The 121896-nt window shown below is 40.2% G+C and overlaps 3 protein-coding genes, 2 non-coding genes and 2 pseudogenes across 6 annotated transcripts; 2 read left to right on the top strand and 5 right to left on the bottom strand.

Annotated features, from left to right (window-relative positions):
- Positions 1-1623: 1623 nt before the first annotated feature.
- Positions 1624-1727, bottom strand: LOC150002550 (U6 spliceosomal RNA). Its single transcript, XR_016512837.1, has one exon. It is a non-coding gene; the product is annotated as a U6 spliceosomal RNA (small nuclear RNA).
- Positions 1728-2160: 433 nt separating this feature from the next.
- Positions 2161-15013, bottom strand: ELAC1 (elaC ribonuclease Z 1). 2 transcript variants are annotated; one of them, XM_090285491.1, is made up of 4 exons: positions 14907-15013; positions 9962-10126; positions 4568-5035; positions 2161-2830 (listed from the first exon to the last, which is right to left on the bottom strand). In XM_090285491.1, the coding sequence occupies exons 2-4, from the start codon at positions 10116-10118 to the stop codon at positions 2364-2366; spliced, it is 1092 nt and encodes a 363-aa protein (XP_090141617.1). In that variant the 5' UTR covers positions 10119-10126; positions 14907-15013; the 3' UTR covers positions 2161-2363. The 2 variants fall into 2 exon arrangements, with proteins under 2 accessions (XP_090141617.1, XP_090141615.1); XM_090285489.1 differs by lacking the exon at positions 14907-15013 and adding an exon at positions 10630-10670.
- A 7528-nt stretch (positions 15014-22541) lies between these two features.
- On the bottom strand, positions 22542-62528 carry ME2 (malic enzyme 2). The gene is made up of 16 exons (XM_090285492.1): positions 62312-62528; positions 56119-56238; positions 53243-53376; positions 50904-51053; positions 47860-47935; positions 46580-46741; positions 46164-46267; positions 43590-43699; positions 43393-43490; positions 42991-43104; positions 40509-40623; positions 37837-37979; positions 32337-32439; positions 27392-27462; positions 26643-26741; positions 22542-22786 (listed from the first exon to the last, which is right to left on the bottom strand). Exons 2-16 carry the CDS (start codon positions 56224-56226, stop codon positions 22619-22621), a joined length of 1755 nt encoding a protein of 584 aa, XP_090141618.1. The 5' UTR covers positions 56227-56238; positions 62312-62528; the 3' UTR covers positions 22542-22618.
- An 11263-nt stretch (positions 62529-73791) lies between these two features.
- On the bottom strand, positions 73792-73935 carry LOC150002553 (small nucleolar RNA SNORA1; annotated as a pseudogene).
- A 2879-nt stretch (positions 73936-76814) lies between these two features.
- On the top strand, positions 76815-76949 carry LOC150002554 (small nucleolar RNA SNORA1). The gene has a single exon (XR_016512873.1). It is a non-coding gene; the product is annotated as a small nucleolar RNA SNORA1 (small nucleolar RNA).
- A 24512-nt stretch (positions 76950-101461) lies between these two features.
- MRO (maestro) lies at positions 101462-120197 on the top strand. Its single transcript, XM_090285090.1, has 8 exons — positions 101462-101576; positions 112221-112323; positions 113238-113384; positions 113820-114002; positions 117306-117461; positions 118382-118489; positions 118854-118935; positions 120027-120197. The coding sequence occupies exons 2-7, from the start codon at positions 112225-112227 to the stop codon at positions 118905-118907; spliced, it is 747 nt and encodes a 248-aa protein (XP_090141216.1). The 5' UTR covers positions 101462-101576; positions 112221-112224; the 3' UTR covers positions 118908-118935; positions 120027-120197.
- LOC150002556 (peptidyl-prolyl cis-trans isomerase-like 1 pseudogene) lies at positions 105625-106049 on the bottom strand (annotated as a pseudogene).
- Positions 120198-121896: the final 1699 nt, after the last annotated feature.

The following is a 121896-nucleotide window of genomic DNA, read 5'->3' on the forward strand; positions in this document are numbered from 1 at the left end:
AAAATGCACTAGGCCCAGGTCCTAAGCTTTAAGTCCTAAGGTCTGCACAATCATGATATCAAGACCTCGATTCATTCAATAAACATTTCTGAGTGCTTACTATGGGTGGGTATTTCTAAGAATGTAGAGGTGACTAAGATATAGCCTTTAACCTCAAGAGCATGCAGTAGAGTCCTAGTATTAGCCATTCATTCCCTGTTGTACAGATTCAGTCACACAGTAAGTGTCTAATAAATGCTTGTTTGAATCGAGTTCAGAAACCAAGCTACACCTTAAGTCTGGTAAAACTTTGGTTACTTTGGCAGGCTGACCGCCTAGAGTAAGGGCAGGATCAGACCTTCTGAAGACCGGTTCAGAACGACTGAGGTCTTGAATAACGACCCATCCTGATTATCACTACTCAGGGGACTCCAGAACCATCCAGGAGTCAGAACTTTTTATTAGAGAAGCCCCAGGACCCAAAGGAATGTAACAGTATACACCACGGCAATACTTCTAAGTATGTACTGTCAAACGCTCCAGGTTCTTGAGATGGTAACAGATAGTATATGGTGACATGGGGCTGAGAAGGGGGTCAGGAGAGGTGGCAGGCCTCTGTACTGTAAGACTTCTCAACACCTTTAGTCAATGTGTGCTGCTCCTTTCGCACAGTCTTATTTACTCTTCACAACGACCCTATGAGGTAGGTATTATTTTTCCCACTTTAGTTCTTTATTTTCTATTTGTCCCATTTTAGAGATGAGCAAGCGGAAGCTCAGAGAGTAAGTGATCTGCTCCAGACCACACAGGTACCATAAGGTACACAATGGGACCCTGAAATAAGGTCTGTCTGGCACCAAAGACTGGTTTGTGACCATTCAGGCAGTACTCCTTTTAATATATTTATCAATGGGCACTAGGACACTCTCACAGGAACACACAGCACAAAAGGTTTCCCAAACTGATTTGATTAGGGAACCCTTTAGAATGAATTAGTACTTGAGACTATCTTTCCATGGAACACATTTTGAGAAATATTGTGTGGCAGATGAGTCAGAGATACCCAATGGCAGAAGGGAGGCAGAGGCAGATCAGAAGGAAAAGCTACTCTAGAAAGAACATTCCTTAAAGCTGTGCTCAAAGAACTATTAATAGGAACATGTAAATTAAACTCAGTTGAATAGATATCATTTATTTACCTCCCAACTCATAAACTCCAGCTTATGGCTCATTTCTATCAAATAATATTTGATATCAATCATAAGATAATCTTTTCACTCTTCCTTTAAAACTTGCCAATCCATGTGAGATTCCAGTTCCAACATATTCACTTACGTAGTTCTTCAGGATTTGTTGTAGAATTTGATTTACCTAGTAGTTCAACTCATTATGTCATAAATTTTGATAAAGTATATCCACATTGGGAGGATATGTTTTAATTTGTTATGTATCTCAACAGGCCTGCCATTTGTATTTTGGGGTGAGAAAATTCTTCATTGTAGTACAAGGCTGACCCAGACTTTACGGTATCTAGCATCCCTGGCTCCTAGGGACTAACTAAATACCAGTAGTACTCTCCCCCAACTTCCAGTCATTTTGGCAGGCAACATACCCACAATTTCTTTTTTTTTTTCTCCATTTTTAAAAAATATGGACCACTTCATGAATTTGCATGTCACTCTTGTGCAGGGGCCACACTAATCTCTGTACTAATCCAATTTTAGTAAACATGCTGCCCAAGTGAGCAATCCCCACAATTTCAAATCTCCATCTATGGGAGTAGAACACCCTCAGCTGAGAACCACAGGTTTAGAGCAAACCAGAAGGTTCAATGACACATTAATTAAAGGATAAACACCTAGCCTGACCCTGAAGTCAGTATTCCAGCAAAGAACTCAGATTTAATATGCTGGCTTCAGTCGTGCATGTCCAATGTCTCATTACACTTCTCTCTACTCTGTTAATAACAGATTCAACACAAACTGCCAAAATACCATTTTCAGCCAAGAGGGCCAAGCCCTGCGTACTTTGCCAATAAGAGCAATAAAGCTGGACAGAAGCTAAGCCCAGGATTGCATGGGGTACATCTGAGGCAGCAGCCACAGAACACGAAGTACAAGTATACCTGAGTAGTCTATCATTGTGTCAAATATGGATTTTAAAAAGGATGCCAGCTTTTTTCTTTTTAAAATGATTTATTATCAAAAGGCTTGCTCCCCCTTCACTGCTGAGTCAGTTCAGCAATGAAGGTCCATCATCCTTTTTAGGATTATTGGGACCCAAATAATTTTAGACTAAAACAACAACAACAATAAACTTGACTGCTGGTTCAGCAACATAGCCAAAGACACGTCAGTGTCAGTATGCATTTGGGGACGCTCGCTTCATTTCTTGATGGGAATGCCAATCACCATAAAATCTTCTGCTAGAGTCACCTCTTGGAAATCTAACACGGACTCAGCCTGCTTTTTCAGTTCTATAATCCCATCTGTTTCTCCTTCTCGGGCCAAGGCCACTGGCTTGTACCTCTGACTGAAGTGCGTCAGCACGAGCCTCTTGGCTCGGCACCGCTTTGCGAACGCCGCCGCCATCCGCGGCGTGCTGTGGCCGTGCTCCTTCGCCTTGTCCATCTGGGCGTCCTCCAGCGTGGCCTCGTGGATCAGCAGGTCAGCCTCAGAGCACAGCTTCACTCCTCCGTCGCCCACAACCCCAGAACAGTCCCCCAGAATGCAGATTTTCCTTCCAACAATAGGCTTTTTCAAGACATCTTGGGGAGAAATTGTAACTCCGTTTTCCAGAACAACAGAAATGCCATTTTTCAGCTTCCCATAGGCAGGACCTGGCGGAACACCTGATGGTGGAGGCAGATAACATCACATCATGGGAATGGAATTTATGACTTGTTAAGAGAGTCGGTTTTAACAGCACAGCACATAGCAAATGGAAAAGGCATCTAATTCTTCTCATAATTTTCATAAATATTTTACTATTTGTGGAAAACTGGAATATTTATAAATTGTTAAAAGTTCTGTGTTGGCAATGCTGCAGCACTTAACACACCTCCCAAGCACATGTGTCAGATAAGTTTCAAGCTCTTAAGTCCCACAACAGCCTTATTACAGTCTGGAGAGCAGCCTTGCTGCTCTGCTGTGCACGTAATAAGTTTCTGGAAGTGCTTTACTTAATAAGCTCATCTTTAGGCAAAATTTAAGAGTCCACTTAAATAATGACAAGGGACCTACAAACTGAATAACGTAAAAAAATTGTTAGAGAGGATTGTTTGATCACAAGGTCAAGGAGAGTTTCAGGCAATCATACATAATCAATCTTCATGCATTGGTGCGGTAACACATTTACCAAACTGGGCTTAAATCGCATATTAATCTAGAATAGTACCTGATTATCACTCTGGACAATACCTACAAACAAAGAGAAAGTGCTTACTAATTCCAACATAGATCATGTTTAAAGTTTTCCAATATAAGAATATTTCCACAGGTTTTTATTTTTATTATTAAAAGATGTTATTTACTATTCTTTTTAAACTTTACATTTCTTTTCTTTTTCTTTTTAAGATTCCATTTATTTATTTTCCATTTATTTAGAGAGATGGGAAGGGAGGGAAAAAGAGAGGGAGAGAAACATCAATGTGTGGTTGCCTCTTGCAGGCCCCCAACCAGGGGGACCTGGCCTGCAACCCAGGCATGTGCTCTGACCAGGAACTGAACCAGTTACCCTTTGGTTTGCAGGTTGGCACTCAATCCACTGAGCCACACCAGCCAGGACTCCAAAAGATTTTTTGATAACAAAACTATGTTTGGCCTGTGCTACTTTTCCTCCATTTTTTGCATTTTGCTTTAGTTGGAAAAGGAGGAAGACATTGAGTAAATCAAGAAACAAACATAAAAAAGATACCATCATGCTTTTTATAGGCTCTGCACTGACCATGCCAGGGAAGGTGGTGATGCTAGAGGCACAACAGACCTGGACACTGCTTCCAGAGACATGCTGAAGACCCCTCATGCATGAAGGCCTAGCATGGAGGAGGTATGAAGCCTCAGGTGGGCCCCAGGCCCACCTCTGTGTGTTTGCTTCCTCCTGTGGTGAACCCAGGTATGTAAATGGTTGAGGTGAAGTATTCTGGACACCAAATTAACTTAAGGTAGAGAAGGAAAGCCCTGAAAGTAATTGGTTGCAGTTCCCAGATTACAATACGGCAAAAATTCTCAGGCTAAAGATATCACTAAAAACATATTTCAGGATGAAGACATGAAAAAATAAAAGCCTAGACGTAAAACAACAACAACCACCCGGCCAAGCAAGACGTGTAAGCTGAAGGTAAGACAGACTAAGAACGTGCATCCGGGGAGCTGAAGAGAGCAGGCTTCAAATGTATGCTTGGGTTTTGCTCTGAACAGCACTTTTGGTCCCAGGAATTTCCCTTCATAAGCAAACTTTGGGCAAAGGAAAGAAGTGGAGAAAACGTCAGTTTTCGGCCTGGGAGACAGGATAGGAAGGTTACTTATGACACTTCTAACAGCTTCAGGTAACAACAGCTTGATTGGTGAGAAGAGAAAAAATCACTTACCGAGGTCTTTCAGTTTCTGTGCATTGAGTTTACCTGGGCGCTTCTTCTCCACGACTGAAAACCCAAAGGAGGGGATTCGATGGAAGAGGCGAAACGCTTTTACAACAAACTGTTCATCATTGACCAGAAGGTATGAGTTTTCTTCTGAGTCTAACAGGATAGTTCTTCCTTGTCCCTCTTTGGGAGAACCGTCTGTGCTACCCACGGGTGCAAATTCTTTCAGTTCTTCTGCAGGACACTGATCCGCTGTAGGCACCAGCTCGTGGACCACGTAAGGGAAGACCAACTCCGTGTGAGAGAGTTCCATGGTTCGCCAGATGAAGTCCCGAAGCCCTGCAGGGCCGTAGATTTCAATGGGCTGTCTGGTGACTGTGGAGCCGCTCTGAAGGCTGATTGTGCAGAGAAGGCCAGGAAGGCCAAAGAAATGGTCTCCATGGAGATGCGTGATGAAGATCTTGGTAATTCTCCCTTTCAATTGAGGGAGAAAAATAAAATTGGGGATTTTTCAGAAATAAAGATCCATACAAAGTTCCTGGAAATATACATAACAACTTACATAAAAAGCAGTAAAATTAATTTAGAGCTTTACTTACCACCATAAACTTATTTTTTAATGTTTTTCTACATGATTCCAGAAGTAAGAAAGGCAGGCTTTATTTTACTGCTTTATTTAATAAGACAACTTTTTCATAAAACATTTTCAAGTTACATAGCGTTACAGTTTTCAGAGTATTTTCCTATATACCCTCTTAGCAAAAAGAAAACAGAAAAAAAGAAAGAAAAAGTTGCAATAAGGAAGTGAATCAAAATAATTCACTTAAGTAACTAGATAGGCCTCAAGTGTCAAAAGCATCTGATAGTTACACTGCCCCCTACTGCTCCCTCCGAGAATAGCAAATATGTATTTCCAGCAAAACAAGTTTCCTTGGCTCCAAAAGGACTGGACCAGTGCCTGAGGCCAAAACTGCCATTTAAGGAATCTCTACGCTGGACAGAGATTAACTAACCAAGTCAGAGCCTGCATGTCTGAATGAGGTTGACCAGGGAGGAGAAAAAGGAAGATGATGAGAGGGAGAGGCAAGAGAAGAGGGAGAAAGGGAGGTCAGAGCACGTGGGTGAAGAACCGAGAGCAAAGGAGGTGGGCAGCAGACACTAGAAGGCAGCTCGGAGGGCAGATCCCCTGCGGTGTTATGTGAAGGACACGGGCCCATCCCTTCCCTACACTCTGAGCACAGCAGCTTTTCAGTGCATACTGGGTTAGGTCGAAACTTGATCTACTTGATGGTAAACTGAATTTACTGCTGGTATGTGGCAGGATGCCGCATCAGCATTTTTTTGAGATGGACCACAAGGCATTTTAAAGGTAAGAATCACAAAATAAATAAATAAATAAATAAATAAATAAATGAATGAATGAATGAAACAATCACAATGACCCATGTTTAGTATAACAGTTTCTGATCCAAGCTCACGGCACACCTATTTCAAACATCTGCTACCATTAAAGAACAAAACAGTTTACTGATACCATAAAAGACCAGGAGTAGTTTACTGTAATGCGATTTGTCCTGCGATATCAAGGCAAAAATGTTCTCCAAGTGAGTCTTCCAAGCCCAGGACCCGTGACAGAGAACAATAATTGGGCAGAGGCTCATTTTGGACCTGAAGAATCCCCAGGAGGCATTCTAGAAGTTTCCTCCATATGCTCCTTCTTATTTTCTCTTTTCAGTCCTTGTTTTGCTGTTTTTTTACTTCTAGAACCCTTGCATTTTCTCTTCCTGCTGTCCACGCTGCCAAAGCACTTACAAGTGTGACCTGAGGCCTCTGCAGACAAAAGAACTACACCAGCTGTTGAGCCCTGATCTCACGCTGACCTCAAAAGTGCCAGGTCAGGCGCTCTGGGCCCTCCCCTGCCTACTGCACAGCAGAGCCAAACTGAACACCAAAACATCTGTGGAGCAAGTAAGTGAGACAAATCGAGTAAGTAAGAAATTGCTTCCCACAGTAATCACAGTTTCAGGGAAAGCAAACATTTCATTTTTCAAGAAACTTGATTTCAGAGGGAGAAGAAATGGCAAGCACAATTATCAACAGTAAGAGGAAGCTATCAAATGAGGAAAGAAAAATGCATGAGTTCCTTTCACTTGAGAACAGGAAAGAACAGGGGAAATATGTCATCTTTGAAGGAGTGGAATACTAAGCATCCTCTAAGTGATGATGGCAGTTATATTTACTGTCCTAGAAAAATGTCTGCAGGACAGTCTTTGTATATGTTGTGTCGTTGAAAAAAAAGCAGATCACACAAAGTGTAGTGTTTCCATTTATGTAAAATTACACACACACACACGCACAAATACAACTACTGCTCCCATTATCTATGTGTACAGAAATCGTACCTGTGAGACATGGACTTAGGCTTTTCTTATTTATACTTTTCTGCTTTGTTTGAATTTTTACAATGAGCATGTATACTCTTTATAATTATTTTTAAGGGAAAAAAAGGAAAGCTAAGCTCAGTCTTCAAAATTATGACAGAAATAGACATGACAAACCTGTACTTATCAGATGCTTATATATTAGGATCATGGAAGTTTGAAAGAAGTATGGATAAATACAAAGTACTTTCTTATGAAACTCATAAAATATTATTATCGTAGGAGGTAGTACAAGCTGAAAAGGGTTTTAATTAATCAAATAATGATAGGCCCATATTGGATTATTGAGAGACACCAATAACTTCCTGGTGTTCACATCCTTCTATAATTCCCTCCCTCCCCCTGATTGTGGGTGAGACTTGTGATTGGCTTCTAACCAGTAAAACGTGGCATAGAGATGCAATGTGATTATGTGATGTTTTAAGGCTCCATCTTGCCAGAAGACTTCTTCTTGGGTTTCTTTCTCCCTTGCTGGTACTACTCCAAGCCAAGAAGCAGAAAACCACATGACCAGGAGGCCCCTAGGAGCTGAGGGCAGCCTCAGTCCCATAATTGTGAGGATTCTGCTAACAACCTGCATGAGCTCTGAGTCAGATTCTTCCCCACTTAAGCCTCTGATGAGACCTCAGCCCCAGCCAATGACGAGATTACAGTTTAGTGAGACCCTGAACCTGAAAAACCAGATAAACCGGGCCTGAACTCCCTAACCCACAGAAATGATACGATAATAAATGCAAATAGGACACTAAATTCATGTCTGTTTTGCAGGATTAGATAACTGATAACAGTATTAAATAAAAAGACTTATCCCCATACCCAAACCTCTAGTACCCAAACTTAACAGCTTCTTGTTTCTATTTTAATCACCCCGACAGCTCAAACCCTACTCTCCAAACAGTTAAATATCACAGCCTCATCTGGTCTGTGCCTACCCTGAGAGTTCTCACAAATGAACACCTGTGTGACCCAACGGACATAAAGCATAGGACCTGCCCTCACCTCAGAGTTTCAGCACAAGAGGTATATACTTAGGGCTGAACTGTGTGCACCTCAAGGCCACATGTCCCAAGTTCATTAGTTCATTCCTCCAATTGCTCTTTTCATGGCTCCCAGGTCTGGGACATAACCATCTGTAACTTGTAATAATTCTTCACTTCTTCTTCTTTCCACCCTAGACATTCAATCAGTCACCACCCCCTGTTGGCTCTGCAAGTATCTCTCAGATTGAGACTCTCTTCTTCATCCCTGTGCCCACTTTCTGCTTCAATGTCCTCATCCTCTCTCTTCTTTCCGATGAATGCGGCTGCCTTGTAACTTGTCTCCCTGATGCTTTTCTCTTTCTGCCAATCCAGTTACCATAGGAAAACTCTGACCTAAAACACAAATCTGACCATGTCACCCCTGCTTAAAAACTTTTAATGGTTCCTTATTGTCAACAGAATAATAAGGTCCAAATACCTTAGCATACCACAGAAGACATCGGTCTGCTGTCACTTACTTTCTGCATCCTTATCCTCTTCTATCCAAGCCGAGTACTCAATGCTCTGGATGGCTTAGTATTCCCCAGACATGTCCAGGAACTCCCTTACTGGTTGCTCACTTTGTTGTCTGTTCCTTGAATGTCCAGCCCTACTTCTCTCTCCCCAGAGAAACTTTTATTCATCTCTTAGATCCTAGCTCAACTGTTGCGATCTCTGGAATGCTTTCTCTGAACACATAGATATAGTTAGTGTCCCCCTCTCTCATACTCCAAAAGGACTTAGAAAACACCTCCATTATTCTACTTATCATATTACATATGACTGTTTGCATGCTGGTTTCCACCAACAGACCAAGAGATCCTTGGATGCTAGAACTCTTTCTTTTAGTCATCAAATACCATGCGCTGTGTTGAGTCATAGGAATAATAACTTCAATTACCACCATTTATCAAGACCTAATAAGAGAGAGGCACAATACTAAGTGCTGAACATGTTATTCATGCATTTATTAAACAGATATTTACTAGGTATCTAGTAGGTACACAGTGATCACTGAGCTTAGTACAGGGAGATAGTGCACATAAAAACAACTATTTAAATAACATAATTTTAGATACTGATGATACTAAAAAGGTAACAAAAATAGGACAAAGCTGGAGAATGCCTGGGGTCAGGGGGGAACTAGTTAACCCCAGAGGCTCAGGAAAAGCCTCTGAGGAAAAGGCATGTAAGCTGAGTTAACTGAGAAGGAGACAGCTACACAGAGAAGGGATTATTATATATAACTCTCATAACATGCCTTGTAAGTGGAGTTTTTATCCCCATTTTCAAGATGAGGAAAGTCAAGTCTGAGTTTGCTGGGCTGCTGAGTTCACAAGCCGAGACACAGCCGGACTGGAACCCAGGTCTGCCCGCCTCCGGCCTAAGCCTTCCATCACTGTGCCCCTCACCTCCCTGCCACTGTGCCCTTGCTCACTTCACTCCCTCTGGATGAAAAGCCCTTCTTTTCCCCAGCCCAAGGAATCCCTTCTCTTCCTTCAACAACCCACAGGTCAACTTCTGAGATGCCCACCCTGATAACCCAGTGGAAAGAGGGACTCTCTCCTTGGAACACCTTCTGCTGCCCTTTGCATTCTCCCACGAAACTTACATCTCCTGGTGGGAATACATGTGTATACTGGCCCTTTGCTTGGGCAGTGTCCATCTAATATGCCTGGTGTATCTCACTCCATCCTCTACTCTGAGCCTCTGTAAATCTTTGCTCTCAAAAAGTACAGGATGACTGAAAAGTAAATAAACGAATGAGTCAAGTTCAGTGGGTGTACCCGATGCCTGAGGGCCTCCGAGTCTTGCCAGGATTCTAGCATTGACGTGAGGTGAAACTGCCAGAGCTGTCACAGAACAAAGGCCCAAGGAAAGCCAAGAAAATGACACAGAACAAGAGGTGGTCTTAATGAGACAGCTGAATGCACACTAACCTGCTTTAAGCTGGCTTTTCATAAGCTGCGTCTGGGTTCCCTCCCCACAGTCAAAGAGCCAGCACTCGCCCTCACACCGAAGGACCAGAGCAGAGGCACCCCGGGTTGGCGACGGGTATGCTGCGCCTGTCCCCAGAAAGGTCACATCCATAGACATCTTCTACCCTGAAATGGAAAAAATCACCTAGGGATTATTTCACATCACTGTTCAAAATCACCAAAAACAGGTTGCTGAGAGACTTACTGTTTAGTGAAACTATTCTGCATGATGCAGGAGAGACAGACACATCCTTTCATATTGGTCAGAACCCAGAGTGTACAACACAAAGAGTGACTGAATCCTAATGTAAGCTTTAATTAATAAGGATTCAATATTGGCTAATCAACTGTAACAGGCACCACACTACTGCAAGATGTTAACAATAGAGGAAGAGCGGTGACGGAGTACACAGGAACTGGACTTTCCAAGCATTACTTCTTTTGAAGTCCTTCTAATAAACACCAAACAGCAATAACCACTCTATTTGAGGTTCTGAGATCATAAATACTGTACGGCAGTGCTCCACAGCACTACAGTAATGCCAAGTGAACGTCTCACTCCCCTGAAGGGAAGGGCCCATCGATGGTTAGGATTTGGGTTTCTGCTATTATAAGTGATCAGCAAAAACCTGTTGAATGTGTAGATTTCTGGCAACTCTTGGAATCTCTTTCTGTTTCTGGGCACATCTGCTATCTCTGATATACTTCTGTAATGGGAGATATGTATCAAATAGAATAAATGAGAATAAACTCAAACATAACACGTGAATAGATTATCCACACTGAGGGCTGGGAGGAGAACAAAAGTAAATCATTTTAAGGAAAAATACTAAGATAAGAAAATCTGACAGAGCTGGATAAATATGCAAAATTGTCAATAACTTTTCTCAATCCTAGCAATAACCAGATAAAAACAGAAACAGGAAAGATCTCATTCACAAGAGAAAAAAATTACCTTATAAAATCACTAGAAATAAAGTCAACAAGAAAGGAACAGACTTTAAAAAACCCAGATACACATTAGGTTCCTTAATAATATCACAGAAATGTTCATCTTTTCATAATCAATATAGATGCACTTAGTGCAAATTCTATCAGATTTCCAGTGAGAGTTATCTTGGAACAAAAAGCAACCAAAAAATGGAAGGAAAAATAAGTGTCTCAGAATGGGCAAGAAAATTATATAAAGCAGTAAGCAGTGACTTACCTTTCTAGATATTACATTTATTACACTAATTGGGTATAATTAAGAGAATAATATTGACATAAAAATAGAGGCGAGAGAGAAGGGACAGTCTAGAAATAAGTCTAGGTATTTACGGGAATCAATATATAACAAAAGTGTAAAAAGGGTGACATTTAATAAATAGCACTGACATAATTGGCTATTTTTTTTTCAGAAAAAAGTAAAGCGATATTTTCACTTTGCATTGGATATAAAAATATATTCCACATGGTTTAGAAATGTGAATGTAAAAGGTCCAATAAAATGTTTTAAAATATTAGGAGAATATGTATATAATTTGGGGTTTGGGAAAGCCTTTATTAGCAAGACAGTAATCCCATAAATTAAAAAAAAAAAAGACATTTTCACTGCATAAAAATTTTCATATATCAAGACTCTCAAAGTCAAAGGACCAAAGAAACACCTGGAGAAAGCTGTTTGCACTGTATGATAGAGTTAATGCCTCTAAAAACAAATTCATGCAAATGAATTCAAAATACCAAAAAAAAAAAAAAAAAAACCCTGAAAAATGGGTATATACAAGAAATGCATAGAAGAAATCAAAATGTCCAATAAGCATGAAACATGCTCAGTCTCCAGAAGTCAGAGGAAATGCAAATTAAAGAAATGAACACCATTTTCTACACAGCAACTGGCAAATTTTAATGACAGCCAGTGCTAACCAGAACAAGAGAAAATGGGTGCTCAAATGTTATTAATGGTGGAGGTGTGAATTGCTGTTATATTTTGGGAGAGTAATCTGGAAATATATATTACCATTAATAATGATGCTGTTAATAACAACACACTAGCCCAGCATCCCCATTTGGGGGAGTCTACTCTACAGAAATAAAGGATCTATGTACAATGATGTTTATTGTGGTACCTTTAAGGTGGCTAAAATTTGGAAGCAATCTGAAAAAAAATCAATAGGAAATCAATTGAATATTTTATTATACATTCATGCCACGAGCTAATTATTCTGCAGCTAAGTCAGGTCTGTAACTCTTGCCCTGGAGGGATGACAGTGAGAAAAGTTACTGACGGCTGGCTGCTGCGTCATGAGCTCATTTGTATAACAATGTCCAAAACCCCTCTCTGCCTTTATATGAGACAGAGAAAACCTAGTGTGGAGGATACACACAGTGTTGTTAATATTGGTTATCTCACAGGTGATTAAAATGGTGGGAAGGGGGGTTATTTTTTCTTTGAAGTCTTTGAAATACTTTTTGGTTGCAATAAAAAGCATTTATTTTATTTTATTTTATATTTAATTAATATTGATGACTTTTACAAGTGTGTCATAAAGCTGAACACGCTTTTCTAGCTATTAATACAATTCACCTAATCTTCCTTTCCACTGGGGATACAGTCAGCTCCCAGTGCCCTCATCCCACTACACACACCTTAAACACACACAATATACCTCTCCACCTCACACACAGCCTTTCATTTACTGCTAGTGTCCTTCCATGTGTTACTTTGCATTTTCCCTTCCAAGATCAAACTGGCCTTTGATAATTAAGTAGTTTAATCGGCAGAGGTTTCTTATTGGATTGCAGTTCACAAGAGAGGTGAAAATAAAGAAAAAGAAAATTAAAAATAGTAGAAGCTAATAAATACAGAAGGAATTATAGAATATAATCACTTTGCAATTCTTAATAAATGGATCTAGCTAGGCCAGTGGTACGTAATCCTGGAGCATGTTAGAATCCGCTTTTAAAACCTATGAATGATTGGGAAATTCTGCAGGACATGTGGTTTAGTATTTTTTTAAAAAGAAAGAAAAGAAACCTCTTCCCCTGTGATTCTAATATACAGTCAGATTTGAGAACCACCGAGTGAAAGGATAATGGAGAACAGAATTATAATGGACAGATCAGGCTGACTCGAGCTCACTAGTCAACCAGTCAATCTGTTTTAAAAAACCTTTTTATTATGAAAAGTGTCAAACACATAAAAAAAGTATGGATTAGTATACTGTACTGCTACACACCCACCACTGAACTTCACTAATTATCAACTAACTCACAGCCCATCTTATTTCACCTCTGCCCCCGACCCATCCTCCCAGAATACTCGATAAGTGGTATTGGGTACTTCCATCAGGAAGCACATGCTGTTTGGCTGTCTCTCTTTTTCTGATGTTAACAGCTCTAATGATCCTTGCCAGAATCCATTATTTCATTAGATGTTGCCAAAGGTTCTATTCTTTCAGTCCTTCTGCAGTTATTAGCTGGCATCCTCTGTAATCCCCTGGCCAATTATGTAGTTACCCTGTGGTGCAATTTGTACAGAAGAGGCCCATTGACCAACCTTAACACCACAAGACAGACAAGACCCCTTATCTCACTCTTGATGTGATACAATATGAACGACACAGAAACCCTATCAGGTTTTCATGCCAAAAAGTAGAACCTGAATCTTTTAAGGCTGTAATCTAAATATCAGTTTATTAAAGGACACCGCAAGGGGGGGAAAAGCCAAATCCAGTATGTAGGAAACTTTACAAATAGATGACTTGATTTATTCAACAAGTGGGGGGGGAGGGCGGGAATAAAGTGGAAGGGGATAGAGATGTTTGGATCCTGATTTGGAGAAACTGATATTAGGAAGGAAAAAAAAAAAGAGAGAGAATTGGGAAAATGGAGAAATGTAAATGCTGACTGGATAGAAATTAACATGAAATGCTCAGACTGCTAATGGCTTTATGTTTAAAAAAGGAGTAGTGTTTTACAAACATAAACAACTATTTAACAGGTGAAATGGTATTTAAATTTGTTTTAAATAATTCGGGGGGGGCGGTGAAGGTAACAGTTAAAACAAGATTGATCACGAGTAAGGAACTCAGTCCACTACCTTATTTTCCTGTATGTTTGAAAGCTTCCATAATAAAAGTGGCAAACCAAATAACAACAAACCACATAATCAAAACCCCTCCACTAGCTCGGGAAGTAATCAGAAATTAACTTATTTAATCAATGGTGCACGTTTTGTGACATGTACCATTCTAGGCACTAGTTATTAAAAGTAATCAAACCAGATTTGATCTTTATCTTCTTGGACAGAAAAACAGTCGCTCGCTTTCTCAAGACTACGATCCACCTTGGCCCAAGTGCTCCTCTGTCGGGAGGACAGCACGCGACAGTACACTGTCACTCCAGGTCAGCGGCTCTCGGTCCTGGCTGCAATCACAGCCAAATAACTCTAAGAACTGCCCGGTTGAAAACAGTTTCCAGGCAGGGGTGCCCAGCCTGCGATCCCCGTGGCGCAGGTAGGGCAGACACTGACACCCTCCATTTTAGGGAAGAACGAACCGTGGCCTGGAGAGATTGGGTAAGCGGCCAAGGCGGAGAGTCCGGGCCAGGGACCAGGTCTCCGGCCACTAGCGAGCCCAGGCCCTCTTCCAAGTCTGTGTCAGAGGCCCGAAAGGATGGGTGGGCAGCGGCAGGAGCGCGGGGCAGAGGAGGGTCCCGCCTGCGGGGGTGCGCGAGGCGCCTCTTCGCTCCCGGGCGCTCCCCGGGCCTGGGTGCTGTGCGCGGGGCCCGGGCCGCGAGTTGCAGGGCAGCGCGCGCGCGCCCGCGCGCCTATCCGCGCGGCCCAGCCTACACGGCGGCCGCTGGGGAGGTCCGGCGGCGCAGACCCTGGCCCGACCCCTCTGGCGGGCCCTGCCTCACTCACCCACTCCCCGGGGCCCACGGCGACAGCCGAGGGAGGTACAGGCCCACGGCGAGGCCCAGCTGTCCGCGGGGCGGCGACGGGAGCGGACGGAAGTGCGCCTCCGGTCGTGTCCGCGCGAGGCCGCTCTAGGACGCGCCGGAGGTCCGGGCTTGGTGGCGCCCACCGGTCCTCTCTGCGCGGGGCGTCTGTGTTTGATGCTGAGAGTTATTTTTAAAATATGACATAGCCCCTGGTTTTAGGAGCATCCACTGAACTTGGGGTGAGCTGTGTCAGGAAACAATCAGCTAACACTGAGGGAACAAATGGGAAGGCAAAAGGAAGGGTAAGAATATGCGAAAAGAGGAATCACTGACCATGAGATTAGCTAAAAAAGGTACCACCTGAGCTGGGTTTTGGAGGATGGTTGAGACTTAATGGAAAGAATAAGGTGGATTTGGTCACATTGGAACTGGTTTTGCATAGTATTAAACACCAGATATCACAAAGAACTCGAGCTTTGTCCTGATACTTGCTTAGCTAAGAAGTGCTCAAAAGGACGTAGATCATTCCACAGCCAGGTCTTGATCACAACTCAGCTTGGGGTACCCCCGCCCCCCGGGCAATAACCTCCATAGATCTGCCCATTCCACAGGTTCATGGCTACCTGTCCATCAAATATTACAGGTTAAAATATCTTTAGAGAATAGTGGATAGAATGTTTTGTTCATTTTTATAATTTTTCTTTATGGTATATTTTATACATACACAAAAGTTGAGAAAATGTTTAGTGAACTTTTACATATAATTTCACTCGCCTTCAATAGTTAGTAACATCTGGCCCATCTTCTTTTATCAATAACCCATGCCCCTCTAAAAGCAACAACAAAACCCTGGATTATTTTAAAGCAGATTCCAGATACAGTATCATTTTATTTATAAATAATTCTGTAACAACTTAAGGATTTTTCCTTTTTAAAAATTTCATCACTACATAATGATGGTAGGCAGTTCAGCACATAAATATAAAAGAACTTAAAAATACAACCGTAATATCATTATCATAAGAGACAATATAATCAAATTCAGTCACTGTTCAAACTTTTCTGATCAACTCATAACTTTAAAAATGTTTTTAATTTTTGATTTTAGAGAGAGAGGAAGGGACAGAGAGAGAGAGAGAGAGAAACATCAATCTGTTGTTCCACTTATTTACATATCCGCTGGTTGCTTCTTGTATGTACCCTGACTGGGGTTTCAGCAGAGTACTCTAACCAACTGAGCTAGCCATTCAGGGATAATCAACTCGTAACTTTTGAAGCCTATCTGTTCAAGTCAGAAAATTAAAATTTAAAATTTAAAACGTTCTTTAAAAAATTTAATTACACTTTTATCCTCACCTGAAAGTTATCAGTTTCTTAATATCTAATTTGCTATAACATCCTTATTTATTAGTATAATCTAATAACTGCTCAATGTTCAAATTTCCTTAATTATTCCCCAAATAGCTCATATGTAGACGGTTTGTTTAAATCAGAATCCAGAGGAGATTAACAACACATTGCATTTGGTAAAAGTCTCTTTTTAAGTTTAATGGTTTCTTCTTCCTCTTTTTTCTTGCCATTTATTTGTGGAAGAAATTGGGTCATTTTTCCTGTAAAATTTCCCATATTCTGAACTTGGCTGATTGCACCACCATGGTATTATTTAATGTGTTCCTCTATACTCTGCATTTCCTATCATGTAGAACTTAGATCTAGCGACCTGTTCTGATTCAGGGTCTATTTTTTTGCAGCTTGGCTTCATAAGTGATGCTGAGTACTTTTTGACTGAGTGTTCTAACCGTTCCTTATTTAGTATTCTAATATTAGGGTCTTGGAATGTGTATGTGCTGGGGATGGGGGAAGAGGTAAGAAACAATTCCTTTACTGCTATGATTAAACTAAATAAGGAGAGGAATGGAGTAGAAAGCTGAACAAAAGGAAGTAAAAAGATGAGAGAGTGAATTTAAGTTTAACAATATAGTCCCAAGGGATCAAGTATTCTTGGTGTGTGTGTGCGCGTGTGTGCGTGTGTGTGTTTCTTGTCCCATTTTCCCCCATTGCTCCCCCCCACCCAACCCACCCCTTCTCCCACAATCATATCCCTCCCCGTTGTCCATGTCCATGAGTCATTTATACACATTCCTTGACTAAACCCTTCCCTTACTTATCCCCCTTCTCCCCCTCCCCCTCCCCCTATTGACTGTTTTACGGTTTAATAATACCAAATGTTAAAAGTACCCTGTATACAGCAGCCTTTAAAAACAAGATCGTGGGGTGGTGAACACATAATATACAGAAGATGTATTATAGAACTGTACACCTGAAACCTACATGATTTTATTTACTGATGTCACCCCAATAAATTCAATACAAAATTAAAAAAACTAAATCAGTTACGTTTTAAACAGTTAAAAAGTTAAAAACAAGGTCATAATGCATTTTTTATGTATAGGAAAATTTTACTAAGAAAATACACACATCTCATTACAACTTATTACAAAAGACAAAAAAACAATTCACATCATTATACAGTTTAGACGATTTCTGGAACCACCTATAATAAGTCTATCTTATATAATATATTCTATACAAGGCATTTCCCTTAAACTAGTATTCCCATGCGCAATTACCACAAGACTATTTCATTTCTTGATCTTAAACACAAAAGTGAGAAAGGCTAAGCAGTAACTTTTGCAACATGTGGTTTCCTTGAAGTCAATAATTAATGCTTGGGATGTTATCAAAAGGAACAAAATATCAATTGCAAAAATATGGTTTTAATTTCAGTTAATTTTTAAGTACAATAAAGTATTAGGCAGAAATTTTACTTTGTCCAGTATTTAGCTAAAATAGGTCTCAGAAATTCTTTATTTCACCCATTCATACTACTACTTTCTGTTATCGCCTTTTAATGGGAGAAGTTATATATATACATATAATACATTAAATATCATTTAAAATATATCTTACAATTCAAATTCACATTGACATTGGCAGACTCTTAGAACCTATTTGCCCAGGAATGATAGCAGTTCATGATTCTATGAAGATGACCAAATCAAAAGATGTTAGTGAACTGGCTACTGAGAACCTGTTATAATTTATATTATTTAAAAACAAATCTTTTATGTTTATATCCAATACTTAAAAGTGCTGAAGGCTAATGAGTCAAATAGGTTTATATTTGAATTATAAATGGGAACAAAGCAAAAAAACAAATGAACTGGTAAAACGCATTAAAAAGGACCTAAGACTAAATAAAAATAGGTGAAGATTTTCATCTGAAATAATGAGTCTTGAAGATGAGGTACTTAAGATCCAGATGAAATCACCGATCACAGAGGCCCTTCTTCCCTGGAGAGGCTGAGGCTAAGAGCCTGGGCTCTGCCACTTCACAGCTGAGACCGTGGGCCAAGCGTTTAACCTCTGTGCCTGCAGTCCTTCTCTCTGACATGGCAGGGGTAGGAGGTGACAGAAGGTGTGCCTGGCACAGAGTAGGTGCTAGCCATCAAACTTATCATGACTTCCTAACTGTACATACCTAACGGGTTGGTGATATTTCAGTTATATAGGAATCAATGATTTGCTAGAACATACACTTAAAATTAGGAAACCAACTTTTCTAGAAAACACTTAGTCTTAAAACTTTAAAAAGTATGCTAAATGTAGGGATAACTTCCCAAACAGCAAAGTGGCAAATAACTTATTTGGAAAAGAACAAGATTAAATAGCCACATGAAATAATTTATTGGCCAAAACCTGTTACAGATATTGTACAAAGCATCCAAAAGTCATCTACCTTAATTTGTATATTTTATGCAACTGAACTATGAAAACTTTTCCATTATCATACCCTGACTTAGTTTTCTCCTTGAGAAACACAATTTTCCTTGTCCAAGAAAGGAAAATAATTATTGTTTTAAAATCTAATCACTAGTTTCTCTCAGTAACTCCTGGTAAGGATTAAAAGAATTAGGCAATAAAAGTTATGTCTTAATTAGGCCAGGTTGAATTAATTAAAATGTGGAACAAAGCATTGAACTTTTTCTTTGCTTACATAAACATCTTATTCTGACTTCAGCTGAGGGGGAACTTTTCTGCAGCGGAATTATCTTGAATATTTTAAATACTAAGAATGTTACTTTATTTAGCTTGTTTGTAGAGGGTTTTTCGTTTTAACATTTAGATGCACATCAGAGTGCAAATCACCAACTGGTTGAGAGCTAAAGCAGATAATGAATCTATTTCATTTTCTATGAAGTCACATTGTGCCTGCACCTGAACATGAGTGCCCTTGTCTGTGAAGGAAATACAGTATTAGTTCTATTTCATTCTTTAGCACTGTCCCTTTAAACAGAATCCACGTGGAGAGCTTTGAGATTTATATTAATGTTTCCAAGTATTAGGCATGCTCAACAGAGCTCTTTCCACTTTGGTGAATTCAACAGGACACTGGAACTGTTCAACTGCATGAAGAGAGTATCTTTGAGGGATGCTGAGTGGGTTTAGGAAATAAGCTGGAGAAGCATGTGGATGAAGTATTTTTTCCAAGGCAAGGCTTTTCCTACTCCCCTGCCATCTTAGGCTTTCTATCTGAGAGCAGTAAATAATGCTCCACACCCCTTAATAATTACTGTGCTTTGGTTTTAATTCGTTAGTTACTCTTTTGCAAAGGAGAATGAAGAATTTTATTTCTGCAGAAGCTGATAATTTAGAGAAAAAAAAGGCAAAGGATAGGGTTAAGTCATATCATGAGACAACAAAGACTGGAGAAGCAAATATCCATTTAATAGCTAATCTTTTATAAATGAAAACTGGTTGCTAGCTTTTACTTAGTAAGTACATTTAAAATCAATAATTTAGAATTGAACAGTATTCTAGTTATGCATTTTCAGAAAAATCTGCTTTAAAGTTCGGTATTAATTTTTGTTCTTATAAATATCCGTTAATAACTATACATATCAAAAATAGATGGAACCAATTTTTTGTAAGAAATAATTTATCTTTTTTCATATACAGTACATACTCCATGAGTACTGAACTTAAATCGCACACACTCAGTACTCTGAAGCAAAGCCATTCAGTGCGTTATCTGTACCGTCAGCATGGGCATCACCTGGGAGCTTGTCAAAAATGCACAATCTTGGGCTCCACCCAGAACCACCGCATCAGTGGGAGGAATGGGCTGGGTCTCTAGGTGATTCAGGTACCTGCTTTACAGCAGTGATTGGGAAAGCAGGGAGAGTGTGTGCTGAGAATAAACCTCGCAGGGCTCTGCCCCAGGCGGTCCAGGGGCCCTGGAAGAAGTGGGCAGAGGCCTCCGCATTTTAAAGAAGCTTCATGGTGATTTTGAGGCAACTTTCTAGTTAAAAATCCACTCTTTAGAAAGATTTTAACCAAAACCTTTAACACTTTTCCCATTATAGTCAATAAACCTAACCCTCATTATTCATCTGATTTGTTTCACACTACAGGTGTTAGTACCAGATTAGAAAAACATGTACTCACTTTCCCCTATTAAATAATTTCTGACAGACTATTCCACAGAATTTCTTCTCTATTAAAAAGAATTAAAATGACTCTCCATTCCTGCTTTTCAAAATAAATACCTTCTTGCTAGGTAAACATTTCCATAGAAATCCAAGTGCTTCAGTTTCTTTTCCAGTTTGGTGCGATTATTCCACTCACCTTCCACCGGGCTGCTAATTCCTGCCTGTATTCTTAGCTCTAATATTTTTAAAAATTCCCTTTAATTTACATCCAATAACTGTTACTTGTTAAAATACTAGTTGGTAACTAAGACAGAATGAGAATATAACAAGTAGCTTTAAATATATATACATATGAGCTTTCTCATTTAAATAAGCTATATGGTATTTGACCTTGTTTTTTTTTCTTGAAATTTGTAATTTCCATAAGGACTGTACTAGACATGTTAATAAGCAAACATCTTAGTAAAATTACTGAGTAAAATTCAGCATATGTTCCTACCTTCAATAAGCATTAAGGAAAAATCAGGTTTGTAATTATTATACTTACGATGTCAAACTAAAATCAAGCTTTCAGAGAGAGTATTTTTGAGTGATTGTGTTTTGATAAAGGCAATATGAAAAACATTAACCTTTCATATTTAAAGAAACCAATTGTATCCTAGTTATTTTATGAAATATTTATATAACAGACTTCTGACTTTCCTCATCTGTCAAATGAGTTAACCACTTGCATTTTCCCATACTCTAAATGGCAGTGCCATTTTGAACATTCTTAAAATGCTGAATTATACTCAAAAGTATTGTGACTTAATTTCTACCTATACGTAGAAGATGAAAATGAAAACAAAGCTCCCCTTTTTCCCTACAGAATATTATATCTAACATATCAAGGACTGTGGAGAGAAATGTCAAATAATGTACATGCTATGTAGCTGTGAATAATTTATGATTAGCATTTAAAAATTTTATTCCCTCAAAGCAACTGTTAGGCATAAAGAGGTATTACTAGTTCTCAAAATGATTTGGATTTTCCTTTAGAACTCTCCAATATGTATGCCACATAAAAAACTGGTCTCACTAGCCAATTACTACCCATTTTACTGGGATGAAAAATGGCATGAAAATGGACTATTAAAAATGATCTGAACACTAACCTTATTCATCCCCATTTAGCTCTCAATTAATTTTTGTGTTTTCAAAAATAAATCTTTCCTTAATGGAGAAAGAATTGTCACTAATGATATTCAAAGGAATGTCTCATAGAAACATTCCAAAATTACCTCAAGTAACAGAGCATCACTATTGGAATCAGGGTACAACCTCCGCTTAAATATGACTCAGATGTGAAACATATGACTAATTTCTTAAAAGTCATATGTCAGTCATAATTTATCATTAGATATCCTATACACCTCCTTAGAACCATCTAGAAATTAAAAAGATGAAAATATGGGTTTTTCATAATAAGCAATGTTAAATTTCTAGCTGGGAAACAAAAAGCATAATTGAAGCAATTAAATTTGTTATTACTTTTATTAAATAAAAAAGTTACACTGATTTTTATACACCACTGAAAAGAATGACGATTTTTTTGTCTAAAGGCAGCAGCAGTCCCATTTCTCTCTCACAAGTTATAGTTAAGCCTTAATTTAGTCGAACAAATAAATAATAGGGTAGATTTTTCATATTTCTCTGGATCTTTACACTGGAAAGGAATTTCAGAGCATGAAGAACAAATAAAAAAACATTTTAAGTAGATGATTTGTCTTTGGAAGTGGGTTAAATTTGGCTTTTTCTCAAAATTCTCTGCTCATCTCCAAAGAAGTATGGATTTTAGTGGCCCTAAAGGACTGGGTGAGAGGCTACTACCTATAATAGTAAGTAGCAAACACTTTGGCAAGTGTGAACAGGAGCACAGGTGAAGACATTTACAAATACATCTTTAATGTCTCTTTGATGGAGTATGAGCTACAAATCAGGATGAAAGCATTATGGTTATTTGATGGCAGGGTGCTGGGCATTGACAATAACTCAGCACATCCACCCCATGTAGAAGTACAGATTCACGGGGAAAAATTAAGTCAGGCAGAGCAGTGGGGAAGAATAAAACACAGAAAAACCCATAAATTTAAGAACATTATATTTTTGTCTGTTAAAAGGGATTCCCTGAAGCATGGAAAGTATTTATCAGTAGGCGCCTCTATTCCGATAGGGCGGGAGGGCTTGCTGCAGATTCCGGCCATTCATACACGTCTGGCAGCATGGAGTCGTATTCACTTCGCCATATTCTTTCTCTGACATACTTGGCCTTGTCCTCAGGTTCTGGGTATCGGAAAGCCATTTTATTCGCATATAGGTATTCTGTAACCTGAAAAGTAAATAAGATTACTGTGAGGCTCTGAGTATTAACCTATTTGAGAGAAAAAGTACTATTAAAACACAGAGAAATGAATTTAAAAGAGTGGCATTTTTCCTTTTTCAAAGTAGAACACATTACTTTGACTCATTTCAAAACATTCTGAAACTAATGAAAGTTTTTAAAAGATGAAATAAAAATCATCTGCTACCTTACCATTTGACGTGTTTAAAGACACCTCATCACCCTAGATTACTGGCATTTCCTTAACAAGTCAATCCAACAAACAGTTTTAAGCTATACTCTGTGTCTGTCAAGTACATCTTGCCAAAGGTACTGCAGTTATGTGAGCTGCTTTAAACCCAAAGCATTCTGAATTCCGATCCCAGACCCTAAAGAGTGAAGCTAGACTCTTTCCCACTTAAACGAGCTTGAATGAATTTCTGATCTTTGCAACCAAGCCACACACCGTGATTGCTGGTGAGCATAAACCCACTGAACCTCCATTTTGGTGTAAAATGAGATACAAGGAAAAGCTTCCTCACTGGGTAGCACAGTGCCTGTCTGTCATACAGTAAGTTCAAGTTATGATTTTATTTTAACTTTAAAAAATATAGTAACACATTGTAAAAATATTCAAACCATTATGTCTTTCTCCTCCTCCTCCAACTCCCATTCCAAATGGTAACCACTATTAAAGTTTAATTCACCTTTCTAAAAGAAAAACTTAACCAAAAAATGGTGGTTATTAAAAATAATCCTTGGCCCTAGGAGCTCAATCTCACTATTTTGTGATGGAAAATATTTCAGTTATTTTCTAGACTATTGTTGGAAACATTTTTATATCCACAAAAAAAGACTGGGGTCAAGGCATGAGCTCAGAGTTCTCCCTGGCCAGGCAGGCAGGCAGGCAGGAGGTTGGCTGGTGGCTACATGAAAATGCTCAGTAGCTATGGGTCAGGGTGGGGGACAGATACAAAGCACTGCTTCCTCTCCTGATTCCTTGCTCCTACAAAGGAAAGCCTTAAACCAATGGAGAAGGAGCAAACTCTCTACCACACCCCCAAAGGGAGAAGAGAGATGATCTTGAGGCTATGTTCCTATACCAACCCCAAACATCGATCTACTTCCTCATGCATTACTTTTCATCTAGACACACCAGTAAATCTAATGGACTGGTATCTTCCAAAATCTGTAATATCACTCTGTAAGTCCTCAAGTTGAATTCCACTCATGCTAGTTCTGGGCTCTAAAATCTTCCACCGTTTTGTGATAGTAAGGTATTCAGTCAGACTCTTCAGTCTGGCATTTGAGTGTGTATACAAGTTTAAGATAATGTTCAAATGTTATCTTACACCATTTTCCTACCTATACTTAGGAGGCCAACTCAGCTGGTTTGGTTACTGTTCCCTAGTACAACATCCTTTACCAAATCCCAGTCTTTGCTTAGTTTATGAGTATCAAAATAATGCAACAATAACATTAAGAGTCAAAGAAGTAAAATCTTATGATCCATATAACAGTTGAAAATGTAGCTGATGAATTTATCTAATCCTGACATTTAAGAAAATCTCAGTAAACTGGGAATAGAAGCTCACTTTTAAAAAAAGATTAAAAACTATGTATTCAATCAAAGCAAGCATCACATATAATATTAAAATACAGGAATGCCCTTAGCAATCCAGTTGCTTAAGACTGGTCAAATACCAGCTAATTCAGTAAGATAGGGGAAAAAAAGAGCTAAATATATTTTTTTAAACAAGAAATTATTTGCAGATAGTTCAAAACGCGACAATTCCGAAAGAATTAACTGAGAAACTATTAAAAGAATTAAGACTGTTCAACAAAGACACTAGTTATCAGGTAAATTCATAAAAATTACTACCTTCCCTATTTATCGGAAATGACCAGTGAGGAAATATATATGGATAGAAAACTTTTACTGTATACAATAACAAAAAATTTTAAATATCTAGGAAAATAAGTAATGAGACATGCCACTTTTAGATAAAAACAAAAACAAAACCAGAATTATATTGAAAGACTTAACCCTAAAAATACCTTAAGAAGAGAGAGGTATTGAATGGGGAAGAGTCAATACAGAAAGACTCAATTTCACCTATTTGATTTATAAATATGACATTGTTTTATACACAATTGCAGGATTTTCATTAAATTCAAAAAACTGAAAAACCATAATGATGGGAAATATATAATATCAAATAATACACTTTATACATATTTTGATAACAATTGAAACAGTGCCTAGTGATAAACAAATGTGGTCAGAAACAGACTTCCAGTAATAGATTCAAAGATATTACACTAACACACATAAAAGGAGTATTCTCAGTCAACTGGTAATAAGGCAGCTCAGGAACTTAGTGAGGACTTCAATATTATAAAAAAGATCTATTCAGAAACGAAGAATATACTAATTGAAATAAGGAATAATTTACAGGGAAACAACAGTAGAGCGATGAAGTCGAGAATCAAATCAATGACTTGGAACATAAGGAAGCAAAAAACCACCAATCAGAACAACAAGAAGAAAAAAGAATCCAAAAAACAAAGACAGTGTAAGCAGCCTCTGGGACATCTTCAAGCATTCCAACATTTGCATCATAAGGGCGCCAGAAGAAGAAGATAAAGAGCAAGAAATTGGAAATCTATTTGAAAAAACAGTGAAAGAAAACCTCCCAAATTCGGTGAAGGAAACAGACATGTAAGTCCAGGAAGTACAGAGTCTCAAACAAGATAAATGCAAAGAGGCATCAGAATTAAAATGCCAAAAGTGAAAGATAAAGAGAGAATCTTAAAGCAGCAAGAGAAAAAAAGTTAGTTACCTACAAGGGAACTCCCATAAGACTGTCAGCTGATATCTCAAAACAAACTTTGCAGGCTAGAAGGGATTAGCAAGAAATTCAGTCATGAAAAGCAGCGACCTACAGCCAAGATTGCTGTACCCAGCAAAACTATCATTTAGAATCAAAGGGCAGATAAAGAGCTTCCCAGACAAGAAAAAACTAAGAGTTCATCATGACCAAATCATTATTATATGAAATATTAAAGGAACTCATTTAAGAAAAGACTATCAAAACTATGAACAATAAAAAGGCAAAAAATACAAATCTATAACAATTGAATCTAAAGAACAAACTAAGCAAACAAGAAGAACAAAGACAGAATCATGGGTACAGAGGATATCTTGATGGTTGCCAGATGGGAGGGGTGTGGAGGAAAATGGGCAAGGAGGCGAGGGGATTAAGAAGTACAAGTAGTTACAGAATAGCCACGGGGATGTAAAGTACAGTACAGGAAATGGAGGAGCCAAAGAACTTACATGCATGACCCATGGACATGAACAATGGTGGGGGACTGTATGAGGGGGATGCTGGGTGCAGGGAGGCAAAGGAGCAAAACTCAAGACAACTATAATAGCATAATCAATCAAATATTATTTTAAAAAAAACAACAACATTTAAATGTCCAAAGAGAATTGGTTAAACTAATTATGATATAATAAAGAGAATTACAAGCAGCATTAATGATCACACATGAGAACTATTATTGATTTACATGGGAAAAGGCTTACAATACATTAAGTGGGAAAAAGTGCATAAGCAGCCAATTATTAAAATAGGCACAGGTGACTGGGCATGTGTGCTCATATGTATTTATGTGTCTGCAAAGACAAAAAACCTAAATGGCAACAAATCCAAAATAATAATAACAATATTCTGGCAGAATATGAGTAACCTAAAATTTCTTCTTTGCAACCTGTGTTTCAAATATTTCTCTAATAAACTTATGTTACATAAGAAAAGGCTGCTAAAATTTATGTGAAGAGGTATAAATTATTACTTACTTTAATAGCAATGTTGATAGAAACTTCTTGAATATTAGCAAGAGGTGGGTAAAGTCTCCCTTGAGCTAGCTCTTTATCTGTCAATTGATCTGTCAGTGCCTAAAGAGAAAAACAGAACTTTACTTTTGTTTGTTTATATAACAGAATAATAAAGACTTAATGAAATAGAAAAAAGGGTTGGGGGAGCAGAGAATAATATAATTCTACTTCTAGCAGGAATACACTTAAAACTATTACAGAAATTAAAACTGTTCACCACTACACAAAAAAGAAATAACTATATTGAAAGACTTACATATTTTACTTAACATACAGAGCTTGGCATAATTACAACAGTTACTATGAAAATGGACATTAATATTTGTATTAATGTGAGTTATTCAACACTCATATTGCCAAGTTTGGAGCTCCAATTTTACTCTAAATAAATCAGTAATTGTTATTAAGGACTCACAAGGAGTTATATTTTATTTATGCTGTCACATATGTTACCTTCACATACATATAATATAGCTACAGTAGATGTGTTATAAATATGAAAGTATTCATAGCTTACCATCAAACATTTGAAAAATCATAATAAAAAACAATTTTATGCAAAAGTAGATGGGCAAATCAAAAAATCAATTGGTGAGTAACTTCCTTTCCATTCATAAGGCAGATTTAATCCATTCTCTCTCTTTCTTTCTGCTTTTAATCTTTATTATTCATCTCTTATAAAATAACCATACTATATTTGAAACATTTACCTTTGCAGCTTCTAGGAAAACTTGGTCACTAATATGCCGGGTGTTACAGAGAATAACAGCTAGAGCCACGCCTAGAATACATTTTAAAGTTTATTTAGTAAATTAACATTTCAAATTGTGAAAGAAGTCAAATCAATTCCCAGATTTAAAACCAGTCAATAGTAACTCATCCTCACCCCAAACACTACCCCCTAAAAAAAACCAAGCAGCCAAGAAAAAACATAAGTGTTGTAAAGAGTTATCAACTGCCAAATTCCTTATTAGTCAAATACAATATAAAAAACGGCTTTGTTAAAATCAGCAGAGTATTCTTTTCATGCCCTCATGCCTCTATGCCACAGAAATGTTGTAGGGTAGAACAGATGGATTTGAACATTATCAAGTTCTAGAAAGAGACTATCAGTGATGGAAGGGTTTCTATTACAGATGATAGGTCTCAGAAGACAGGCAGGGTAGAACTCTACACAACCACAACTCTGTGTGTGTGTGGGGGGAATTCATGTACAAAAGCACTCGGATTATTCACAGGCTAAACATTTTGACAACCGTTACAGCGTGCTTATGTATGATGCCAGCCTATGTATGCTATAAATCTACCTGTAATGAAATCTTAATTAGAGCCTGAATAGCTATTCAGGGAGAGCCCAACAAGGAGATAGACATAAGTACAAAGGAAATTTGTGTAAAATCCCTATTTTACTCAACACAGTCTTTCCCTAAAACAAACAACTAAGAATCACCAGAAACTTATGGAAAATAAACAACACAATGAAAGAAATATTTAAAAGAATCAACTCTCAGGAGACATTTGAAAGAATATTGCAACTTTTTAAAAAGCTAAAAGCTGTTATTTAAAAAAGAGTGATTCTAGGATAAGAAAAAGGTGTTTGGAATTTTAAAAATTGCTGAACTGACTGAATTGATGTCGTATGATATTAAGCATTGTTGACCAAGTCACGAGTGAACTCGCGTTTTCACGCCCAAACGTTGTTGACTGGTCACGAGTTAGCTCGTGTTGGCACTCGCATTAGCTGTTTCAATTTCTAAAATTCAGGGCAATATAGGATATTGTAAAATCTTTCTTCATCTTGTTCAATTGTGTTCACTTTATTATTAAAAAAAATTACTTTTCTTGATATTTAGGTTTTTGTCACAATTTTAGTATTACAAAAATTTCAACCATGATGGATCGTGACGGTGGAGAATTTTTCAATGAATTATATGCAGATGCTTTATCTGATTGTCCAAATGATTTTGAAATATATTGTGGGGATTTGGAAACTGATGGTTTATCGGAAGACAGTTATCCATCTGATATCAGACCACGAAAATGGCAAAAAGGAAATGTAACAGAATCTGAAAGTGAAAGTGATTTTGAAGAAGAGTGGATTGAAAATGATATTACACCAACTTTGGAGGATTATTCACATATTTCTGGTGTAACTGTCTAATTTAGTGATCCTCAGAGCATCAGTGAAGTGATGGATTTACTTTTTGATAATGATTTTTTTGATTTAGTTTCTCAAACCAATTTATACCACTGCCAAACGGAACAATTTTATAAAAACTCTGCTTTTACTATGGATGAAAGTTACCACTAGCGATATAAAGAAGTTTCTTAGCTTATTGATACTAAAAAAAATCACACTGGAGAGATTACTGGTCAATGGACCCTTTGGTTGAAACAGTAATATTTCCTAAACTATGAGCAGAAAAAGGTTCTAGCAAATTCTTACATTTTTCCATCTTAGTGATAATCCACAAAATACATCCAGTGAAGACAGACTATATAAAATTAGACCTCTTTTGGATTACTTTATTCCAAAATTTCAGTCTTTGTATATACCTAAACAGGAGTTATCCCTAGATGAAGCAATGGTACCATATAGAGGACGTATCAGCTTCAGAACATACAATCCAGCAAAGATAACAAAATACGGGGTTTTAGTGAGAATGCTTTGTGGAAGTGAGACTGGCTACATTTGCAACTTTGAGACTTATTCGGTGAAGGTAAAAAGCTACAAGAAACTATATTTTCTGTCTTAGAGCTGTATCTTGATTCTTGGCACCATGTATATCAAGATAATTATTATAATAGTGTTTCTACAGCTGAAATATTATTAGAAAAGAAAACACTAATCTGTGGTACCATAAGGGAGAACCATGGTTTGCCAAAGGTACTAAAAGAAAAGTCAAAGAATTTTTAGAGAGGAGAAATGACATTTTTATGGAAAGGACCCACTGTTCTTATATCATGGAAAGATAAAAGACTAGTGATTATGATATCAGCTATTCACGATGCCTCTATGACATCCACTGGAAAGCGAAAGAGGAATTCTATGGAAGATATAGTTAAACCTGTGTGCATGTTAGACTACAATAAATACATGAAAGGAGTCGACTGAGCAGATCAGTATATGGCGAACAGCGGTATCTTTCGAAAAAGAATAAAGTGGTATTAAAAAGTAGCACTCTTTCTGATCAATTGTGCTTTATTAAATGCATCCAAAATTTACTGTAATTACAATTTTCAAAATAAAATAAGACCCAGAAAGTTTCTACTCGGAGTAGCTAGGGAACGGACAGCTGCTGATGCAAATGAATGCACGGAGCCTGGCACTTCTTCTGGTGCCTCTAACAGAGCTCCTCACCTCGATCCACCTTTCAGGCTTCCAGGACAGCTAAGAGACCATGTTTCACAGAAAACAGTCACTGGTGTGAAAAAGAACCCAACTAGAACATGCAGAGTATGCTCTTCAGAAGGAAAGTGCAGCGAAACCATGTATATTTGCAAAACCTGTTGTGTACTATTACACATAGGTAATTGCTATACAGTTTATCATTAAAAAAATTACTAAAAGTTATATAGAAGATATGTACAAAGTTTCACTCAATTCAATATGTATAAATAAAGTATATTGAAGTTTATTAGATTGTTTCACTTTCATACTCAATTATGAAATAATAGCCAGTGACATGAGATAACTTCTGCATAAAACTGCCAGTCAACAATGTGTTAATTTCCTTTGATATATAATGGTTATGTTTCATAAATAATTACTTTTATAGAGAAACATACTGAAGTAGATTTGAATAAAATTATATGATGCCTCTGATTTGCTTTAAAATAACCCAGTGAAGGTCAAGTATGTGAGAATATGACTGGCTACATGGTAACTGCTAAAAAATGGGACATTAGAATGCGGGACTTCATCCTTCCCTCTGATTTTGTATGTGATTAAAATTTCCATAATAAAAAGAAAAATAAAACAACTGAAATAAAAACATATCTAGAAGTGCTGAAAAACAGAACAGATATAGATGAACAAGCGAACACTACAGAAATCTCCCTATGGCATAATAAAACAGAGGTAAAACCACCATGAAATAAAATTTACAAGTCAAAGACAATAGAGGAATCTGACAATTGTCTAACACGTGTTCCACAGTATGTAAACAGGAATGAGAATCTCACTGATATCAGATTTCTCATTAGCAACACTGGCCATTAAAAGCAAGAGAAGAAATGTTTTAAAAGGTCTGTGGAAAATGACTTTGAAGCTACGTACCTCTACCAAACCAAACTATCAAACAAAAGATCAAAATAAAGACATTTACAGAGATGTAAAAACTCAGGAAAAATTTTTCCATGCCTTTATAAAAAAGTTATACAAAGATGTATTCCAGAAAAGAAAGAAAAAAAAAAGGGACTAATACAGAGAGAAATAGCATCAAGACAGAGAGGAATAGTGCGCATGTACGAAAGAGAGAACGAGGCCACATGGGACAACGATATAATTTGTTGTGGAGTAGTATTAAGAAAAAAATGAAGCCAGCTGGCCAGTAATTAAAGAATAATTCACATTTGACACTTGAAAGACTTAAAACTGAGTGTTAAAAGTCTGTGGAATATTGTAGAATTGTATATTCTGCAATATTTATCAAATTACACCCTGGCATAATCATTTAATTTCAGAACCAATCCACAGATGAAGCATGGAAGACAACATAACACATAATGTCTAAAAAGCTCTCTCTACCATGAGCAATATTAGCCAACCGAAAGTAAGAGATGAAATAAGAAACACAGATTGTTTTCATTTTTCACTGTGGCAAGCTAATAAAAATTGTCTTAAGTTGTGATCCTTCCCCATGTGGGAAGGCCACCCTCCCCTCCACACCCCCACTCTTATTAGGGTTTTCTGGACCCAAGGGTAGGTAGGACGACGACCATGTCCAGCTTGAAGCAGCTAGAGGAGCTTGAGACCTTCGCCCATTGTCCTTTACAAGATTACAAAGGGTCCTAATATTTGAGAGGGGGGGGGATAGTTAATTTTTACGAACCAGGGGTATGGACTTGGGGGGGATTGCTGGGGGAGGGGGGTGCTGGGGGGAGGGGAACAAGGGGGAGAAAATTGGAACTGTTGTAACAATATAATCAATAAAAAACATTAAAAAAAAATTGTCTTAAGTTGTTAACAAAAGCTCTTTAAGTATGTTACATAAAGATAAAGGTAACTACTAGGAAAACTAGAAGTTGTAATAACACCGAGTGGCAGAGACTGGAAGCAAAGTATCAGAACATCTGTGTGCACTATTACTTGTATTTCACCATTGACAGTGGTTCTAGTTGACAGCTGTGATAAAGAGGTACCAAGGGAAATAAAGAGGGTTAAATCGTTTTATACCATTCTGTTCCTTTTGCATTTTTATAAGCCATGTACATTATTTCTATAATAAAAACAATGCTTAACAGACAACATGAATAAATATTCAAAGGAAATAGAGCAAGATGGATTTGCTGAATTCCTTGAATTTCCCTGTATAGTCATACCAAAATCCTGTAAACACTATTGTCCATTTTAATGTTAAACTCTAAAAATTTCATGAAGTATTTTTATGCCATTAATTACTACTCTGTAACATAAATAATAGTGACATTTACCTGGAAAAATATATACATTGTTTCCTTGACCTGGCGTAAACAGTTGCCCGTCACTCAGTCTCACTGGCCCAAACGGACTGCCACTTGCAAACAAACACCTGCCCTGTTAAGAAATGATATAACCTCTATTTTGTTACTTTACGTGGACTAAAAAATTGAGGTAAGCCTAAACAAGACTAAATCTTATAGTAAAGTAGAGCAACATATTATTTGCAAACAGGAATAATTTATTATATAGCACAATCACATCATTAAAATCATTATTAAAGTTTATTTTATGCAAGTTGAAAAATGTCCATTAATGATTTTTTTTAAACCTCCACTTCCATTTCCTTTAAAACAATTTTAAAATGTAGATGGCCAATGTGTATATATCTGTGAATGAAGGGGAAAACATCAAAAATTAAATTGCTACCATTTACTGTACATCTGCTGACTTTGGCTCGCTGCCAGGCGCTCTCTAAGTGTTAACTAATTTAGCCTGCATAAAAACCTTATGAGGTTATCTTTATCTTGATTTCATTGATAACATCAGAAAAACTAAGGCTTAGCTATTTCCGAGTATTTTGTAAAAAGTCACACATCACAACTGTAGCAGTTAAACTGGAGTCCAGATATTTAGAACTTCAAAGCCATGGTCTTTTTCTGTTATGCCATAATGTCCCCCCAGTGAGGCATTTTAGGAAAGAGGCATTGCTATAACTACAGTATCAATCCCAGAAAAATAAAGGCATGTTGCTGTGTTAAAAAAAAGTCTCCAAACTTGGTATAATCATCGATTTTATAGTACTGTGTTCTATAATGGCAGATAATAAAGTTACTGGCACATTCTGTAGTTCTAAGAGAAGTACATGCCTGTGAAAATGAAAAGCATCTGAACATTATTTTATAAAACAAAATATTTTATATATAATTTTTCCCCCAACAAATTCCATCGCCCTCAACTTCCCCTGGCAAAAAGTAACATAAAGAACAGGAAGAAAACAACAGTTCTCTAACAGAATAACCTATCTTACAAATAATATACAACATATCTATGTCATGTTTCAACAGCTTCTTGGATTAAGTTACAAGGCGATTTACGAAAAAACTGAACTATGTCCACATGGTAAGATGGACAAACTGCCATGGGCACTTCAACATTCGACAGAATTATGTCTAATAATTTAACATATAAATTATACCAAGAGTGTAATATCTTAGTATCAGTATTTGAAGTATAGCAGACCCTTGGCATGAGTGCATTTAACACTCAAGAATTTGACCTGTGGGATGATCTGAAGGTCCACAATATATAGTAATTACTACTTTTACAGGCATACTTTCAATTTCAAAATGATGGAAGATTTAAGTGTTGAAGCAAGTTAGCTACATGCTTAGTGGTGGGCTCAGGTGACTAGCTTGGACCTACAACTGTATCATTTGCTACAGACAGCTATTATCATTCTCTCTCTCTCTCTCTTTTTTTTTTTATCTTCACTCGAGGACATTTTCTTTTATTGCTTTTGGAGAGAGAGGAAGAGAGAGAGAGAGAAAGAGAGAGGGGCATCAATGGGAGAGAAAAACATCGAACAGTTGCCTTCTTGTATGCGCCCTGACCAGGGATCGTACCCACAACCTAGGTATATGCCCTGACCAGGAATCAAACCTGTGACCTTTCAGTCCATCAGATGAAGTGCCAAACTGAGCTAACTGGACAGGTCTAATCATTCTCAATTTATTCTAGGCATAGCTCTACTTGTGACACAGATTTTGTTTCTTTGAACATTAATATTAGTTCCTGGTTAATGTCATACATGTTACCACAATAATAATAATAAAGATTATGGTGGTACCATTAATTTTAATAGTTTCATAAAGTGGATTATACAATACAGTACTTCATGGGAAAAGTGTTATGTTCTCATGATACCAGCATATTTGGAGACTTAGAAAGATCTTGGGAATGTTCTCTAGAAAGGAATATTCTGTAACAGCTGATCTTCCCCAAGCCGTCTTTTTTCTTTTTTTCATAATCCACCTATTGCTTAAATGTGGCCAGATCTTAACGATAACAGTATCCTTATTCTGAAGGCAAACTGGCCTAGTTGTTCTGTGAGCAAGTGTTGCTTTCTCACGAAGCAGTGAGTGTTAGTGTCACCAAGACATCTCTCCACTGAAAACAAGAGGACTAAAAATTTAAGGGGGGATTACAAATGCCTAAATATATGTCATTGCTTCATGTAACACTGAGAAGTTACATAAAATTAAACTATGTTGAAATGCCTTTTTAAAAATTTAGTCTTTATTGTATTTTTTTCCATTACCATTTACTCCCCTTATCCCCCTCCCCAATGAAATGCTTTTTAAAATAATTTTTAAGAGATAACCCAATTTCGAAATTATAAAAATTGTGAAAAATGTTTTATTTCAAAACTGGTGAAATACAGCACATGAAACTAGTATCCTTGGGGAGTTTTTATTCATTCCAATAATGTATGTCTATTAAAATTACATTTATTCTTTCAAAAAATAAAATTCTTAAATGTTTGCACAGTCTTCTAGTGATTTACTGCTACTGCTCAAAACATTTAAATTTCTGTAATTTGGAAACGTCAAAGTCATGACATATTGAGTGTATTTATCCAACAGTCATTGTATAAGGCCAAGATTTAATGGGGTGAGGGGGACAGTAACTATTAGTTGTAAGTAGTAAAGACTAGTGAATAGGAGAGCAATCAAGTTAAAGGTAATACCATGCTTTAGCAAAAGGTAAGACAGTATATTAAAAATACTGACTTTTATTTTATTATCTATATGCTGACTTTGAGAATGATTTCAAAAGAAAAGATTTCAATCATTATAATAACTGTTGGAAACTAATATTTAAGACTTCATTTTGACTAACACAGGGTGGCGATAGAGAAGCAAAGAAATTTGGAGAGAATATGTGTCAAAATAAAATGTTTCACAATGAGAAAAAGAGACTGCTACCAATATCAAGTGCATGAACATTAAGTTCTGAGAGAGTTCTGCTTTGGCAACGGTCTTCTAGGTCGTTTCACACCAATGCTCCCTTTGGCAACAATGAGAAAAACTGAAAAAATATATATATTAAAAATACTTTTCAAAGTAGGAGTGCTTGCTACCAAGATAATGAGAGTTTGGAAGTGGAAAACATTTAAGATCCAAAAGAAGTGCAAAGCAAGGTATGGACGCACAGCACTTGGAGCTTTCCCCCACAAGGCGATTGCTGATTCTGAATACAAAATGTGTGGCTGAGCGCCGAAGCAACAAAGCTATCAGGAGTCTCACGATGTAGGAGAGAGAGAACGTAAGGCTCAGGGATGGTTAGGGACGAGGGGTGCAGATAAACACCCCAGGGCTCCTGATTCATACCCAAAGGGGTGCACATCAGGAGAAAGGGTGAACTGGGAAAATAGACTGGGCCTCACGGGGGCTGCGTCCTGATTAGATTAGGCTGAGCCATCCCAGACTAACAGCCGCCCAAGGAAAAGGTAAAGCCCCTATGGAGGAAGAGAACTTCATTCAGAGACTCAAATTATTGCAACAATTCTTCTACTACTCAATAAAGAAACAAAAAATAAAAATAAAGCTCGGCTTACAAAAAGATAAGAACTAGGTAACTAAAAGAAAAAAGAAAGATAATATAAATGAACCAACAGAGAGTTAGATATTTATTACTATCAGGCTTTAACTTTAATTATGATTCATATATTTAATAAATTAAATGACAAGATAGAAAATTTTAGCATGAAACAGCAAGTGAAACAAAAGAATCCTTTAAATATTAAAAGATTATTGTTAAAATTGTGAGATGTATAGTGATACTATGGTTATGTTTTTTTAAAAATCCTTAACTTTTGAGATATATTATAATATTTATAATGAAATGATCTGATCTCTGTGATCTGCTTCAAAATAATTTGGGGTGGGTAAAATGTAGAAGAAACAAAATTGTTGAAGAGTTTATTATTTTTGAAGGTAGGTGTTGATATGTGAGAATTAATTATACTCTTCTCTCCACTTTAAAATGCCTTTGAAATTTTCTATAATAAAAAATCTTCTTTAATAGAGTGGAGACAAAAACATTTATCACAGGTTTATTAATTATTCTCATAGCTAACAATGATTACTGCTGGATACCGTTGTAAGCAAGCCTTTAAAAATCACTTCGTGGAGCCACTTAAAGATCACGGACAAGAACAAAACAGAAAGTGATTACATGGCAGAGGTTACAAACATACTCTATGGACTAGTAGGAAAAAGACCAATTGTCCTAATGGTATATAAGTAGACACTTGTAACTGGGATATAACCCAATGAGTGGCAGTGCCAAAAAGTTTAAAAGAACTAAAACTTAAACAACTTAGATGAAAATAAAAGTTTGTTCCAGGCAGCCATCAGATGACTCAAAAAAAAAAGATAAAGATAAAAGAAAAAAGGCCATCATAAAGACAAACACTAGTGAAGAAACATTTAAAAAGTGCACTAAGAATTATTTCATGAAATGTGCAGGCAAGAAAACAGTACTTGTAAATTGATTATTTCCATAATATGCAATTTTAAGCCTGTCATTAAATACATTTCTACAAAAACAATCAAACACAAATTCTACAAATGAAAAATACAATAAAAGTAAGAACCTAACAGATTAGCACAGCTAAAAAGAGAATATGCAAACTGGAAGGTACGTACAAAGGAAATCACCAGACTGAAATACAGTGAGCAGGCAGGATGATGTCTACACAGAAAACAGCGTAAGAGACATATGACATAAAGTAAACAGTCGTACATTCGTGTTACTGGAGCACCACAAGAGGTGGCCAAATCAGAGACATTGCCAAAATACCACTTCCCCTCAAAAGACATTAAGCCACAGATTCAGAAGCTCTACATCCTCAGATGCAATAAATACAAAGAAAACCGCATCTAGGTCCATTGCAATAAAACTGTTTAAACCCAAGACAAAATGATGTATCAAAAAGAAAACAGAGGTCAGAAAACAACAGAATGATATCTTCAAAGTGCTGAAATAAAGTATTTACCAGCTTTCACTTCTATGCACGGTGAAAATATCCTTTAAAATAACGGCATAATAAAGACATTATCAAGAAAATTCATCAAATATTAAGGAGAGTTGTGCTAGGAAGTTCTTCCTATTAATGATCCTAGACAGAGGCAAATAAGTGCAGATAAAGCAAATGGCAATAGGAAATATTAAAATGTAGGTAAATCTAAATAAGTAATTTTTGTTTAAAATAGACAATTAAAATGTACATCAACACAAAAGGCATGAAAGGTGTTAAAAAAGGAAATTATGAGGTAATCACTTTCTAGAATTGTTATAAGCAAAAATTAATAACAGAATTTGATGATCCATGGATGCATGTTGTAATCTCCAGAGTAACCATGAAAATTGTACAGGAATGTATAACTAACAGGCTAATAGAGGGAAATAACAGACATAACCATTCATTCAATTATTACTGATTAATACCTGAGTAAGCGTATATGCTTCTTCAGCTGTGCACTCAGCCTTTGCTGTAGGATTACTTAATGCAAATATTATAGGCCTTTCATTGATATCAGCCATGGCTTTGATTACGTCAGGAGTGAACAGTGGGCCAGCTCCTGCAACTCCTGTGATAAATAAGGGGAAAAACAGCCAAGTTCATTTCAAGTAAAATAGAGCTATTCTTATCAACAGCATTTCTATAATAGGTTTAACGTAACAAAAGCACAGGTTAACTCCCATTACAGAAATAGATTTTACATTGCTGACATAATGCTATAGGATCTCAATCTCAAATCTGAAAAGATTAAGAATCCCAAAACACCAATTCAAAAGAACTTACGCAACCCTACGCTCATAGCAGTGCTATCTATTATACAATAACCAAGTGCTGGAAACAGCCTAAGTGCCCATCAGTAGATGAGGGATCAAAAAACTAGTACACTCACACAATGTAATAATACTACGCAGCGGAAACAAGGAACCTGCCTTTGGTGACAGCATGGTTGGAACTGAAGACTATTATGCTGAGTGAAATAAACCAGTTGGTGAAAGACAAATACCATATGCTCTCACTCATAAGAGGAATCTAACGAACAAAATAAACTAACGAGCAAAATAGAAGTAGAGACATGGAAACACAAAACAGACTGACGGTGGCCAGAGGGGACAGGGGAGGAGGGAATGGTGGGAGGAAGGGGAAAGGGTCTGTCCAAGAACATGTGTGAGTGACCCACGGCCATGGACAACTGTGTGGGGACTGACTGTGGGAGCAGGAGGTGGTCTGGGCGGAGGAGCACAAAGGGGTCAAAACTGGGACAACTGTCATAAAATAACAGTAAAAATAATAAAAATATGAAAAGAAAAACAATATATGCTAAGTTTTCACTTAAAATATTTACTGTCCCCCCCAGACATAGTAAATTGTGAGAGAAAAAGTATAAGACTATCTCCATTCCTATGTGTAATTAAGATAAAACTTGCTACCACATGAACCTTGAGGGTATTACACTCAGTAAAGTGAACCCATCACAAAAAGACAAATACCGTATAATTCCACTCATATAAGGTACCTAAAATAGTCAAATTCATAGGTAAGAAAGTAGAATGGTGGTTGGCAGGGGCTGGAGTAATGTGGCCGTTGTTTAATGAGGTACAGGGTTTCAGTTTTTCAAGATGAGAAGAGTTCTGGAGATCAGCTGCACAACAATGTGAATGCACTTAACACCACTGAACTGTACACTTAGAAATGGTTATGATGGCTGATTTTAAGTTATGTGTATTTTACCACAATTAAAAAAATTTTTAAAGAAGATAAAAACTTGCAATTCAAATGCTAAATTGTTTAAGTCTGTTGTACTTGTTAAAAAATATAGGAATTCAGAAGGACTGAAAGATCCTTTTGACTAAAGCAATCCACTTTGTTGATACAGTTCTACATAATGTCTTTACTAAGCATCTACAATGCCTCATTCTATTAGGCCATTAGGACATAAGATAAGCATAATGCAGGCAGCAGCGTATAGTTGAAAGAAAAACAACCAAGTAAGCAGAAAATCAGAAAACCTGTAAGGCGCTCACTATGCAGTGTTGAAGAAAGCACAGCATGAAGGGAGGATACTTAATTCAGGGAGGAATCTGGGGCTGACTAAGTGATGCCTCCACAAAGCTTTTATCCAGTTCATCCAATAAGAAGACTTACATTTAATAGTCAGGGTAATTAATAATTAATTTTAATTCTGTTCTATTTGTAATATAGGGAAATACTGATCTGGCTGGAGATCAGTTTTAGTGCTTACTGTTACTCCGAATCATCTGAAATAGTCACAAATCATGAGCAACTTGCTTAACAACACCTCCATGTCTGTTTTTCTTGTGTAAAAAAGGAATTTATACTCAGTGTTTCTCCATGTGCTGGTTCATAGACATATTCTTAGGAATTCATGAGTTCTAAAACAATTAAATTTTTTTCTTTTTGGTTCCTTGACCCGCCATGGATGGAGTCAACAGACAAGATTCTTAGACTAGATAATCTTTAAGATTTCATCTTGCTCTAAGAATTATGAGTTCTAATCAATAAAGAAACTAATAAAGACATACCTTTCCTGATCATAGAAACTTGCTGTTTGTGACTGTTTTGCTATTTAGCATTCCCTAGGGCTCCCACATGAAACAAATAAAACTAAAAGAAAAACAGTAGATTCAAGTCTTGCAGATACAGGGAAAAGACTGTTACATTTTCTGCTGAGAACTTAATGCCACGCTGGCAAAGCCTCATGTCAGCTATGCAACACCTGACTCAAGATGTACAAAAAGCTTTCAGCTTTGCTGCCAACGAAAATCTTTGACTCTGCATGGAATTTTATGGGTATGGTGTGTCAAATAAGCTTGTCTTTTTCGGTTTGGAGCCCAATAGTCATACCAATTCTAAAAGCAAAGCATGATCAATCCCACAGCTTCTAGCACTTAAAAATACAAGCAACATACATTAACTGAACTTTCTTTACACACTGTAATCAAAAAGCTACTACAGAAAACATCATATATGCTGAAAGCTAGGTAAAATCTATCATTTCATTTTTAATAACCCTGCATGTAAGTTATGACCGACAACATACAGTTAAGTAAGAGAATGATCTGTCAGCAACTTTACTTACCAATTATAGCAGAAGGTTTAAGTATATTTACTGCATCTTCAAAAGTATCAGGTATGCTCTCTGGGGCCGAGTGAGCAAACGGTTCCTGATGACTCTCTATTTTAGCTTTCCGCCCCTAAATTTTTACATAAAACACAGTGTTTTTGGGAAATGCTTAATGAGAATTAACTGAAAAGACATCATTATGAGTCACATACTGCTTCTACAATAAGAATGTATTTTCATTTACTTTTCTCTCCAACCCATATTTTTTAAGTCTATCTTCATAGTGTCCATAAATCCAAATATAAAGCATAAATCGAATCCCCTTACAACCAGATGCTTTGTTATCTCTCTAAAAACTCTGTGAAGCCCTCCTAAATTCAATATAACACAAAGTCCTACAATTCCTTTTCTGGGCATTTTGGAATTCATAATTTTTCATATTTTAGAAATTATTATGCTAATATATCAACTATTACAAATATTTCCCAATGGGTACTCCACAACTGAACGAAATTATGAACAAGTACACCAGCTGCAAAAGGTTAAGAATAAAAATACACTCTCTGGTTTTGTTAGCAGGTAAGTCCAGGTCAGTCAGATTGGTTACTAAATGAATTTCAGAAAAAAACTTTTGGATTTCAGAGCCTTTAGAATTTCGGAATTGCATGTGTGCTACCAAGAGTTCAGAAATGAGAGGAACACGGAATTCTGGTTCAAGATGGCTGAACGAAGAAACCTGCTTTCCTCCCCAAATCCCCAGTCAAAAACGATAAAAAACAAATCCTTAGTACAGAAGCGATACCAATGACAAACTAGAACAATGAAACATTTCTCAACATATTAAAATGTAAAAACTAAGCAGGCTGAGAAATCCATACCCTTATTTTGGCAAGAGAGAAGATGCCCCCTGCACAGGTGAATTTTTCCATCAGAGCTCCAGAATAACCCCAGATAAAAAGCAGCAGGGGCTGGGACAAGCTGCACACCACCACTGGTCGGCCGGGAAGTTAACAAGGGGCTGAAATACATCCTCACCAGATCGAGGTTCTCAGAATAACAGCTCCGTTATGTGTGTCTCCAGGAGGACCACACTCTCCAATATGGTGGTTCAACAGGAAAGTCTCAGAAAGGAGGGCAGAGACCAGAAGCCTAAAATCTACAGGCCAAGCTACTTACAGACGAAAAGGAAAACACATTTTGAACCTGTGAACAGGGGATTCTCACTAGCGCTAATACGGTGTTCACTCTAGACCTGACTGATTACAAATACATATGATAAAGCATCACAAAACATTGGTGAAAACCAACAACACAAAAAGAAATACCAAACTACTTGTATACCAGTAAAAATACACATCCTCCCAATGGCCTTCTAAAAGTATGTCTCCTAGTCCTTGCATCTTATATACCAACAAATTACAAATTCAGCGGCTACAGCTCACTTGAGAGGGAACTCAGTTGAAATGTTAAGAGCATGGGCTTCACGGGCTACTTGGGTATAAATCCTACCTCCATCACTTATTAGCTGATAACCTTGGAAAAGTCACCTGACCTTTTTCAACCTCAGTTTCCTCATTTATAAAATTCTATAAGGTTTTTGAGAAGTTTAATGAAATAATAAATGCAAAGCTCTAGCATAATCTCTAGTTAGTATATTTTAAAAACAACAATTATTTTAAATTACAATTGAAGCACTCAAGGTTTTTCATGCACACACTTTAATTTTTCATTTTCTCTTTTGTACTAATATTGGTACTAATTAGAAAGAAAAGATTTCAGAACTGGAATAAAGTATACTGAGATAAGCTTGCTCCAAAAATGTAAATGACAAGTAATTGCTCTATTATCATATGAGGCAGAAATACAACAGCACTGTATACGGTGATAGGTTCAATTATGAAACAGTTCACTTACATTTCAGGCATTTCTTAAGCTAATAAAATGACAATCAGTGCTAGGAAAGCAGGCGTGTCCAAAGGATACTAAATCAATCTGAGATAGAAGCTCTTTATTCTCCAGGAAGGTTTTAAGATTACGTGCCCTTTTCTGGGGAAAGGGTACATTGATTTCTATTAGATCACTAAGGGGAATATGATAGCCAAAGAGTTAATAAATTTTTGCGCAAATATCAGATGTCCTGGTAACAATTTAATTACAATCTTCTGAGTTCCCATTAAAAACCTAATATTAGAAGGGTCAAGTACAATATTATTTGCATGATTACTTGATCTCTTATGGGTCAGAGATCGAAGCAAGAAAGAAGAGGTTTGGTGCCAACATAGAGATTATGATTTGACTATGAAGCAAGAGTCTTTATAAGAGACGGAAGATTGAGACTGGAAGATTTCTGTTAGGAATGTACTGGAAGGTCCCCAACTAGTACAAATTGGATAGTCCACTGAGATACCTTTTTAAAAGTTGACAATGTTTTTAAAATCAAACTGAAAATATTGTTATAACAACATTCTTTTGCTTCTCCAAGTTTTAAATACCTTACCTTAAATAGTAAACCAAATTTGTCAACCATCCAGATTTTCTTTTGTGCCTCTTCTTCTGAGACACCATTTTCTACCATAGCCATAACTATAAGATTTGCAATTCCAAGAGCAGCCTGTCCAAAAGAACAAAAATTTAAAAACTAAAGACTAGAGTACATTGCAATGCTTGACTTATTTCACATATGTCTGAGGAATATTTGGTTTATTCTTCCCTTACAAATCACACAGAAGTTGATTCTTTGTGATATTCTCCAAACATTTTTAAATTACTTTATAGCAGAAATGTTGAATTATGAGATATCCCTACCTATCTCAACAAAATTATAAGCTCGTTATGCCACATTTTCCAATTCTAAAGAAGAGTGCTGGTTTTAAATTCAAAAAAGCTTATAAAAACTTACCTCTCCTGCACCAAGAAATAAGATTTTGTGTTCTGAGATTGATTTACCAATAACTTTTTGTGTTGCAAGAAGGCCCGCTAGAGCTACTGCAGCTGTCCCTAGAAGAAAAATAAACATTTTTAAAAATAAGAAATGGTCACATAAAAAAGGTTTAAAAAGTAGAAGTCAAAAATCCTCAAGTTCTCTTTTTGCTTTACCTTGAATATCATCATTGAAGGTACAGTATTTTTCTCGATATTTTCTCAAGAACCTGAATGCATTATGATTTCCAAAGTCTTCAAACTGAATAAGTGTGTTCCGCCCATATCTAAAAAACAGCAAAACCCATAATGGCTGTGTTGAAAAACTGCTGCTGAAAAGCTTTCCTGTCTAATACTCCTTATGATAGTATTAAAAATATACATATTGCTAGTTCATGTAAGGCCATTTGACAATTTTCAGAGTCTCTGAAAGACTAAACTCAAAATGCAGAACTCTATTTCTCATTCCAAAAACTTTAGGGGGTGCTTAAAATAAATTTAGTACCATGGTGGGTCTTTGGAATATCAACCTGCATAAACTATTTCCATGTGCCTAGGAAAGTACTCAGCACATACAAGCACTAAATAATTTCCTAAAGAAATTTCTGTCTCTGAGTCTCAAAAAAGTACATATTGGCTATGTATATTCTCATTACATTAGCAGTTAAACAGCAACACAAGAGGAATATAAATAAAAGATTACAAAACAATTGCCATATGAGTTCATAGGCATTCAGAAATAGACGTCAATCATCTTGATGGGATGGGATAATAAGGAAGGTTTCAAAAGGAGGCAGGACTTTATTTAGGCCCTTAAAGAAGAACAAAGACAAGAGGTAGGAAGAAAAGCAAGGTGTATTTAGGTGACCCTAAACTTTCAATAACCTGGATATATATTTTAGGGTTTATATAAAAAGATAAAGAGAAATGGGTTAAGGTAAGTTGGGGTCAGATAAGGGAGAATCTTGAATGTCAATTTAGGTAATGGGGACTTTATTCTGTGCCTGATGTAGAATACTGAAGGCTTCAAAGAAGTAACAAATTCATGTGGGACTCCCTTCAGGAGCAATCAACCTGCCACTGATGCATAGCACATATTAGTGTGGGGAGAGATGAGACAGACAGAAGCAGCAGCTAGGAGGCTCCTATGGCATAAGGACAAAAGGATCTGAAGTAGAAGCTATAGGAAGTAAAAGAGACAATTATGAGACCTTAGAACAAACAAACAGAACTTGATGATGAGGACCAACTGGGAAGTAAGGAAAAAGTTTGTTAAAACACCAAGACAACCTGGATCATTAAGGAGATACCATTTGAGTGTCTAAGGTAGTAAAGTGGGACCCTGGCTGGTGTCGCTCAGAGAGATTGAGCACTGGCCTGAGAACCGAAAGGTCACCAGTTCAATTCCCAGTCAGGACACTGCCTGGGTTGTGGGCCAGGTTTCCAGTTGGGGGAGTGAGAGGGGCAACTGATCAATGTATCTCTTGCACATCAATGTTTCTTTCCCTCTCTTCCCCTGTCTTTAAAAATAAATAAATAAATAAAATCTTTAAAAAGGGGGGGTGGTGGAAATTTCCAGGATGATGAAAAGTTTCGTTTTAGATATGTCAACTTTGAAAAGAAATTAATTTTTAATATCTCCTATGTATCATTAATTGAAAAGGTAGGGCAGGGCTAGGTCATAAAGTAAAGAATTTGGACTTTGCCCTATGGCAACAGAAAACCAATTAGAGATCTCAAGCAAAAGAAGACATAATGAAGTTCATACAGATTTAAAAAAAGTTAATCTGGTGGTAACATGGAGATGAACTAGAGAGGAAAGACACTGGAGAAAGGTTTAGAAAAGTCCAGAAGAGAGATGAGAATCTGCAGAAAGGCTGTGGTAATGGAAACGAGGAGATCTACCTCTGAGGCACTTAAGGGCTTCTACCCATTGGATCTGAGAACTGGAGAAGGAAGAAGAGTCAAAAGTTACACCAAGACCAAAGGTCTGGCGATAGGTGAATGTCACTGCCATTAATGGCGGCTGAATACACAGAAGATAAGCAGTTTGGAAAGGAAGGGAATTGTTCTGGACAAGAATATGAAAGAGCTAGGATGTCTGGATGGAGAATTCCAGACGTTAGAAAGGCAGGCATCAGAGTGAGTGAGAGCACACAGATGGGTTTCATGCGGGCAGGAGTCACGTGCACGAAGGTCATAGCTTACGTGACTCAAAGAGAAGGGAACCATGTACTCGCTCACATTTAATAAAGTGAGCAAGAACCAGTGAGGATGACAAGAGAAAGGAAAAGGTGGGTGAAAGGACCAAGTTAGGAAACCCTTAGCAGTTCACAGAGAAGAGAGTTTCAAGGATGCAAGAGTGGAAAACCTGGTCAGATGCTGCAGGCAGGCGGAGAGAGGGGAGGACCAAGTGGTCAGCGAGTTTAAAACGTGGAAGCGGCACGGGAGTTTCACTGGAACGGTGGACGTGAGCCTGATGCCAAGGGCTGAGAGACCTGGGCAACGAGGTCCCAAGGGAAGCAGTGAGGGCAGACAGCCCCCAGGTGTCGGGCAGCTCTGGACAGCAGGGCAGAGCATGTAGCATGTCACCATGTATTCGCACACGCATCAGCAGGAAAGGACCAAAACTGCCCAAAATTTCACCTCCCACCTATCTTCATAAGACGTAAAGGAATAAAACAAAACTGTGGTTTCGTTGTTGTTTTTCAAATTAGATGCTTTTATATACTCAAACTTAAAAAAAAATACCTGTCAGTAATGGCTTTCATAAACTCATCAATCAGATCATCATAACGTTGTGATCGATCTCTTTTCTGATATAAGCCCATGTAAAATGGATCTTTTAACAGTGCCTATAAAATAGAACAAATGTAGAAATAAAATTATTTTGTTTCATAATCACTTTAAATATAGAATTTAAAACAAAAATTGCAAAATAAAAAATTACCAATATAGTTTTTTAAACCTTATTGCCCTTCTTCAAGAAACTTTTAATAGGTTTAATTTACTATTATTTATATAAATATTAAAAGAGGAGTTAGAGACAAAGACCAGCATCGAATCACAAGAATTTCCCTTCTTTTATTATGTTCAAAAGAGGATGTAATAAAAAAATTTTTTTTAATATGGGAGGAGGATCAGAGTGGGGAAACAGTTTTACTCACTGGATTATCAGTTCCTACGTCGATACAGACAGGCAGGCACCTATCAGGCCGTATTCCTGCACACGCGGTGTACAAACAAAGTTTTCCTACTGGAATTCCCATTCCGAAGACACCCAGATCTCCAAGACCCAGAATCCTCTCTCCATCAGTCACCACAACAGCCTTAATTACAAAAATAAATAAAAAGTAAAAATGATTAAAGTTGTCAAAAAATGGGACGCTAAAGAAGTGTTTAAAACTTTTTTCTTGATATTTTTACTTTCACTTTTAAAAATAAAATTACTTCTTGACTAACTTCCAAAGTAAACAAACCAAGCACACTTAAAATTCTAGGATTTCTAGAATGTAGATGTCAAAAAGAGAATTAACTAGATTTGATTTCCTGTCTTTGGTTTAGGAACAGAATGCTTCTGACTGGAGAATCAATTTAAACATCTTCACAGATTAAACAGGGGAGCGGAGATCAAACTGCTGATACAGAGATTAACCATAAGAGAAAAATAAGAGTTTAAACATAAACATGCTACTCCAAAATAATAACCTAGGCCAAACAAGAAAAACCTTAGCAATAATGAAAGAGAAAAAGATCTAGAACAAAAAATACACCTACCTACAAGGTGTTAAGATAATACTGTGAGTTAAATTATCTGACCAACTTTTTTCTAGATTATTACAACTAATGATTATTCATCGGATTATTTTAGTGAGGAAGATGTAATAAAGGCAAGTAGGATTACTGCATGTAGTAAACTTTAAAGCCTAACCAAAAATCTCAAGTCATCAGATTTTATTTCATGAAACACTGCCAGATTGACCTATATTTGCTAAATTTGAAACTCTAAGGGTTTTATATTTGCTTAAAGATCTAAATCTATCTTAGATTTAGAAGAAAAAAAGGCATGATGAATCCTCTCCATTGCTCACCAAAGTTTTATGTCATTTTAATAATATAGTATTATTAATTGTTTAATATTAATTAAAATAGAAAATATTAATACTAATTAAAGTGGAAAAGAAATAGAGAGAAGGCAGGAGATACCAGTGGTAATGACAGGGAGCAAGCTCACCTTGTATACCAGCTCCAATTTCTTTCCCAAAGTCAAACTCTGTACCAGTATCCCATTTTGTAGTTATTACTATCACGACCTAGAGCACTAAATCTGCATGTATGTAAATGCAAAATACATCAGAACAACAATGAAAAACTGTTCTTGGAAATTTAGAGGTAACTTACAAGGAAAGAAATAACATTGTGAAAAGGAAGGTTGTACTATTAGTACCTTAACATGATTTTCTGGCCAGTTATCCACAATTGATCTAACATGACCTCTGTCTGAGATTGAAATAAATAATCCCCTGCAACAGAACAAAAACACCTTTGCATTTCACAGGAGTTTTATTTTTTTGTTTTTTCTAAGTCTTCGTTCATAATTGGAATATTTAGATATTTTAATAAAACATCAAGACACAGTATAATTTCCAGGCAGATTTAGCAAAGTCACACTGGTTTATTTTCAAACATTTTCAACTACTTTAAACAGTAACCGCATTTGCTCACACAGCAGTTGCAATAAAGATTATTATTAAATGATGTGATAACTTTACACAAGAAAAATGTATCCATGTCATTTTCAAATAAACCCAATATACCCCAAATAAAAAGCAACATAAAGATTAACCACCAATGTAGGACAGAATAATAAGGCTAAATAACCTACTGCTAAAATCACTGAAATTGGAAAGAACAGGAAAGAAAACTACAGTAGTTTCACATAAAAGATGTCATCCTTGAAGCAAGAGGAAAAAGGGAAGAGTTACAGTATTCCCTCACTTATCATGGGTATTATGTTCTAGACCCTCCCTAGACACCCCCGCGATAGGTGAAAATCCGCGAAGTAGGAACCTTACATTTTAGTATTTATATATACTTTAAGGCTTTATAAACCCTTCCCACACACTTATAAACCATTCCCAGTCCCTTATTAACCTTTCCCACTCCCTTATTAACCTTTTCCACACGTTTATAAACACTACTTATGTTCTTAAACATATTCTACACTCTTAAACCTACGTAACTTTAACAACATATGTATACAGTACTGCAAAATCCCCCGATATAGCGAAAAATTGGGATAAATAATTAAATATAATATTTTTAAAATCCCGCCATACTGTGAGGCTGTGATAAGTGAACCGTGATATAGAGAGGGACTATTATATTTTAAATACACAATATACTGTTATAAAACTGAGACAATCCAGATTCCAAAAAAGGAAGAGAGGAAGGAAGGAAGGAAGGAGGCAAAAACAAAACACAGGTTCTAAAAAACAGGCCAGGCAGGGATAATGGCCAACAAATGAGGGCCAACAGGTAGGTCCCCAGGGGCCTTCAAACTGATCCTTACATCTAACTTTCTCATCAGTATCTTAACTTTGGCATTACTACCCTAGTTTAATTAATTTAAACAGTTTCTCAACCACAGCTGCATAACAGAATCATCAGATGAGCTTTTTGAAAACGCTGGGGTCCCACCCCCATAGATCCTGATTTAACTGGCTGGAGTTTTAGATCAGATTTACTGACCATCTGCTATGTAAAAAACAAACAAAAAAAACCACTGCAGCAGTACACCACATACTGATACACAGTGTCTGCCCTAACCCAAAAGCCCTGTTCCTTAAGTTTCCTGTCAGTTCTCCACTCCGGGTGCACAGCAGAATCACACCAGGAGCGTTTAAGAAACACCAGCACGTGGGCCCAACTCTAGACTAACTGAGTCAGGGTCTCTGCAAGTGACCCTTTCCCTCTGGCCTTTAATCTGGATTGAGAACCACTGGTCTACATGAAAAAGAAGCTATAAAAGAGCTGGACAGCTGGACAATGTCACAGAAATGTTTTGGACACATTCACTGATGGGACAGCACACGGGACAGAACAGATGGTGTTCTCAGCCTTCGAGGGGTCCCTGCACCACCGCCGCCGGTGGTGTTCCTGAAATCCAGGCCTCAGGCTTTTTCTTTTTCCTCCAAATCTTGGGAATGGAAAGGAGAAAAGTCGGCAGGAGTCAACATTTTAAGTGAGTCCCACAGCACTGCATGTTTGAAGCCACTAGACTGGATGAGGGGAGACTGAAGGCAAATGCTATCACACACGGCTTGAATTTCTACGTTTGTGTCAATATGCAGGTAGGGCATGGGAAAGACACAAGGATTAAGAAAAATAATAGGTGAGAGGAACAACACAAGAAAACTCAAATTAAGTAAAAATAGCATTTATATAATGCTTGTAAGTTTAAACAACTGTCAGTCACATCAGTTTCTTCACCTGGCCTTCTTGGTAGCTCTTTGACAGGTACTGGTGTCACTACTTTATGATGAGAAAACAGACTCAGAGGGATAAGGTAACTTATTCAAAGACTGGCATCAATGCCCATTCCAGGCTCTTTCCTCTTAAAATATCTGAAGGTGCCAGAACTATGTGAAATTAACATTTATAAAAGTTTATAAAAATCATAAACAACAGAAATAAAAGCTGATAATAAGTGAGAATCAATGCCTTTCTAAATTCTTCAATTGATTTGAGAGAGAGAGGAAGGCAGGGGGAGGGAGAGAAAGACATTAATTTGTTGTTCCACCAGTTTATGCATCATTGGTTGCTTCTTATATGTGCCCTGACCAGAGATCAAACCTGCAACCTTGGCGTGTCGGGGCTGCCCGGCCAGGGCTAGAATCAATCTCTTAATTTGTCCAGATTGTCAAAAACATTAATGATAGTTCTGGAGAACCTGCCACCAGTTTTGTTTTGTTTTTTTAAAAAGAGAGTACCTTTACTTTGGTACAAAAATGCAAATTTCCTCTAACAATCATCATTTAAAGATGGTTAAGAAAGAATGGTGCTTGCTATGACTGGTGTGACTCAGTTGGTTGGGAGTCCTTTGGCAGAGTGAAAGGTCACTGGTTCGATCCCTGGTCAGGGCACATGCCTTCGGTTGCAGGTTCAGTCCCAGGTTGGGGCATGTGCAAGAGGTAACTAACCAATGTTTCTCTCCTACATCGATGTTTCTCTCCCTCTCTTTCTCCCTCCCTTCCCCTCTCTCTAAAAATAAAGAGAGAAAGAATGATGCTATCTCTACAAAAATAAAAGATATAAATGTGTTGAGTTTTTATTAATCCCTTTTTGTTCAAATTAAACTTTTGTGGGGTGGGAAATGTGGTTGAGATAAGACTGCAATAAATAAAATAGAAATGTAATCGGTGTCATGGAGTGATATTTCTCCTGCATAATAACTGTTTTCAAATATATTTTTAAAAAAATAAGCCTTACTTAGGTCTTCTAAAGATATGTCCATATTGGGAGCAGGCAAGACCAACTGTTGGTGTGTATACAATTGGCAACAGATTTTCAATATCATCTTGCAGTATTCTATAAAACAATTTCTCATTTCTTTCTTGGATTCCCATTATATAGATGTATCTGAAATTAAGCACAGTAAATAATGTCTACATCAGCCAGTATTACAGTTTTGTCCTTTGAAAGTTAAATGTCACCATCTAAAATTAAGAACCACTGCCTCCTGGAAAGCAAAACCTTAACTTATAATTATTTAACACCCACGAGTAAAAATTGGAAGATGATAATGATGATGATTAAGAGAATAACCACAGAAACCACAGCTAATTTTTGCTGAGCCCTTACCGTGAGACTCTGTGCCAGGCACTGGAAATGCAAGAATTACCAGGAGCACCCCAACCTCAAGAAACTAACCTTCAAGGTGACTGCCAGGTAAATAAGGAAGCAAAATGAAGTGGCATTCACTCAGACATTTACTAAACACTAACTATGTGTCAGGCACTATTCTAAACTCCAGGCACATAAGAAGTGACCCCTGTCCTCATGGAATTTAAACATTATAAGGTCTATGTAGAGCACAGGGAGCACAAAGGAGACAATGCAGATTTATAAATATATAAATAACAGCTTTTAAAGCTTAAAGTTTAGAAAACAGGGAAATGTTGGCATGAAAAACCAGTGATCATCTTGAATTAAATACGTCTATAACTGACTCATCATTTTTTTCTCCAAACATGGTTCTCCTGCTATCATCTGAACAATGGCAATTGCAAAGTCCATTTTGGTTTCTTCCTCCCCAACCCTTCCCTACCTCAATCTAGCAAATCGAGTCCTACAGAGTCTCCCTGCTAAATATCCTTCAAATATATCTACTTCCTGCCTCCACCCCCAGCCAGTCCACGTCACCATCATTTCTCACCTAGGCTGCCACAAGAACTTGCTAACTAGTCTTTATACACACAATCCATTCTTCTGCTCCAATCTATTAAATTATTCTCTTAAAAACATAACTGTAACATAATTCTATTTCTGTTCTCCTTGAATGGCTTCCGAACACCAGTTAAATAGGCTTAAGCTCCTAAAATAGTTATCAAGACCTCTACTTTTCACCCTTATCTTCATAATGAATTCACTTCCTTCCCTCAGTGCATGACAACTCTTGCCCTGGAGTTGCCTGGAACACCCTATACTCAGGCCAGTCCTATATTCGTGGTCTCCAAAAGCAGCGCAGAGTAGAACGCTCCATGTCTGTGTCTGCCCCATCACTGGGTTCAGCCGCATTATGTGCTGACCGCTCAGGCAGGAATGTTGATTTTTACCTCTCCACTCCTCGGGGCTGCAGAGTGCTTGCTGCTACCTGATTCCTCCCGTCTCCCGAGACCCACAGTGAGCCCTGGGCTGCACCCGAGGCAGCTATCTCTGCTCTTCACCCTAGTCCCCACCCCCACCCCCACCCCACTGGCTCTGATGGCCCACCTTCAGGTGTAAGTTACATTGGGCAGATCTCTCAGATGTGTCTGTGTGTTGAGCAGGAAATCCTCTGTTGAATTATAGTTGTTCAATTTGTAACTTCAAGGGGAGAGACCAAGGGATCTTCTCACATGGCCATGCTTCTGACCTCACTCCCAACAGACATTTTAAATCCTGTATTTAAACCAATCCCTCTACCCAGAAGACCTTGCCCCTCTTTCTCATTTTGCTGGATACCTGTAATATATTATTTAAAATTTGGCTAGGCATCATCACTTCCTCCAGGAAGCTTTAACTAATTCTCCAAGTTGGATTCTTTGAGCTTTTAGAATATACTCTGCATGTACCTTTTTCTCATTGTCCTGCACGCTGTAGTACAGAGTACAATGACAGACTAGTACATTCTAGTTTGCCTGGGCCAGGTCAGCTACTCCTCTTTTTAACTTCCCAAAGTGGCCTGGACTGAATGATAGAGTATACGGTCACCCTATTTATTATCCACTTCATATCCCCAGCAGCTAGTATAGAGGCACACACAAAGTAAGTGATCAATAAAAGCTGAATAGAATGGATGATAGTTTTTGCTTCTAACATTCCACTCAAACCTGAAATGCTCTGTGATTTTAAGCATAAAGACCCGATTTCTGCTAAATTTTACAACAGGGAAAACAGGTGGAGTACTCACGGCAGTAAAGAAAACATAATTATAAGAATAACAGTTAACTGACTATCGCACAAGCTTTGTTAGGAGACAGTAAGTTTCTCATGTCATAATAACTGCAATACTCCCAATTTTTCTCATCAGAACATCAATAAAAATTAAACATCTAATTCATTCTTACTTTTCCAAAGGGCAATTTAATCTTTTCACATTTCTGTGGAATCGTAAGGCTTGAATGTCTTGTGTCTCTATTTTGGGAGGGAGAAGTCCTTGAAGACCAAGCATTTGTCGTTCTTGTAATGTAAACGCCATGCCCTGAAAGGAGGAATAAAAAGATTAAAAATTATTACTTATTAGGGTAGCAGTAGTGATATCCCAAAGGATGTAAGTTAAACATAATTTTTTTTTAAAAACCAGGGCGATATCATTTTCGCCCTGTCAAAAATTTATACGATTGATCCTACCTAGTATTAGAGAAGGTGAGGTAAAAGAGTTACTTTCACATACCATTTCTGGAAATGTAAACTGATTTAGGCTTTTGGGAAGACAATTTTAAAGTAATTTTAACTTTTTAAATGCACATAATCTATCATAAAGCAATTCAATTTCTAGAAAGCCATCCTAGATAAATTATTCATATATAAAGAGGCACATACAAAGAAATTTGTTCTAGCACTCTTTCTAGTTCTCTTGGCTATTACACACTAAAACTCCATCAATTATGGAACAGTTAAGGAACCTATAATATTTCTATACCATGAAATACCATCATATCTAAACATGTATCTCTGTGTGTCATAGAAAGATCTCCCAGACACGCAGTTAACAGAAGAAGGTAGGACACCACCCTGGCCCCTCTTAGAGCTCTGAACCTGCTGTGGAAGGAACTGGCTGTGACCACCACCCCTGGAGAGTGAGGTCTGTGGCTAAAGAAAAGGTGTTCTGGTTCTGACAGGAGGATGATCTAGTGCTTCCCTACAGATATAACAATAGGTATACCCTCAGTAGACAGTGATTACAGACATACATTTAAAAAGATTAAGAATTCTGTACTGCCTTTACTATTTTATTAATCACAGCAACATACTTTTAAAACAGTATGTATAAACATTTTAAAAATTATTAAGTTAATCTACAATGTTTGAAGCATGAAACTTGACTTCTTTACATGATAGGTCCCCAAGGAGTACATGACCCTGAAATTGGGAATCACTGGTCTATGTTCCTCCTTAAACGTACAAGCACAACAAAAATAACTCTTCCTGATGCATAAGGGATTTCCAAAAGTGGTCCTTCAATGAGGTAACCATGCAGATGCTATTCAACCTTAGGGATTTCAGAAGTCCAGAGCGTTAGATTTTTTTTTCAAGATTTAATTTATTCATTTTTAGAGAGAGAGAAAAGGAGGGAGAGAGGGAGAGAAACATCAGTGTGTGATTGCCTCTTGCACATCCCCAAATGGTGACCTGGCCCACAACCCAGGCATGTGCCCTGACTGGGAATTGTACTGGCAACCCTTTGGTTCACAGGCCAATGCTCAATCCACTGAGCCAACCAGCCAGGGCCAGAGCATGAAGTTTTTATTTAATAAAAGTACTGTAATGCATTTACTCTCCTCCTCCTTAAAATTCATTTCCCACAATGTACTTTATAAATTTCTTATAACCCCCACAAAGCAGGTTTTATATAGTTTCTATAATAAAATAAAGCCAACATATTTATCAAAGGTTTACTATACCCATGGCATTATAAAAAATACAAAGAAATTTTGAATGGTCCCTGCCCAAAAAGAAATATCAAGTCATGGAAATGTAAATATTATCAATTATTTCAATGGCAGCTTGAGACATGAAAAGAAGCATGAAGCAACATATAGATTACTTGCCATAGGAAGAGGAATATAAAAACTGCTACAGGGTTTCAGAGAAGGGACCAATTATTCCAGTCTATGGTGGTGTGAAAGGCTCTACAGAACTGGATTTTGAATGAGCTGCAACTTGAAAAGCAGGTAAGATTTATGGAGATGAGGCAGAAATAAGAGAGAGGCAGAATAACCCCTCATTAAGCTTCATTTACTTCACTAACTGCTTGCTGAATTCTCATTCTGACCAGGTACCAAAAATGCAAAGATAGGGTACTCTGTGTGACCCTTAGTCAAATTCCTCTTTGTGGGCCTGAAACCCCTCAAAACATATCATACTATCCAATTACTGTATTTATCGCCCCATCCCATAATGGGATAAACAAATGGGATTGGCAGATTTTTTACTGTTGCTTTAAAATAAACTCTACCTTAATCTGAATGCACCACTCTCAAAGGTGAATTTCATATACTGCCATAAACCTGTGTATCCTCTTGCAAGCTTCCTGTAAGAAATCTCTTTCCAGAATTGTGTTTACTTACTATTTAGTCTACTTACTTACTATTATTGCTCCTAAAAAACAGAGGGACTTCCCACTGAACCCAGCATGGATAAGGAACAAAGGCACAACTAGATCTCTCTGTTGCCCATCACTTCTGCCCCAAGGCTGTAAAAAGGGTCAGAGGTTTCCCTCCTTTGAAGCAGTAGTGTGATTCATGGGCACAATCAACTGCGTGTATTGGTTTGTGTCCAAAAAGCTGCACGAAGGTGGGGTGGACATTAGATTAAATTTCATTTTACAATTTTGACCCCATCTTCCAAGGGCCCAACAGACTGGCGCAGGGTGAGTACCTAATCTGAGCTGGGTGAATCTCAATATCCCACACCTGGCCAGAAGTCCGGGCCAGAATACTCTCCTGTAGGTTTTTCTGAGCTAGAACTAGGAACTATAATCAGTCCTTTCCTGGTGGTAGAAGCTGTGAGGGGTGAAATTTGAGAGGTATAAAGCAGCCATGATTCTTGGCGTTTGGAGAAAAGTGAAAAGTCCATGCAGAAAAAGCAAATACCACTGAATAGTTTTAGTATAAAGCTACAAAATAGAAAAGTTTCGCTCTATCAGTCTAAAATACATCAAATCAAACCATTACCAGGACAAGAGAAAAGGCATAGGTACGTTAGTAGTCATGTCACTAACCTTGTTTGTTCTTGGGTTCAACATAAGCGGCTTGCCTTTCTCTTTCGTGTGTACGTGGCGGCACGCCAGCAGGCGCGGAGAGGCGACTATTCTTAACCGGGACAACATCTTTTCTTTCACCTGGGAAAAAGAAAGCAAATAAACCACTGCTGAGAGACATAATATAAAACTGCATGTACATCAGGGGTCGGTTTTCCGAAGCAGATTTAGAAAACTTAACTTTACGCATGTGAAAAATCTTTTCCAAAACACCTTTATGTTTCTATAGACTGTAATGGTTGCTAAAGGGTAACAATAAAGTAAAGGGAAAGACTTACTTTTCCTGACCACACTCTGAGTCCTTGGATAATCATCATTGCTGCTCTTAGATATCAACTACGGTGTGCTGAATAAACACTTGCCCTTTTTCTAATCCACACATGTGTGACAAAGTATGTATGAGGGAAAGGAATTGAGAGGTTAAGAAACATGATAACATCTAGTAAAGAGTGAAGTGAGCTCCACACATATGACTGTTGGACTTTAGCTTGAAGGTGGCAAAGGGAATAATAGAAAAACCTGGAAAATACACATTCAGAGAAAGAGAAGTTATCCAGATTCTTACCTAGACTTAGAATTTTAACATACTATAGTTACTGTTAAAATTTAATGTATTTGCTCTGGCTGGTGTGGCTCACTGGATTGAGAGTCGGCCTGCGAACTGAAAGGTTGCAGGTTCAATTCCCAGTCAGGGCACATGCCTGGGTTGTGGGCCAGGTCCCCAGCTGGTGGCATGCGAGAGGCAACCATGTTATCCTTCACACATTGATGTTCCTTTCCCTCTTTTTCTCCCTCCTTTCCCCTCTCTCTAAAAAATAAAATAAAATCTTATAATAAAAACATAATAAATTTAATGCACTAAAATGTCTCTGTTTTTAGAAAATCTGTTATTTAATATTTAAAAAATCATTCCAATTTGGTTGAAAACATACTTTTGTTTTTTGACATCCATCCCAAACATGGGAATTTTTCAAAATGGAAAACTGTACATAATACATTAAACCTTAAATATTCACTGATGGGAATATAATAGATTCTTCGGCATATCAATTTTGCCATCAAAAAATCAATTTGCAATTTCTATTTATTACTTTAATAATTGCAATTATCATGCAACATTTTTTAAAAGATTTGATATATTTTTAGAGAGGGGGTGAGGGAGGGAGAAAAAGAGGGAGAGAAACATCAGTCTGTTTTAGTTGCCTCTCACAAGCCTTCACTGGGGGCCTGGCCCACAACCCAGGCATGCGCCCTGACTGGGAATCGAACCGGCAAACCTTTGGTTTGCAGCCCAGCGCCCAATCAATTGAGCCACACCAACCACGGTGCAATCAGGTTTTTAATGGAATTTCTATTTGCTGAGAAATCTGTGATCTGTACATGGGGGTGCAGCAAGCAAAATCATTTACACATTGAGATTTTTTTTAAGTTAATTTTAGGTGAAATTCATATAACATAAAGATAACCATTTTGAACTGAACAATTCAGAGGGATCTAGAAAATTATAAGATTGTGCAACTATAACAGAGTAGGTCAGAGAAAAGGTCCCTGGGAAACAGGGGAACCCACCTCCCCCACCCCCCCCGAATCCTGCACAAAGGCAGGGAGGCGGGAAGGGTGCTGATGGAACAGAAGGCACAGTACACTTCAGGCACATTGCTTGGTACAGAGAAGTCCTTCTCTTGCTTTGGAGCTTGGTGCAAGCTCTCTTTCTGGGCTTTTGGCATTTGGATGTTCTGGGCCTCTGGCCCTGCTCCCTGCACAGATGGGTGCACTCGTGGGACCAGGTAGATGCCGAGTCCACCAGGGACTTAGACCCCGCATGGATGGAAGCCCACTCCTGGAGGCAGGGTCCCACGCTGGGACATGTGCCTCCTGGGCTCCAGCCCCTGGGACACTGTGCACAGCACACAGTTCCTGGCCTGCTACAGGGAGACTGGGAGCAGCACACAGCAGATCCTGAAAGAGAGCTGCTGCAAGAAGATGGCGACTCTGAAACCCACGAGTGCACATGCCAGAGAGGATGGAGATCTGTTAGCGTGACTAGCTTAAGGACAGATAAGGAAGTGGGGAACTGGGGAACTTCTGGGCTTGGTTTTGGCTTGCAGTCTTTTGGGAAGCAAGAGAAGTTCTGGGTCTCATGGGAGAGAAGGGCTCTCAGCCTGGCCCCCCTCTCCAAGGTTGGAACCCTATTAATAAAAACCTGTTTCCTTCAACACAAATCATTGTATAACTAAGCAAACCAGGGCCCATCCATGTGTCACCTTGATACGTGACCCAACAGTTAGTGGATACAGAAACATCTTATCAATTGGTTGCTTTGCATAAGCGCCATGACCAGGATCGAACGCACAATCTAGGCATGTGCCCTGACCGGGAATCGAACGTGCAACCTTTTGGTGTATGGGATGATGCTCCAACCAATTCGCCTGGCTAGGGCAGGATCAACTATAATTTTAATAGAGTCTTTAAAACAAGCAAGCATAACCAAAAACAAGTAACTTAAGGTAAAACCCAATCCCTGCCAAAATCAGAACCAAGGCCTGAGACACAGACAGGTAGGCTTAAGGCCAGATGGAGGCAATAAGATAAAATGGGGGGTAGGATCACATCTAACTCCTTATGTTATACAGATATGATAGAAGAAGAAGTGTAAAAATAGCCCTGGCTGATGTGGCTCAGTAGATTGAACACTGGCCTGTAAACCAAAAGGTCATCGGTTCGATTCCCAGTCAGGACACATGCCTGGGATGCAGGCCAGGTCCCCAGTTGGGGGTGTGTGAGAGGCAACTGATCTATGTTTCTCTCCCTCTTTCCTCTCTCCTTTCCCCTCTAAAAATAAATAAATAAAATATTTTTAAAAATAAATGAAGTAAACACAGGAAACAAAAGAAGGTAGGATTTCTAATTTTGAATAAATACGTGAAATCAAGCTGCTTACTTGAGAGTTTCTTGTATGTTGAGATATACCTGTAGTTTCTCCCCCTGATGCGTCATTCCTAGTGCCTTGCCCTGGGAAGCAACAGAACTGATTGGGTGCTGTTTTTACAAATTGGACTGGGACTGAAATTGCTAGGCCATTGCCTGCTGGAGACTACTCTCCATGGCCCCCTAACTGAGGGGAGAAAGGAAGTCAATGCACCTAAGAGCAAGATTAGAGAGAGGCCATGAACTGTTACATGAGCACAGACTTTGCAGCCAGATCGACCTGAATTTGAATCTGGACTCAGGTACTGACACCAGTTTGCAATCAGCTGTGCTACCCAGGCATTCCCAAATGCTCTCTGAATTGGTGTTAGTCTGGAACACGTTTTTTCACTCATGTGTGACCAAATGAGAAAAACTAGGACAATGTAATATAGTTTTCATAACACTAAATTTGTCTTTGTTTTCATGTTGTAATTATGATGTTCCTGCCTTTTTGGGGGTGAAAATGCCCTTTCTTTTATGAAAGAATGGGGACAGTAAACTGTTAGTTGTGTTAAAAAAGGTTCTTAACCTTTACAGAATTAAAAGTGATCTTATGTCTGGTCCCAATTGCTGCCTACACACAGACCTTTTATTTTACTTGCCCATTAAGTCCAAAAGTCTGGGAGCTACTGACTTAGAAATCTTGCTTTTCTCATCAATAAAACAGGAGCTGGGAAGCTCTTTAACAGAGTTTGTGTGTAGTGCTGATGATATATATAAAGCATCAAGCCTTTACAGCTTTATCGTCATCATAAAAAGCTTGACTACTTGACTTGCAGATTTATTCAATAAAATCCATATCCAGGCAGTCTAGCACAAACATCAATAGCAAGCTCTAGATTCAGACTGCTGGATTTGAAGCCTGGCTTTGCCACTGTTCGCTCTGTGAGCTTGAGTAAATCAGTCAGTTACAATATCATCACTCAATTGGCGAATGATAAACAACAGGACCTATTAAATACGGCTTTTTAAAGATTTAAATTAAGATAATCCATGTAAGATACTTATCACAGTGCCCTCTAAGTGCTCTATAAATGTTCTCTAAGCATTACTGTTATTAGTAATACACTAAGGTGGTCAGAAGTGCATTCAAATGCCTGTTAGTTTCTGCACCAACATGTTTTAATGTAAAATCCTTATTAAGAGTCTATGAGGATAATCAGGGATAACATTTTCTCAAACTATTTCAAATTAAATCTAAGAATGAGAATTTGGACGATATACAGATCCAAGCAACATTGAAAGAATCCTAAACAATATCTACAGAATATTTTTATTACTATTGAAATTGGTACATATTGATCAAAGAAGGTATAATATAGTCATATAATCAAAATAGTGACTTTCAAATAAAAGTTAGCTTTTAATAAAAGTTACCTTTTTAAAAAATCAAATGTAATTTTTATATTTAGTATTAATTTATTTCTCTAACATTGATCCTTAGTGAACAAACTATAGGTTTTAGTGTTATTTGTTTTCAAATGTGGCAGTTAAGTTTTTCTGAAATTCATCAACATAACTTTGAATTTATTTTAGTTTATAATAGGAGTTAATTTACAAAAGAAATCCTCAAATGATAAATGCTTTCATTTATGAATTTTAATGTGCTTTCATAACAAATATTTAAAAAGACAAAAACATTACACATTAATATTTTCTAAAGGTGAAATCCATAAGCAGGTCTTTCTCAGGAAAAACTATTGAGCACAAACAAAAAGCATGGTTTAATTCTCAAAAGAATGAAGAACTTCTACGAAAGCATAGCCCAACATTTCCTATTAATGCGTAAAGGTTCTATCAGCATTTCTGGTCTCTATGTCTAACTTTTAAATCTTTATAACTACCATAAAACTGTCAGATACAGGTTACAAATCAAAACTCACAGTCCAATATTAGAAGACACAGTTAAACTGTCTTTTTTTTTCTGTATTTCTGCAAACCATTTAACATAGCAACATGTAACTCAACTAGTTAGTTACACAATAAATTATGTGTATCTGCACTTTGCGTAACTGCTAAACTAGCAGGTATATGTTTCATATATATGTATATATATATATATATATATATATATACATATATATCAAACTGTATTTTAGTTGCTTGGCAACTAAAGATCAAAAGTTATGAATACAATATTGCCACTAGCTTTACAGGTTTAAGAGGGGTCTGGAGCTATTAAGTTAGATTGCTGGGTTTGAATGCAGGCTTTGCCACTTAAAACCTATATTCTTGGACAAGTTACATAACCTTTCTAAGCTTTTGTTTCTTAATTTGTAAACTGGATAGAATAACTACTATTTCAAAGCGTAATTTGGAGACAATTTATGCAGAGAACAGTGTCTGTCCCATAATTAACATTACGTGCTTCTATTGTTATCATCATCAATTGCAACACTAGAAGTCTAGAAATAACAATGCTGTTAAATGCTTTGTTTAAAAGTGACTGCCGCAAGTATTAGGAAAGTAAATCAGATATGAAATAATTTCCATAAGAAAGCACTTCGGTTGAGAATTAATATTTCACTAAGCTCCTCATCAAAGGACAACACATATTTTCTAGGATTATCTTCGCAACCAAGAAAGAAAAGTCAAATCCAAGACCTTGAATACAACACACAAGCAGAGACAGTTACCATCAGCATCAAACACCTGCCAATCCTGGTCCACAGATGCCATTTCATATGAAGGGACAGAGTCATTCCAATCTTAGAACTTTCTAGCCTTCAACAAACTTCTTTAAAGCGAAGAACAAACACAAACACACACAAAATGCCTCTTATCAATTCATCCCTACATAAAAGGAGACCTATTTGCCAAAGGGGTTTGGAGCCCCAAAATCGGTCTTAAAGGGCGCGGGAGAAGAGGAAAGAGATGCTCGCGTTCTGGAGGCCAAAGGGCCTCACTCCGGGGCTGGAAACCAGAGAGTCGGGACATGAAGTCGCGCCCCAAAACCGGACACCGGGATCGAGTCTCAGACGGTCGAACCGGGGTTCCGCGACTTGACCCTCAGCGAGCCCCTTCCCTTCACTCCGCCGCCCCATTCGCCAAGCCGGGACTTGGCCGGCCGCACTCGCGGAATCCAGCGGCAGGTCTGCGCTCGGCTCCCCGGGCCAGGTGGCACAAGGCCGACGCCCGCTCTCCTTCCGGAGCTCCCGCCCGGCCCCGCCGCACGGATCCTTACCGACGTCTCCCTCTGCGACAGGTGGTGCTGCTGGCAAAGAAGCCGAAGACCTGCAGCTCAAGCAGGCGATGATCAGCTCCTGCCCGGCCCGGCCCTCCCCTTGTTTGAGCCTCCCGTAGCCAGCGCTGGCTCAGGCTCGGACTGGCAGCAGCAGCCAGTCACCGGCGGAGGCTGCCAGTAAAGCAACGTAGTGAGAGGGTGGGATCCGAGGGCCGAGGGGTCGCCAGGAGGCCCGGCAGGGCCCCATGGGCGGAGACTGACGGGCACGCGGGCCAATACGGAGCCAGGAAGTTGGCCCCGATGGGCGGGGCTCCGCCTCAGAGGTTTGAAGCCCATGCGTTCTGTTCCTGCACGGCAGATCGTTCCTTTGTCGGGATTCGTAAAGTTACAGTTTGCAGATCCAACTTGCGCCTGCGTGGACACGATCTCCAGGAATGTGAGAAGGGCCGTGTAGAACCGTAGCTGGTTGGTTTATAGCGGACCTCGCATCCCGGGGACTGGAGGGGGTGTCGTTAGTGATGGCTGCGCGTTCGCGCGAGAAGAGGCTCTGCGCAGGCGCGGGCGGGGCTGGGGATAAGTCTGCGGGTACCAGTCTCCCAGCCCAGCTGGAGGGAAGGCTAGAAGTTTGGGAGCATCCCGGGCAGCCAGTGCAGGTTGGAAGAGGATGACGGCAAGGTTTAGGAGCTGGATAAGGTCAGGAATGAAGAGACAGAAGAGGGAGGACCCAGGAAATGTGAGGCCTCCGCCCTTTAGGAACGTTTTCTGCTCCTGAGCTGTTTTTGTGTGGCTAGGACTCGCCCTTCTGCATAAACCTTAGCCAGTCTCCACTGCTGCTGACACAGTTAGTGACTGGGAGGGAACTTACTAAGGATCCCTAGCAGCGCAGTCACTATAAATAGATACTCCACGTTCTCTCTCAGGAAGGCAATGGAACAGTAAATTGTCATCTTCAAAGAAGCAAGGACTGAAACTTAACATTGGGTTGACCAAAAAGTTTGTTTAGTTTTTTTCCCTATGATGGCTGTAGTAGTGCTTAGCTGTCTTCAACTTCATTCAAAACAATTTTGTTAGATTACATTGTAACAGATGTTATATCAGCATGCACTTTTTAAAAACTTACCAAAATTGGTGAATTTTTGTGCAGCCATTTTAATATTGAAGATGGATGAAGATATGCAACATTATCGGTGTGTTATGCTTTTTTATTTCAAGAAAGGTAAAAATGCAACTGAAATTAATAGAAAGATTTGTGCAGTGTGTAGAGAAGGTGCTGTGACTGATTGAATATGTCAAAAGTGGTTTACGAAGTTTCTTGGTACTATTGACATTTTGGCCAAATAATCCTTTGCTGTGGAGCTCTCTTATACATTGGAAGATGTTTAGCAACACCCCTGACCTCTATGCATTAGTAGCCAATAGCGGAAGATAGCCAACATACTCAAAACATCCAAGACAATAAAATTATTGGTGAAAATGAAAAATGTGCCTTTTATTTCATGGAAAAAACTAAACAGATTTTTTGGCCAACCCAATACAGTATAATACATCTATACCCACCCACAGTTATGATATCAGGAGATATTTTTTTGCTTTTTTTTCCAGAAAATGTTATTACCAAGAATTCTTTAATAAAGTTTGTATACTCTTCAAGTATGGTAATGATAATTGAAATATAAACATGTAAAGGATAAAAGAGTGGCAAAGCAAATGGAATAAGAAAATTGAAAGTGATGGAAATACAGGACAAAATTGAGCAGAGGTAGAGAAAAGTGAATTGTCCTCTTCTAAACACGTTGACAATTATGTAAAACCTGAAGCAACAGTGCCAGTCTGAGAATGGAAGGGTGGGGCATGTTTGTGAACACTGTAGTTAGATGATAAATGATAGGTATGGCTGCTATACCACTGCGTAGAAGAGGGACTATAAATAAGCATCACCTACAATAACCTTGCAGGCCAGAAATTGTCAAGATGCAGCAAGTTGAATGAGGGAACTTTAAATATTACATCATAAATGCTTCATTAATGGAAGTAAAGTATTTTGCCTTTGAAAGACAGTTTGTCCTACATTAGAATAATTCCAGGTTGAAGGGGTGTAGACCTGTATTGTCTGCATGGTCTGGTGAGCTATTATACATTCTGGGCAGCCAGGAATGGTCCCGTCCTTTTTCTGAGGGTCCAAAGGAGGACATCAAGGAAGAAGCCTATAAGGAAATCACTTGATCCATGACTGTTTCAGGGCCATTCACTCCAAAAACAACAACAACAACAATGCACAATGCAAATGGTTTATTTTATATGTTGATTGGGATGGATATAAAATTCATGCAATGAGGTGTAAAGCACCTCATTCGGCGTGATGAAATTTTACATATACACACACCTGTGTAGTCATTGTCCAGACAGAGATATAGAAAATTCCTTATGCCTCTTTTTACCTACCACTCCCCCTTACAACTAACTACTTTACTGACTGACTAATGCTCGTAGTTCTGGGGAAGGACGTCAGTATGGATCAGTTTGTGAGTCCTGCATTGTTGAGACTTGAAGCTGCTGTCTCAGGTTTTGTCTACATTTTGGCTGGTGCACCTGTGAAATGGGAGGAGCCTTGAATGGAAGGCTGCTGGGGCACACCTGGTCACACGACTTCCCTATAAAACTCTTCAATGAGCAGAGTTTAAAGTGGTGTGTATGCCAGTTATCTCAGATGGGCACACATTCACCCACCTTTCTCAGACTCAAAGGAAGGTACTTGGAAAAAGTTTCGTATCAATTGCCATGAAAATAGAGCAGCTTTATTTCATCCAAACACCACAATGTGTTTCCTTAAGGAAAATCCATATCATTGAGTTTCAGAGAATTATGGAAGGTCATTCTCTTTCTAATGAGAGTGTAAGTGAGTAGGATTGCTGGCTTGAGGCCGACACATCATCTATAGCAAAAGCAGATAGATTGTGCTAATCACATGGTTAGATTTACACAACTCCATCTGCCTTAGAATAGAAAAACATTAATAATGAATGCTGACTGTGCCACTGAGAATTATCCTCCAATAAATTAAGGTCATTAAACATGCAAACTCTTTAAAAATACAAGAGAAAGTAAACAGTATATCTAAAGGCATTTGTACTAAACACTGCAGAAACAAACTTCCTGTCAGCCTAGTGGGAAGTAAGACAAAAGCATTTGGTGTAGGTTAGTGTTATCATTAAGGAACAGTAATGTTTTCATTATTCCCAAAATACAATGAAGTGCTAATGATGATAATTACCTCCAAGAAAAAGTACTAACAATTCTTTATATAATTAAAATAAATATAACTCTTCAGGCTATCTAAAAGTGTAAACTAACACCATAATAAGCCATGTCTTCATTACCAAATATTTTAAGGTAAGATCTAGAGATTTTTGTGAAGAACAAAGAAGTTAATATAATAGGTTTACTAACAATAGAACATTGACTCCTCAAGGCAAGATAACACTTTGGTATTTGTAGGTAATATTGTACCACACTTGGTTTTCCTCTAGGACTTTTGGGTGACCTGGAAGGAGTAAGACAGACATTACCTAGCATCATGTCATCATGGAAGTATATCTTTCGTTTATGAAAGTGACATGGTCTTCCTAAGGACACCCCTAAAATCTTCCTGAGCCTGAGGTTGCTTGGTGTTACTTATTCTAAATCCTAGTTGGTTCCATCGTTATCTATAAGCCTTTAAGAGAAGACTCAAGGAACAGCAACCTTGGCATTGTCAGCAGCAATGCGGGACTTCATTTCAAGAGTTTGGCAAAGAAAGAATTTAGAACCATGACCCCTAGCGCAAGAGGAAGTGTAGCAAGAAAAGCAAAAGTACACTCAGAATAATTAGAGCGGGCTGCTTAGAGCTCTCTTGGCCTTTTAGAAATGGGAGGAAGAGTTGAGCCTAGGTGTGGCTGCCTTGGCTCTTTAGAGAGAAAGTCACAGAGGCAGAAGAAGTGAGTCAGCTCAGCTGCATGAACTCAGCAAACAAGTTACAGAGGCAAAAGGAGGGCCGTTGGCGATAGGTTCCAGGGGTTTGCCCAGGGTGAGCTGCTCCCTGGTTTTAAGTCTGAGAAGCTTTAGAGCTTAGGAGAGAGAAATGCAAAGATGTACGGGGAAGGTATTGGTGTGCTCCAGGGAGAGAGTACAGTAGGTCCTTTGTCGTAACGCTTAAGGAAGAGTTCTTGCAAGGGAAAAGAGGCAGGTGAGTCAGTGGGGCCAGTTTGAATCAGCCGTCTGTCTCAATTTTCTCATTCCACTTGCCAAGGAATTTTCCTAGATTCTTACTGTCCCACCTCAGCACTACCTGGGAGAGTGTTAGAAAAATGAATTCTGGATCCCCATTCCAGACCTATGACATTAGAATCCACCATACCCTGGTGTTCCATGCCCATAAACTTTTGAGAAGCATGGAGGAACCCTGAAGTTCTAGCTGCTGTGAACACATGCCTCGGTGAATGGATTTTTGTTTATAGAGAATAATATGAATCCCATGATACTTTCTTTACCTTCAAAAAATCCCTGTGCCAAGGCAAACACAATTGTTCTTTCCTTTCCACACTGAGAATGTTATGCTTACACCATGAGCAATGCAATTTTGTTGTTCATTCACCAGATGTGTCATTATGAACTAGACACTGGATAGAATGTTTGCACAAAATAGGATGGGTGCAAAGTCTCTGGCTGTTGCTTGAGGGGGGGAAATCCCAAGAATGCTTGCCTCGATCATCCAACTAGTGTTCCTGGTATCTTGAGCAGAACTCAACATATTAGTCCTTAATAGGCCCTGCAGGTGACATGTTTGGAAGACTACATAAGCTACTTCTTGAGATTCTCTCTCTTGGGGGAAGTACAAAGGCATTTATCTATAAAGTGTTTAAGATTTTTCTGCCAAGAGAGTAGCTATAACGAATATAGTAATTTAAGGGAACCAAAATTGAAATTGGCTTAGATTATCCAACATATTTTCCTACCGAGCAATTAATGAGAGGTTCTTTGTCATACATGAGGTATCCGAATTCTAAAAACAGCTTTGGTTGAAAATTTCAGATCTTTTACATCAGTGAGACATGGTCTAACCACAAAAGAAATCTGGCAGATATGCCTTTTATCCTAATACTGTTTGACTTTTAGACTTGCTAGCATTCTAAAGTGCTTTCCAAAGTGAATCACCTCCCACACCAAGCTGCACTTCTGGGCTGGGAATTCTTCCAGATATTCTTTTTGTGGCCATTGGTTTCCTTAGGAATGTCTAGGGACCTCCGGCACCTCCCAGGAGGGTTTGTTTGTTTGATTGTTTGAGAGAGAAAGGGAGAGAAGAAACACTGATTTGTTGTTCCACTCACTTATGCATTCATTGGTTGATTCTTCTATGTGGCCTGACCAGGATTGAACCCACAACCTTGGCATATTGGGACAACACTAACCAACTGAGCCACCTGACCAGAGCCTCCCTGGAGCTTTGACTCAATTCCAGTGGTTCACATGAGGACTTCACCATCTTGGAGCCTGCACCAGCTACCGCAATTAATCGGGAGCATTCTGTTTTAACAGGCATCCAAAGAGAAGTAGGCTATCTCTCCTTCCTTACAACTGAACCAAAATTCTATTGCTCAGACAAACATGGAATAAATGATTAGTCCTAAACAATACAACCTTGAAAAAATTACATATGAATTCCAACTTATTAAGGGCACCAAATGGTGCAAACAGAATCTGTTGTTCATATGTGTATCTTTATGCCTGCAAGTAGCGATGATGAACCATAAGCTTTGTTCATAAAATACCAGGTCGAGGCTTCTTAATCTTTTTTGTGCAATGGATGCCATTGACAGTCTGGTGAAGACTACAGAATTTTTTTTTTTTTTAAGTGCATAAAACGGAATACATAGACTACCCGAAGAATCCTATTATAATTAAATAGTTATCAAAATGTTTTTAAACCCCAGATATGTGGTATAATAATGCATGTGCTACTTTATAATGCATGAAATCAAACTCTAATGGTGGATATAGTAACTAGTAATGATGAGTATAAACGCTATTTCAAAGTTTCTGCAACCGCTATAAGGTAATATGAAAAATCTGTGATTTCGGTTAATTCTAGAGGCTTGTAGCCTAAATTCATAACCAAAGCAAAATGCTAAATTCCATTTAGAGATTAATGAATATAAATCTATTTTTCTCAGTTCAAGTTCAAATACTTCCTGTACTAGGTTATCTGTTTTTATCAAAGTTCAGATAAGAACCTAGGTCTACCTGTTGGCCATTCATGAGTTCAACTTTTGATACTAAAAGATTTTGTCACATCTCTAATTTTAAGGTTATGTGGAGACCTTCTCTGTTTACAGGTCATTTGTGACTCTCAGTAAATTCTACTCCATTTCATTGTATTGAGCTATGTTTGGGATGATGTTACCTGGGCTTTCCTGTCACCAGATGACTCAGCATTCTTACACAAATGCAAATTTGCCTGATTAGCACCACAGAGGTTGCTTTCAAGTAGAAAAGGGTCCACATTGCCGAGCCTCCAAGGTTTATAACTTAGAAAACTTCTCCTAACCATTTCTGTTCCTTGTTAAGAGGAATTTGTGCCTGGGCAGATACTCTTAGACATGTTAAAAAAAGCAATGTCTTATAGCATTCTTACCCTTGAAGTAATTACTGCGGAATACATTTTTGAAAACCTACCATGAAGATTTCTTTTTAAGCATTTTATAATTTTTCTTGATAGAACAATACATTTTAACTCATGGAGATAAATGCCTTTGTATTTTTCTATTTCATTTACATTCTCTGAATAGGCTTGCAAAGCAACAATGATCTTTGTGTGAGTTTGGGGAAGGAATAGGATTTTATTTCATGCCAGCTGTGAAAATTACATTCAAAAAGCATTATGCCAACTGTGAGAAAATGACAATTGAAGTGTTCTCTCCCGAATTTAGCCCATTCTGTTCTCGTTAGGGCAGAAAGGAGAAGAGAGAAAAAAATGTGAGAAGGAACAGTCCGGAGCTCCTTTTACTGGGTCCAATGGGAGAACCTGACTCACCTCCATGTTTCCACGCCCTTCCGGCGAAGAGCCTGCAGCTCTGCCCTCTCAGATGAAACTAGTCCCGTCTTCATCTCATAGGACTTGGCTTCTGTCACCACAACTTTATTAAAAATGGGCAAAATTTCTGTTACCAAGCAAAAGGGTGTTCTTTCACGTGGCGCCTTGGTGTAAAACCCAGTAATTGGTGTTGAGGAAAACAGGTCTTTATTTACAATATTCCACCCGGGGCTGGGGGGAACAGTTATGAACTCTCCTGCTCAGAGCCCTCTTCTGTCATGGGACCCAGCATTTCTCTTGCTCCCCAAAAGTCTAAAAGCCAAAAACATGCCCAGAAGTTCCCTATTCCTTATCTGTCAGCTGTCTCCTTCAGGATCTGGGGTACGATGTCGTCAGCCTCCATATAACAGGCCAGGAATGCATGTGCCGTGTTGCGCTGGATCATGGTAAAGGCCAGAAAAATCCAGAAAAGTTCAGAAAGTCCAGGCGAGCAAAGCAGAGTTCTTGGCGGCTTGGAGTCCACTGAAGTCCGCACAAATTAAGGCAGCAGCAGGCCAGCTCTCTTACCAGCCCAGGCCGCATGGCTGAATTATTCCTACGAACTGCACAGCTGCTCCTCCCTTCTCTCAGACCGCAAGGCTTTCCCTCTACTTCCTTGCAAACCGTGTGGTGTTCTTCCCCTTTCAAAACCACAGGATTCTTCCCCTGCAAATGGCTGCCACCTTATTTTAAAATCCCTGACTGTGGCCTGTGATGCAGTGGGTGTGGTAACCGGTTCTGACCATTAGCAGAACCTTGCGCAGGCCCTGTAAGCTCTTTTGTCACCATGCTATGGTCAAAACCCCCTCCCATCTCCTAGGGGCTTTGGAAGAACCATGGCTATTTGCATAGCTAAGACACTAGCTACCTGTCATAGATATGCAAAGGCATCTCTTAGGAATAATGGCTGTGCTCCACTGAGTCCCATCCCCCAAATTTTTGGGCTGGCCTTCATTCAGCCTGTCACACTTCCTCTTTTTTGGTGCAATTCAAACCTCTTTTCACTCCCCAACTTCCTTATTCTTGGAACAAAATTTGACCCAACTGAGCTCCACTCCTTCTTGAAATTCTCCTTTGGTTTCCCGGGCACAATACTTCTCTGGATCTCTGTCCTCACCTTTGCCATCTCCTCTTCCTCCTGCTCCACAATGAAGGGTGATTCCCAAGGCCCAATCCTAGCGATAATCCATTGAAACCTTTGATAGTGTCTGCTTGTAATGTAAGCCCTGACGGGTTTTTTTTTTTTTTTTTCTTTTTTGTAATGCAAGGACCTGACTTAAACTATGGCATCCACTTCGAGGGTGGCACTCTGGATAAACACATCACCAGCCGTACAACGAGATAAAGAGCCAGCCTGCCTGTCCCCTGCCAAGGCTGCTTTGTTTTAGAGACCTTGGTTGATTTCAGTAAATAACCCTTTGGGCATTTATCTCCCGCCCATCCCTACTTTGAAATACCCACTCTTATGTTTCAAATTCATCAATAAAGAGTGAGCCTAGGAAATCACAGGCCCCAAACCTATTTATGTTTTCAAATTTCTTTACGATTATTGCTGAAAGGCATAATCTGCAGGGAAATTCTGGCACGTGCTAAAACATGGTTGAACCTTGAGACATTATGCCAAGTGAAATATGCCAGTCACAAAAAGATGGATACTGTACAATTTCACTTACAGAAGGTTTCTAGATTAGTCAAACTGATAGAGACAGGAAGTGGAATGGTGCCTGCAGGTGCCGAGGCAAGTGGGGTGTTGTTTAATGGGTACCAAGTTTCAGTTCTGTAAGATGGCTGCACAACAATGTGAATCTACTTAACACTATTGAACTATAAACACTTAAAAATGGTTCAGACAGTAAATTTTACATGGTGTGCATTTTACCACAATTCAAAATAAAAATAGAGCAGAGAGGTCCAGGAAGATAAAAATTATGTATGTCATTTAGGAGTGCATTTCAGATCTTAGGAACATAGTTTTAATGGCTAGTTGGAAATCGGACTCAGTGGGTTGAGGAGCAAGTGTGAGGTGAGGAAGTAGAGACTGACTCTCTCTTGAGAAGAGATAAGCAGGGGAGAATAAGTTGAGCAAGGGCTAAGGGGACAGTGAGGTCAAGGAGGAGGGTTTGAAGCATATTTAGAAGTGGAAGGAGGAGCCTGCAGAGGAAGATCAATGACATAGAGTGCGAGGAAGGAGCAGAGGTGGGTTAAGTTCGGTTTGAGGCCCTGGGTGCAGAAGAAAATATTAGGTCCCTTAAAAAAGAGAGAGAGGAAAATAAAAATATAAGTTAATCTTATTTTTAAATAAATAAAAAATATTATGTACTATTAATGTTTTATTTCCAATAAACTTGAATATAATATATGTCATCGTCATCGGCAGCCGTCCGTCTCGAGAGACGATGGCGTAGCTTCCCGAGAGTCTATCTGCACCGCCGAGAATGGCTGTGCAGTCCGACTCGGGAGTGACAATCCCTGCCGCACTTGTTACAGGTGAAGGCAGATGGCCGTTGTTGCTGCTGTTGACGCTGCTTCCGCCTCGATCTTTTCTGGACCGCCTCCTCGTTGCGCGCGGCCTCTGCGCGTGACGTACCTTGCCTGACCGCGAGCCTCCAGGCTAGGCGGTCGTCTGCTTGAACTTCCCATGTGTTGAGATTGATGGAGCATTGTATGTATAATATACTTAATGGTAGCATAATAGTAATCACAAAGTTTTGAACTAATGGTTAAACATAAAATTCAAAAATTATTCATAAACTATGAAAATCCAGGCACTGATGTAACAAAAGGAATTAATTTTTATCTTAATATAATTTCAACATTAGGAATTAATTTTATTTTAATATAATTTCAACTTACCTGAATATTTATTTATATGCACAGAAATTATTTTTAACACCATAAATGAAACAAGTACATATCCACAAACTAATTTACATCCCTGCGTATTTGTGTATACTGTATTGTAAGTCTGCCCTGCAGGAGAACCTTTGTAAGTACAAAGTAGCAAATACGATTCTATTGCTCCAATGAGCGGTAGCGCAGCCGCGCGGGGGCCTATGCAGCATGGTATGTGTGTAGTGTGCTGCATAGCAATGAAATAATGAAAATAAGCGAATATAAACATACTATCAGGTTTTACTGCCAATTGTAAACTTGTACGTAATTAAAATTGCACATATGAAACCCAACTTGGTGTCATTAGAAAAAAAGTGTAAAGTTGGGGTTTTGCGGGGCCCTTCTGAAGTCAGGGCCCAGGGCATGCGCCCGGCACGCCCACCATTGAATCCCCCTCTGTGAAGGAGCAGAGTCCTGAGCAAGCAGAGGCGGATGGGGCCTGGCCTTGGGCAGAAGGGACAGCTGATTCTTCCCTGGGGGAAGCAAAGCAATAGGAAGGGAGTGGGTGTCGATACACTTACAGATCGGAGAGTGATGGGGATAGCACGCATGATCTCAAGATTTCCTCCATGATATAGGGAGCAATAGAGAGGGACCCCTGAAGAAAAGGATGAGGGAGGAGCTGAGGGCCTAGGTGAGGTGGGAGACCAGGGACTTGTAAGTGTTCTCGAAAAGACTGACAACATTTTCTCTGGCAACTAAGTAAGAGTGAAGACAGATTATAGCACTGAGCTAGGCTTGGGGTGTTGTTGGAGAGATGCAACAGAGGGATGGGGTGAGAGGGAATCAAAGGTGCTGGTAAGAGCAGGATTTAGATGATCAGCCAAGGAGTCTAGGGTCATTGGGGACATGGAGAAACCTGGAAGAACTACTAAAAAAATTGGAAGAAAATAAAAAGATACAGAGACTGATATTTCCAAAAGGTCAAAGGCATTTATAAGGGGAATGAGACAGTTGGAAACCCAGACAGCCAGGGTATCACGGACAGAAAGTAAGTACTGGGTGAGGCAGTTGCCCCTGATGGCAGGACAGTGTCATCCAGGAGGAGTGCACTGGAGGTCACATTGGAGTCACAGGCTCTGTGAAGGGGCTGCATATATATGAATTGGAATGGAAAGAAGACTGTGAGCCAGGTCAGTACAGAATGTCCCCAATTGGATGTCCCACAATAGCTCATATTTGTAAGAGCAAAATCAAGCTCAGCATATTTCTCTTTTGTGGGCCACTCCTCCCAAATGTGCCATTTCTGGATATACCATTTCTCTAGACCCATGTCATAAAGAGGACATAGGACTGGGAGTTAGGGTAGCGGGATTCAAATTCTGCTTGGCAGTTCTCTCAATATATATTTTTTCCCTTAGAAGTTTAGTAATAAGAAGTACACTGTTATTTTGATAGGTGATGTAAGATATATTATTCCTTAATTGCTTCTAAAATTGAAAAGTCTTATTATATCCAGTTTTTATTCACTGAGCCTAGCAAAAAATGTTACGGATCTCATTATCACCACTGCCATAAAATGACTGTAATGGAAGCATAACCTCTGTCTCAATGTAGCCACATCAATAATGTCTGGACACCATGTACAAAAACAGGGCCCGTTTTCATCAGTATTTCCTATAAAACTGATCTCTGCAGGATTATTCTGAAGACCAAATTAAATGAGCATGTGAAAATTCTCAAGTGTATAACCAGGAGTGTAGTAACTGCTCATTGGATATCAATGGAATCTGAATGTGATTTTTTTTCTTCTTTCCCTATAATGAATTTATCACAAAGTCCTAATTTTTGTTCTTTATGTGGCCAAATCTCATTGTTTGTTAATCAGCAACTTCATGGGATGACTCATCAACAACTCAGAGAACCAGTACCCCTGGGACCTCAGCACAAATCTTCCCTTTCCCTCAGCTTTGCAATATTCTAAATCTAATCTCCACCCTCATTTGCTGGGACCTTGAATATGTTCCTTACTCATCCGGTTTCATTTTCTCCTGTGATCGACAGGGAATACAAAAGAGTTGGTTCTAATGTAAAGTGCCAGGTAATCACTATACTTATCTCAAATAGAACTCACTTGGATTTACAATTAAATCTCATCCCTGTATAGACTAACCTCTGGACTGAGAGTTTAGTGACAATATGTGATAAATGATTAACATAATTCCCTGGAAAAAAAATGTACCTCAAGAGTTTATAGGTGGAGGTTGAAGTTCTTTAGTCAACAAAAGTTGTTGACTAAACTTACTACTAGCATATTAATGGAGTGTCAAGAGGAGTGATTAAGTTTTTTTCAACTTAATTTGACTTTGGTAGCAACCCTTGGATGAGGAGGGTAACTCTGGCTTCATTCCTGAAGTCTGTAGCAAAGGTGAGTGGAGATGCTAGTATCTGAGTTGGCCAGGGAAGAAAGAGCCCTTGGGGCTGGGTAGTAGAAAGGTCATGTGGATTTCTGAACCTAGGAGGTCGATTATGTTTATCAAGGGTTGAGGAACCATAAAGAAAAGCAGCCTTGGCATGTGGAAAGGTGAAAAGTTCCATTTTGAGGTGCTGGCTCTGTGAAGACAATCTAGTCATGGGAAGCCAGATCAGGACTAATGGGGCTCAATGGTCAATACCAACCTAACATCCAATGAAAATTATACCTAAGTTGGGAGGGATGGTCTGCTAGGCAGTATGTGGGTGATATGACCTTTCATCCAATCAGATAGAGGTTCTGCCCAATCCCCGTGCTGATTCAGGCTAAGTTGGTTTGTGAGGACAGTGTCCTGGGTTGGGGAGAAACAGCCTGGCATTGTGAGCCCTGGTGTTGGTTTCTTGAAGAAATAATTTGGCTGACCAAGATGTTCCAGTGATTTAGTTGGAGGACCAGATCTGCTGATTTGCAGTGGAGGAAAGTTTATCACTTACTCATCTGATTGCTCTCAGAGATATAGTGCTTACATTCTAAGAAAGGAGTTAAGTTGGCTTCTTAGAATTTAAGCCTGCCTGCAGCTAATGCCTATGCCCAGCTCTGACTTCTTTAAGAATAGCAAGTAAACCCATTCACTGGGAAAGCAACAGGTGAGAAAAGGAAAGTCAGATTATGAAGTAAAGTATCACCTATGAAGATAACATGATCCTTTGCCCACTTTTTAATTGGGTTGTTTGTCTTACTGGTGTTGAGTTGTATAACTTATTTATATTTTTTGGAGATTAACCCCTTATCATATATATCATTGGGAAATATGTTCTGCCATACAGTAGGTTGCTTTTCATTTTGTTGGTGGCTTCTTTTACTGTGCAGAATATTTTTAAATAGTTTAGTACAGTCCCATTTGCTTATTTTTTCCTTTATTTCCATTGCTCTATGAGACATGTTGGCAAAAATATTCCTCTGAAAGAGGCCTGAGATTTTCCTGACTATGTTTCCTTTTAAAATTTTTATGGTTTCACAACTTACGTTTAAGTCTATCCATTTTGAGTTTATTCTTGTATATGGTGTGAGTTGATGGTTTAGTTTCACTGTTTTGTACGTATGTGTCCAATTTCCCCAACACCATTTATTGAAGAGACAGTCTTTACCCCATTGTATGCTTTTGACTCTTGTGTCAGATATTAATTAACCATATAGTCGTGGGTTGATTTCTGGACTCTCTGTTCTGTTTCAATGATCTATATGCCTGTTCTTGTGCCAGTACCAGGCTGTTTCGATCACAGTGGCCTTGTAGTTTGATATCAGGCATTGTGATACCCCTACCTCTGTTCTTCTTTCTTAAAATTGCTGAGGCTATTCAGGGTCTTTTTTGGTTCCATATAAAATTTTTGGAATATTTGTTCTAGATCTGTAAAATATGTCATTGATATTTTAATAGGAATTGCACTGAATCTAAAGATTGCTTTGGGTAGTATGGACATTTTAAGGATGTTAATTCTCCCAGTCCATGAACACTGTATATACTTCCACTTATTTATACCTTCCTCAATTTCTTTCTTCAATGCCCTATAGTTTCCCATCAATAAATCAACAAACAACAAGAGCTGGTGAGGACGTGGAGAAAAGGAAATCTTAGTGCACTCAATGGAAATGCAGACTGGTCCAGCCACTGTAAAAAAACAGTTTCCTCAAAGAATTAAAAATGAAACCTCCTTTTGACCCAGCAATTCCACTTTTGGGACTATAGCCTAAGAATCCCAAAACACCAATTCAAGAGAATATATGCACTCCTATGGTCACAGCAATAGCCAAGATATGGAAACAGCCCAAGTACCTATCAGCAGATGTTGGGATAAAAAAGCTGAGAGTCATCCCACAAAGATGCTGATTAATATAAAATGAGGTTTGGCCATGTAAAGAACAAAAATTAGGACTTGGTAATAAATTCATTCTAGAGAATGAAGAAAAAGCTCACATTCAGATTTCATTGATATCTACTGAGCAGTTCCTACATTCCTGGTTATATACTTGGGAGCTTTCACATGCTTATTTAATTTGGTCTTCAGAACAACCCTGCAGAGATCAATTTTAAAAGAAATATTGATGAAAATCAGCACTATTTTTGTACATGGTGTCCAGGCATTGTTGATGTGGCTGCATTGAGACACAGGTTATGCTTCCATCACAGTCATTTTATGGCAGTGGTGACAATGAGACCCGTAACATCTTTCCGATATCCTTACTTTTACTTAACATACCTTGCAATGCTTAAATTTTAGATTTTATAATATGTATAGATGGTAAAATGGCAGATTGACTTGTATCCCTATGTTGCATATGGGGAAGCTGGGTTTACTACATTCTAGTTCATATGGAGGAAAATAAGTGGTAAGTCAGGAAGACAACAGATATCAGTATGTAACCAAGTTTACAGTAGTCTGTGGTATAGTGAGAAGAACAAAATGGCTCCAATAATTTCTTTTACTGAACTAAATGTATCAAGAATTAAGATTATCTTTTATCTAGAAATTAAATTTCTGGCCATAAAATGCCTTTTTAAAAATAACATGATGGTAATGGTTGGGAGGATGGTGGTATTAAGAATAAAACATTTTTCGGACTTCCGGCCAAGATGGAGGCTTAGACGGACACGCTAGGTCTCCCTCTACAACTAGAGAGGAATACAACTACATCAAAACAAAGGATAACTAGAAATTCCAGAAAATAAAACTACACGGAAGTCCAACATATGAAGTTATAAACCAGCGGTGCCATTTGGGCAGGTAAGAGTTAAAGAGGGCAGTGCTGTTTGCGGTCGCACCCGGAGCGGCGGGCAGCGAGGAATCCCGGCTGCGCAAGCCCCTGGCAGTGCGCAACTCTGGCGCTGGGGAGAGCGGCCGCCGCATCGCCTTGAACAGTGAGGCCCAGGGGGACGGGAGGACGGATCCCGGTCTCCTAGCTGAATAACTGTGTGAATCCATCTTGGACCCCCGCCCCCAAAGAAAGCACCACAGGGCTGCGAAATAGGTCGCGGACAGGCAGGCGCCGGTCGCTGATTTGTGACGCCAAACGGCACCGGTCGCTGGGTCATTACGAGTACACAGGCACTGCCCCGGACAGCCAGCCCAAGAAAACAAAACGCATCTGTCAAAATGAGGCAGACAACTATAGAGATCCCGGTGACACAACTCACCAGGCAGCAGATAGAGAACCTGACAGATGAACAGATAAGAAACCTGTCAGAGGCTCAGTTCTGGGCCATTGTTATCAGGTGGCTTACAGAATTCACAAAAGAGCAGGAAAAAGATAAGAAAGAAGCGAAAAAATTTCATAACGAAAGGAACAAAACCGCATACGAGATAGAAGGTGAGAAAAAATCCAGAGTTCATTTCAACAAACTGGAATATGGAGAAGGAACAAGCAGTCAACCAATGCAGTGAGAGGAAATGGGAAGCAACAATGAGAGGATCAGAAACCTCTGGGACAGCTATAAAAGACCCAACATAAGAATCATTGGTTTGCCAGAGAATGAGGAAGATGAACTAGAACTTGAAAAATTGAGTGAAAATATAATAAAGGAGAACTTCCCAGACTTGGGGAAGGGAATAGACTTGCAGGTCCAGGAAGCAAGGAGAGTTCCCAAGAGACTGGACCCAGGGAGAACCACTCCAAGACACATTATAATCAAAATGTCAAAAATTAAAGATAAAGAGAGAATCTTAAAAGCAGCAAGAGAGAAGAAAAGAATTATGTACAAAGGGGTCCCAATTAGACTATCAGCTGACTTCTCAAGGGAGACCCTACAGGCAAGAAGGGACTGGCAAGAAATATTCAAAGTAATGAAAATCCAAAACCTACAACCATGAATACTCTATCCAGCGAAATTGTCATTCAGAATAGAAGGACAGAGAAAGTGTTTCCAGGACAAAATAAAACTGAAAGAGTTCATTAGATCCAAACCACTGTTATATGAGATGTTAAAGGGACTGGTTTAAAAAAACAGAAGCTAGGGAGATGAAACAAAGGCAAACTAAATAGGCAACGAGAGTGGAAAAGGAACTGTGGGTACGGGAAGCATATTGGGGGGATGTCAACAGGGAGGGGGAATGGGGAAAGGGAGGGAGATGATATAGGAATTGGGGATCAAGGTAGGAGGGAATGGAATAGACGGAGAGAGGTTGGGAGGAACTGTATGCACAACTAATGGACATAATCTAAAAGGGGGGGACAACTGGAGGGAGGGGGGCCACCGGGTGGAGGGGAGCAGAGGGAAGGGAAATTGGCACAAATGTAATATTTTAATCAATAAAACACATTAAATCTGAAAAAAAAATAAAAAAATAAAAAATAAAAAAGAATAAAACATTTTTCCTTTTCAAAACAAAAGGCTTCTAACTCTATGAAGATTCCACGGGGGGAGACAGGGGACAGGAGATAAGGAAAGTTTACTGGCCTAGGAAAGTTCAAAAGTAAATGCTCAAACTAATAAACTTTCTGATTTAAGGAGCAAAGGGTGGTTTTTTGCATATAGAGTAAAATAATGTCAGAATAGAAGGGAACACAGAGATCATCTGGTTTGTGCAATTCCTCATTTTACAGATGAGGAATTTGAGGCCCAGAAATGTCAAGTGCTTGCTCAAAATCACTTGTTCTTTTATTTTTATATTTTCAAGTGATCCTAATTATAGTATTTATGATTTGTGTGTAAACATACATGGTCCAAAAAAGAAATCTATGAGCACTTATGAGACAAGGTATTTATCATAACCTCAAATTTATGCATAGCAAACTTTAAGAAAGTTTTATACCAATGCCTCTGAGTCTGTGCTACTATTTATAAGTATTCATAAAATAATTACGTTACATTGTTTTGCACTCAAGAAGTGTGAGCAGCAAAACAGCACCAGAACGTGACTGGACCTCAGTTCAGCAACATTGGTACTTGAGTTCAGCAAAGAAAGAATTCAGAGTGAAGGAACTCAAATTATAAGAGAAAGTTTATTTAGAAGGTCACAGACGTAGAAAAGGTGAGCCATCTGGGCTGCATGGGCTCAGGAAACAAGTTACAAAAGCAGAAGAAGGGCCGTTGGAGCTTAGAAAAGAGAAGTGTAGAAGGGATGCTTCTGGGGGAAGGAGAGGATGAAAGGCGTGGTGTGCTCCAGAGACACAGCTTGTAGGGGAAGGAAGGGGTTGGGGAAAGGCCCTGGCTCACTCAAGAGAGAGAAAGAGCATGTGCTGAGTCCTTTGTCTTGAGAGTTTTTATCTGGAGGTCTCAGAGGAGGATCTCAATAGAACATTCATCAGCTTTTCAGGTGTGTCCCCTCAGGGTCATGGTCTCTACTGACTGGTCGGCACCAGGACAGGGGGTCATTAGTCAATGCATCTTGTCCTGATATGAGCCATGGTGGTGCTCCAACTGGTTTTACTGCTTTTGGGGGGCCTGGAGCTGAAACACAACTGAGGCCTAGATGTTATCTCTAGTTCGACAAAAACTCTGACTCTGTCTGTGGTCAGCAGACCTGAGGCTTTGTTTCTGAGATTATATGATGCAGGTCAGAACCTCACTGTCTTAAGGGCTTAATGCTTAAGGGAGCGGACATGCAAGGACTTATATGGGAGTCATGTTAGGCTATTCTCCAGTCCCGTCGTTCCTCATCGGTGCTTGGTCATTCTGGGTGTGAGGTCCTTGTTTTCCCAGTTTTGCTCATTGCTAGGTACTCAGGACTTTCCACTCTGGTGACATTCCATACCAGGCCTATTGTTGCTATTCTGCTCACACCTGTCTAATGGCCTGCTACAGAAACATCTCAAGACCCTACAAGATCAGGCAAAGCCCTGACCTGTCAAAATACTCTTCTTATGCTTTCTTCCCTGTACAAAAGCAAAACATCCCTACCACTCATTAAGTAGTCTGTTCCAGTACTTATAATCAAATGGCAATATGACCTGTTCCATGGGCTTCAAGGTTTGTTGGCTCATTTGGTGTGAATTTACTCCCTGCCTGCTCTGTGTGACACACTGTGCCAACTAACAATGGGGGATCAGCAAGACCAGCCTTGCCATCCAGGAGATAAAAGTCTAATGGAGGAATCTCAATTATGAAGGACCTGCAGGTACAGTGGGTTATTGCAGTCCAGTTGGAAGTGCTGGGGGGGCTGCCATTCTTTGTGTTTGCACTGAGGAATGTCTCAAAGGAGATGACATTTCTAGGATCTCTGGTACAGGTGCCAAGCAGGTGGGATCGAGAGAAGCCTAGAGTAAGAGTTATTATAACAGATATATGGTTACTGAAGGCCTGCCCTGGCTGAGAACAGGAAAAAGAAGGACCCGAGACTTCAAGGAAATAAAGGCCAGAAATTGATGAATAATGAGGAAAAGGAGACAAAAAAAGGAGAGTGAGGCAAAGGTGCTCTTCCAAATTTCAGAATATTAAGTGATTGAGAAATTAGTGATGGCATTAGACAAAGCTAAATTCAGGGGAAGAAACTCTTTGGGTCCTAGTATTTCAGTGAGTTCATCTGAAAGCCAATTAATGCTCTTTATGGTAGCTTCTTATTTTATTACTAGTAAGTGCATCATAGAGAAGCAAAAATATAATATGTATGTAAATTCTGGATTATCCTTTTTGATTGCTGTCTCAGGAATAGACAAGGTCTGTGTCTGAGCTGGTGGCAGAGGCATACAACCTGGGCAGAAGCCTGTGCCTTGATAGCTCTCCTATCTTTTTCTAGAATGAGTGTGGTTCGCATCTCTGATTCTATTCTTAGACCTTAAGAGCTGGAAATTTGGGTGTGGACGGGCTTGTCAAGCCAGAAGGGGCATAAATTGAAACAGGACTGTAACAACAACTTTGTGCTCTGACTTTCGGCTCAGGAAGTATTGGGCCTGTTCTCAGATTTCAGGCCTGGAATATCCTCCTTGCACTGCAAAGTAAAACAAAGTGGAGCTATGAACCTATCTCACGGCTACGGATCTGACTCCGGTAGTTGGGCTACAAATTTGAATACAGCCTTCAAACCACAGGTGATTCTAAATTTACTAGGTAATTCTGAAACCTTTTGATATGTCTTAAATGTTTTGATATAGTTAAAGAAAGGACAAAAATACATAGCTGCACTTATAATACTGCAGAATCCATTGTTTCTAATTTTTGAGACACTTACATTTAGTAAACTAGGTTCCACACACACACACACAAATACATTAGTCCAGTTAACAGGTGCCTGCTTTCATTTTTACCAACATCTAGCCCACCATGACGAGCTGTGAACAGTGTTTTCAATCTCTTGTAACTTTTGTCTCTTACAAGGCTTCCTTTTATGGGAAATTCTACAATCTCAGAATAATTTTGCTTATTTGTTTTATAAAATAGTAATAGCCTGAGTGAGCATCATCAAACTGCACAGCGATAATGCTGGGAAGTTATGGGGCTTGAAGTCACGTTAGTTAAATAAAAGTAACTAGAAGTCCAAAGTAGCCCGCGCCTTAGAGACACACCTAACTAGAAAGGAAATTACCTGTCCTTGTGTTTTGTTTTCTTTTTCAGCCCAAGAACCACATAACCCATGACATAACTTATCTTGACACTTCACATTCTAAATAATGTAAATAAAACCAAGTGGTTTGTCTCTTCCAAGTGGGGACATTGTGGAAGCATTTCTGGATAATTAACATCATGGTTCTTTGGCAACATTCATGTTACGACCTAAACCTTAGGAGTCTGAGTAAAAAGCTAATGTTTTTGACTGGGGCGGCTCTTTACTCCCCACGAAGGGTGCTTTGTGCCTACTGCCAAGGGGGAATAACATGCTGATAAACCAGAGTAGAAGAAGCAAATATCTAGCAGCACATTCATACAGTTGAGATAGCCATGGGATTTATTTATTTATTTACTTATTTATTTGCTTATTTATTTATAGAGAGAGGGGAAGGAAAGGAGAAGGAGAGGGGGAGAAACATCTATTGGTTTGTCTCTTGCACATGCCTGCACTGACCAGGGATGGAACCCACAACCCAGGCATGTGTCTTGGCTGGGAATCAAACCAGTGACGTTTTGCTTTGCAGGACAACACCCAGCCATCTGAGCCACACCAGTCAGGGCGCCATGAGATTTATTAACAGGTGGAAAAATTCTTGGGGATAATAATTTTTATTTTGATATTTAAAAATTAATATAATTGAGAAAGTGACTGTCTGGCAGTATCTCAAATTCCTCCCTGGAGAGAGAGAGAGTCCTGTGGTTTTCTCAGCTGGATTCTAAACCCTGGACTAATCTTGGGTTCAGTTTCCTTGATTATGAATAAAGCTTCAGATCCTCCCTCTGCCACTGGGATGGGGGATGGGGAGTGACTATAAATGGCTATGGGATTTCTTTTGGGAGTGATGATGAAAATGTTCTAAAATTGATTTTGATGATGGTTGTATAATTCGGTGACTATGTTAAAAACATTTAATTGTACACTTTAAATGAGTCAACTTTATGGGATGAATTGTGTCCCTCTCTGAATTCATATGTTGAGGTTCTAAACCCCCAGTATCCCAGAATTAAGTTAAAAGGAGGTTAGCAGAGGGGTCCCTAATCCATTATGAACAGTGTCCTTATAATAGGAGGTTATAACACAGACATACAGAGGGCAGACATAGGGAGAAAACGGCCATCTTTAAGCCCAGGAAAGAGACCTCAGAAGAAACCAGCCCTGCCAGCACCTTGATCTTGGACTTCCAGCCTCCAGAATTAAGAGAAAATAACTTTCTGTTGTTTAAAGCAGCCAGTCTGCGGTGCTTTATATGGCAGCTTACAATGGTTATTTTTAGATGGACCACAGTGCCCAGGTATTTGGTTAAACATTATTTTGGTGAGTTTTTTGGGGGATGAAATTAACATTTAAATTGGTGAACTTTGAGTGAAGTTGTTTGCCCTCCCTTATCCAATCAATATAAGGCCTGGCTAGAATAAGGACAGACATTCCCTGAGCAGGAAGGAGTGCTGCCCGAAGACCGCCTTTGGGCTCTTTCGTGGGTCTCTAGCCTATCTGCGCCCCCTGCAGATTTTGGACTTGTACCTTCAATATCATCTAAGGTATTCAATAATTCCTTAAAATTAATTAGTCTCTCTCTTTCTCTTCCTCCTTTCCTGCTCTGTTTGTACACACACACACACACACACATACACATACGGACACCCTGTTGGTTCAGTATCTCTGAAAAACCCTGATAATATATGTTGCCATGGAAAACTAATACATATGTGAGTTATATCTCAATAAGGTTATTTAAAAAAATAGAAGGCTACATCCGAAGGTTAACAATATGGGAACAAACACACTGGAGAGAAACTTTAGGAATGGAAAGAATGGATTACAGCATCTTGCTTTTTTGTACATGAAAACTCAGAGCAAGACAGTAATCTCATCATAAATATGGTCTTGCCTTTGTCAGTGCCTCGTCATTAACAGAGATCCTAGTTTATTTCTAGTTCATGTTCCTGGATTGGATATTTAATAAATATGCTCCTATATCTCCTGGCTCCTGTGCTATATATGTTTTTTCTTTTTTTTTTCCTTTCTCTTTTATCTATCTATCTATCTATCTATCTATATATATATATATAGAGAGAGAGAGAGAGACATAGGAAAACAGATGTGAGAGAGAAACATCGATCAGTTGCCTCCTATACACACTCCGACGGTGGATCAAACCTGCAACCTAGGATTGTTCCCTGACCAGGAATTGAACTCACAACCTTTTGGTGTCTGGGACAATGTTCCAGCCCATTGAGCAACACAGCCAGGGCTGTGCTACCTATATTTTGTTTAAATAATTGCATAATTATGTAAAATTAGTCTAATTTCTATTGCAAAATGTTAATAGTTATCTGGTGGTTGCATTTGGAGTATTTTAGATTTATATTTAGTTTAGCTTATTCATACTTGTGTTTTTTTGTAACTATGTGTTACTGGTGTAGTGATAATTTAAGAAAACAATTTCCCCCCAGAGGAGTGCTTAGAAGCACGTTCAGAGAACACGGGGCCTAGAGGACATAGGGATGTGTGGGATGCATTGTGCTAGCACTCATTAGGATGGAATACAAGTCAGATGAAATCTCCTGCAGTGAGGAAACCTCAGCGAACAACACAGTTGATGATGTAGCTGCGGAGGCTGTTCCCTGGAATATCTGTTATAAAGGAATTTCATTTTCCTACGAATTCGATTTTTCGGCCATTTTTGATTATTCTTGCATTCATTCAGCTAGTAAGTTTATACTGCGCACCAGCTCTATCCAAGAACGGCACTCGATACTAGAGATTGAAAAACAAACAAACTAGGTTCACTTCAAACATGACTTTAAAACAATAGCAAGGGACACTATATGGTTCCATGTGGTAAGGGCTCTCCCACAGGGTAAGACAAGATATTTGTGCACGTGGGAAGGGAGGGCTGCCAGCTCTCTCGGGAGAGGAGGGTGAGAAGAGGCTTTGAAAATCCTCAGCACAGCCCTGGCTGGTGTGGCTCAGTAGATTGAGCACCAGCCTGCAAACCAAATGGTCGCTGGTTCGATCCCCAGTCAGGGCACATGCCTGGGCTGCGGGCAAGGTCACCAGTTGGGGGCATAAGAGGCAACCACACAGTGAAGTTTCTCTCCCTCTCTTTTTTCCTTTCCCTCTCTCTAAAAAGAAATAAATAAATAGAGAAAATCCTCAGCACATCCTGCAAATTAATTATTATTCCATTTTATACATGAATAAACTGAGGTTCGGAGAGGTGAAGTAATTTGCCTAAATGCTTCAGGAAGTGGAAGAAAGGGATGTGAGTACAGTCCGTCCCTGAGGTCTGTGTTCCTCCCACTGTGCTATGTTCTGTGTCTCAAGTGGGCTGTCATGTGAACAAGCAAACAAGTGGAAGATGTTGAAATGTCATCAATTTAATTTTTACTTTGAAGTAAGGACCCAGGTCTATAAATGCTATCATTTGTCTTTGTTTTAATTCCCTGATCTTACTTTCACCAATTCTCACAATTGCTAATAATAATAACAGTAACAAGTTAACATTTATTGTTTCCTTTATGCTAGTTGCTCTGTACTTGGTGCTTAACATCATTCCTCTCAATTGATCCTCATAATAGCCTCATGGGTTGGCTGTGGAATTATCCTCATTTTATAGATGGAGAAATTAAGGCGTAGAGTTAAGTGATGTTCGATGGCAAAGCTGGGATTTGATCCCAGATCTGATTCCAAAGTCAAGTTTTTAACCATTTTGCTACAGTGCCAAAACCCAGACAACTGACAGCCTAAAAACTCCTTGTAGGTTCCTGGATTTTTTAATTAGAAGAAAATTCTGGAATGCAATTGATCTTTCAGATCGCATGGGACTGACCACTATTTCTCTTCTTTTTCTGAAGAGGCACCCCTTTGGGGAGTTTCAGCAATTGCACTTCATCTGGAATACTTCTGTGGTGCTCTGTTTATGAGTTGTCCGCTCTGAGGTTCTGGAGCTCTGGTTTGCTCTGAGAGGCAGACACCAGACTGGGGGGGGGGGGTGTTGGCTTTGGAACCATGGCTACCAAAGTGGACCCCTTTGCAGACTGGGTTGTGTTCCAGCCCACAAACCACTTTGGCTCTCCACTCCCCTCTCTCCCCACAGGAATCTAGAGACCTCTGAGGGCTGGAGTTTACAAAACAAAGCAGGCAGGGTCCATTGGAGAGAATTTGTAAGGATGGAAGAAAGGACAAGTTGTGCTTCCTTAGTTCAGCCCCGGCTGCCTATTGACTGGGAGGCTCTTTTCCTGACTCAGGATAAGAAGGAGCTCATGCGAGAGGCAGGCAGCAGGGGCAACAGAGGTCCCTGGGGCTCCCGGGACCTGGAGAAGGCCAAGCAGAGAGGAGGAAAGAGAACCAGCCCACAGCCAAAGCTTTGATTGGGAGCAAGGCTGAGAAGCACCCACAAATCCACTCACCTTCAACGTAAGGCAGATCAAGGTCAGGACAGAGGAAAAGCTGGCTGTCATGAGCATCTGTTCGTGATGTAGTCTTTCCTAGAAGTCACCTGGGCAGCTAGTCGGCTAGCTGCCTGCTGAGCAGCCTGGCACCAAGGAACAGACAAGAGTCATACACAGTAACTATGCTATTCTCTCAGCTTTTATTGATGCAGGTTCACCAAAGGAGAACATCAACATGCATTAATATCCTACTCACACTCTAACAATCTAAGAGAATTATATCACACACACAGAGCAATCAATGGGGGATAATGAACCCAAGTCCCAGAGTCTCAGTCTGCAGGTCTGGGAGACAGCACGGTGGGCAGAGGAGTTGTCAGGGTCTTACAAGAAAGGACCTCTGGAGCCAGGTGGGCAGAAAGGCGGGTGAAGTCTTCAGTCCAGCAGGTCAGAGCTTCTGGCGGCCGATGCCAAGGGAGATCTGATTGGCGTGGAGCAGCACTCTGGTGTGTGGAGCTCAGCTGTCTCAGCGGTGGTCTGGAACCTGCCTCAGTTATACCTTGAATGTGATGTACTCCACCCTTCTGGGTCTTTTTGATAAATGTCTTGGCACCCCTGATGCCAAGTTTGGAATTTGTCCAGGAACCTATGGGTGTTACAAGGCTGCTTTGCTTGACACCCCTGCTAGCAAGAGTGGAATTTCCCTAGGAGCCTATCTGTGGGAGGTCCCACTCTGCAAACATGGCCATTCTGATCACATGGGCAGATGTCTGAGCTGTGTCTTCTTGCCAGACCTGTCTGTTCTGATCACATGAGTAGATATCTTAAGTGTGTCCACTTGCCAAATGTGTCTTTAAGCAGTTTTTCTCTTAAGCAGTGTTATGACTGACTGAAAGCCATTTTAGTTGACATGAGTGACTTCACTTTGTTTTATATACTTTATGCTCTCTTGATCAGAACAATGCCATTTACTGGTCCTGCTCTCCACAATTGCTTGCAGAATGTTGATTGCTGGCACCCTGCTTGTTTGCTGGCTGTTTGGATTTCAGAAAGCTCGGGAGGAATGCAGCAGAAGTGGTCTGGAGCCTAGCTGACCCAGGCTGGACTTTCAAAGGTCACCTGAGCTTTGGAGCTTAGATGCTATGAACCTTTCTCACCTTCAGGAGCTGGGACAGGACAGGGACGTGATACACCCCTGCTCCAGGAAGTACAGGCATGCACACTGTGGCAGACTGTGAAACCCCTCAGCACCCTGGTCCCTGCCAATGGGGCCCAGGTGTTCGATCTCTTTTGGAGTAGGAGGGTGAGAGAGGAGGGGCCTCTGGGAGTCTGGGCCAGCCCCCTGGCTGCTCACAGACCAACAGATGATCTCAGCGCTGGGACCTCCGCTGGGGCTGCCAGTAGGTCAGAGGCCGTCTGGTAATCACTGCATTGTTAACTGGATGCCTCCTCATCCAAGGCAGGCAGAGAGTTCAGGAATGTGTCAGAGGGCCTGCCACATGCAGGCAGGGAGAAGGAAGGGCAGACGGTGGAGGCAGCTTTGGGCTGGGCTCAGATCTGGCACATTGCAGTCTCCTGGGCAGAGCACAGGACTCTCAAGGACATATCTTGGGCACTAAGAACTGTGATGGCTCTGGACAGTGAGGAGTTCTGTGCCCTCAGGGACAGTGACAGTGTATGTGGCTTCCAGGAAGAGTGAAGCTTCTGCTGGCAGTGCTGGTAGGGTGGGGGTCATTATAGCCCTAAAAAAGGAGCGCTAGGGCCTGGGACCTGTGGCAGCATCCATGCTAGAGGCAAGGACACTGCGGATCTGCCCTGATTGACTGTGGGAGAGGTATTTGGGCCAGAATAGGACTGAAACGGATCTGAAGGCTCTTTTTGCTGCCCCTTTGCAACTCATGCTTTCGTAAAAATTTTCTCTAGACATCATTTAGAAAACTTAGGGTCTACTTTATACAGCAGGTGGGGGTTAAGCCAGATTAAACATTACGAAGCAGTCCAGTAAATGGAATGATTTATCCCTAAAAAGGAACATTTACTGAATCTGATAAAGATTTTGAGAGCCTGCTGGTGTCCTGTGTTTTCACAAAATTTAAATGAGGGGTTGCCCTGGTCAGTGTAGTGTACACAGTCAGACTTAGTAAATATTTGTGCAGTAAATCCACAAACACATCAAATCCATTCAACAAATATTTGGTAGAAGGCTAATCAGTGCCTTCATGGGGATTAGAGCTCAGCTTTCTCACTGTGTACAAAATGCTGCCTTATTGGGATGTAAATGACACAATAAGCCGCATTCCTCTAAGGTACAAGCACACAACTCTCGACATATGTATATACCATGAGGTTACACATGTGTACACACCAGCAGCGAGGACACGTGTGTCCCTCACCAAAGGCTGCTGGTGCCCATTTATGTTCAGTGTGGCCAGAAAGCTGCTTAAGTCTCCCTTTGATAGCTACTTGATTTCCTCTCCTCCCATGCAATGAAAGGAGGTATCTATGTGGTTAGTTTGGGCCAAACATATATAAGGAGTGTGGTGAGAGGCTGCTGGTAAGGATTTTGCTTCCCTGATGAAAGAAAGTGGGTATTTCAAAGGCGCATTAACCTAGATGCGACCTCTGCCCATTCATCCAAGCTGGAACGTGGCGAGATACCTGGCACTGTGGTAACAGTCTCAGCCAAGCAGGATGAAGCATTGGCGTGATGACAATAGCAGAGGAAATAAGAAGAGGAACAGCACAGAGGTCCTTGATGGCACCACAAGTGGGTGAAGCAGTGCCAATAAGCTTTATCTCGGGATTGGATATCCTGTTACTTGCTGCTTAAAGCATCCCTAATTGATATGGGATACAGCAATGACCAGATCTTCTCATGCCTCTCAGTAAAACTTAATAGAACTCATGGAAAACCAACTGGATTTATTTTAATAAAATGCTAATAAGGGGATTTTGGTTTTAGAAAAGTAACTCATACTCAAAATAAAACTATAATACCAAAAGATCAATCTAAAGACACACACAGGCGTCCCTGGCTGGTGTGGCTCCATGGAGTGAGTGCTGGCCCGCAAACCAAAAGGCCGTTGGTTCAATTCCCAGTCAGGGCACATGCCTGGGTTGTGGGCCAGGTCCCCAGCTGGGGGCCGTGCGAGAGGCAACAGGTTGATGTATCTCTCATACATTGATGTTTCTCTCTTTCTCTTTCTCCCTCCCTTCATATCTTTCTAAAAATAAATAAATAAAATCATTTAAAAAATTGGTAAATTTAAAGTGAAGAGATGGAAGCTAATTAGCTCAGGCACCACAGGAGATTTTTAAAATAGGCTTTTATTCTGTAGAACAGCGATCTTCAAATTTTTCATCTCATGGCACACATAAACTAATCACTAAAATTCTGCAGTCTGTGGCACACCAAAAAGTATATTTTTGCCAATCTGACAAAAACATAGATATAATTTTGACTCATTCCCACCAGATGTGTTGGCTGTTGCCATTTTTTATTTGACAATCTAAGGGAAAAGAGGTCAGTGCCCCTGACTGTATAGTCAGCTATGGCATGTTTTAAAAATTCTTGTGGCACACGGGTTGAAAATTGCTGCTCTGGAATCATCTCTTAAATAAAGCCTTTGTTGACTAGTGCCACTGTGGCGATCTTTTCTGAGCAGTGACAGGGAGGCTGAAACAAACAAATGACATTGGAAGGACAGCAGGACCTCTGGGCTGCCTGGAGCTAGGGTGGGTCTGGAGGGAGGGCAAGTGTGTGCTAAACCCCACTTCAGACCAGGGGAGAGGAGTTGGGGAGGAAAAATGGGGCAGAGCCTGGAACACTTTGAGGAGCCATAGGAAATTCTTGAAAGTTTTTAGATCAGTTGGAAGAGTGAAAAGTTGTGAGATCCTAGTTTAGGAAGATGGTGGATTTGTGTGAACTGCGCAGAGAATAAAGTCAAGGAAATTTGTTTTCGTTCTTTAACTCATCTATGAACTTCTTAAGGGCAGAGATTTCATCTTTCATCCATTTGGTATTCTTGTGCATATAAACCGCCTTATGTTCAGGATATGCATCCAAGAATCTTCCCCATGATTGTTTACACAGCCTCAAACCAGTGAAGTGACACCATCACCAAGAAACACACGCTCTTGGCTGAAGCAACGAGACTGGAGTTCTTACAGTTCTTTCTAGGCAATCCCCAAGAACAGATGAACAATGAGATGAACAATGAGATGAGTTGGCTGGTGTTGGTTTATCTGTTCCCAGCAGTCACTCTCAATTTTGGGGTTTCACGATAATGCTAAATTTGGGTTCTGAATACACTGAGGTAAAGAGTAACAGAATGTGGGGGTGCAGAGACCACACCCGACACAGAAGGCAAGGCGTTGCTCCTTTCCCCTGTTACCACTTCAGATGAAGAGGATGACCCCAGAATCCTTGGTATCGAGTGACATGTGCACAGATTGCCCTTCGTCACTTTCTCTGGGGGTTAGGTCTGTGGTAGAGGAACCTGAGCCTCAAAGAGAGGGCTGGCTACTTCTATGTATGTAGCATGTATACATGCATGGGCCAATTTAACTTTATTTATGGACACTGCAATTTGAATTTCACATAATTTCCACAAGTCATAAAATATTTTTCTTTCTTTTTTTAAACCATCTTCACTCATTTGTCCCACCTCACACTCCCTGCCTCTGGCAACGACCAATCTGTTTTGTTTCTTGCATTTAGTTTTTTTTTTTAATTCCACATATAAGTGAGATCATACAGTATTTATCTTTCTTGGTCTTATTTAGCTTAACAGAAGCCTCAAGGTCTATCCATGTCATTGGCAGATTTTCTTCTTTTTTTATGGCTGAACCCTATTTTATTTTACACATATATATATGTATACACACACATTACATCTTCTTTATCCATTTATCCATTGATAGACACTTTGGTTACTTCCATGTCTTGGCTATTGTGAATAATGCGGCAATAAATACAAGGGTGCAGATATCCCTTCAAGACATTGATTTTGTTTCCTTCTGACAAATTCCAGAAGTGGAATCGCTGGATCATAAGGGAGTTCTATTTTCAATATTTTGAGGAATGCCGTACTTTTGAAAGCCCTGAAGTTAAAACTTGGAAGCAGATACAATTGATTCTTCATTCATATTTCCTTTAAAACAACCAGTTCCCAGTTAACTAATTTTAAAACTCTTTGACTTTACAGAATTTCAATCTTTCCACACCTTTCCACAAGCACTTTTACTGAGCATGTGAGTTTCTCTTTATTTACTCCGAGGCTGTGAACTTGCTACATTTTAAGGCACATCTGAACGGGATGGTATTAGGAGGTGGGCCTTTGGGCAGTGATTAGGTCAGGAGGGTGGAACCCTCAGGAGTGGAATTCATGTCCTCTTAAGAACAAACAGGAGAGAGCTTCCTTTGTATCCTTGCTTTCTGCCAGGTGAGGACACAGTGAGAAGGCAGAAGCCTGCAGACCAGGAATCTGGCTCTCAGCAGACATTGTATCTGCCGGCACCTGTATCTGGGACTTTCCGGCCTCCAGAACGGTGAGAAATAAATGTTTATTGTTAAGCCCCCAGTCTGTGGCAGTCTGAAGACTAAGACACCCACCATGCGCAAAGCACTATGCTAGGTGTCCCTAGTTTGGAGTGACGTCCCACAGAAACTGAAACACAGGCTGTTTTTCAGGCTCACAGCCTAGGGCTGGATGATAACTTCCTGTGTAATCATTTGAATACAAATTGGCTGCTGATCAAGGCCACCACAGGAGAACAAAGTGCAGTGGCAGACATTGATAAGGCTGCTAGGTCCAGGGAGACCTTTCCGTGGGGCCTTGAACAAGGCCCGGGAGAAGTGGTTACAAGGAGGGTTGCTTATCCCAGGCACGAACAATAGGCACCAAGTGTAGACATTTCTGGAGAAGGGACAGGAGCTGACGGAGATGAGACAGTGTGCCTGGGAGTTGGGAGACAGGTGGCAGAAAGGAAGAGAAGGCCACGAGGAGAGGATGGGCTGCAGGTTGGCCAGGTTAGGATACTGGCAGGCCAGGATGGGGGCGTGGCTGGGAGCCCAAGAGCTCAACATTTACCGAGGCCCCGTGCTTAGGTGCCCACCCTGCGCTGGCGCAGGTCTGAGAGCGAGCGCCTCCGACCTGGAGGCTACTTACTCTGTTAGCAACGAGAAGCCACTGAAGTGGTACAATGGTCTTGGCACTTCCGAAAGGGGACCCAAAAGTAATGTGTTGGGTGCCTTGGGAAGAGAGCTCAATTGGGAAGTTTCTGTAGGGATCCCCCGAGGGCCGAGGGCCAGCTCTGGAGCAGAGGTAGAGAGAGGAACAAACTCCAGTCCTGATGCAGGAGGAAGAATACAAAATCAATGAGCAAAGATGAACAATGAAGAATGATTGTCCTCGAATACACACGATGGAGATGCTCATGCATTTTCTACTGTGATGGTTAATTTTATGTGTCAGGTTGGCTGAGCCATGGTGCCCAGGTATTTGGTCAAATATGATCCTGGATGGCTCTGTGAAGGTTTTTTTTTTTTTTTTGCATGAGATTAAACTTTGCATGGGTGCAGGCTGATTACCCTGCAAAAATTTGTGTGGGCCTCATTTAATCCGTTGAAGGCCTTAATATAACAACTGACTTCCCCTGAGCAAGAAGGAACCTACTGGAAGATTGCCTTAGGGTTTCAACTCTCCCCTTGGCCTCCAGTCTGCTAGCCGACCCCATTAGATTTTAGATTCACCAGCTTCCTCCATTGGGGGCTGGTTCCTTAAGATAAATAAATAAATAAGTAAATCTCTTGCTACACACACACACACACACACACACACACACACACACAGTTGGTTCTGCTTCTCTGAGACTAATATATACAGAATCACCAAAGAAGCTGGGAGCCAGTGTTGTAGGCTTAGGGCTGGCTTCTGCCACTTAATACCCATGTATTCCTAATGAAGTCTCTATGGATCTCTGTTTGGTCACATGTAAAATGATACAAAATGATCTTGCTGTGCCTGTTAATGAAAACTGCTGCATTCAGGGCCAGGGTGAAGGTGAAGCTGGGGAGCTCACATCTCCTGAGACCCTCACACTCAGGGGCCCACCCACGTTCCTCGCCCCTGACAGTATCTCCTAAAGTTTTGTCCTAGGTGTCTCTCATGTTGTACCTTAGCCCTGGCCCTGACTGCGCAGAGTAAATATATGGACATTGGACAGAAGAGCTTATGACCTTTCTGAGGGCAGGAAGCATATAGTTTTTATCTGTGTATTTATCTTTATATTCCCTACGCCCTCGCATTGGGCAAAGAGCCTGGCACTGAGGAGACGCAATAAATGTTTATTGAATGAATAAATATTTATTTCAGGACACAGTCAGGACAATCAAGGCAAATGTGGTAAGCAAATAAATAGTGGGGCTCTAAATAATCAGTCTCCGAACAGAAATTCAGCGAAGTATAGAAGAGCAATGGTTACATTAATGTGTTGAGAGAAGACCTTGCCCAAGAAGGAGTTCAGTATTTAAAACTTATTTTGCAATGTGTAGCAGAATGGAATCAAAATGTGTATAACTTGTAATCAAAATCAAGGTCTGATACCCTTGACCCTGGAACAAATGGCTGATTCAAATTGTAAAACTCCATGGAACATTTACATTCTGTAAAATTTATAACATTTGGAGTATTCTGCAACCCTTCCTGAAGAGAATTTTTTCTTTTTTGAAAAAAAAATGCAAATAGTTATTTTTTAAAAAGATATAAATGTCACTCTATTGCTAGATTTGGGTTTGCTATGTTATTTAATTATATTAAATGTCATTTCTCCTCATCCAAGAAAAATCTCTTTTTCCCTTATTTTTTTGGGGGGGCAGATAATGGATGTGTAGCCTAAAAAAGTTCATTTGGGGAAGTAAATTAGTAGCACAAAATTTGTAATAATGACTTCAGTTTTACTTGTATTTTACAGAAGTTTAAAATTTAGGAACAAATAGAAAGCTAGAATTCTCTTTTCTCTAGGCACCAAAGTCAAAGAGAGAATGCTAGCTAATCTCTTTCTTCTACTCCCACTTAGACCCATCAAAGGAAGGAACCACACAATTAGTAGCTTTCTAACTGGTCTCTGGGTTTTAAAATGGTGACAAAACTCTGCCCTGGCTGGTGTGGCTCAGCAAATTGAGTGCCAGCCTGGGAATCGAAAGGTCGCCTGTTCGATTCCCAGTCAGGGCACATACCTGGGTTGTGGCCAGGTCCCTGGTTGTGGGCGTGCAAGAGGCAACCACACACTGGTGTTTCTCTCTTTCTCTTTTTCCCTCCCTTCTCCTCTCCCTGAAAATAAACAAAATATTTTAAAAATAAAATAAAATAAAATAAAATGATGGCAAACCTCCAGGGACACTGACTTCACACTCAAATAGGATTGCATTAAGAAAAGAAAGTGAGACTGATAATACACTTGTTTTATAATTAAATGCATTAGTTGTCTAATAGAGAAATGGATTTATTTTTTGATTTCAGAAGCAAGAATTGAGAGATGGAAATGCCCTAAGAGAACAGAGGTAGAGAGGTCTCTGTCTTCCCGCTTCCTCACCCACCACTCCCCCTTCCCCTCCTCCGCTCCATTGCTTTAAAACAAAACAAAACAAGAAAACCCTTTAATCTGTTTTTTAAATGTATTCTGTTGTGCACAGTAATTAAAAATACTTCCTTGATTTGTTTTATGCTTAAAAGTGTAAGAAAAACAAAGACCTCTAACTTCCTATTCTGGTAATCCCTGTTAACTTTTTTAATTGAAGGCAATATAAATGCTTTTGGTGTAAATTCAAACAATACATAAATGTATACATTTGAACTAAAAGCTTTGTTCCTCACCCAATTACCCTCCTCATGGGAAACTCCTTTCAATGATTTGAGTCTTTTCAGAAAAAAGAAAAAAAAATGTCTATCTCAGCATACATTTCTTTTAAAAAATGTACGTGCAATGAATTATAATATATTCTCCTTTGCACCTTTTTTTTTTTTTTTTTTACTTAATCATATACCTTGAACATCTCTTTGTATCAGCACATCTACTGTATTTTTTAAATAATGCTCCCTGGTATTTGTTGTATCCTAATTTATTTATTTAACCTGTCCCCAGCTGCTGGGTATTTGCAACAACTTTTTGCTGTGACAAATAATGTTTCACTGAACACTTTTTTACATTTATCTTGACATAGTCCTTCTGTGCATTCAAAAGTTAACTGGGGCCAGCCCATGCATTTGCATAGGTTGTAGGCGGCACAAAGGGCCTCATCTGTGTGGGCGCCAGTTACTCTGTAGACATCATAACATCAAATACTTATTATGATAATTTCCTGGCACACAGACCTAAAACATCTTGAGGAAGGAGTTCCTTGTTCTAATTTGCACAAAATCACCATGACTCCAAGTAAACAACTATCAACAGAACTACTGCATTAAAGGGTCGTTTGATAGATACTGTCAACTTTCCCTCCAAAATGATTGTACCAATACACCTCAGTTTTGACAGATGTAGCGGTTGACTCTAAGATCTAAAACTTACTGTGTTATTTTAAGCCATCATCAACTTTCATTTACGAAAGGTTATAAGAAAGAGTGAGAACAGGAATACATAAAATCAATTTTTTTAAAAGCTACAAAACCATCCCCAGTGGGTAAAATGGAGTGTTTGGCTTGTTACCTACCTTTCCTTTCTTTCTGGGGACCATCTAATGCACAGTCCCTTGAAGAGACAGAGACCAGCAGGAGAGAAAAGAGGCTGCTCCAGCCAAGTGCGCCCAAGCCTGCAGAGTTGACTCCTGAACACATTTGTGTTGATAAAATTGTCTTCCCTTGTTCTTTTCTAGAGGAATTAAATGAGCAATATTGGAAAGGTACAGACATGCTGTGATGGAGCTACACGGGGGAGCTGGCATTGTGGGATCACAGGTGGCATTGTTGAAATATACCCATGTGGGTGGGCTATATAAAGGAATACCCTGCTAGTACACTCTTCCCCAATCTCTCATGGGACAGTCACTGTTCCAGCAGTAGACTGGATTTTTAATGACAGCAATTTTGGACACAGACATATTGTTCTATTGGTCAAATTACACCTGACATTGTTCTGGTGATCATAAAGGCCTACATGTCTGTCACTCAGTGGGATGCTACTGACCAGATCCAGAGGAAAGGACCTGCTCTGTAATGTCCACAACAAACTTCAACAGAGATGAGGATGGTGGGGGAGGGGGTAGAGACGCAAACAAGGTGAGAAAAGATAGAAGGGGTAAGAGAAAGGAAGGCCATGGAGAAGAAGTATGCCCTTTAGAGGCGAGTGACAGAATCCACAGAACAACTCTGGCTGGTCCAAGCAGGAGAGGAAGCAGACCCCTTAGATCCCAGTCTTGTGAACTTTAGGCAAGGCCCCCACTCCCTCTGCCTGCCCCTTTGTCTCCCTACTTTTCAAAGAGGCACGAGAGCAAACTCCTCCTAAGGTGGGGAGGACAAAATGACTAAATAGCATGAAAATGCATTGGGATGGTAATGGCAGGGACAAAATGACACAGGGCCACATCTGTAGGGTTGATCCAGTTCTCTTCAACAATAAAGCACATGTAGCTTCCTCCCTGGGCCCCGGCAGAAATAAGACACTCATGTGAGAACCTTCAAAGTTGGCAAAACAGCACAGTCTGTAATGTATCTCTAGCAACTATCAGGGCAGATAGCCTGGAAAGGTCTTATTCTGTATTTCCCTCTTGGATGAAACTAATCTGTCCTATGTTTCATCTTCAAGGACAAAATGCAGCTCACAACCCGCCCCAGCTTGTTTAAAGGACAGCGACGTGCCTGGAATTGGTCACATGCACCTTTCATCGGGATGACTCCTGAGGCAGAAGCTGGCTGAGCAGCGCGCCTCCTTGCCTAGCTCAGGTAAGAGAGCCCAGAGCGTTTTCTGGATTCTTCCGATTCTGTTAAGCCTTGTAGTTCCACACAGTTCATTGGTTGCTATAGATTTTACCAGTGGGGCTGAAAATGTTGACATAAGTTTATGATTATTTTTTGGAAGTAGGGGTATTGGTGATGGTGTGAGAGTAATTAATGTCTCGGATAGGAAAGGTGTTTAAGCTTCAATTTCCTTTTTAGAAAAATTTTTATTTGTACTTATTTTATGCTGAGTTTATTCCTGGGCCATATGTTTTTGTTTCTTCACTTTCTTCTGGGATATCTTTTTCTTCTGGGCAACAATATGCTCTTTTTCAGAAAAGATCATCTACTCCATGTGGCGGGAGGGATTCAAGTAGGGGTTAGTCTGACTGTGAGTTCTGTAAGTCTGGAGACACATCTTGGGGGCTTTGTTCACCCAGATGAGCTCAAGACCAAAGAGTTGGCATCTAAACTCTTAAGCACAGCATTGCTTTGCGTTTTGTGCAGCAAACTTGTGCAGCAAAGACTCAGCACTCTTTGGGGGCCATCGACCCTGTGTCCTGCCCCACTGTTTGGCTTGGGCACCCCACCACTGTAAGGACCGAGCAGCATGTGTTGCTTCTGTCAAGCGACATGTTTCAGACTTGGTGACTTTTCAGGTATGCATACCTCTGATGATCTGGGCAGTGTCACGGGTGTTCATAAAGTAAACATGGAGATTTGAACTTTTGATTTGTATGATTTTGTGGAGTTTTCTGGGTCATGTGAGTAAAAAGCACATCACTTTCAGAGATCACTCCAGGATACATGTTAAAGAACTTGAACTCCTTCTTGCGTTCTGGTGCTAATAATGACTGTCAAGTAGTCAAGTCAGGAAAATAGAAGGCAGGACAGCCAGATGGTGGGTTGGACAAGGACATGGCTGGGAGCAGCTTTTTGTTTATAGGGTTTGCAGAACTGGAGAGCCTTCGGTCCACTTCCCCATCTCATCTGGGCATCAGGAGGCGAGTCCACAGCAGGCTCCTCCTCCCCTGTGCCAGGGGGAATCTGAAGCCAAGGGACAGACGCAGTGTTTCTCCATCTACTTTCTGCAAAGACTTGAGGCCTAGGTCCATTGCTTTTATATGAAAACAAACTAGATGTATAGTAGAGTAGGAAACACATAGGGCCTGAGAGGGATGTCAGCCTGAGGCAGGCTGCTCTGGGCTCTGCCATTGGTACTCGTGGCTTATGGAAGAATTTAGAAAGCCTGAGGTTACCTGGTCATCTGGGACATCCGGCTGGAGCCCACACCTGTCCTGTACCTGCCTCCTCAAATACCTTTCTTCTCTGTCCCTCCCTGCCAAGCTGTTTCTGGTAAGCCCAGGTACAGAGGTTTTTTCCTTTCTGAAGGATTTCCTGATGGACCATCTGCTGACCCCACACTTTGTCAGCTCCTCTCTAGGGCACTTGTCAATCCTTAGGGACACAACTCCTCTCCCGGCCAGGTGTCCAGGGTGGCACAGTCTGAGTGTTGTCCCATATGATAGCACTCTGCCTTGTTGAAACTTGGATCTCAATAAACACTTAAAGAATGAAGAATGAATGAATGAGAAGTTGGTATTCCTAATTTGTGGCTGAAGAGGTAGCCGATTTTATTTATTTTTGGAAGTAGAAATCAAGAGAGGGTGTGGTCTGGCCAGGGGGTGTATCCAGAAAGAAGATGAGAGAGGGAGAAATGGAAAACCATCCCTTTTAGACAAGTTTCCCCGATGAGCCAATGCACAGTCATAGAAAGAGGGCCTTCTGAACATCCTGATGCTGAGGAGAAACCATGTGACAAGTGACTGCCATTTGTCTTTCTTTCGCAAGTCTAAATTGGAAGTGAGTTATTCACTGGCTGACTTCTGCCACTTTCATGAGGAACGCTAACCAAATCATTGCCCTTTATGACTTTTCCAGTTGCATCAGCCCCAGTGTGCTTCTGACAGAAGGAAAATACTAATTGAGAATGAAAAGAGTTGTTAAACAATAAAATGCATAATTATGGATGTGAAAGATGTCATGTCATCCATCTATCAACATGTTGCGATCAAGTCATCAAAGAAACTTCTCTCTAATTCCCAGATGAATTCCCTGAGGCCACATTAGAAGAATTTTTGTCCTCTTGGCCATCATGTTTTGGTTTGGGCGCTTCCCAAGGCTGCGCTGTGTCTGGGAGTCTCTGGGCCATTAGCTACATCCACGGCCTTTGTGGGAAGTGTTTAATTGAGGTGAAGTGGGGTCAAAAAGGCTTCTGAGTACCATTTCTGGTTCTGCCCCTGGTTTTCCTTGTGGCTTTAAACGAAATAGAAGACTTGTCTGTACTTTAGTTCTCCCACTTGGCAAATGAGAAAGACTATTTTTCTGTCAAATGTCCCAACACCTGAATACAAAGAAACTTCAGATATAAGTGGTCATTCACTGTGAATGTATTATTCCCACTCTTGGCAGATAACCCACTCCAGGTTTTACTGAAAAGATTAAGGCTAATTTGATAACTTGCTCATCCTTCTCAGTTTCTGTTGACAGATCTCCATCTCTGTGGCTGTCTCCCAGTTGCAGACAAAAAGGAAGGCACTGGTCTTCTTCTGCTCCAGAGTTAACTTTCTCAGGCTCCTTGATCCTGACCTTGACCTCTTCCTATTTCACCCCTCACTACTTGCCCCACCACATCCTAGGTTTCCCTTGCAATGGCTTTCTAATATGCCCAAGCTTTACTCTATTTGAAAAAGCACACAAGGAAACCGAAGTGCCTTTGCTTGACCTTGCTGTCTCTTCAAGTCTATTTATTGCTCTCCTTTTACAGCTAGACGTCTCAATTTCCTCTTTCAGTACAGCCCCTTAGATTTGCTAGCTTCCTTCCTCTGCTGCTGCTGAAACTGCATTCGCAGAGGTCTCGGGGGTGGGGGTGGGGGTGGAGGTGGGGTCCTTGTGGGCCCAATCCAAACAGGGTATTGTTTTAGCCTCATTTTTGTTTTCTCAGCACAGAGATGTTTAAGGAAATATTATCTATTAGCATAACAACATACTCTAGAGCTTTGAAAATATAACTTTTTTTCCTTTTAGGACTTAGTCCCCACTTTATCATAAACAAGGCCACACAATAAGTAAATGGATTTATGCACGTTGTTGGAACATCCATAGAAGGAGGAATGATGGGGTAGGGGTGGGGCTCCCAAATTCTGCATGGACTGTTACATCCAGGTTTTTTGGTTTGTTTTGTTTTACCAATAAATCATTAAAATTGTTGAGAGTTTAAACCAGTCCTTCCAGGACCTGTGTTTGTTGAGCAGCAAGGGGCATCAACAGTTAAAGCTCTAGTTGTTGGTGCACCAATCAGTCACAGCGAGGCCACGCGGCCTGGAACACAGTGTCCCATCCTTAGATTAAATGCTGCTCTAACAGGATTAGGGAAGAAAAGCGGCACAGCTGCGGCTTTGTGCGGAGGCTGCCTGGAACCCGTCCATTGAGAGATGCCGCCATCTAGTGGCGACATGGGGGAACGGTAGTGGGCAGAGCCGTTTCATTTGGTGAAGAGCCTAGGAATTGCAGTCTTGTCTTTAGAAAGTGTGGGTGAGACCGCGAACTAGTGAAGAGTAAGGGGTAACACCGCAAGGGGGAGGAGGAAAAACACCTCAGCACAGTCTGGGGAAGTAAAGGGCGCAAGTGATGCTTGTGCGTTCCTAGAACACTCTTGTCAGTATCAGAGGGCAATTCCCTCCTCCACCCCAATACCATCTAAACTTTTATTTCCGCCCCCCCCCCTTCACTTTCCAGCACTCTGTGCCGACCTGTTATCCTGAACAGAGCCTGCTTCGCCTTCTCATTTCCCTTTTTCTGTGTTAGGAATTCCGGGCTAGGAAAATTGAGCCGAGTCATCTCATCTGGCTACCACCCCGGGAACAGCAGCCCCAGACCAGCGCTCCACCTGCCGGCGCCAGCACCTGCCCACGTGACAGCCGCAGGTAAGGGGCAGCCTACACTGCAGCGGGGGGGGGGGGGGGGGGGGGGGCTGTGGGCCAGTGGGGCGTCCCAGTCCTTTCCGGACTGATGTTCTCTTCGTAAAACTGAAGCTGGCAATGTTGAGCATGTAGCCTTTTGTTCCTTTTCACCGGCTGTGAGAATCCAATCATTATCAATCTACCTATGATCAATACACGGATTGTAGATCATTGTATTAAGTCAGTAAAGCGCTTTAGGATGGCGGGGACTGAAGGGAAAATACTGATGCTTCAAACTGAAGTGTCTGTGTAGTGCGCCAGCACCAGGGACATGCTGTCTAACAGGGGACGTGTCTTAGAATATAGTGATGGATAGAATATAGTGATGGAAAGTATTGATTTTGGAGTCTGGGACGTCGCTCTGCCACTACCAGCTATTTGACTTGGGGTGAGTTGTTTACGTTACTCTAAGCCCCCACTACCCTCCTCTAAAATGGGGATAATCAACTCTACTTCTCAGGATTCTTGTGAAGATTAAATGCAATACGGAAAAGGCTTCTTAAATGAGAGATTGGGACTAGATTTTAGAGCGTTAATGGAAGAAGTTGGTTAAAGCAGAGAATTATAAAAGATGATACTTACCTCAAATATTTTATTTTACCTTAAAATATAGAATTTCCCAATCTTTCATGCAGGGATATGGCTTCTTCTTTGCATATGAATCCACTAGTTGGTGTTTTTTTGAGTTGTCTTTCTTGCATAAGCCACATAATACTTCAGTTATAAGCCACATAGTCCTTGTACAATACTTTGTTTATAAGTTCTAGTTTGGGTTTCTTTCAATGTAATGAGGATATAAAGACACCTGGGAAGACGCTTATAAAGTCACTTTCTGCAGGATCATTCTCATTCCAATAATTGTTCCAATTCCAATAATCATTCCAGGTTATTAAAACTTATTTCAAAACTTTTGTGTCTATGCTTCATTATATAGCAATTTTTTAAAACAGCTTCCCATTGTTGAATCGTTCCAAAACATTCAACCTTGCTTTCATAGAAACAACTTTCTTTGTATGCTCATATTTCGTGAGTTTCTATAATATTTAAATTTCACAGTTACAATAACGGGTCTGGCTGTCATAAATGGATTCTTGGTAAGCACGTAAGGACTAGTGCTGCCAAAGTTGGGAGTGAGTACTGACAGCCACAGCACATTTTGGTACAGGTCACCAAAGGCGGAGAACCTGGCAAGTGGGTTAAGCAGAGGTCAGCAAAAGCAGCCTTTCCTGCCATTTATACGAAGTGCTGAATATAGTACTTAGCATATACAATTGTGCAATAAATGGTGCAATTAATGTTATTATTATCACCACCAATAAGTTCAGGGTTGAAAGGATTGTTAGAAATTGAATAGTTTCCTCCCCTCACTTTACAGATAAGATCAAAGTGTTTTGTGATTTTGACCTTTACAGTATACCTCAGAAAAGTCTGAAGCATAAGTAAAGATGGACTATTTGTATGGAAAAAACACTGGAAACGGGCAAAGTTGTGTGGGGCAGGGTTTCAGGGAATCACCAGGGTAGAGTGAACAGTGTGAGCCAGGTGGATGCAGACTCAGTTATGGCGCCCACCTGCCAGCTCCATGGAGGGCTCAGCAAAGGAACAATGGCCTCTGCCAGCACTGCTGTCTGGGGTAAAGCTTCTCTTCTGGCTCTCACCCTGAAGCCAGACAATTCAGTTCTTTCCTGTATATCCCTGGTGCCTTTCAAGCTGCTGCCCCAGTGCTGGGGCTCAGAGCGAGTGAGTCCAAGTAAGTCCATGCACAGGGCCTAAGAGAGGAATGCCTGGGATTCCAGCAGCCTCTGTCTCACTCAGCCACAGTCCCCACTGGTTTTTACAGCCAGAAGTGATGGGGACTTCTCTTCCTAGCACTGGAATCTTGGGCTTGGCTGTCTGTGTGGGGCTGGGACCTCTTGTTCTTCACGGGGCACCTTCACAGATGAGATATCCCTCCCAATTTTTATCTGCCACGTGGGGGGTGGGACCAGCCCATTTGTGTCTCTATCTCCATGTGGATTATTTTTTCCATCCTTAGTTGTAGGCCTCCTTTTCAGCTAGATTTCAGGCAGTTCTAAATGATTATTGTTCTGTAGTTTAGTTGTAACGCTGATGTGGTTTTGGGAAGCTGATAGAACCTCATTTACTGACTCTGCCATCTGGACCAGAAGCCAGTTTTAAATTTTCTTTAAAGAAAACTTTTTATTTAAGAATAGCATCCAAGAAGAGTGCACAAATCATTGTCTGTACAGCTCAATATAATTTTCATTTTATTTTGAAAGTGAAATTCACTGTGCTTCACAAATGTATGCCTTCAATCCCTTGTTCTCTGCAGAGACCCTGGTGCTCTCCCCTTGCTTACCCTGGGCAGAGCTGCTCCTCTGACTCTGGGGTCCCCCCTGAAGCATGGCCTCAGGTTAACAGAGTGTGCCAGTTCTCGGGTTATTTCACTTCCAGTGCCAAGGCTCTGCACACCAGTGTGTGTGTAGCATCACCAGGCACCTTGTAAAAACATGCATTGTGCAGGCCCTATGCTTCCTGTGATTCAGATCCAATAATTATAGGCTCTGCCTGTGGTTTATAATAAGCACCCCGGAGGCCTCTGATATAGGAGGTCCAGCCAACTGTGAGAAATGCTTTTCCTGCACCAAAAATCAAGATGAGCCTGACAGCCTGTGGAAATGAACTACATCACAGATTTAACCTTATGATGGGGAGGTGGGGAGGTGGGCAGGTGAGGCGCTGGGGAGGTGGGGAGGTCTTTGCTAGCAAAGGTGGGGGGCTAGACGTGAAGCCTGGTGTGGGTGTCTCTAACCACAAGCTGAATCTTCCATGCAAAGTTCTCAGCTCTCCTTTACTTTGCCTGCTTGACAGCTTTTCATGACATTAAATTCTAGATGTGCCATTAAGAAGTGACAAGGTTGGATGCCTGGCTCCTCCCCATCCTCCCCTTCCCCCTCCTCCCTTTTCTCCTCCCCCTCCTCTCACTCCTCTCCTTGGCTATCAATGGCATTTTATTTAGGAAGTTTCTATGTATTACATAGGTATTAACTTTCTTTCTTTCATCATTTCCCCTAAAAAAATCAGAAAGATTAAATAAAAACAACATATAAAATCTTAGTTTCTTTAAAGTCTTAAGATTTAAAAAAAAACTTAAGTGGTACTTTTCCTTTAGGAGAATACTGCTTTTTAAGGCGAATTCAGTCTGTCCTTTTGCTCACTACAGATTCCTAACCCTTCCTTGGGAAAAAAATGGTCAGTGCCTCTGCTTCCTTTTAATAAATCTGTTTCTTAATTGTTATACATTATTATTCCTCACTTGACACCTTCTAAGAAACTTAATGGTTGGGTGCCTTTTTCATTTGGCAAAAATCCAACGTGGCTTCATATGGGATGTCTAAGTGTTGGAAGCAGCAGTGCTGACGTCCTGGCTTTGAGAGGGAAAATATACATGGAGACACAGGCATCCCCAGAAGAACAAATGTAGGGGACTGAAACGGGGTGTGCACAGGGTTCAGAAGGCTGATAGACGTCACTTGGTTTTGAATTCTGTGGCCATCAGCCCCTAAAGACTGGAGTGTAGGCCAGAATAGAAATCTTCACAGAAAGGAGCTTAGTTGGACTCAGCAAAATGATGGAGCTGGCTTCATTTTGATGAAAGCAGATACACACAAGAAGGAGCTGTGTGGGTCCTCTGCAGTGAGCAGTATCCTGTGGATGATCATACCGGGGCAATTCTGCAAAGGCTTTGTCAGCCTAGACTTGGGGAGTAGTGAGAAGCATCCTATTCATATACACTTCCATCTCTAACGTACCCCGGACCCCAGGTCTTCTTAGCTCCATGATTTGCAAGGCCAAAATGAAGTTCAGAGTTCTGTGTCATTCTAGATCATCTGGAAGCTGGTTCCCTGGGCCATCGCAGAAGACCTAGTGTTGCTAAGATAGCAGCAAGAATACTCAGAAGGGGATATATGCCTTGATGATGGTCCTGGGAGTTTGGTCCCATCATTGTTACTCAAGTCACCATTCCTAAACCCTGGCACATACAGCCAAAAGTGGTGTGCATGCTGTCAAGCCCCTGGGTGGGAGCTGGGGTCACAAAGGACTGGCCGCCATGGGTGTCTGGCTCTGCACTGGCCATTGCAAGAATTCCAGCCCTTGTGAATTTCAAGTCTGGATGAAGCTCATCTTCAAATTGCTTGCCATAGATAGATGTACCACCTTGACCTATCCCTGTTGGGTCACCTCCCTGGATCATGACGTCTTTGATGATTCTGTGGAATCTGGTGCCATTGTAGTAACCTCGATGAGCCAACTCAGCAAAGTTCTTATAGTCCTCGGAGCATGCTTCCAGTACAGCCCCAGCACATGGTCCCCACGCTGGTCTCCATGGACACCCGGGGCAGCTGGCTACCAGGAATCCGGAGAGGGTGCTGCCATTCTGAAGATGGCAGACTCTCTCCCTGGATGCTTGGCTTCAGAAGCAGGAAAAGCTGCCTTGGCTGGCTGCGGTCCTTGCTGCTCTGCTGGTCCTGTGAGAGAAGCCGAGTGTAAAGCACAGGCAACCATGTCTGCTGTCATCCCAGGAGAGACAAACTTCAAGCGCAACTTTCTTCTGCCTCAGAACAGAGACACTGGCTGCTTTGTGATGAGGCCTGTGCCTTCCTTGGTGGGTGGCCCTCAGCTCTGCTTCTTTTCAACTCCCCCTGTTCATTGTCAGGTGCCTGTGAGCTCTGATCCCAAGCATTCAGTCGGAGGAGGAGCAGGTTCTATTGAAACAGAAGACTTCATGCAGAAAACCCCTGGCAAGAAACCTCCAAGCATGGTTTGTTGTTGTTGTTTCATTGTTTTTGGGTTTTGCCCGGCATGAAGTTTTAATCCCTTGATTCTGGAGAGAAACAACATCACAACATTGCTTTCATTCTCTTCATGCAGTGGTTCCCAGTGTGATCCCTCTCCCAGGATCGTCCCCAGGAGCTTGTTAGAAATGCAGATATCAAGCCCTGATTCAGGTGTACGGAATCCCAAACTCTGGGGAATCTGCGTTTTAACAAGCCTGCCAGGTGATTTTGATGCACACTCAGATGTGAGAACCACTGGCTGAATGTAGAGCTTATGGGCATGCCTTTACTCAAATGACAGTAACAAAAATCTTGCTACTTGGTGAGGGTGCCATTTTCTGGGGTTTTATTCGGGTCCTTCATTGTAGTGGTGAGAGGAGGTCTGCTGGTCAGAGATGAAAGAGAAATAGAGACTGGTGTTCTGGGAGAAGAGGCATTTCCATGGATCTCTGTGTCTTCTGACCAAAAGAGCATTACCAAAATCACCTGGGGGCGGGGGGTGGGCAAAGATGGTGGAGAGACCAAACCCCATGCACCTGTAGGCCAACCAGAGTCAAATGTCCCAAAGCATGACTTTAACAGGGCTGGGTTCTATCAGTTACCTGCATTTAAATAATCTCAAGACTCAAGAATAATCAGACTCATGGACATGGATAACAGTGTGGTGATTGTGGGAGGAAGTGGGGTACAGGGGATAAATGGTAATGAAAAAAATACAATAGAAATAAAAAGTGAAAAAAGAAGAATAAACAGTAGGGTGGCCTTATTCTGGTTTGTCTAGGACTTGCTAGGACTTAGAACTGAAAGTTCCATGTCCCAGAAACCCCTCAGGACTGGGCAAACCAAGGTGGTTGGTCATTAGTCCCCTAGTTCAGTGACTGCCTGTTGGAATTATACAGTGAGCTTCCAAAATTACTGCTGCCTGCGCCCACCTCCAGAGATGATGATAGGTTTTGTCTGGGGTACAGCCAGGGCATTAGGAGGTTTAAAACTTCCTCGGATGAAAGGGTTCCAGGGTTGAGAACCACTATAGCTACTTGCCTGTCATTTCTCCTACTAAAAAAAATATTTTTAAACCAAAACAAACAAAAGTCAATGATTCTGATGAAGTTGGACCCATAGCACATACCATATACAAAAATTGACTCCAAATGGATCAACAATATACCTAACGCTATAAAAAACCTTAGAAGAAAACATAGGAATAAATCTTTATGATCTTGGACTTGGCAATGGATTCTTCGATATACCACTAAAACCATGAGCAACAACACTGAAAATAGATAAATTAAACTTTGTCAAAATTAAAAACTACAGTGTATCAAAAGAAATAAAGTAAAAAGACTTCCGACAAAGTAAAAAAATATTTGTAACTCATATATCTAATAAGGATCTACTATCCAGAACATATAAAGAACTCTACAACTCAAAAGCAAAAGAGATAACCCACGAAAAAATAGGCAAATGATTTAAATAGACATTTCTTGGAAAAAGATACACAAACCACCAACAAGAACACAAAAAGATGCCATTAGTCATTAGGGAAGCGCAAACCAAACCCACAATGACATAGCACTTCATACCCACTAGGGTGGATATATTGTAATCATAGTTTAAAAACCTGGAAAATAACAACTGCTGGTGATGTAGAGAAACTGAAATCCTTGCCCGTTGCTGGTGGAAATGTCAAATGGTGCAGCCACTGTAGAAGACAGTTTGGTGGTGCCTCAAAAAGATAAGTATAGAGTTACCATCTGACTCAGCAATTCCACTCCTAAATATATACCCAAAAGAACTAAAAGTAGGTGACATACAGCCAAGATGGAGGCCTAGACAGACATGTTGTGTCTCTCTCCACAACTAGAAGGAATACAACAACCTCAAAACTAGAGACAACCAGAAGTTCCAGAAAATCAAGCTGCATGGAAGTCCAACAAACAAAGATATAAAGAAGAAATACTCATCCAGACAGGTAGGAGGGGCAGAGCCGGGGAAGAAAGGATGTGGTGTGGTGGCGGCAGCAGCGGCGGCAGACCAACGGAAAGCACAGCCACACATTTTAAGAAGTGGAGAGGGACACCTGGGGAGCATTCCCAGCTCCTGACCAGACCATGAAACTCATGGTTCCAGTGCCAGGGAAAATCAAGCCTCATTGCTTCTGACTGTGCAAACCAGTGGGGGTTGGGGTGGAGGCAGAAACTGCCAGTCTCTCAGCAGAGTCCACTTGTTTAAAGTGCCCCCACGGTTGTAGAACGTCCATAGACCCACCCACTCTGGGAACAATGGCCAGGGCAACAGCTAGAGAGGTGCCACGCTCATACAAAAGTCAGAGAAGTGCCTGGAAAAGGGGCAAGTGCCGAGCAAGCCGCCTTGTTCCCTCTCAGACCCCTGTCCCACATACAGTGCCACAACATGGTGAAATGGGTCTCCCTGTACTGACAAATCCCTAAGGCTCCGCCCCTTACAACATAACAGGTGCAACAGTTCTGCCTAAGGCACAGAGGCAAACAAACACAGGAGCCTGTCAAAATGAGGAGACAGAGATATGGCCCAAAAAGGGAATGGATCACGTTTCCAGTGGGAGACCCAAGCGAAGAGGAGATAGCCAACCTAACAGATGAGGAGATAGTGAACCTAACAGATGCAGAATTCAAAACACTGGTGATAAAGGTGCTCATGGGCTTGATAGATATGCTTGAGTGTGGCAAATGCATAAAGGAAGAAGTGAAGGCTATGCTAAGTGCAACAAAGGAAAATCCACACAAAACCAATGGTGAAGGGAAGGAAACCGGGGTTCAAATCAATGCTTTGGAACATAAGGAAGAAAAAAACAGTCAACCAGTACAGAATGAGGAAACAAGAACTGAAAAAAATGAGGAGAGGATTACAAACGTCTGGGACAATTTTAAACATGCCAACATCTGAATCATAGGGGTGCCAGAAGGAGAAGCAGAAAAGCAAAAAATTGAAAGCTTATGTGAAAAAATAATGAAGGGAAACTCCCCAAATTTGGTGAAGGAAACAGACATACAAGTCCAGGAAGCACAGAGAGTCCCAAAGAAGCTAGACCCAAAAAGGACCACACCAAGACACATCATAATTAAAATGCCAGAGATTCAAGATAAAGAGAGACTCTTAAAAGCAGCAAGAGAAAAGCAGAGAGTTACCTACAAAGGGGTGCCTATAAGACTATCAGCTAATTTCTCAAAAGAAACTTCTCAGGCAAGAAGGGACTGGCAAGAAGTATTCAACGTGATGAAAAGCAGGGACCCACAACCAAGATTACTCTATCCAGCAAAGCTATCATTTAGAATGGAAAGGCAGATGAAGTGCTTCCCAGACAAGGTAAAGCTAAAGGAGTTCATCATTACCAAGCCATTATTATATGAAATGTCAAAGGGACTTACTTAAGAAAAAGAAGATCAGAACTATGAACACTAAAATGACAACAAACTCACAACTATCAAAAACTGAATCTAAAAAGTAAAAACAAAATCCAACTAAGCAAACCAGAATAGGAACAGAATCATAGGTATGGGGGTCATTTGGAGGGTTATCAGCTGGGAGGGGGAAGGGAAAGAAATGGAGAAATGGTGCAGGGCATAAGAAGCATAATTGGTTGGTACAAAATAGACAGCGGGAAGTTAAGAATAATATAGGAAAGGGTGAAGCCAAAGAACTTATATGCATGACCCATGGACATGAACTAAGAGAGGTGGGATTGCTGGGGGAAGAGGGGTACTGGGAAGAGGGGAGCAAAGGGCAAAAAAACTGGGACTGCTGTAACCACATAATTAATAAAATATACTTTAAAAAAAAAGAACTGAAAGTAGATACTCAAACAAATCCTTCTATCCAGTGTTCATAGCAGCACTTCTCACAATAATCAGAACATGAAAACAACCCAAGTGTCTGTCAGCAGATAAATTGATAAAAAATTTTGATATATCCATGTAATGGAATATTATCCAGACATGAAAAAAATGAAGTGCCAACACATGCTTCAACATGGATGAACCTAAAAAACATTATGCGAAGAGAAAGAAGCCGGACACAAGAGGTCACAGTATTGAATGATTCTATTTATAAAGAATGTCCAGAACAGGTAAATTCATAGAGAGAAAGCAGATTAATGGTTGCCAGGGACTGGGGAGAGGGCAGAATGGGGAGTAACTTCTTAATGCATATTGGGTTTCCTTGTGGGGTGATGAAAAAGTTTAGGACTAAATGGAGGTGGTGGTTGTGCAACACTGTTAAAATAGTTGATTGTATGTTATGCGGATTTTACCTGAATAAAAAGAAATGGTTAACTCTTATCTACAAATTACGATTGAAACTAACCTCTAGTGGTCAAAGTCCTTCACAGCTGATCTTTGCTTCCTGCAGCCTTATCTGTTACACTCTCCTATTTTAATCACCACCAGGATGCTAACTACCAGTTTACGGAACCCCATTGAAATCCCAACGCGTCAAACACACTGCCTCTCCTGAAAGCTCCCCCGCGTGCCGTGGGAGGTCTCTACCAGCTGCTGCAGCCACAGGCCTGTCTTGATTCTTGTAGCTCTTCACTTTACACCCTCACACTCAAAGCGTGGTCCTGGGGCCAGCAGCATTGGTGTCCCCTGGGAGCTTATCGGAAAGGTAGAGTCTGGTGTCCCCTCCCCAGACCAACTGAGTCCAAATCTGCATTTTAACAAGACTCTCTGATGATTTGAGTTCACCTTGAAGTCTGAGAAGTGGGGGTTTATACCAGTGGGCCTCCAATTAAGCTGTAGATAAGAGTCACTTTGTGAGCCGTGTTTACTTATAATACATATTTTAAATAATATATACATGTGGTAAATGACTATATGTGTGTGTGTGTGTGTATATATATATATATATATATATATATATATATATATATACACATATATATATTTAAATAGTGAAAAAGTGAGTCTCCCTCCTGTCTCCGTTGCTCAGATTTCTACCCCAGAGGCAATTTTCAAGTTTCCTGGCTATTCTTCCCTGTTCTATGCATATGCAAGCGGATGTGCACATCCTGGTTTCCCTCCCTCGCTGTGTGTTCATGCAGATGGCAGCACACTTAAACACTGATTTGCACTTTTCACTCGGCAGTTCACTGTGGAGATCATTTCAGCACATGCAGACTGCACAATATTTTTTTCTTAATGGCAGCTCTAGTTGCATAGTTGTAGTATATGTGTGTAATTTCTTTATGGTACACCTGTTAAAGGACATTACGTGGTTCGTTCCAAAGCTCTGGTACCTCTCCTTTGTGAGTATCTTTGAGACCAGGATGTGTCAATGTATGAAAGAGTTGCTGAAAGATACGTGCATTTTAAAATTGTAAGAGATATAAAAATCTCCTCCAAGAAGCAGAGCCAGTTTACATTCTTGGGGAGCCTTAAAGGATTTTTCAGGCTCCTTTTCTACTTCAGCTCTGTGGGTGGGACCCAGAATCTGTATTTTTTTTTTTTTTTTTTGGTGATTTTGGTACAGGAAGGCTGTGGGATGGACCGGATATGGGGACACACTGTCCTGACCCTTGACTGTGATTCCTCCTGGGCAGCCTCGAATTGCTCTTCATCTTTTTATGTGACCATTTAATCTCCTCACCATGGTGACAGGTTCCCAAGGACAGGCCACAGGGATGCTGTTTCTTTATACTTCTATACTGTCACATGCTTTGTATGATGGTGCTGGTTGATGAGGAGGCTTTGAAGAATGTTAGTGGCTCATATGATGGTTTGTTCGTTTTTTTCAGTTCCATGGACCAAACACAGAGAAGAACCCTGCGCCAGCTCCTTTCCATCCCCTGCGCCCAGCCCAAGAAGAAAAGGACATCAATGACATCTTTCTTTTCCAAGGTATGACCCAAAATATTATGAATGAAGGTCCCTTCCCAGCAGCCACGTTGTAACCTGTGTGCCTGTCTGGCCTGCACTCATTCAGCTGGCTCCATCGACGCTCCTTCTTCCGAAAACTATCCGATACTAGTTCTTTAAACATAGACAGGATGTTTCTAGAATCAAAGAAGATGAGTTGGGATGAATTTAGCTTGCTGTGAAATTAAAAATAAACATATAGATTGAATTGCGGTGAATACTTAGAGATAATGACAAAACCTGGTCGTCACCCAAACACCAAATAGGGCTGTGGATCCAGTCTCCAGCTGCGCACCCCAGCCCCTTACTAAGGAGGGAGAAGAGGTGGCTTTTTCTGGGATGTTGTCTGCATCTTGCATTGTCTTGGTTCTGACTCCGGTACACGTTGTCATGTTCCACATTGTGCAGAACCCCAAAGCCTTCCTGGTATCGGGGCTCATAAGCACACTGCACAGGTAACCCGGCTCTTACCCTGCAGTTACTTAGTCAGTCCTTGAACTACAGGCTTCTGTGTCAGCCACACAGCGCTGCCCAATTTTGTACTTTTTCTGCATTTCCTTCCCTAACCTTAATTAGGAAATTTATTATGTAGATCAAACTAATATACAGGATGGGGGGGGGAGTGGGTTTACAGTTGTGAGTATATGAAACAGAATTTATTCTTGTATGATTATTTATTAATTATTGTATTCTTTTCCACACAAACAGCTATAAACCTAATTTTGCCCCACCCTGTAGTCCCACAAAAGATCAGACCTTTCGATGGAGAAAGAAAGTGTGGAAGGAATGTGCAAAATTGAGCTGTCCCCACAGGATCCTTTCTAGAGGGAAGGGTTGGGGTTGGGGCTGGGAATGACTGAACACTCCCAAATCAATATATTTTGACTCCCCGCCAGGTCTCTTGGAAACTGAGGTTCCAGAGGCGGGAGCCTCTGAAGAATGTGTTTTACATCTTGGCAGAAAGAGCCACGGACACCAGTGCAAAAAAGCGTCACATGGCCATGAGAGGCCTGGGGACCATGGCGCATGAGAACCCCGACAAGGTAGGCAGGGAAGGTGGCCTGGAGTCCCCAGGACTGGGCTCCGGCAGCTCAGGTACCAGTCATCTTTTAAAAAGATTTTATTTATTTGTTTTTAGAGAGAGGGGGAGGAGAGAGAAAGAGAGGGAAAGAAACATCAATGTGTGGTTGCCTCTCGCATGCCCCCAACTGAGGACCTAGCCCGCAACCCAGGCATGTGCCATGACTGGGAATTGAACTGGCGACCCCTAGATTCACAGGCTGGCACCCAATCCACTGAGCCACACCAGCCAGGGTGAAGCATTTTTATTTTGATGACAGTTGTTGTGGCAGATCCTGAAGAAAACTATACGCTCTTAGTTCAAGTCCTAGGTTATTGGACAATGAGAAGTAAAGTTGCTTTTCAACTCACGGCGAGCAATTCCTGTGCTACTAATGCTTTAAAAACCTTGATAACAGGTGCGAAAGTATACGAAAATTGTCCTAGACCTGCTGGTGCGTGGATTATATGATCCCATGAGTTCTGAAGTCATCCATGAGAGTGTGAAGAGTCTGACCATCATCCTGGGCAAGGTCCAAGGGAGAGGTTTGGGCTCCTTCTTCATAGACATCACTCTTCAGACCAGGACTTTATTAGATGATGTAAGTGAGACACCTCAGAAAATTACTCGTTATGAAAATCAGAGTGAGATTAGAAATGTGGGCCCTGACTGCTGTGTTGCTCAGGGAACAAGAGCTCTATTACTCACTTATTTATTAACATATTTTTTAAAAATTAAATGTATTGGGGAGACATTGGTGAATAAAATTATATAGGTTTCAAGTGTACATTTCTCTGATACATGATCTCTGTTGCACCGTGTGCCCACCAGCTGGAGTCAGATCATCTTCCATCACCATATATTTGGCTTGCTTTACCCTTTGCTGCTCCCCTATTCCCCTTCCCTTTGGTAACCACCATACTGTTGTCTGTTTCTATGAGTTTCAGTTTTATATCCCATATATGAGTGAAACCATGTGGTTCTTAGCTTTCTCTGACTTCACTTAGCTTAATATTCTCAAGGTTCCTCCATGTTGTCGCAAATGGCAGTATTTTATCTTTTCTAATGGCTGAGTAGTGTTTCCATTGTATATATGTACCACATCTTCTCTATCCCATCATCTATTGAAGGACACTTTGATTGCTTCCACGTCTTGGCCACTGTGAATAATGCTGCAATGAACATAAGGGTGCATGTATCTTTGCGAATAAATGTTTTCAAAATTTTCAGGTAGAGGAATTGTTGAGTCATATGGTAGCTATATTCTTAATTTTTTGAGGATCCTCCATATTGTTTTCCACAGTGGCTGTACCAGTTTACATGTCCACCAGCAGTGAATGAGGGTTCCTTTTTCTCCACAGCCTCTCCAATACTTGTTGATAGTAGTCATTCTAACAGGTGTTAAGTGGTATCTCATTGTAGTTTTGGTTTGCATTTCCCTAATAGCTAGAGACGTTGAGCATCTTTGCATGCATCTGTCAGCCATTTGTATGTCTTCTTGGGAGAGGTGTCTGTTCAAGTCCTCTGCCCATTTTTTAATTGGATTGTTTGGTGTTGAGTTGTATGAGTTCTTTATACATTTTGGATATCAGCCCCTTATTGGAGCTGTTGCTTGCAAATATCTTCTCCCATTCAGTTGGTTGCCTGTTTGCTTTGTTGGTTGTTTCTTTTGCTGTGCAGAAGTTAAAATGTCCCTATTACCCAAAGCAATATATAATTTTAATGCAATCTCCATCAAAATCCCAATGACATTTTAAAAATAAATAACACAAAAGAATCATCAGATTTATATGGAACCACAAAAGACCCCAGATAGTCAAAGCAATCCTGAGAAAAAAAGAATAAAGCTAGAGGTATTACACTACCTGACTTCAAATTATACTGCAGAGCAACAATAATTATAACTGCATGGTACTGGCAATAACACAGACACACAGACCAATGGAATGGAATTGGGAGTCCAGAAATAAAACCACATGTATACGAGCAAGTAATTTTTGACAAAGATGCCAAAAACATGCACTGGAGAAAAGAAAGCCTCTTCAATAAGCGCTGCTGAGAGAATCGAAAAGCCACATGCAAAAGAATGTAACTAGACTACAGTTTGTCCCCACGTACATGAATTGATTCAAAATGAATCAAAGACCTAAATATGAGATCTGAATAAATTACATAAAAGAAAACATAGGTACTAAACTCATGGACCTTCATCTTAGAGAATATCTTACGAATTTGACCCCCAAGGCAAAGGAAATAAAGGCAAAAATAAATGAATGGGACTGTATAAAATAAATCTTATTGAGAGACTAGTATTGTGCTGGGGGTTATGGAAGACATAAAGAAGAATAGGATTCCAACACTCAAGTTATCATTGTAAGAGAGAAGTGAATATGTAATATATATATATACACTGATGATGATGATGATAGTGGCAATACCAGCATGTAGTCAATGCTCTCTTACAAGTGTAACAATAACAACAGTTAGTATCTCATGAGACTTTACTGTGTACCAGGCATTGACATGGATTATGTCACATAATTTTCACAATAACCCCGTGAGGTGGGCATTATTATTATCTTCACTGTATACATGAAGAAACTAAGACACAGACAGGGTAACTTGTCCAAGGTTCACAGAGCCAGTAAGTGGCTATGAAACCAAGCTCTCTGACTTCAGAGCCTGTATTCTTAACTGCCAGGGGCCAGGACAGGCTAAGCAAAAAGGGCACTGATGCAACTGTTAGGGCCATGAGATACCTTCCTTTTAAATTAACCTGTTAGCCTGCAGCAGCAACACACGCACACACGCAGAGCAGAGAAGAAAACACAACACCGAAGCAATTTCTGCCTGTGTCACATGTGCTAAACAACATATTAAAAAGCTTCACCAAATCATCTGTGGTCTTCAGTCTCGCCAAGTCGCTGTGACCCACAGTCCTAGGTATGCCTTTGGCCTGAGGAGCGCCCTCCCAGCCCTGTTCCCTCCCGTCACCTGGAGCTGGACAGGACCAGGAAACACTGATATGAAAGTCCCTGCACCAGGAGCCAGGAGACTTCTCTGTTACCCGACGATGTTACCCTGGCTCTCAGTTTCCCCACCTGGGAAGGGCGATACTTTGGACCAGACAGCTCACCTTGGAGACGAAGGGTGGGCTGAACCCACTGACAGTCGCTCAGGGACAAACCATACAGTTAGACTAAAAGCAGGGAGAGCTGGCTGAGTGTCAGGGAGTAAACATAACTGTTATTTCTACCACTGATGGGACAAACTCAGGCCAAAGGTAGGAGAGGTGACCTGGCAAAAATACTGGGAGTTATAAACAGGGAACAGGTCAAATGAATTATCACGCAGTCAAAAAAAAATCTTATGTATTGACTTAGAAAGAGCTCTCAGATATATGGTTTGATGGAATAATCAAGGGGCAGAACAGTGGTCTGATCATCACAAAGGACTATGCAATATATGCTTTTTCTTCTTAATTTTCTGGAGGAATACACACAAAATATATCACTATGTTAGCCTGTAGGGAGGGAAATTTCATGGCAGGTGGAGAGGGGCAGGAAAAACCTACTTTTAAAAATAAACCTTTTTGCTTATTTTGAATTTTGAACCATATAAATGTATTTTATCTCCAAAACAGTAAGTAATGAAGAAAAAATGTGAGAAGCTGGAATTAGCACTAGGGATCCCAAGTCGAATCCTCTTCTCTGCCTGTAAAGAGGTTCACTGAAGACTCAGCACCTCTCTGTCCCATTCCCCCCCAACCCCCCCACCCCCAGCCAGCTAAGCGCTGTGGGCTGAATCTGAGGGCCCACGCTGTAACATGCTGTGGTTTTCTCTGATGCAGGTGCCTTTTCGTAATGACCTGGGTTTTGTTGTTTTGTTCACGGGGAACCTACAGGAGAATGACAGCCTGAGATACTCGGCCTTTGTCTTGTTTGGGCAATTGGCTGCCTTTGCTGGGTGGAAATGGAAGAAATTCTTCACTTGTCAAGTGAAGCAGACTCGGGATTCCCTCCTGATCCATTTACAGGATAGAAATCCCCAGGTTGCCAAGGTAAGTCTGCGACTCTCCAACCAACTGCAAGAAATCTCTGTGCCATTCATAAAGGGAGCGGTGATGCCGCCCCGCTGAGCTGAGATGCCAGACTCGCAGCTCCTGCCGGTTCAGTTACAAACGCTTAGCAGCACATCCGTGTGAATCCTGGAAAAGCGCCTCCTTGCTGTGTGACCTCTCGGAGCAAGAGGGTTCTTTCCTGTTTGTGCCTGCCCTTCCTGCCCCATCCCAGCACCTGTCGATGAGAGATGAGTTCAGGTTCATGGAGGGAGGGGGCAGAGAGGCTCAGATTTAAGCCAAGGGGCAGCTGTCCGCACAATGAGGGTATTTATGCCCGTTAGCTTTCGTCATTGTATCTAGTATAGACTTCCTACCCCTAGCTACTCAATTTCCTATGGAGCTTTCATTTCCTTCTTGGAGAAAATGTGTCCTAACAGGGTTGGATCAACCTCAGGGCTACTTTGGAGTGGGACTGGGTGAGTGTTTCAAAACAACTGGGAACAAAGGGTGTCACCAAACCACTTGTCTTCTTTAAGTTGGGGGGACGATGTCAAGAGAGATTAGAGAGGGTAGATTTAGGAATCCAGCAGTACTGCTTTTGATGGGGCAATAACAAAGGCTGTTGCAAACTATAAAGCTATGCCCTTCCCATGAGCCCCGCATTATAGATGTGGATCAAGTTTTCAGACTTCCTAGAAGTCCCTTTCACTCTCCCAGTGGCCCCCAGACCACAGAATGGGTGCAATTCTCTTCCCTGGTTGGGATTATAGAATTCCCTAGTAAAGTTCATGATTGTCTAACCACTATGCTGTACACCTGAAACTAATACAAAATAATATCGAATGTAAACTGGAATTGGAAAAAATGAAAAGAATTCTCTAATATGTTTGACACTATGATGGTAATGTTATTTTTCTCAGGCTTGCAAAACCACGTTTCGAGCCTGTTCTCCCTATCTGAGACAAAGGAAGGAACGCAGCTTCCAGAGCGAAGAAGATCAAAGGAACCCCAAGCTCTGTCGGCAGCTGGTGAGTGAGTCAGGGTAGGAGAGAATCCTCCCAGAGGTCACTGCTGTCCTGGTATTAATGCTGAAGGTGGCAGGGCACCAGGGAGTTTGCCTTCCCCATAAGGGACTCAGACCAATTATATTTCAATTGCAATTGACTCATAATGTAATATAAGTGACAAAACACCTGGAAGATTATAAACAAAATATATTGTTCATAATCAGTTCCATTCATACGTCATATGATGGACCCAGACAATGATGCCACCGACTCTGAGGATCTGAAGCTCGCTTGTCCTCATGCTCTGCGTGGACGATTGTCTATGTTCTGTAGTTGAGGTTTGTTAACTCCCTGCCTCACACGTACCTTTGCTAATTTCTTTCAGAGCCACTGTCATCCAGAGCTCCTGCAGTACTTCTACGCAAATAAAATTCTGTAAATGGGGAGCCACAGGGAGATGCTTCCACGTGAGCACTTTGTGGGAGGTGGGGGTGTGCTGGAGCTTGAACTAGGGTGGAAAATTTTTGCAAAGCCCCATGGTGACAGTTGCCCCCAAACAAGTCATGTATCGGCCAAGCATAGATACCCTTAAAACAACATCACCTCACCTGGCTTCACAACGGATGTTATATTCTATAGTTTTGTTATTTACGTTGCCCATGGTTATGACGGTTATGTTGTGCTACTACCCCAGCTAGCAACCCAGGATACAGGTTTATACTATATAAGCATCTTTGTACAAAGGCTCAGGGCTACTCACTTGAATCCCTGCGTGAAGTGAAAGTGGGTAGTCGCTGGCCAGCTAATAAAGGCTCTTTAAATTCTAATTTGGTTGTCTCTGACAGTTTGGTTCTTGCACTTGGTCCATAACAGGGGCACTGATATTGTCCCTGTTCTAACTCTTCAGATGTTTCTGCTTGCCTCTTCTGATTGTAATAAAGAAGGGGATGATGGGAGAGCTACTGATGACAAAAATAATACTGCAGAATTGTATAATTATATCCAAAGCAAGTCTAAATTACTTTCACATGTCAATTTCTCCCATACAAATTTGATGAGAAGGTACATACCTTCTTTAAAACATTTAAAGTCTGTGTTGATTCAGTGCTTATTTCTCAGCTTTTTTCTCAAGTTCAACGCTGTCACTTCTATTTTTAATTTTATTTTAATTTCTGAGTCTTAAAAGAATAATGATTATCTTAAGTATTTTTTTAATCTGCTGTTGATACTTTGCTATTTGCCACTGACACCTTTTTTTCGGTAAGACCTATTTAAAGTTGGTCACGGTAACAAGAGGGCAGTTTGGAAGGCTACCTTCAGCTTCTCATAACCTTCAACCGTCATTGCCTCCAATGTCATTCCAAACAAGAATTAATAAAGAGAAAGAAAATCTATAGAACATGTGTTGAAAAACCTCAGGCTGATGGTAACATATGGAATAATATTGAGTAACATTTATTGAGAATGTTTATAAGTTATTGAATGCTAAGAGCTGTGAAAGTTTTATTTAATACAACAACCCTATGAGAAAGGTACTGTCATTGTCTTCAATTTGTAGATAGAAAACGAAGGCACAAGGATGTGAAGTAACTTGCCCAAGATGGCCGGATAAATGATGGAGCCAGAATTCAAACCCATGTGGTCTGACTTTTGGATCCAACATACAGCAATACTGCCTTGTTATGGAATAACTGATGGATGATTCAAAACATAAAATAAAATAAAATAAACTCCGCTGCTCCTGCTCTTCTCTTTAACTTGGTTAATGTTTTCTTTATGTACTAAGTACACATTTTTATCAATTTAATTTGTGAGCTAAGTATATATTTTTATTAATTACCTATTAGCTATTATATCAATTTTTTGGTGATCAATCCTAGTTACATGAGAAGTCACAGACCTCGATTTAAAGCAACAATCAATATGTAAGAATCTTAAAAATATAAATAGAGTAGAATTAGGCATACAATACATTGTTTTACATAAGGATGTTTCTCTAGATAACAAGTACCCCTGTAACAATATGAAAGAGAATTCAGTTTACACGTTTAACACTTGTCTATTTTGTACAATTTAGTTACACCCAAACTTTTTCAATATGCTAGGAAGAGGGATACTCAGAAATTGTGGAAAACCTGGCACTCTTCCTTTGGTCTAATAGTAAAGTCAAATTTAACTGAAAACACTTACGATTTTGTATAAACAGTCTCCAATAATGAGTGGCTACCATGTACATAAGGATGCCTCATTTCTTGAGGTAACATTTTACAGTTTACACAGCCTGTCTCATTTGATCATCAGAATATCTTGTGTGGTGGGTTTTCCCTCCCATTTGGCGGATGAAAAAACTGAGGCTCTGAGAGGTTCTGTGACTTGCTGAGGATAACCAGCAAGTTAACAGATAATGTCAGGGTGCAAAGCCAGGTTTTCTATGCCAAATCATGTGTCCTTCCAGGACACATGATGTCACATTTGGAAACTGAGCTTCTCTCCTCCATAGAGGCCACACCTGCTGATGCAGCCAGTGCAAGATGTTGAAGAGATCTGAATTTCTGACCATGTTTTTGTTACAACAGAGGCACATGCCTCTAGCAGCGTGGCTTAGGAAGTCACATTTCAACTCTCTGATTTAAATTTCTCAAAAACATTTTCCTCTTGCAGAGGGACACTTGGACTGCAGGAAATTCGTTAGCTTGAAAGGAACATAATTCCAGCAGTCACACTTGAAAAGAGAAGGTGGGCCATTAATTATTAACAAGATCACCCAAAAGACACAATGGAGAACTATTATTGGAGCTGCTGGGACTGTCAGGACAGAATGAATGGAGCTCCTGAGCCATCTTGGGAGCATAAAAGGCACTGCTCTTGCCCTGGGCAATCACAATGCCCTACAAGAGCCCCGTGGGAAAGAAAAACCCACTATGCGCATTCAGTTATGATTCTCACACTTATTTAAATGTATTGAGCCATTCTAAAACCTATGAGGTGACAGACTCATGCTTGGTCAGGGAACCAGCATTTATTTGTAATCCCATAAAGTCAAATTACTCCCCTGGGGTTCTGGTGAGAAGCAGGATGCAGGGTTGCCCTTAGTACTGTCGATACAATTATTCTTTGGGGAGAACTAAGGTAATACTCAACCCCCGACAGTGTAAACCAGAATGGACCTCTTAGTCCCTCCCACCTCCCTTCCAACCAGATTACTCCCAGAGCTTCTCCTGTAGAAACTCTGATATTACCACTGAACTTGACATTCAGGTTATACCCTGGACTTGCTATGTCCATTTTGAAAATGGAAAACACAAGTTATAAATGCTACAGAGGGGTCTTGGTGTCATTCTTAGAACCAGAAATTCAATTTTCTGCCCCAGTTCTCTATAGATAGGACTGTGTGACACAGATGAGGGGGTGAGGTCTGTCCCAGGGGA

The sequence above is a fragment of the Furipterus horrens genome, unplaced genomic scaffold, assembly GCF_987537825.1.
Source record: "Furipterus horrens unplaced genomic scaffold, mFurHor1.1.pri manual_scaffold_8, whole genome shotgun sequence".
Lineage (NCBI taxonomy): Eukaryota > Metazoa > Chordata > Mammalia > Chiroptera > Furipteridae > Furipterus > Furipterus horrens.

What these genes read in the sequence shown, in the direction of transcription:
- ELAC1 (XM_090285491.1), bottom strand. Translation starts at nt 10,118, where the DNA reads ATGTCTATGGATGTGACCTTTCTGGGGACAGGCGCAGCATACCCGTCG. An exon ending in GAAAAGCCAGCTTAAAGCAG is followed by an intron (nt 5,036 to 9,961) that starts GTTAGTGTGCAT and finishes CTCAATTGAAAG; the next exon opens with GGAGAATTACCAAGATCTTC. An exon ending in ACAGAAACTGAAAGACCTCG is followed by an intron (nt 2,831 to 4,567) that starts GTAAGTGATTTT and finishes CTCCACCATCAG; the next exon opens with GTGTTCCGCCAGGTCCTGCC.
- ME2 (XM_090285492.1), bottom strand. Translation starts at nt 56,226, where the DNA reads ATGTTGTCCCGGTTAAGAATAGTCGCCTCTCCGCGCCTGCTGGCGTGC. An exon ending in TATTTCTTGGTGCAGGAGAG is followed by an intron (nt 43,105 to 43,392) that starts GTAAGTTTTTAT and finishes TCTTTTGGACAG; the next exon opens with GCTGCTCTTGGAATTGCAAA. An exon ending in TTTTCCTAGAAGCTGCAAAG is followed by an intron (nt 26,742 to 27,391) that starts GTAAATGTTTCA and finishes TTTTCTCTTTAG; the next exon opens with GCACTGACAGATCAATTGAC.
- MRO (XM_090285090.1), top strand. Translation starts at nt 112,225, where the DNA reads ATGGACCAAACACAGAGAAGAACCCTGCGCCAGCTCCTTTCCATCCCC. An exon ending in GAAATCCCCAGGTTGCCAAG is followed by an intron (nt 117,462 to 118,381) that starts GTAAGTCTGCGA and finishes TATTTTTCTCAG; the next exon opens with GCTTGCAAAACCACGTTTCG. An exon ending in CCAAGCTCTGTCGGCAGCTG is followed by an intron (nt 118,490 to 118,853) that starts GTGAGTGAGTCA and finishes AATTTCTTTCAG; the next exon opens with AGCCACTGTCATCCAGAGCT.